Source organism: Ambystoma mexicanum, chromosome 10 (assembly GCF_040938575.1).
Source record: "Ambystoma mexicanum isolate Mex_15411 chromosome 10, UKY_AmexF1_1, whole genome shotgun sequence".
Taxonomy (NCBI): Eukaryota; Metazoa; Chordata; class Amphibia; order Caudata; family Ambystomatidae; genus Ambystoma; species Ambystoma mexicanum.
Genome location: NC_090932.1, coordinates 1,045,768,710 through 1,045,912,888, shown reverse-complemented (window position 1 = coordinate 1,045,912,888; position 144,179 = coordinate 1,045,768,710).

The following is a 144,179-nucleotide window of genomic DNA, read 5'->3' as shown; positions in this document are numbered from 1 at the left end:
TAATTGTTCCATAACATCTGTAGCACATGCATTATCGCCGTAAAGTTCATTAATGTGCCGGGTTTTCAATATTGCTTCTGCTTCTTTAGAAAGTATACCGACTCTGATACTTTTTAAAATGTTGGCATAAGTGAGATCTGCAGATTGCTGCATGTTTTCTGTTAATTCTCTGTATTGGAAATGTTGCCAAAGGTTGACATTTCCAATGCTGCCAACAGTTTTATGGCAGAGTTTGTGTCCTAATGTTTTAAAAATAGGCTTACCTTTTACTGGTGTTAATTGAAGCAGATCTCCAAAAACAATAATGTGTTTTCCTGCAAAGAGCTCTTCATAGTCTGTTTTGAGTACTTCTTGTAATCTGAGGTGAATCAAAGCTAACATCAGGTTGGAGACCATGCTCAGTTCATCTATTAGTAGCATTTTCATTTGTTTCAATACTGCGTAATTCCATTGCAGCTTCTGCAGAAAGTTTGTAATAGTCTAATTTGTTCTGGTGTTCTACTGGTAATAGTAGTAATCGGTGTAATGTTACACCACCTATGTTGTAGGCAGCTAAACCTTTGGGGGCAGTGACAACAGCTGACAGTTTGTTGTTTCTCAATTGTTGAAGGAACTTACTAATGATTTTGATTAGGAATGTTTTGCCAGAACCAGCTTCACCACTGACGTACAGTAGTATAGGTTTATAATTATGGCAGGAACATTCTTTATTTTCATGTTTTACACCATGTGCAATTTGGTTTGTTACTTCTTGAAAAATGCTGCTTTGCTCATTGTTTAATTTTGATTGTAGTATAGTTAAGTCTTCCTTCTCTTCATACTGACACATGGTGTTTTCTACTTCTATCATAGCTAATTCTGCCTCATTTATTATTAGTGGTTCTCCCAGTGGTTCTTGGCTTCCTGTTACAGAAGGTTGACTACTGTCAGGAGTGTCCTTATCTAGTTGGGCTTGGAGTTCTTCTTCGTGTTGCTGTTCATTGTGCAACATTGTTTTGTATTGTGTAAAGTTTACATCAGTTATAGTACTTTCATTTGCTTTTAAAGCGTCTTCATATGAGTCATAGTTATCTAGTATTTCTTTTTCTTTTCTCCATGGTTTACAGAGTTGTAGCAGGGACATGTAATATACTTTTTATGTTGAGGAGTCTTTAATGACAATTTGATATGATTAATTAAATTTGGTTTAGTGAGTTTAACTAAGCTGCCTTCACAGTTTGTCACTCTGCATTTACCTTTTTTTTCATCAGGTTTTATATTATTTTTGTATGTGTAGTTTTAGGCCATGTGGTATAGACACATGGTTTCCAAAATATTACTTCGGTTTGGGTAGTATGTGTCTAATACATTGTTTTTTAAAATGTGTTGGCTGTTGGGCTCATGTTTGGCTATTGTTTCTATATCTTTGTATGATTTTAGAACTCTTTTTCTATATTTAGCTGGACCAAGACTTAGCCATACTATATTTTTAGATTTACTATAGAATGTGGTACCAGTGAAACGATCAGCTGCTTCTTATGATCCACATTCTCTATGGGAGAGCATTTTTATGCCCAAGCTGTATCATTTCTGAGACACTGTTTTATCTGATGACAGGTCATTCCAGAGGTCTTGGAGCTCTGTCTTTTCTGCTTTGGTTAAGTATGCTCTAACATACCGTGCAACTGCAGTAGAATTGTCTTCAATGTACTGCACATCTATGTTTGCATTCCATAAGTGGACAATGATTGCATTATAATCATTGATATATTTTTCTTCTTCTTTTCTTTTTATGTAATATGTATTTTTAGGTGACTTACCTTTAACACTATGTCTAACTGAAGACATGAGGTTGTTCACTTGACCTGTATTTGTAACTGGTCTAGGGAAACCAAATTGGCATTTGGTGTAGTATTTCCCTTTGGTTTTGTATTTGCGACGACAATATTTTCCACATTTGTGTCTTTGAAATTGTAAAATTTGTACATGAAGATCATTATTTGTGGCTTCTGATGGAATTTCACAAGTGACATATCTTTCAATAAACAGTAAAACAGTGGCATCACTGTCTTGATCAAATTTAGGGGCATCTTTAATCCATAAAAGCATGTGGATATGTGGTGCTCCTCTGGATTGGTATTCTTTTCTCCAAAAGAAGTGTTGCACTTCTCCAAGGGGAGGAACATTTTTATTACAAATAAAATGTAGCATAGCAATGAAGCGATGAAAATATCTTGAAACATTGACAGGATCCAAAGAACAAAGTTCTCCAGGTGTTAGTATATCTATGTTTGTTTTGTTTTTGTTTGATATGTATAGGAAATCATGTAAATCTTCCCATGCACATTCTGCACAACTTAATGTAACAAACCAAGTGGGTGGGCCAAGGTTTCTGATCATACAACGTACATCTCCATGACGTTGAAACCAGTACTCTTTAGTACCACGCATATTTGCTAAAAGATTTGTAATATTTGATTGTAAAACCTCATCCTTTTCTTGCACTTTTTGTAATAATTGTGTAGCTGTCATATTTTGAAAGTGTGATCCTGATTTTAATATGTGTGCAACTCCGTAACATAAAGTTGCTAGTTCACTTTCAAAGAGTAGGTGGAATATGTATTCCACATTTTGTTTAAATTTGGGATCTTCAGAATACATCCGTAATGAGCGGTATTCTTATGCTGATATTTGAATAGGTCTATCATCATACCTTCCTCTTTTGCCAGTAGGAAAGAGTAGAGGAAAAGCATGTGCTTCTATACTTTTTTCCCATATGCTGATTGGTGATCCTTTTGTTTGACGCATTTGGTACATTTCCAGTGCATCTTCTATGGTGTCATTAGAGTGCAAAGGATGAATTGTATAATGGTCTAAAGTATTTGATATTGTAGCAGGATCTGGGAGCTCAAATTGACCAGTTTCTTGTGTTTCTTGAATGATTTCAGTTGTATCCTTCAAGTTTTCTTCAATATTAATTTCTTTGTAATATTCATTATTCTCTTTAAGATATTGCAAGTCTTGTCTAACTTTATGTAAATCTACCAGCTGTTGCCATTTTCTTTTGTCTTTTGTAGGTACTCCATTTACTAAGATAATTAAAAATTGCTGCATTGGACGTTGCACTCCTAGAGTATACACATTTTATTTTAGATCTAATGGTAAATAAACTACTTTTCCACAAATGCCTTTTACCAATTCAGAGGGAGGTAATTTTGCTGTTTTTGGCTGAAGGCGTATTATTGCTTGAAATGGGTGCACTGTTTGAATTATGATGCTCTCATATAAATTAAGTTGTTGTAGGGGTTTTGGTAGTGGGTATAATTCCAAATTATTTGTGATAGCACATGAAGGAGTTTGGTTGTTGTCAAGTTTTGTAGTGCAGTAACTGCAAAGTATTAAGGGGTTCATTTATTTCGTATTTGTTTTCTGCTACAAGGTAGAGAGCTAATTCAAACCATTTAGAATCTTCATTGTCTTCTATTTTGTATGATAGGTCTAGAGTTTTTGCGGTTACTTTTATAAAAAGTTCTGCGGCAACATACACACACATGGTTTGGTACTTCAGCTGATGTACTTTTAAATGTTATTATTTCTTTTTTGTATGTTTGTTTGTTTGTTTATCTATTTATAATGCGCAGAAGTACCCGGGGGTATCAGGGCACAGCATTTACAAGACATTTCAAAGCTTAGTTTCAATACAAAGAGAATATACAAGGCAACAAAATAAGGTGCAAAGCGATATATACAAGTTAGCAGTTATGTTCAGGGGTCATAATGTACAGGTAAGCAAGAAGGAACACGTGGTTACAGAGTGTGCAGGTAACGTAGGACATTTTATTATCTTAGTGGGTCCCCAGTTTCAGCCAAGAAATCATCTTGGATCGAAAATTCTGATAGGGTAGGTCTGCTCTGAGGTGAGGAGGCAGCGAGTTCCAGAGCTTGGCTGCTTTTACCGGGAAGCTATTACCCCCTAGAGTTGCCCTTTTGTAGTGGGGAACAGATAAGCAGTCTTTGTATATAGTTCTAGTGGGCCATAAGGAGGGTTGTCTGTGGAATCTGTTGATCAAGTAGATGGGGGCAGCATTATTAAGTGTCTTGTTGGTGAGTGATGCCGTTTTTAAGATAATTTTGTCTCTGGTGGGGAGCCAGTTGTTCAGTCAGCTGAATTCTGTGATGTGCTCTCTTTTGGAAATGCCCAGAACTGCTCTAAGAGCGTTGTTCTGGAGGGTTTGCAATTTGCTGGTGATGGCCTGGGTGGACCCCAGGTATATGGCATTGCAATAGTCGAGACAAGACTGTATGAGGGCTCCGGCAAGTGTCAGGCAGCTGGAATTAGACAGGAAAGGTCTGGCTGCGCTGATTAATTTACATGTGTAAGCCGTGGAGGATTCAAGAGAGCTCACTTGTTTTTTAAGGGAGAAAGTAGAGTCTAGGTAGAATCCTAATGTTTTCACCTCCTGTCCGACTTTGATATTGTTACCGTCAATCATGAAAGAACTGTAGGCTGGGCCGAGTTTCTTTATGCTGAATGTAGTACCTAAGATGATAAGCTCTGTTTTATCATCATTCAGGCATAGTCCGTGAGTAGCCATCCATGCCTGGATGATAATGTACACCCTATTTAGCAAGGCCAAATCCTTTTCATAATCTCCTGAATGAGGAAGGAGGATCTGAGTATCATCTGCATAGTTAGTGTAGGTGATATCAAGATGGTCCAAATCATCGAAAAGGGGCTTGGTAAATATGTTGTATAGTGTGGGGGAGACACAGGATCCCTGAGGAACACCGCAGGTGATGGGAATAGGGTCAGCTGCCGCTGTGGTAGAAAAAACCCTCATAGTCCTGCCGTTAAGGAAAGATGTGATCCAGGTGATGGCCTCGCTGGAGAAGTGAGCTGAGGTGTGGAGGTGTGAGCAAAGGACAGAGTGATCGACCAGATCAAAAGCTGCAGATAGGTGGAGGAGGAGGAGTAGGGCTGCTTGTCCATTGTCTCTAAGCAGATCAATCTGTGCTTTCAGGTCAATAAGAGCAGTTTCGGTCCCATGTTGAGGACGGGATCCAGATTGTCTCGATCCTAGTAGGGTATGTTCTTCCAGGTGCTTCTGTATTTGTACATAGGCAACCTTGTCCAGAATTTTTAGTAAAAAGGGAACAGTCGTTATCGGATGGTAATTTGTAGGCATGGCTGGGTCAAGTGTAGGTTTTTTCAGTAGTCAGAGTACCCACGATTGTTTTAGATTCGTAGGTATAGATCCAGTAGCGAAGGAGGCATTTATCAGTTTCGTGATAAAAGGTGAGCGATCTCGGGCAGCATCTTTAATTAGCTGTGCAGGGCACAGGTCTCATTGGCAGTTAGAGGGTTTCAGGGACAGGATAATTTTTTCGACTTCCAAGATGTTGACTTTGGAGAACTGGAAACGGGTAGGGTCTGCAGACATGGGCCTATCCGGCCTTTTTGAATTGAAGGTGTCATTCAAGGTGGCTCTTTTGCTGGAGATTTTAACTTGGAGGGTCACAATCTTATTTGCTAGGGCATTTTGGATTTCTTAGCACCAGTTCTTATCTTTGGTGCATGTGTCAAGAGGAGTTATAGGAGTTTCTATTTCTTTAAGGATGAAGAAAAGTTCTTTCATGTTAGATTTGGCTTGGGATATGCGAGAGTCAAAGGGGACTCATTTAGCCAGGTAAATTTCTTTTTTGTAAAGTGCAGATAGTTTAGTGAGTTTAGTTTTGTTGGAGATTGAAGGGGATTTTTTCCAAATGGCCTTGCAGTTTCTTTTTTTTGCCTTAGATTTTTGAGGAATGGAGTGTACCATTTGTTAAGATGTGTTTTAGATTTGCTAGATCTAAGTTTGAGGGGGGCACTGCGGTCCAATGAGGTGGCCATGATCTTGTTATATTCTTCAACCAGGGTCTCGGGATCCAAGTTGTCAGGGAGTGTTTAGTGTAGGGAGTAAGTTAGGGATGAGACTTTCTACTGTCATGTTCTTCTTATTTCTAGTAAGAGTAGGTGGGGCCATGGTGCTGGGCGTAGGAGGGGTCTGTCAGTTGAAAGCATGAATGATACTAGGTGGTGGTCAGTCCAGACTAGCGGTATAATGTTAGTAATGTTCGCTTGGCAATTGTAGTCAGCCACCCAGTCGAGTGTTCTGCCTTTTGCGTGCCTAGGTGACCTGCATGTTTGCATGAAGCCTATTTCAGTAAGAATGTTGGCTGTGGAGCTGCGAGATGGTCATCCGGGTCGTTATAATCCAAGTTGAAGTCCCCTAGTGTGAGAATTTGGGTGGAACTTTTAAGGTTGTTAGAAAGAATAGTATTAAGGTCCTCCTCAAAGGTGCCAATGGGGCTTGGTGGATAGATGTTAAGGGTTTGGGAGTTAGTGAGAGGTAGTTTGACTACTAAGGTTTCGCAAGAGGAGACATCAGTGGAGGTAGCTAGTCTCATGGCAAATCTACACTTGTGGATGATGGCGACGCCACCTCCTCTAGAATTGGGGCGGTCCTGTCTTAAGATGGAATAGTTGTCTGGCACTGCCAGCATTAACTTGGGCCCCGCTGCAGGGTGTAACCAGGTTCAGTAATGGCCAGGAAGTCGAGGTCTTCATTAAGGGTTAGGTCTGCAATTTCTATCGCATGAGCAACTAGCGACCTGGCATTGATTAGGGCTCCCTTGATTTTAGGGCATGCTTGGTTTTTTGATGTGGTCACTGAATTTTTTGACGTAGTGGAGTGGCGCATGTCCTGTGAGGGTTCAAGAGTGCCCTGGATGAGGGGGTTATAGAGGGGTGTGGGGTGGAGGTTTTGTGTTAGGTTACCAGTTAGTGTGGAGGGATTGGATTGTGGTGGTGACGTTCCGGGATTTTGTTTGAAGGGCAGTGTATGGGCAGGGGGCTCATAGATTTTATCTAATCTAGCTCTGAGTCCTAAGTTCCTTTCAATAGTGGTGCATGGGTGACTGGACTGTGCCGGTGCCAGAGGATCATGAGGGTCTAGGTGTGGTGCTTGGTAATTGGATCTATATGAGGCTGACAAATTAGGTAAGTATGGAGCCATCTTGGTAGGTGATGTTTGAATGAGGCTACTCAGGAGGTAGGCAACCAAGTTAGTGGTGAATAGACACATGCTAGATAGTGAGGCAAATAATCGTTGAGTGGTGATTGAGTTAGGCGGCCTGGGGCAGCAGTGACTAGGTGGGCAATTAATTTGCGGTGTGGGAATTTGGCTAGGGCACAGTAGGAGAACAGCTGGAGCTCGGGGAGAAGCACTAAGCTAGAACACATGTGGAAGCCACTAGATTCAATAGGAGGCAGTTTGGCTAAAACGCAAGACAGTGAGCATCTAGATTCGAAATGCAACAGTATGTCTAAAACATGTGGTGAAACCACAGGATTCAATAGGAGGCAGTTTGGCTCAAATGCAAGACAGTGAGCATCTAGATTCGAAATGCAACAGTATGCCTAAAACACGTGGTGAAACCACAGGATTCAATAGGAGGCAGTTTGGCTAAAATGCAAGACAGTGTGCATCTAGATTCGAAATGCAACAGTATGTCTAAAACACACGATGAAGCCACTAGGTTCACAGATTCACAAGCGGTCTACATGTGAGTTACACAGGTATGGTTAGAGGCAATAGAGCAGCATTTTAACAGGCGGAATTTGAAAGCAAGCATGTTTACCCAGGTGGTACAATGCAAGTGAGTAGCAGTGTGGCATAATTGCATTGGGGGGGCAGGTAGAGACATAGTAGTGGTGAGTGTTAACCCATAACACATGTAGCGGCAGTGCAGAGAGAGCTGCAAATGTTACCTTATGGTGTGGCGAGGAAAACGACCAGGGGGTATGGCAGACTGCAGACACGGCAGTAAACAGGCAGCAAAACAGGTGTTGTCCTTGTTCTGTGGTCCTTGGTGCTGGTGGGCCAGCTTCGCCTGCCGGTTACCAATGGGTGCTTTAGATGGGGCGGCGGCCAATCAGAGGGTTGGATGCAGAGATGTGCAGATGTGTTTAGTAAAAGGTTGCCATGTGTAGAATTGTTGCTAATTTCGTTTAAAGCTATTTCATTCTGTAATTGGCTTTCACTTCCAAAATATTCTTTCTGGATATAGTCAATTTCTTCAAGTAGGTCTTTTGCTGTACCATGTAGAAGAATGTTATTTAAATTTGCTAGTGCTAAAGCAGGACTTTTAGCATAATACAGTTTATAGACTAGATTTCTTATAGTTGAATGATGTGTTGATATCCTTTTGATATCATGGAAGTTGGTTTTACAAGTAGGTCCTGTAATGCAGGCCAATGAATGTCCTTGTAGTCCTGTGTACTTCCGCACTGGACAGGTATCCATATTTTGCAGTAGTTTTATTTTGATTTTGTCTTTGCTTTTTACATATTGATTGAGGAATTGGCGTAAAGACTTAAAAAAATCGTTTGGGAATGTTACACATTGACGTGCATGGCCATTTGTACACTAGATGGTCTGATTCAGTTGAATGGAGGGGTAATACTAAGTTTTCAGGGCATATTTTTGTAAGGAGTTCTTCTTGATCCATTATGTATTATTCACTTTTTCATAACCTCGATCACTGCTATGTATGGCAATTGTATTTGTTTGCTTTTGTTTGTACACTTCTTCATTAAAGTATGGTTCTGTGCTTGTAGTCTGATTCCATTCACATCTGCATATTCTTAAGAAGTTCTTTGTGTTGACATTTCATTTATTGAGAATTCCTTTTTGTAATTTAGTTATTAGTTTTGTTAGTGGTTTCATTTTGTTAAACACTGAAATAAATAACTTTCTTTTGAGAAGAATTGCACTGTCTATCAACACTTCTAAGATTAATTTCCTACGATAGGTTTTAAGGGTTGAACCTGGTTTCTCTCCTGTTTTTATAAGATTTTGAAGGACTCTGTGACGGAACATTATGGCTAGAATATTTTTCTTGGTATGCTTACTTTGAACTTTATCAAGATTTATAGAAGCAGTTTTATCTGTAGTGATAGCTGATTTTTTGTTAATTGTTTTCTGGTTTGTTTTACATTTTGATAGAGGAGGAAAAGTTTTTCCACTTGAAACTTCTTTTGTTTCACTAAATGACTGTATTAGCTGTTTTGTTTAAACTTCTTTTACAAATTCCGCTAGATATGGATGCTTATATTGGACACTTTTATTTTCATTTGCTCTACTTCTGCGTTGCTTTCTACGGACTTGATTTTTGGTAGGCATTCTTTAGGGTCTGTTGAAAAAAATAAAGAAGGTATGGGTTGGGGTGTTCTGCAATGTATGTGTGCTGTGTGCATGAGTGTTTGAGTAAGATGATAAAGATGTATGTAATGGTGTGTGATTGTGCATTGGGAACTACAACGAGTAGGGATGGGTATTCTTGAATTTATATGCTACTAAATTGGGGTTCAGATGACAGAAAAAAAGTAAACTAGTGGTGTGGAGAAGTACAAATAGTAAATCTAATGTATACAATTAAAACAGTTGTTTGTTCTATAATATCCAAATTGTAGCGGTTGAAGTTGGGTAATTTGTGTGTCTAGAAATAGGATTTTGTGGGCCATTCTGTCTGTAAATCACTGTTTAAGACATGGGGATTTTTGGACAGAGTGGTGCACAATCTCTATTTTTAGGCACAGAAATAGCATGAATTAACTTTACAGTGTAATACAAATATTATTGTGATAATCTACTTACTTTTTTTTTAAATGAACAGGTTAATTCTTAGTTCTTCTTTGTTCTTCAAATTCGGTTGCTTCTTTTCAGGAGAATGGTCTTCACTGCAATTGTAAAAGAAACAAATTAGTAATTTTGTATATAGCACTGTTTTTAATTTAGACATTGATTTATTTAATTGAAATCCTCAGCACCTTCCTCAAAACCATTAAAACTATCTTATTTACATAAGTTGTGTCGCAAAAGTTCAATAAACATGATATGTTCTTAATGAACAAATTGTATTGTAATGACTAACTTTAGCAAACAAAATATCTTAACTATGTTTGTGAAATTCATAATGTACCACTGAATACCACTATTTCTCTAACTAAGGTCTTCCAGGTAATAGTGTCTCAATGTCATGCTTAAATTAAAGTAATTGAATAAATAAAAAAATAAAACAAAAATATTAAGTCAGTTTGAAAATGTGTTCATGTATTGTACAGAAAATATGCATACCTGTAGTTTGTGTTCATGCATTTGGATATGCATAGAGCTGCAAGTAGAAATCTTGGAGGCTTGTACAGTATTTCTTGTAGATGGTGCTTGCCAATGATATGACATTTGTACTCAGAGAGATTCACAGTACATTTGCAGTGCTAATCTATGATGATGCAGTTAGATGTACAGGTCCTGAATGTGATTGGTGGATGGTCATGTGACTTCTTAGCTACATCCAATGAGGGAATGGCACAGAAAGTGAAGTGGAAATGGTAGAAGGGCTGTTCATGTTACGATATGTCCACGGACATGGCGGTAGTTCGCGGACATCGGGTGTTACATCCAGGGATTTTTGGGTTCAGAAGTCATGCACATGAGAATGAGCACTGAAAGGGATTGGTCAGGAAAGTTTAGTGGGTGTGTTGTGCCAGGAGAGAGTTTCTCAGATATTCTTATTGCTGAGAGAACAACAGATAGCTATGGCTGTGTGTTTCAGAAAACAGATTGTTTGGATTTTGGGAGATTCATGGATACATTGGTTAAAGGTGCATGCAGAAAGCTGTGGAGTAGCTGTAGATCTTGCATTTCCACATGTGGAAGTACACTGGCATGGAGTACATGGAATGAAGTGGTTGGACTTGCTACCTCTTTGTGCTAGTTTGGAGACAGAGCAACATCCAGACATAATTGTAATTCATTGTGGAGGGAACAGTTTAGGACATGTGCGTGAAATTTCTTTGCAATTTTCTATGAAAGAAGGACTTGGGAAGGTCATGGACATGTTCCCTAATTCTCAAGTAATATTTTAACGGGTTGCACAGAGACAAATGTGGCTTTGTTCTTCTTCATTTGGTCCACAAATGGAAAAAGCAAGGCGCAATGTTAATAAGGCTGTTTGTGCCTTTCTAAGAGATTTTGGCATGTCCTCTTTTCACAATGAAAATATTATGTTTCGTAGTACATACATTTTTTGCAGAGATGGAGTCCATCTTACTTATGCTGGCAATCAGATTTTTTGAGAAATATACAAAATGCATCAAACCTTTTTTACAATTACAGAATCCATTTTGAAGTAGGTGTTAAGTATTTATAATTTTCGACATACAAACAGAGTCACCAATTCCTACCAGAGAAAATTGCAATGGTTATGATAGGGTAGCAACCCAATTTTTTAGATGTCCGCGGACTGTCTGCAGACTTCTAAAAAATACAAAGGGCCCTGCTTCATTTATTTTCACTTCTATTTTTTAACTGTGAAAGGTGGCTCTGAAAAGAGCCTTAATTTTTTGATTTTTGTAATTTTGTATTTTTTCTGTTTTTTATACAAAACACACTAGGAGAGGAGGGGAAAGGAGGGTAAAGGGGGGGACACCAACCACAGGATAAGAAAGGGCGAGCTGAGAGAGGAAGATGTAGAGTGGGTTTTATTTGGGTAGTAAGCAGGTCTTCTCATGCCCTGAGACGATAGTCTCAAAAGCACTCCAAAGTCGCTCCCCCCTGCAGAGTACTGTGTCACAGTACAGATATACAACTGTGACTCTCGAAAGGTAAGGGTCATCAGAATTCTGTATGGCCTGTGAGGCAGCTTGAGGAAGACGCTGTCCCACAGAGGTGGTCCTTGTGGTGACAGGATCAGAAAAAGAGGATGAAGTAGAGGAAATCAACCTACTACGTTCTTCGCAAGGTACAACCTCGCGAATAGCCCTAGAGTGAAATGACCTCAGGTGTCACTTCATGGTATGGTCCCAAAGCTGTACGAACCGTGCCTCCCGCGACTGAGTATCATTTTGCACTCATTGGAGGTGACACGGTTCGCACAAGCCTTAGGACCATTTCCATGAATGGTAAACAACCGCCACACCCAAGACTCACGCCAGTGCGGGTAGTAGGGATTTCCTCTACCTCATTCTCCTCACTCTCTTCTTCCTCCTCTGCATCCTCACTCCTGTTCCCCTCTTCAGGCCCTTGGGGAAGTGGTGGTGGTGGAGGGGGTGGGGGTGGTGCTGAGGCAGACACACCACCAGGTGGCAGCAGTGGAGCCCCAGAAGCCATCAGGTTGAAGATGGAAATCTGCAGCAAAAATCTATGTGCTCTGTAGAATAGCCAGAAACACAATGAGAATAAGCTCTAGGGCGTGGTCTTTTATAGGGGTGCTTGTGCACGGTCCGCGGACATGCGCGCTGTCCGGGGACAGATCAAACACAAAAAATGTTCAAAAGGTTTTCTGGGTGTTAGGCTTAGCAGTGCATGGTGGTGGCGCGAGTTATTGTTGCTTAGTTTACCATAACTGGCGAATTTCAAGGGTTTTTCGGTTTTACTTGGAACCATAACGTCCCTTTGATAAAGTTTTTTTACTGAATTTCATAGGTTTTTAGTAGCACAACTTAACCATAATGTCCCTTTAACAACGTTTTTTTCACTGAATATATATATATATATACCTGACTGGGAGTGATTTTTAAGTGCCCTTTACTCTGTTTGCTCATTGAGATCTTTCAGTCACCCTCACCCCTCATGAGATCTAGTCTTGACTGCCGCCAATGCTACTTTGATTGGTCTGGCTTGTCCAGAAGTTTACCCTGTTCCAAGAAACTAGGCTGGCCTTCTGAACCTCTGCCCACCAGGTCAGAGTTAAGAAATCCATCTTAACAAATGTGTGTACAGCGATGGGATAGGACTGAAGGTATCCACTGTTGCACACTAGTGAAGGCATTTACAGTTTACCCCTACCCAGGACACATAGTGACCTAGTAGTGATAACTGTAAAGGCCATAGACCTATCTAAAATTATGGAAACAATTACCTTAAATGCTTCTAAATCAGAAACACTTAAATGATGTGTGCTGAGTTAGCTTTACCTGCTCAAGGCAAACAATTAGAAATGATTCAAAGATTCATGGAATGGCAAGAGTTGCAACATGATGCCATAAACACTGATGAGAGGTCAGAAGGAGGTGGAGCTACTTCCACTGACAGAACTGACAGTTCTGTTGCTGCCCTCATTCATGGTGAGAGAGAGGTTTCAATGTTTCCTCTGCAAGCTCTGATGCTGAGGCCATGCTGGTATTCAAGAAACAAGAGCTGATGTTTAAGCAGAGGGAGCTTGGGCTAGGCTGAAGATAGAGCAGGCAGAAAAACAGAAGGGCAGGGATCACCAGTTTGAACTGACCAAGTTTCAGGTTTCTAATGGATCCAAGGGTTCTGGACATGGGTCTGGGATCTCCTCTCATCCACATTTTCCAAAAGATGTACTCAGTGTATATGATGAGAGGAATGAAATTATGGACTGGTTGAAGGCATTTGACTATGCATGTGAAGTTCAAGAGGTTTTGAATGCTGATAAAATTGCATGGCTGCTCAGCGGACTACCCCATTCTGGCTCCAGTGGTATTATGGAAATTCCAAAAGCTGAAAGAGTAGATTTTGCAATGTTTAAGCAAACTCTCATCTTAACGTTTGGCAAGACTATTATTTTGTTTCCGCATTTATGGCTGCAGTTACAGTTCTTGACGAGATGCCGGATTAAGATGAGCATGCAGTGCCAGGCGGCGAAGATTGCACGTAGCGCAGTGCTGTTATTGGATTTATTGAGAGTGTTGCTAACCTGCTGTTTTTGTTCTCTTTCCTCTTTCTCCCACCGTTGCAGGATGCAGTGATGTTACGGAATGGCAAGTGAGCGAAGCGTAGAATGGTTTTGGGATCTTCTGCTTACCCAGGTAAGTGTTGTTAGTAATGCTTTTCTTGTTTCTTCCACCTTTGCAGGTTCTGGGATCTTCCGGAGTGGAGAACGAGCATAGCGTGGAATGGTTTCAGGGTCCGCTCCTTACCCAGGTAAGTGTTGTTCGTAATGCAGTTCTTATTTCTTCCAGGTCGGTGATGGTGTCAAGATCGAGGGCTTCAGGATCGGGCCGGAAATAAGCAGGTAAGCAGGAGCTGCAGAATAACGTATAACGTGTGTTTCAGCTTGGGGTGGCTTATATAGCCAGCCACATCTGAAGGCCCCGACCACACCCAAAACACTGGTCTGCATAGTTCAGTTCAAGGAACAGAACTGTGCACAGGTCTCCATGTTGGGTTTAAACCCATAAATGATGCGTGTCCTATTCCTGATAATGAGCCTGGCGCCAGAGGTGCCAAGACTGACTCCAAGTGTTCTTTTTACAGTGTTTAAAGGTCCTCGGGCCACTTTTGAGAGATGTAGTCCCACTGTTGCCGGGGCCTGTTATGTTTGAAAGGGTTAGGGGCAAGAATCGTGACACTCTGTTGTGTTGGTCCTAAGGAAGCTGAGGCCCTACATCTATGGGACCCAATTCACTGTGCAAACTGACCATAAGCCTTCAAGTATCCAAAGTTTCTCAGGTGGTCCATAAGCCTTCAAGGCTTTGATTTCACTATTGCGCATAGGCCAGGTTTCCAACTTAGCAATGCTGATGGGTTGTCCAGAATGTTGTCCAGAATGTTTAACTGACCTGAACATGAAACTCATCCAGGGGTTGATTAATTCCCCCTGTACTTGGTCTGGGAGGGGCGAGTGTTAGGAAATATTTCCATTTGATGTGTAATTTTCCCTCCAGTTGTGTACCCCACAAATGTTTGGTGCTGTTAAACACCATAGTCTGACTTTGTCAGAGGAGCACAGCCTTCATCTGCGCTCCCTTGGGCTTTTCACTCACTTTGTTATGGGGAAACAGACATGCCCTAAAATACAGTCAGTACTGGGAGACTTTGTTTCCCTTAGTGCTTGTCAATGTTGCAACGTTTCAGCAACATGTTGCAAGTGCACAAGGTACCCTACAGTATAGTGCACTTTGGTCTTCCTGTCATTTCTAAAGGCCCTAGATACTGTCGAAGGATTTTTTAGGAGAGTGCAGATGTGCCTTGGACAGGGCTGGTGACAGCTTATCTTTTCTAATATTTTCATCCCTTTCCTGCCAGGTAAACAGAGTTTAACGCGTTTGGCAAAATAGGTGGCCTGGCTCCAAAATGGCCATGCCACAAGGTTCTTTGTCCTGTCCTATGGCCACCTTGCCCCTACACCTTCCCCAGGTCGAGCCGACCTGGGTCAGTCCTTATTTGGGCATGCATTCTCCCGCAAAATGCCAAGCTTTCGCAGGCTTTTGCATGCCTTGTGTGTGTGCTTCCAGGATATGAGTTGGAATGTCTGGTTCCAATACACATTCTGGGTGCCAGAGATCTGGTGTGCTGTAAATGCCTGGACCACCGATTGGTCCAAGTATGGTGTGCCTGTATGTGAGCAGATCTCCCATTGGGTCCTCTTTGTTTTGGCATGAAGGAGATTCTGGATAAGAGAAGGCTCCAAACACCCATACCATGTTGATCTCTTGAGTTCTCACTTAATGAAGAATAGGTTGCAAGCATCCTGAAACTAAGAAGCCGAGTCGAGGGACCGCTGGTGACCCGCTGGAATTTTTGGCACCCATAGCCCGCTGTCGCCCCGCTAGACCCCTCTGCATCTGATCAAACTAGAAGATCTGCGAAGACGCTTCGACCAATGGGAATAGTGGGATCAACTATTCGCAGCAACTTCATAAAACCTTTTTTAGGACCTTTGCTCTGACACCGCTGCCATTTTGAGGAGGCCCTTGAAACTTGGTACATCGCATGTTCTGTGTTCACGGCACTCTCACACTGAATTTTTTTACTCTTGGCGTTTCCAGTTCTGGAGTAAAGAGAGAGCGCCCGAACCAGAGTACATGCCATTATCATGTCGCCCAGCAATGCTGATTACATTTTCAAGTGCATTGCAGCTGTCTCCCTCTGTGCCCTGAAGCCTGCTACAATGAAATTGGCCTGATCCATCCACCAGGAGTGGAGAAATCACCACTGTCCCGTTTGGGAATCAACACAGTAACTGCCACTATATTGCCGAATTTGATCCTGCAACCAAATTGGACTTGACTGCCCAAGTTTGGTCTGGAGTGCGCCAGGGGTCAGTGCGTAATTGCCCCTCTCCTTTCTACAAATAACCTGAGCTATTGAACTTTTCCAAACTCCTGGAACCTGTTGTGCCCTTTTTAGGGAGACCCTTCACAAATAATGGGAATCTATTCTGCATCACCTCACCCACCTCCCTGGGCTGCTACATACCCTACAAGAGACCCCGTTTTTGCCCATCTGCACTACCGCGTGCACCAGCATTGCAAGTACATTTGAGCAATATGCTCCCCTCTTCTTAGGGACTGGACTGCCTTTCAGTTAGGACTGTGATTACTGCAGAACTGTAAAAAGGCTCTTTGCACTACCTGCTTCCTTCCCTTTTCTAGTTTGTGGACCCATTTCTTGCATTAACCCTTTAGGCCACCTGGTTTTGTATATATGTATTTTAGTAGAATTGTGTTGGTTTAAAACTGTTAATAACTATTGTCTTGTTGCCTTGAAACTCAAAGGCTTTCAATACATGTATTTGTATTTTTAATATATGTATATATATATATATATATATATATATATATATATATATATATATATATATATATATATATTCAGTAAAAAAACTTTATTAAAGGGATGTTATGGTTAAGTTGCGCTACTAAACACCTATGAAATTCAGTAAAAAAAAAACGGTGTTAAAGGGACATTATGGTTCCAAGTAAAACCGAAAAACCCCTGTAATTCGCCAGTTATGGTAAGCTAAGCAACCATAACTCACGCCACCACCGTGCACTGCTAAGACTAACACCCATGACATCAAAGATGGCATCACAAATGTCATTGATGACATCACAGATGGCATCACATGTGCATTTACCTTTCGTGAAAAGTCTTCATTCTTATTGTAATGTTAATAAAAGAGGTGTCAAGGTTTATTGGAATAAATATCATGAGGTATGTAGTGCATCAAGCAATGCATTAATCCAAATAGCATGTTGTGTTTAGTAGCACAACTTAACCAATATGTATTATGTTCACCTTGTATATACTCACCATTGTAACTTTACTTGCATGATCAAACTGTATTAATGTACACAATTTCTATTCTATGCCTCTGTAACTATTACTATCACCAGCGCCCAATTACCTCCGGGTCAGGTGCGCGATTTAAATAAATAAACAAACAAACAAACAAGCAGTGTATTATGAAGTTTTTTCCAATATAATAAAGTTCACATGTATTAATATAGGCATAGTGTGCAGCAGACAGACAAGATGGAGATGCAATATGAATAATCTTGCCATGTTAAATACTAAAATTATAAATGCTTTCTTATTAGAGTTTTGCATACTGTGAAACATTTAATAAGTACCTAATAAAACCCACTTACTACATTATTGCATTACTACACACAAAACACAAACAGACAACAACACATACAAATATGAACATATACAGGGAAAGTAAAGTAACCTAACTGATTAACTTCATGCACAGAAATGATTGCTATGCTTCAAAGCTACTACTTCCCTATGTATAACTATCACATATTCTGACTAGGCCCTAAGGAAAGTAGTGTAAGTGCAATGGGTACAAATATGAGCATATCCAGGGAAAGTACAGCAGTGTTGATAACCTTACTAATCATCTTCATACATAGAAAGGATTGCTGTCTTCAAAGTCTGTGTTTTCCCCTTTGTATATGTTTCATATGCTGTGAGTGCACCCTAAGTGAATTACGGCAAGAACATATTTTAAGAATAAATCTACAAATATAGTGCTTTTTGAATGTTTAGTTCCTGACTGTTACTGGCCTAGATATATCAGTAAAGGCAAAAAGAGAGAGCCAGACATGTGAAGTCATCAGTGATGTCATCAATGACATTTGTGATGTCATTGTTGATGTCCTCGGTGTTAGTCTTAGCAGTGCACAATGGTGGTGCGAGTTATGGTTGCTTAGCTTCCCATAACTGGTGAATCTCAGGGGTTTTTCAGTTTGACTTGGAACCATAACTTCCCTTTAACAAAGTCACCGCCAAGTACCACACAAGTACTGTTTGCTGGGTTTGACTTGAACTCTGATTTAACTTTGCCTGGAGGACGTCTGAGGCTGTGACTCTGCTGCACTGCCTGACCTTACAGGAAGAAGGCATCACTTCCTGGCTGGAAATCCCACCCCCTTTTTCGGTAACGCCTTGTCCTGGGTCTTTAAATCTCTACCTGACAGCGCACCGTGCATGCACCGCAAAATACCACACAAGTACTGTTTGCTGGGTTTGCCTTGAACTCTTATCTAACTTCGCCCAGAGGACGTCTGAGGCTGTGACTCTGCTGCACTGCCTGACGTTACAGGAAGAAGGCGAATCAACTCGAGTATTCTTTTGAAACTTTGAGCCACGAGCGGCGCACTAGATGCTATCACAGGGCGGACTTTAATTACTGTGTGATTAAGACTAGTGTACTGGGGATGTTACCATACGAGTGTGCCCAACTTCCCATTGAATGTTGAGTATATTGAATATTGTGTGCCCAGCTTCCCATAAAGTAACGTTAAAAGTAAATACATTCTTCTGTATTTTTTTTGTTTAAGGCATCACTTCCTGGCTGGAAATCCCACCGCCTTTTTGGGTAACGCCTTGTCCTGGGTCTTTAAATCTCTACCTGACAGCGCACTGCGCGCGCACCGCCAAGTACCACACAAGTACTGTTTGCTGTTCACGGTGCGCGGCGCGGGGCGTGGGGCTGCAGAGACACCCTCCTATGGGCATCCAAGGTTAATACGGTATTTAAACTTGGTGTTGGCCACTACCCACTATAGTACCTATTATCACTCATATGCATTAAGTGTTCCCAAGGGTATGCTTTTACTCTGGATAAGAGGACAGCTATTATTCTAGGGGTGGGGGGACGCTTGGGCCACCTAGAGCTTCATTCTACCTACTGACTAAAGGTTGGTATTTACCTTGAAGAACCTAGTAACTGTGAGTGTGGGTTTGAAAGTATGGTAAAAAAATGAGTAATGGGAAAAGGTGTCTAAACGGGTCTCCTACCATGTTAAACGACGGGAACATGTCAGACGATGAAGTCTCACAAAAATCAATAAATCACGCCAAAAAAAAGGGAGATGTGTTCGCAAAACATCTAGCAAAATTGAATCTGTTTCAGCTACTCCTATATTGAATACAGATTTATTGGAGCTGGAGCGCTTAAAAAATGTTACAACTCCAAACACAAACAAAACTGATACTACAGCCCAACTTCACATGGAGAGTAATGAGGGTCTTACTTACCCAACAAACCCGATATGTAACATACCCATCACTGATAGCTCGCTATTGGGTGCAGTTACCGATGGTTATGCTATATCTAGTGTGGATACCGTATTGGTTGCACTAGAGGTTCTTGCTGAACTGCACAGCAGAACGTGCTTATCAAATGGGCCATCAACACCAGCGGCTAACTCACGAGGCTTTAGGGAGCACGTTCATTTCCATGCAGCTATTGAGGCAAATTTAAACCAACTAAAGGAAACCGGAAAGAAGGAGACAGGGTGGGACACTAAAGAGCGAAAACAAAATGCTAGCTCACCTGCACATGAGTTACGATGTAATCCAACCGTTGTAATTTATCCTCACTCACCCGTGTTAGGATATGACCCATGCCCACCTAAACGGATCTCTGACATACCACGGCAACCAAATTCATCTTTGCCACTATACCCTCTTGAATATACTTTAGTGGATCTCAATCAACAGGAATTACAGAACTTTCCTGTATTAGCAAGGATTGTGAATTTGCTGGATAAAGGGCACGAATATACACACGGGGCAATTGGTGCCCTGAGTCTGGCAACCTCAGAAATCAATTCTAGATTAGAATAGAGGGTTTTCTGGTGGCTCAAGAAAAATGTCACACTTTCTGGGCAGACCATTTTGTTAGTGGGAGGCGATTGGATGACAACAAGTTGGCAGAGCCCGTAGGGGTCTCAAATGCGAATACTACGCCTCTGTCGATTTCGCAATCCACGCAAACCACTGCCTGGGGGAAGCTTGATATCATGAAAATAACCCCACGGGTGAGTGTGAATGAGCAAAATACGAATCAGCTTCCCCCTATGCAGAAATTGCTGAATTGCAACATGACAGAATTTTGGTGCTATAAAAAATATTGTTGGCTGCAAATTTGGTACCTGTGGAGATGATGGGTAGACAACCTGATGCGGATGACGAATTACAAACTCCTGTTTTGAAAATGTCTCCCGACAGTCCTACGGACCTAACGGACTTGATTGCCCTAAATTATGGTTTCAAGCCGAAAGGACCAGTTCCCATTGTAGCCCTGACCGAAGTTGATGATGATAATCACTCAACCTTTTTTATGTCTCGCAAAGCTAAAAAACTTCATGCAAGAGCATTGACGAGGCAGACTAACACAAATGCCCAATATGCCAGTACACAACTGGGGTGTAAAACTACAAATGATAACAACAAAAAAACCCCAAAAAAACAGGATATGCATATAAACATCCATAAAAAGAAAAATGATGACATGAAAGTAAAGAATGAAACGATTATTGATATAACCCAGCTTAATATCGAAAGTCAGGCTCTTTTGGGCATTGAAGAGAGTAATGAAAATGCGAACTCATCAACAATTTTATCAAAGGGGTTGAACAAGGAAAAATTTCAGGGAGAAGAAGTAGATACTATTGAACAAATCAAAGAGAGTGGTGTAACACCGACACCTCTCTTCATACAAACACAGTTACAATGGTTTTTTGAAAAAATGGATAAGAAAATATCTTCTTTATCTCATCACTCGCAAGGCCCTGTAACTAATATTGATGGCTCTACTTCTCTGACTAATGAATCAAAGGGCAGCGAGATCATCCAAGGGCGAGCTGTTGACAAAGAAAAGGATCTCCCACAGGGATCAGGGGATGTTAAATCACATGTGTCGCCTGCTTGCCTAAATGTGTGTGAAAAAGAGCACTTTATCAATGCTAATCGTGTATCTGATGGACAGGAGTCGAAAGAACCCCAAATTATAAAGAGGTCTCACCTGAAATGAAATTGGTTATGGGTTGGACAGTAGATTCGACAAAAGTCGATAAAAATAACTTAAACCGTACCTCATTAATGAAAGTGTTTCATCAAATACCTGCCTTGCGTAATTTGGTGTCTAACGACATAGATTGGATTAGACTCCCTTATGTCCCTAACTGTAGGATGCTCTGCAAATACCAATCTACAATAATTGCTTCTTTAATATGGAAACATGAAAAAGATTTTCAGATCCTTGGGTACGATATATCTTTGTATTACTCGATGGAGGATGCAACATGTTTTGTTGAATATCATGCCGCATCGACTCAAAGTGACGCCAGTGCAGATTTACGAGATACCCAGTTCGCAAGTATGCATGAAAAAATGTGCCTACAATCAGAATCAGTTGCACAAATTGTAACGAGTCTTGCCTGGCTGGAACCTCTAATGAAAACACTAATTGGTGATCTGCCAAATAGGGAAAAGTCATAAAATAATGCACTGGTGATAAACTCATGGAATTGCTATGGGTTTAAGAATCTAAAACTATGGTTTCAGCAGATCCAATATGGTAAATTACCAGCTGCAATCATAGTTCAAGAAACCATGCCACTTCAGAACATTTACTTAGAAGGCTATATGGTCTTCTGTGCTCATGCTGTGAAAGGTACATTTAGGCGTCCATCTGGGGGGCTGGCTATATTTATGAAACACAGTTATAGTGTTAAGATATGCCAAGTGTTTACTTCCACAGACATTCTTGCCATTGAACTTTCCTCAAGTCCTCACATGTATTCAAATATGTTAATCATTTCACTTTATTGGAATCCAACTGTAATGCCGGTAGACAGCATGATTGACAATTTAAATAATGTTATTACAGATGCTGTTGCAAACTTTCCAAATATGCAAATCATTATAGGTGGTGATTTCAATTCTAATCTCACTACAACGATGGTGGGGCCTGAAATATCAAATTATCTATATGCTATGTCCTCATATGAAAGGCATCAACTATGGTCAGATTATTTTGAACAATGGGACATGCAAGTAATACCTTTTGCCCATAAAGCACCATTATATACGTGGTCCTGTGGATCTAAAACCTCCATGATTGACTATATTGTGATCTCTGGCCCCCTAGCTAATACGGCAACCATGTGTAACATCATACATTCCCACCTTAGTGATCATGGCATTTTGGAATGTTGCCTCGAATGTAATCTTCCAGTCTATAGCTTTATACCTACCTTGTCTTTATTAGAAGTAGATCGGAAGGCATTATCTATCAGATGGAACACTAGCCTATACAGGCAATCGAATTACTTAGTGAATAGAGACATGGATAAAACAAATGCTCAAATGATGTCTAAATGTGCTCTTAAGGCTTGTGAAACAAAGAATGATGCTATGATACGGGGACATGTTGAAGCGCTAGCAAAGCAAAAAAAAATCTGAACAATCGAATACCTACAGTGGTACTTATAATGCTGCAATTGCTCTTAGGAAGAAACAAAAAAATAGCGAAATACGCAATCTGCTGAAACACGTTAACGGCAGAATTTTCTTTCCTAATGAAAAAAGAAAAATTCTGATAAGGTATAAAAATGATCTTAAACAACTGAAGTTCGACAAATATATCAAAGCTAATCAAAAAATTATTCATAATCTCACGGATAAAAACACTAGAGAGGTTTGGGCGACATTGAAAGATCCACTATCAAAAGGAATACCTACATTATGTTCGACCGTGAGCGGCAAAAACTGGATTGAATTATATCAGAAAAAATATGCCTTGCCAAAGAAATTCAGTAATCTCGAAACTGTAGTACTATGACAGAGCTGCCAACACAATGTCCATGGGGCTTAGTGGATATTGTACGGACTATAATAAAATTGAAATGTTCCAAGGCTGCTGGGCCGGATGGCATCCCTCTGTGCGTTGTAAAAGATGACCCGAAGTTCTGGGCAGCAATTATACTAAGGCGCTTGGAATGCGTATTTCAATCTAAAACTGTACCATCATCTTGGCTATCTGCCGTTGTAATACCAATACAAAAAAAGGTCCTTTAAATGACCTGGGTAATTTTAGACCTATAGCCTTGATCAATGTATCCATACAGATTTTTGATGCGTTAATTCTAAGAGACCTAAATGACTTCATTGTCAAACAGAACATTCTTTCACGATACCCAACAGGTTTTCGTAAAGGAATGGGTACGCACTTAAATGCTACCATGTTGACACATGTCTTAAAACTTACTAGGCAGAAAGATCATGGTCCGATCTATATGGCCCTCTTGGACATATCTGTGGCATTTGACTCAGTAATAAGACATGTATTGTGGCAAAGAATGCAAGTACAATCGATACCATCATATCTTATAGCTATGATAGTACTATTACATACCAACACAAACTACAGGATAGAACTTGATAATAATGGAACTTTAACTCCTGCGATTCCCACACACATTGGAGTAAAACAGGGATGCAATCTAGCAGCTACCCTCTTCAATCTGTATCTAACTGAAATAGGTAGCTTATGGCCAAGTGGCAATTCTTTTGCAGTCAAAATGGCTGAATTGCGCATAGATTGGTTAGCATTTGCTGACATTCTTATATTATTCAATCTAACGCTGTTTGGACTGCAAAATAAATTGGTCTCCCTAATTGACTTCTGTGACAATCAGAACCTGAAGCTGAATCCAAAAAAAAATGAATATTCTGATTTTCACAAATAAAAGAAAGTTAATTCACTATCAATGGAATATAAAAGGGATGATCATTCCACGAGCACTGGGTATGATATACTTAGGGTATAACTTAACCAATTCTGATTCTATCGACAAATGGCAGGTAGAAATGACTACTAAATCCTTGCTATTGATTGCACAAATGAAACCTATATACTTAAAGGTCTGTCAATTCTCATTGATTCCGTTCATCGAATTCTACACTCTCAATGTCAAAGCTATTATTATCTATGGCTTAGATTTATGTTCCCTTGGAATTGGGTTAGCCTTGAATAAAATCCAAGGCAAAATATGGAAAAAAGTGTTACATCTACCGCCAACTTTGCCAAATGCCATAATTATACATGAACTGGGACTCACGTCCCTAGCAAAGGAATATCCATGGCGGAAAATGGCTAGTTATGCCAAAATATTAGACCCTGCTGCAAATTCGTTATATGAAGATCTGCAAAAAATGCTAATACAGGGTTCTCCAAAATCTGTTCATGTTGCTGGTCAATTGTGTGAAAACACCCTAGAAATGATTGCAATGGATACTAATGACCTAATTAAATGGTCACAACTCGTGAAGAAGAAATTATTGCAACATGACTGGGCACTCACATCTGATAAAATTGGGGCTTATACAGCGTATAAGGAATATACCAAATTCTGACACAAACAAAAACCATTGTTCCCTTATATCAGACAGATTCCCTGTCACAAGATACACATCTTATATATGCGTTTTAAATTTAACCTGATACCTACATTAGAGCGTACCAAAAACTGGGTGGGTAATGCTCTACTATCTGAAGATTGTAGATTCTGTAAAACCCAGGTACACGAATCCTTGAAACATCTTGTGTTATATTGTGCGCATTTTGCAAAGGAAAGGTTAAGATACATAGGGAAATATGTGGCTGAACCTGTTACTTACTAATTGGAACTGTTGTGGTCACAATGCATGTGGGGATATAGGCAATTGCTGATTATCGATCTGTGTCATCTTTTATCTGTGATATTGAATATGGGAAACATCAACATTTGAACTGGCTATAATGAATGCACATGAAGTGAACCAATGAATTAATAGCTTTTTGTCTTGGATACTGTTATTTTAAGTGGTATTGTTATTGTTCTGGTTTATGTTAATATAATGTATTTCGTTGTTCTCTTATGTTATTATTGTTGTTTGTTTTTCTCTTTTTTGCATTTTCTATAAATTGTTTTTAAATTATGTTGTAAAGATACTTTATATCGTAAAACAACAATAAAAATATAAAATAAAATAAAACGTTTTTTTTCGGAATTTCATAGGTTTTTAGTAGCACAACTTAACCATAACGTCCCTTTAACAAAGTTCTTTTTACTGAATTTCATAGGTTTTTAGTAGCACAACTTAACCATAACATCTCTGACTTTATATACATGTAACATAGAACATACTGAACCCCTACCTAGTTATTTTGATGTCCACGGACTGTGCGTATGTCCTCGGACGGGAGCGGACAACAACACTACCCAAAACCTCAGGGGGTATCTGTTCTATTAATTCATATAAACACTGAACAAGTTCAAAATGCAGCATATAATTACATTATATGTAATAATAAATAAGAAGTAGAACCTATATATGTAACACATCAACCATCCATTTAAATACCATATGTACTAAAATGGAATATACCAAAACAGAAAAGATATGCCTCCAACATAATTACCTCACAGAAACTGCACATCTAGGAGCAACAGCAGACCTACACAATAGTAAGAACACAACTTACCAGAAGCTAGTAAGTAAACTTCATTTTTCTTATATATTTCTAAACTTTCTGTATTAGGTACACAGCTACACTAAAAGTAATATATATATGTATATATTTTTACACAGAAATGGCCAGTACTTTGGAATGGCTTGATGAAAATGTTCCTCATGAGAACATGACTGAAGATAATGATACTAATGGTAGACACTTCTCTATATAACCAAATTAATAATCATAACTTTATGTGTACTTAACATTTTTATTTTTTTCACAGACCATACAAACATTGATAATAATACACATAAAGACACCTTAGAAAATACTCTGCACCGCATGGAAGAAAAAATGGACATGCTAATGGAACATTTCAATCTTTTGAAACATTTTGTGGAGGACCACATAAAAGAAAAAAATAAATATCATTGTCCCACATGTACCTGTTCCCCCTCTCCATGTCCTAGTCAACTAACCCCAAACCTTCCCCACCAAGAAAAATGTTACGATGAGACTTCCATCCCTTCATCTCCTCCCATCCATCCTCTCCAAACCCCTAATTCCCCTTTGTTTGTGTCAGTTTCTGCTTCCCCCTCTCTTTCATAAATGTTACATCTGTATATAATATAAAAAATAGTACATGTGTTTTAATTCAGTCCTTGTTAAGGGTACGTTATGGTTAAGTTGCCCAACCAAAAACCTGTTCTCTTCACTAAAAAAACCTATTCAAAAGTGCCATTATGGTTCAAAGTAAAACCAAAAAACCCCAGAAATTCGCCAGTCTTGGTAGGCTAAACAACCATAACTGGCCGCACCATTGTGTACTGCTAACACTAACACCCAGGACATTAAAGAGATAAGGGTAAAGTGCAGAATGAGGAAAAGATAGAAATAGAGCAGAGTGAGAGAGGTAAGGAGTTTTAATGAAGGGGGCTAGGAGATGGAAGGGGCGGAAACGGGATGTGGCACAAGGGGAAGGAGGAACAGTGAGAAGAAAGTGGTCAGCAGAGCGAAGGAAGTGGGAGGGAGTGTAGAAAGAGAGGAGAGAGGAGCGGTAAGGGGGAGCAAGATCGTGGAGAGATTTAAAGACTAGGCAGAGAAACTAAGTTATTATTGTACTTACTCTTTTTTTGTGGAATGAGCAGATTTCTTTGTAGTTGGTGTTTGTAGTTCAGATGTTGCTGTTTTCCAGGAGAGTGGTCTTCACTGCAACTGTAAATTAAGTTAAAAATGTTGTGTGTTTACAGCAGTGATGTTAATTGAGAGGTTCATTTTTATGTCTTTGTAGTAGTATTCTTGTTTGTGAATGCATGCAGTTTCATTTGACTATGTGCAGCTTTTATATTATATTTATATTATGTTAGTTCAACATGCTTTGCAAATGCGTAGAATATTAATTGTATGGAATTCACTTGGTTTTTTAAAGCTGTGTTATAGAATGTTAGGAGAAAGAAGAGATAACAATATATTTATTTTGCAATTTTTATAAGGTAAATGGCAGAAACTGTATAGAAAAGAATGGAATATATGTATTTGTGAAGGTGTGGGTAATAAAGTAGAAGGATGTGATTTACAAGTAGTTGTGTTATTACAGCTGTGAGCATTTCAATGATAGTGTCTATGTGTGTGAGGGTATGAAGATGCATGACATTTTACTGACTGTGTGTAATTTTCTGATACACTACTAAGTGTTTTTCCACAATTATATGGTTATTTCATCCATCTTCTAATATGTGTGTGTAGAAAAAAAAAAGATAGCAGACAGGTTTGGAACTGACAGTTGATTATAGCAGATGAAAAAATGACACTAAGTTCAACTATAGGTTATGCAGGTTAAGTGACAGTTACTCTGTTTATATGCATTTATAAGAGTTGTACATGTATTGTGCAGATAATATGCATACCTATAGTTTTTAGTCATGCATGTGGATATGCATGCAGCTGCAAGTAGAAATCTTGGAGACTTGTAGAGTACGTTTTGTAGTAGGTGGTTTCCAATGATATGAGACATGTACTCAAAGTGATCAACAGTACATTTGAAGTGCTGAACTCTGATGATGGATTTAGATGTAGAGGTCTTGGATGTGATTGGTGGATGGTTGTGTGACTGCTTAGCTGTATCCAATGAGGGATTGGCAGAGAGAGTGAAGTGGAAAGGGTAGAAGGGCTGTCAAAAAATTACACTGTCTGCGGACACCGTGGCTGTCCGCGGACAGGGCCTGCCACATCCGGGGTTTTCCAGCAAATCCAGCATGGCAAAGGGACTGTAGGGATCAGCCAATCAGATGTTGAGGTTGTGGATTTGTGTTAAAAGAGTGAGTGTAGTGAAGATGGCAGAGGTGGAGAAAGTCAGGATGTTGGTGCTTGGAGATATGTTTGTGCATGGTTTACAGCAGTATGCTCAATGCAGGCATGTGGCAAATAATTTTGATATTAAAGGAGTGGAGGTGGTTTGGGGCACTGTGCCTGATTGCAATGTACAGGGAATTGTACAAGTTTGTGAAGATATGGGCTGTAACTAGGGCAATATGGGACAATAGTTCCGTTTTTTGTCCTCAGCAAAATATTGCTAGGTGTGATAGGTGTGCAATCAACCGAGGCATGTGTGCTTTCATGCTTAGAGATGGTATGTTCTTCTGTAATAATGAGAACATTGATTCTAGTAATGCTGTTAATTTTGAAGAAGATGGTATTTCCTTATCTTTTTTGGGAAATGCCATTCTGTTTTGGAATGTAAGGGTTGCTTTGGAGAAGGTTATGTGAATATTTTAGGAGTAAAGTAAAAAAGAAATACAAAATAACAGGTGTGTTTGAAGCATCTGCAAAAAAAAAAGTCTCTTTTCAGAGCCAACCTCAAAGGGGAAATGGGGCACACTATTTAAATAGCACACTCAGATTTTTGATATGTCCGCGGACATGGCGGTAGTCCATGGACATCGCGTATTACATACAGGGATTTTGGGGTGGAGAGGCATGCAAATGAGAATGAGCAGAACAAGTGATGGGTCAGTAAAGTTTAGTGGGTGTGTTGTGTAAGGAGAGAGATTGTCAGAAAGTATTTTTCCTGAAAGAAGAACAGTTAGCTATGGCTGTGTGTTTCAGAAAACAGATTATCTGGTTTTGGGAGACTCATGGATACATTGGTTGGGGGTGCATGCAGAAGGCTGTGGAGTAGCTGCAGATCTTGGATTCCCTTATGTGGAAGTGCACTGGCATGGAGTGTGTGGAATGAAATGCTTGGACTTGGTACCTTTCTGTGCTACTTTGGAGACAGAGCTTCATCCAGATATAATTATAATTCATTGTGGAGGGAACCGTTTAGGACATGTGTCAGGAATGAATTTCTTTGCAATTTGTAATGAAAGAAGGACTTGGGAAGGTCATGGACATGTTTCCAAATTCCCAAGTCATTTTTTCTCGTATTGCGCAGAGACAAATATGGCTTTGTTCTTCTTCATTTGGTCCACAAATGGAGAAAGCACGGCGGAATGTTAATAAGGCTGTTTGTGCCTTTCTAAGAGATGTTGGCATGTCCTCTTTCCACAATGAAAATATTATGTTTCGTTGTACATACATTTTTCGCAGAGATGGAGTTCATCTTACTTATGCTGGTAATCAGATTTTTCTGAGAAATGTACATAATGCATTGCAACCTTTTGTGGAATTACAGCCATTCATTTTGCAGTAGGTGTTGACTATTTCAAGTTTTTGAAACACAAAAAAACACCACCAAAAGGCTCTTTTCAGAGCCACCACTTCCTCCCAGAGAAAGGTGCTATGGTTTTGATAGGGCAGCACCCCAAAATCTTAGATGTCCACAAACCTTCCGCAGACTTCTAAAAACACACAGGGCTCTGCTCCATTTATTTGTCACTTCTATTTTTAGACTGTGAAAGGCGGCTCTGAAAAGAGCCTATTTTTTGGGGGGATTTTTGTTGTTTTATATATTTTTTGTTTTTTTATACACGACACACTAGGAGAGGAGGGGAAAGGAGGGTATTGGCGGACACCAACCACGGGGATAAGAAAGGGCAGTTGGAGAGGGGAAGATGTAGGGTGGGCCTTACTTAGGTAGGTAGCCAAACTTCTTGTGCTCCGAGACCGCAGTCTCAAAAGCACTTCAAAGTCTCTCCACCCTGTACATACACAAAACTGTGACTCTCGAAAGGTAAGGGTCATCAGCATTGTGAATGGCCTGTGAGGCAGCTCGAGGGATGCGCTCTCCCACAGGAGTGTCTCTTGTGGTGAGAGGAGCAGAAACAGAGGATTTAGTAGAGGAACTCAACCTACTACATTGATCACAAGGTACAACCTTGCGAATGGCCCCACCGTGGAACGACCTTAGGTGTCGCTTCATATATGTCGTACCAAAGCTGTACGAACCAGGCCTCCCACGACTCAGCACCATTTTGCACTGGTTGCAGGTGACCTTGTTCGCACGTGCCTTGGGTACGTCACCTTGAATGGTAAATAACCACCACACCCAAGACTCACGGCGAGTGCTGGAAGAAGGGACTTCCACTACCTCATCCTCGTCATCCTCCTCATCCTCCTCCTCTACATCCTCACACCTGCTCCCCTCTTCAGGCCCTTGGGCAGGTGGTGCTGCTGGAGGGGGTGGGGTGGTGCCAAGACAGATGTAGCACCAGCTGGAGCAGCAAGTATTGATGCCACCAGGTCTGATGGAAAGCAGCAGCAAGAGCAGGAAAATCTGGAAGATTACCACCAAAGTAGACAATGCTCTGTCAGATAGCCAGAAGCACAATGAGGATGAGCTCTGGGGTGTGGCCTTTTATAGGGGTGCATGTGCGGGCTTCGCGGACACCCCCGCTGTCCGCAGACAGATCGAACCCCCAAAAAAGGCTCAAAAAGTTCCAAAAAGTATGTAGAAAGTCAGGGTCATTGTCTGCGACATGTGCTATGGTGATTCTTTACTATAAAATAATGTGGATTGCCTGAAAAGGTACCTTTGAAATGTTCGGGGACCCGGACAGTGTCCGCAATTCAGGACACACGTTCAGTGTGGGTGCAATCACATGATGACGTCGCGAACACGTCCGCGAAGGGAACGGATGTCCGCAGGACATCAAATGTACGGGAACAGCTGTCCGCATGCACATGGGTGTTCTACGGACAGTGTTTGGTCCTGAAACTAATTAAACGTGCGACACAAGTGAGACGAACAGTTACGGCAGGCGCAATGTTCATAGGACTTATGGGTGTAATGCGCATGTGCGTTGTTGTTCTACAGGCAGTACGGACAGGCATAGTGTCCTTAGAACACCCCCATTTTGGTTAATTACGGACAACCCGGACACCAAATGTGTTCTTAGAACAGTTTCAACTTGACTGCGGACATTATAGACAGCATAGTGTCCTTAGGACACCCCCATTTTGGTTAATTACGGACATTCCGGACACCGACCGTGTTCTTAGAACAGTTTCAACTTGACTGCGGACAGTACGGCCAGGGTATAGTGTCCTTAGGACACCTCCATTTTGGTTAATTACGGACAACCCAGACACCGTGCATGTTCTTAGAACAGTTTCAACTTGACTGCGGACATTACGGACAGGCATAGTGTCCTTAGGACACCCCCATTTTGGTTAATTACGGACATTCCGGACACCGACCGTGTTCTTAGAACAGTTTCAACTTGACTGCGGACAGTACGGCCAGGGTATAGTGTCCTTAGGACACCTCCATTTTGGTTAATTACGGACAACCCAGACACCGCGCATGTTCTTAGAACAGTTTCAACTTGACTGCGGACATTACGGACAGGCATAGTGTCCTTAGGACACCCCCATTTCGGTTAATTACGGACATTCGGGACACCAAGCGTGTTCTTAGAAAAGTTTTGACTTGACTGCGGACAGTACGGACAGGGGATAGTGTCCTTAGGACACCTCCATTTTGGTTAATTACGGACAACCCGGACACCGTGCATGTTCTTAGAACAGTTTCAACTTGACTGCAGACATTACGGACAGACATAATGTCCTTAGGACACCCCCATTTTGGTTAATTTCGGACATCCCAGACACCCGTGCTGTCCACGGACATCTTAACTGCCTTTTTTTATGCCAGTGATGTCATCAATGACATTTGAGATGTCATCTTTGATGTCCTGGGTGTTAGTCTTAGCAGTGCACAGTGGTGGCGCAAGTTATGGTTGATTAGCTTACCATAACTGGCGAATTTCAAGGGTTTTTCGGTTTTACTTGGAACCATAACGTCCCTTTGACAAAGTTTTTTCACTGAATTTCATAGGTTTTTAGTAGCGCAACTTAACCATAACGTCCCTTTAACAAAGTTTTTTCACTGAATTTCATAGGTTTTTTGTAGCGCAACTTAACCATAACGTCCCTTTAACAAAGTTTTTTCACTGAATTTCATAGGTTTTTAGTAGCGCAACTTAACCATAACGTCCCTTTAACAAAGTTTTTTCATTGAATTTCGTAAGTTTTTAGTAGTGCAACTTAACAATAATGACTTTCACTTTATATACATATCATATGGAACTGACTGAATCTCTTCTACTGTACTTGATGTCCGCAAACTCATTTAATGTTCGCGGACATGTTCGAAGAACAGTACCACTACCTAAAAAACTCTGGGGGGGTATGTTTGATTGTTATATCATAACATAGGAACATTTAACAATTTCAAAAAAAGCACACAAACACATTATATGTACTAATACATAAGAAATGTAACCCATATATACAACACACTAACCATTCATTTAAATGCACTATGTTCTAAAATGGAATATACCACAAGAAAATAAATTGGCTTCCAACATAATTACCTCACAAACACAACAGAACTGAGAACAAGAGCAGACCCACTGAGTACATAGGACATATCTTACCTGAAATAGTAAGTGTACTTAATTCTATTCATATATTTATAAACTTTCTGTATTAGATAAAAAAATATATTATCTTTTTTTTTTCTCTCACAGAAATGTCTAGTACTCTGGAATGGCTAGAGGAACATTTCCCATATGAAGAAATGTCACAAGATAGTGAAACTAATGGTAAACACTTTATAATATAAACCATTTCATTATTATTATTTTGTATACATTTAACATATATATTTTTTTTGTACAGAGCATAACAAAATAGAAACTACCTCTGAAGAGGCTGTTATGGAAAACACGGTTGACAGCATAAAAGAAAAAATTGATTTATTGTTGACCAATTTTAATAATTTGAAAACTTTTGTTGAAGATCATTTTAAAACAAAAACGTCATACCATTGCCCCACATGTACTTGTCCCCCCTCACGATATCCCAGTCAATTATCCCCAAACCCTCTCCATAACCCAAAACGTTTTGATGAGACTTCCATCCCTTCTTCACCTAATAACAATCATGATGAAACCCCTAATTCTCCTGTTTTTGTTTCTGTTTCTGCCTCACCTTCTCTGTCATAAATCATTAATATATGTTAAATAAAGTTTAATTTTTATATTGTGTTGTAAATAGTTTCTTTTTTTTTTAAACAATATAGGTGTCCGCGGACAGTGCAGGTGTTCTAAAATGTTCGTAAATAAATGAAAATGGAGGTGTCCTGAAGAACACTATACCTGTTCATACTGTTCGCTAGCAAGATGAAAGTATTCTAAGAACACACGCGGTGTCCTGAAATGTTCGTAAAAAAAAATAATTAAAGTGTCCTAAAGAACACTATATCTGTCCGTAGTGTTCGCTAGCAAGTTCAAACTGTTCTAAGAACACATGCGGTGTCCTGAATTGTTCGTAATTAAACAAAAATGGAGGTGTCTTAAAGAACACTATACCTGTCCGTACTGTTCACTAGCAACTTGAAAATGTTCTAAGAACACAATTGGTGTCCTGAAATATTCATACATAAACGAAATTGAACGTGTCCTGAAGAACAGTATATCTGTCCTTACTGTTCGCTAGCAAATTTAAACTGTTCTAAGAACACACGCAGTGTCCTGAAATGTTTGTTTCACTTGTGACGCAATTTTAATTAGTTCAGGACCCGAACAGTGTCCTTAGAACATCAACACGCATGCGCTAGCCAATATCCGTGCATTTGGTGTCCTGCGGACATGCGCTTCCTTCGCGGACTTATTCGCGAACGGATCATATGACCGCGCCCACGCTGATCGCGTGTTCTGAATGAGGACACTGTTCGGGTCCCCGAACAAATTAAAAGTACATTTTCAATTAATCCATAATATTTTTCTATAAAATCTCACCATTGCACAAGTCCCAGATAGTAATCCTGAGTTTCTACATACCTTTTGAAACTTTTCAAACTTTTTTTTGTGTTCGATCTGTCCGCGGACAGCGCGCATGTCTGTGAACCGTGCACAAGCACCCCTATAAAAGACCACACCCTAGAGCTTTTTCTCATTGTGTTTCTGGCTATTCTTCAGAGCACAGCTATTTCTCCAGTAACTTGCTGATTACACCATCGAGATGGCATCCCTGGCTGCAGAACTGCCACCTGGTGCTGCACCTGCTTCAGCACCACCCCCACCCCCTCCACCATCTCCCCAAGGGCCTGAAGAGGGGAACAGGAGTGAGGATGCAGAGGAGGAAGAAGAGGATGATGAGAATGAGGTAGAAGAAAACCCTACTACCCTCACTAGGCGTGAGTCTTGGGTGTGGCGGTTATTTACCATTCATGGTAATGTTCCTAAGGCTCGTGCGAACCGTGTTACCTGCAATGAGTGCAAAATGATACTCAGTCATGGGAAGCACGGTAAGTACAGCTTTGGGACCACTTCTATGAAGCGACACCTGAGGTCATTTCACTCTGGGGCTATTCGCAGGGTTGTACCTTGCGAAGAACGTAGCAGGTTGATTTCCTCTACTTCATCCTCTGTTTCTGATCCTGTCACCACAAGGACCACCTCTGTGGGACAGCGTCTTCCTCAAGCTGCCTCACAGGCCATACAGAACGCTGATGATCCTTACCTTTCGAGGGTCACAGTTGTATGTATGTACTGTGACACAGTACTCTGCAGGGGGGAGCGACTTCGTAGTGCTTTTGAGACTATCATCTCAGAGCACGAGAAGATCTGCTCACTACCTAAATAAAACCCACTCTACATCTTCCTCTCTCAGCTCGCCCTTTCTTATCCCTGTGGTTGGTGTCCCCCCCTTTACCTTCCTTTCCCCTCCTCTCCTAGTGTGTCATATATAAAAAACCAAAAAAAAATACAAAATATCAAAAATCAAAAAAAAAATAAGGCTCTTTTCAGAGCCGCCTTTCACAGTTAAAAAATAGAAGTGAAAATAAATGAAGCAGGGCCCTTTGTATTTTTTAGAAGTCTGCGGACAGTTCGCAAACATTTAAAAAATTGGGTTACTACCCCATCACAAACATTGCAATTTTCTCTGGGAAGAAGTGGTGGCTCTGAAAAGAGCCTATGGGTGGTGTTTGTAAGTCAAAAATTATAAATGCTTAACACCTACTTCAAAATGGTTGTTGTAATTCCAAAAAAGGTCGCAATGCATTTTGTACATTTCTCCGAAAAATCTGATTGCCAGCATAAGTAAGATGGACTCCATCTCTGCGAAAAATGTATGTACTACGAAAGGCACAAACAGCCTTGTTTACATTGTGCCTTGCTTTTTCCATTTGTGGACCAAATGAAGAAGAAGGAAGCCACATTTGTCTCTGTGCAATCCGTGAAAACATCACTTGAGAATTAGGAAACATGTCCATAACCTTCCCAAGTCCTTCTTTCATAGCAAATTGCAAAAGAAATTCCAGTCACATGTCCTAAACTGTTCCCTCCACAATGAATTACAATTATGTCTGGATGTTGCTCAGTCTCCAAAGTAGCACAGAGAGGTAGCAAGTCCAACCACTTCATTCCACTTACTCCATGCCAGTGTACTTCCACATGTGGGAATCCAAGATCTACAGATACTCCACAGCTTTCTGCATGCACCTTCAACCAAAATCCAAACAATCTGTTTTCTGAAACACACAGCCATAGCTATCTTTTGTTCTCTCAGCAAAAAGAGTATCTGAGAAACTCTCTCCTGGCACAACACACCCACTAAACTTTCCTGACCAATCCATTTGAGTGCTTATTCTCATTTGCATGACTTCTGAACCCAAAAATCCTGGATGTAACTTCCGATGTCCACGAACTACCACCATGTCCGCGGACATATCGTAACATGAACAGCCCTTCTACCATTTGCACTTCACTCAATCTGCCATTCCCTCATTGGATGTAGCTAAAAAATCACATGACCATGCACCCATCACATTCAAGACCTCTAGATCTAACTGCATCATCATAGATCAGCACTGCAAATGTACTGTGAATCTCTCTGAGTACAAGTGTCATATCATTGGCAAGCACCATCTACCAGAAATACTGTACAAGTCTCCAAGATTTCTACTTGCAGCTCCATGCATATCCATATGCATGAACACAAACTTCAGGTATGCATATTTTCTGTACAGTAGATGAACACATTTTCAAACAGACTTTTAGCTTGTGTAATCTGTAAAATGAATTTACTGTATTTTTTTCAATATCCTAAAATCAACTATCACTTATAAACCTTTATACTATTTACTTTCTTTATACACACACACTCAAATCATGTTAAACTAACATTTTTTAAATGAAATATATAGACTACATATATTCAAACAAAATTGCATGCAAGCACAATCTATGTTTAAATCTTTAAAAAAATACTTATACAATTTCATATTTTTCAGTTTTTATTTATTTATTTACTTAATTACTTTAATTTAGACATGGCATTGAGGCACTTTTACCTAGAGCAGCTTACTTACAGAAATGGTGGTATTCACTGGTATATTATAAATTTCACAAGACATAGTAAAGATATTTTTTTTGCTACAGTTAGTCATTCAATACAATTTGTTCATTAAGAACATATCATATTTACTGAACTGATGCAATGTATCTTATGTAAATAAATTAGTTTAATGGTTTTAAAGAAGGCACTGAGGATTTCAATTAAAAACATCAATATCTAAATTAAAAACAGCGCTATATACAAATAAAGTTTCTAATTTGAAGCTTTTACAATTGCAGTGAAGACCAGTCTACTGAAAAGAAGCAGCCGAATTCGAAGAACAAAGAAGAACTAAGAAGTTACCTGTTAATTTAAGAAAATAACTAAGTAGAATATTACCATAATATTTGTATTATTAATCAAACATACCATAGCATTAATACAAGCTATTTTGGTGCCCAAAAATAGAGATTGTGTACCATTTTGTCAGAAAATCTCCATGTCTTAAACAGCGATTTACAGCCAGAATGGCCCACAAATTCCTATTTTTGGACACACAAATTACCCAACTGAACCGCTACAATTTTCATATTATAGAACAAACAACTGTTTTAATTGTATACATTAGATTTACTATTTGTACTTTTCCACACCACTAGCTTACTTTTTTTTGTCATCTGAACCCCAGTTTAGTAACACATAAATTCAAGAAAACCTATCCCTACTAGTTGTAGTTCCCAATCCACAATCACACACCATTACATACATCTTTATCATCTTACTCAAACACTCATGCACACAGCACACATACATTCCAGAACACCACAACCCATATCTTCTTTATTTTTTTCAACAGACCCTAAAGAATGCCTACCAAAAGTCAAGTCCGTAGAAAGCAACGCAGAAGTAGAGCAAATGAAAATAAAAGTGTCCAACATAAACATCCATCTCTAGCAGAATTTGTAAAACAAGTTGAAACAAAACAGCTAATACCGTAATTTAGTGATACACAAGAAGTTTCAAGTACAAAAACTTTGCCTCCTCTATCAAAATGTAAAACAAACCAAAAAACAATTAACAGAAAATCAGCTATCACTACAGATAAAACTACTTCTTCAAATTTTAATATAGTGCAAAGTAAGCATACCAAGAAAAGTATTTTAGCCAAAATGTACAGTCACAAAGTCCTTCAAAATCTTATAAAAACAGGAGAGAAATCAGGTTCAATGCTTAAAACATATCATAGGAAATAAATCTTAGAAGCGTTGATGGACAGTGCAATTCTTCTCAAAAGAAAGTTATTTATTTTATTGTTAAACAAAATGAAACCACTAACAAAACTAATAACTAAATTACAAAAAAGACTTCTCAATAAGCGAAATGTCAACAGAAAGAACTTCTTAAGTATCTGCGGAGGTGAATGGAATCACACTACGAGCACAGAACCATATTTTAATGAAGAAGCGTACAAATAAAAGCAAATAAATACAATTGCCATATATAGCAGTGGCCGAGGTTATGAAAAAGTGAATAATAGCATAATGGAACAAGAAGTACTCCTTACAAAAATATGCCCTGAAAACTTAGAATTACCCCTCCATTCAACTGAATCAGAACATCTAGTGTACAAATGGCCATGCACGTCAATGTGTAACATTCCCAAACAATGTTTCAAATCTTTACGCCAATTCCTCAATATATATGTAAAAAGCAAAGACAAAATCAAAATTGCATTACTGCAAAATATGGATACCTGTCCAGTGCGCAAGTACACAGGACTACAAGGACATTCATTGGCCTGCATTAAAGGACCTACTTGTAAAACCACTTTCCATGATATCACAAGGATATAAACACATCATTCAACTATAAGAAATCTAGTCTATAAACTGTACTATGCTAAAAGTCCTGCTTTAGCACTAGCAAAGTTAAATAACATCCTTCTACATGGTACAGCAAAAGACCTACTTGAAGAAATTCACTATATCCAGAAAAAAATATTTTGGAAGTGAAAGCCATTTACAGAATGAAATAGCTTTAAACCAATTAAGCAACAATTCTACACATGGCAACTTTTTGCAAAACACATACAAAAAAGAAATACTAAAATTTAAAAGTACATCAGCTGAAGTACCAAACCATGTATGTGTATGTTGCCGTAGAACCTTTTGTAAAAGTAACACAAAAACTGTAGACCTATCATACAAAATAGAAGACAATGAAGATTCTAAATGGTTTCAGTTAGCTCTCTACCTTCTAGCAGAAAACAAATACGAAATAACTGAGCCCTTAATACTTTGCAGTTACTGCACTACAAAACTTGACAACAACCAAACTCCTTCACGTGCTATCACACATAATTTGGAATTATACCCAGTACCAAAACCCCTACAACAACTTAATTTATATGAGAGCATCATAATTCAAACAGTACACCCATTTCAAGCAATAATACGCCTTCAACCAAAAACAGCAAAATTACCTCCCTCTAAATTGGTAAAAGGCATTCGTGGAAAAGTAGTTTATTTATCATTAGATCTAAAAGAAAATGTGCATACTCTAGGAGTGCAACGTCCAATGCAGCAATCTTTAATTATCTTAGTAAATGGAGTACCTACAAAAGACAAAAAAGTAGGCAACAGCTGGTAGATGTATATAAAGTTAGACAAGCCTTCCAATATCTTAAAGAGAATAATGAATATTACAAAGAAATTAATATTGAAGAAAACTTGAAAGATACAACTGTAATAATTCAAGAAACACAAGAAGCTGGTCAATTTGAGCTACTAGATCCTGCTACAATATCAAATACTTTAGACCATTATACAATTCATCCTTTGCACTGTAATGACACCGTAGAAGATGTACTGGAAACTTACCAAATGTGTCAAAGAAAAGGATCGCCAATCAGCATATGAGAAAAAAGTATAGAAGCACGTGCTTTTCCTCTATTCTTTCCTACTGGCAAAGGAGGAAGGTATGATGATAGACCTATTCAAATATCAGCTTCAGAATACCGCTCATTACGGATGTATTCTGAATATCCCAGATTTAGACAAAATGTGGAATACATATTCCACCTACTCTTTGAAAGTGAGCTAGCAACTTTATGTTACGGAGTTGCACACATAGTAAAATCAGGATCACACTTTCAAAATATGACAGCTACACAATTATTAGAAAAAAAAGTAAAACAAAAGGATGAGGTTTTACAATCAAATATTACAAATCTATTAGCAAATACGCGTGGTACTAAAGAGTACTGGTTTCGACGTCATGGAGATGTACGTTGTATGATCAGAAACCTTGGCCCACCCACTTGGTTTGTTACATTAAGTTGTGCAGAATATGCATGGGAAGATTTACATGATTTCCTACGCATATCAAATAAAAACAAAACAAACATAGATATACTAACACCTGGAGAACTTCTTTCTTTGGATCCTGTTAATGTTTCAAGATATTTTCACCATCGCTTCATCGCTATGCTACAATTTATTTGTAATAAAACTGTTCCTCCCCTTGGAGAAGTGCAACACTTCTTTTGGAGAAAAGAATACCAAGCCAGAGGAGCACCACATATCCACATGCTTTTATGGATTAAAGATGCTCCTAAATTTGGTCAAGACAGTGATGCCACTGTTTTACAGTTTATTGAAAAATATGTCACTTGTGAAATTCCATCAGAAGCCACAAATAGTGATCTTCATGCACAAATTTTACAATTTCAAAGACACAACTGTGGAAAGTATTGTCGTCGCAAATACAAAAACAAAGGGAAATACTACACCAAATGCCGATTTGGTTTCCCTAGACCAGTTACAAATGCAGGTCAAGTGAACAACCTCATGTCTTCAGTTAGACATAGTGTTAAAGGTAAGTCACCTAAAGATACATATTACATGAAAAGAAAAGAAGAAGAAAAATATATCAATGATTATAATGCAATCATTGCCCACTTATGGAATGCAAACATAGATGTGCAGTACATTCCAGACAATTCTACTGCAGTTGCACAATATGTCACAGAATACTTAACTAAAGCAGAAAAGACAGAGCTCCAAGACCTCTGGAATGACCTGTCATCAGATAAAACAGTATCTAAAAAATTATACAGCTTGGGCATAAAAATGCTCACCCATAGAGAATGTGGATTATATGAAGCAGCTGATCGTTTAACTAGTACTGCATTGTATGGTAAATCTGACAATATAGTATGGCTCAGTCTCGGTCCAGCTAAATCTAGAAAAAGAGTTCTAAATCATATGAAGATATAGAAACAATAGCCAAACATGATCCCAACAGCCAAGGCATTTTAAAAAACAATCTATTGGACACATACTACCCAAACAGAAGTAATACTTTGGAAAACATGTGTCTATACCACATAGCCCAAAACTACACATACAAAAATAATATGAAACCTGATGAAAAAAAGGTAAAATATAGAATAACAAACTGTGAAGGCAGCTTAGTTAAACTCACTAAACCAAATTGAATTAATCATATCAAATTGTCATTAAAGACTACTCAACATAAAGAAGTATATTACATGTCCCTTCTACAACTCTTCAAACCATGGAGAAACGAAGAACAATTAATAGATAACTATGACTCATGAGGATGCTTTCAAAGCAAATGAAAACACTATAACTGATGTAAACTTTACACAGTACAAAACAATGTTGCACAATGAACAGCAACACGAAGAAGAACTCCAAGCCCAACTAGATAAGGACACTCCTGAGAGTAGTCAACCTTCTGTAACAGGAAGCCAAGAACCACTGGGAGAACCACTAATAATAAATGAGGCAGAATTAGCTATGATAGAAGTAGAAAACACCATGTGTCAGTATGAAGATAAGGAAGACTTAACTATACTACAATCAAAACTAAACAATGAGCAAAGTAGCATTTTTCAAGAAGTAACAAAACAAAATGCACACGGTGTAAAACATGAAAATTAAGAATGTTCCTGCCATAATTATAAACCTATACTACTGTACGTCAGTGGTGATGCTGATCTGGCAAAACATTCCTAATCAAAATCATAAGTAAGTTCCTTCAACAATTGACAAACAACAAACTGTCAGCTGTTGTCACTGCCCCCACAGGTTTAGCTGCCTACAACATAGGTGGTGTTACATTAAACCGATTACTACTATTACCAGTAGAACACCAGAACAAATTAGACTATTACAAACTTTCTGCAGAAGCTGCAATGGAATTACGCAGAGTATTGAAACAAATGAAAATGCTACTAATAGATGAAGTGAGCATGGTCTCCAACCTGATGTTAGCTTTGATTCACCTCAGATTACAAGAAGTACTCAAAACAGACTATGAAGAGCTCTTTGCAGGAAAACACATTATTGTTTTTGGAGATCTGCTTCAATTAACACCAGTAAAAGCTGAGCCTATTTTTAAAACATTAGAACACAAACTCTGCTGTAAAACTGTTGGCAGCATTGGAAATGTCAACCTTTGGTAACATTTCCAATACAGAGAATTAACAGAAAACATGCAGAAATCTGCAGATCTCACTTATGCCAACATTTTAAAAAGTATCAGAGTTGGTACACTTTCTAAAGAAGCAGAAGCAATATTGAAAACCAGGCACATTAATGCACTTTATGGCAATAATGCATGTGCTACAGATGTTATGGAACAATTAGCCCACAAAAATGTCAATTGTATGGCCTTAATGCCAACTTTTGCAAGCTGTTTCAAATTCAATGAAATCATGCTAAGAAATGCAACCAATCATGGAAATTAGCGCCACAGACAAGCTAGATGTACATGGTATGACACCACCCATGTGTGACCAAGCCACAACAAGACTAAATAGTTTAGAAAAATCAATCTCAAACACAGCAGGCTTAGAAAAGATATTAATATTATCCTTAAATTGCAGAGTAATGCTTAAACGTAACCTTGACGTGGACCAAGGACTAGTTAATGGAGCACTGGGTACAGTTGTTGGCTTTCAAACATACCCACGCGACAACAAAATTCAGTTTGTCAATATACTTTTTGACAAACTTTCAGAAGTAAAAAGGATAGGACGATCAACAGCTAGATTCCTTCTCTTCAAAGATATGAATGTACGCAGAGAACAATTTTCTCTAACTCTTGCATACGCAGTCATGATTCATAAATCACAAGGTCTTACCCTAGACAAAGCAATGATAGATATTGGTAACACAGTCTTTAAAGAAGGCATGAGCTATGTAGCACTATCACGCTTACGTACACTTGACGGTCTATTTCTAATCAACTTTGATGCAAGTAAAATAAACGCTGATATTTCTTGCATTTTAGAATACAATAGACTTCGCTCACTATACACCCCCCACCTTAACACATATTCTGTTCCAGTAAAAGTAAAACGTTATAAAAGAAAAATAAATCAAACAGAAATGCAACAGGATGTCACTGCAAATCCTCCAAAGAGAGTAAAAGAAACTAATACTTCATCAAGTACCACAAGCAAAAAAGAATCAATTAGGGAAAGTAAACCAAGTACTTCTTTAAAGAAGGAAGACAAACTCCAAAAAAAGCAGTTAGATACAGAACAGAAGCAAATGTAGCAATGAATATTCTATTTCAATTACCACCAATTGTTGACAACATTTACTTACACAGTACAGACCCATTGTGTTTGCAAATGTTAGTACTTCACAGAAATGCAGCAAACAATCCTGACAACAATCCTGACAACACGTATAGTGTTTTTGGAATAAGACAAACATTGGACTACTGTGCTAGAATGGTGAAATTCACTATAAATTCACAGAAAGATCAACAAGAATTTCTAATGTACTTACTACAAGTACTGGAAAACAAAAACATACCTATAAATGAAATCTTTCAGATTTCATCCATGTGGAAACATACATGCACTCTCTGCAACAATGTGACACAAGAGGACATCCCCAATGAACACTTCATATATATATCAATACCAAATTGTGAATCCATTCCATTTCAGCGACTTGTACAAAATGCAAACCATGGTAGATTATGCTCTACCTGCAATTCAGATAATCGCTCCACGTGAGTAATACAAACACATAGTAAATACATAATACTAATGCTTCTACGTTACAATGTAGATGGTACCAACAACAACTGCAAGCTGACTGGATTCACACATGGTCAAATATCACTTGGTAAGAAAACCTTCACAACAATAGGTATAATCTACCAAGTAGGAGCCACAACCAATTCAGGGCACTACACTGCATATATAAAAAAGAAATTTGGATGGTTTGAATGTAATGATAGTACCATTACTCTAAAGCAGAGATTACCAGGAAATCTTACAAACACTTATTTTATGTTCTTAAAACCAAAATTTGATAACTAAACTGTATTTAAACCCTAAGTAAACTTGTTTTAAAAAAATATAAACTTTTAGAATACTCCAAAAGCTATCTAACTGCTCAAAGATTCTACAACAACTAATCAGATAAATGAATACCACTAAATTAGACCATAAAATACACAGTTAGAATACGCCAATTGGTATCTAACTGTCCCAAAATTTAACAATATCCAAATAGATAAATCAATACCACTAAAATATGTCAAAAAAATAGACAGAATACGCCAATTGGTATCTAACTAATATCAGAAACAAATAAATAATATGTTACTGCTCCAAAAAAATACAACAAGCCAAAGTATGAAGCATTAGCCAGAAACAACAAGTGAACACTGAAAACAAACAAACAAATAAACTGTAGCATAACAGAAAAAGTTTTTTTTTTAATCCAACATGGATTTTTTTTTCTCCCACAGACCCAATGATTTTAGCAACAAATACAGAATCTGATCAAATTGCACAGTACTCTGATTTGTAATCTACTAAATATGAGGGTCCAAAAAAAAAAGTATATTGATTATACAATGTAATAAGTCATTACAAAATACTAATATAAACATGCTATTTTCTTTTATCACAGAAATTAACAAGAAAAACATGGACTCCCGTTACTAGACCAAACAGTAAGTATGCAATAATAAGGAGAACCATAGCAGCATATCACATCCATAGTATCTAATACCTTTGTTCCTTATATATTTGTTTTTCACCCAAAGTTATAAGCAAATATGAATGTGATATGCTGCAGTGGTTGTTGCCAGGGCATACAGTCTTGGGTGATGGCCAAATGGCCGTGCACCCAAGACTCTATGCCCTGGCAACAACCACCGCAACATATCACATCCATAGAGTCAAACATTTCAACTATGGTCTATGGAAACTTTAAATGTCCGCGGACATTATGAGTGTTCTTAGAACACTTTCAACTTTCCAGCGAACAATACGGACAGCGTTTTCAGGACACCCCCTACGAACATTTCAGAACAAAGCGATAGTTCTTAGAACACTTTCAACTTGACAACAAACAATACGGACAGTGTCCTCAGGACACCCCCATTTTGTTTATTTACGAACATTTCAGGACACTGCGAGTGTTCTTAGAACACATTGAACTTGCCAGCGAACAATACGGACTATGCCTTCAGGACACCGCCTACGAACATTCCAGGACACCGCAAGTGTTCTTAGAAACATCTTCAGAACACCCCCATTTTGTTTATTTGAAAACATTTCAGGACACCGCGAGTGTTCTTAGAACACATTCAACTTGACAACGAACAATACGGACAGTGTCCTCAGAACACCCCCATTTTGTTTATTTGCGAACATTTCAGGGCACGGCGAGTGTTCTTAGAACACATTCAACTTGCCAGCGACCAATACGGACTACGCCTTCAGGACACCCCCTACGAACATTCCAGGACACCGGGAGTGTTCTTAGAAACATCTTCAGAACACCCCCATTTTGTTTATTTGCGAACATTTCAGGACACCGCGAGTGTTCTTAGAACACATTCAACTTGACAGAGAACAATATGGACAGCGTCTTCAGGACACCCCCTACGAACATTCCCCGGACACCGCAAGTGTTCTTAGAAGTGTCTTCAGAACACCACCATCTTGTTTATTTGCGAACATTTCAGGACACTGCGAGTGTTCTTAGAACACATTCAACTTGACAACGAACAATACGGACAGTGTCTTCAGAACACCCCCATTTCGTTTATTTGCGAATATTTCAGGACACCATGAGTGTTCAACAACGTCCTCAGGACACCCCCATTTTGTTTATTTGCGAACATTTCAGGACACTGCGAGTGTTCTTAGAACAGCTTCAGTTTGCTTGCGAACAAAACGGACACATATTGAGTCCTCAGAACACCCCCCATTCAGTTTATTTAGAACATTTCAGAACACCTGTGATGTCCGCAGACAAATCAAACACAAAAAGAATGTCTAACACATAAAAAACACAACTTTCATCCTATCTCATACACTCCCACCCTCCCCAAACACTCCTACACACCAACACACTCTACTAAATACAAATTTTGAACAAAGTTTCACTGCACTGTCCACGGACGACCGCAAATCCAAGCTTCACGCTCCACGCCGTCCAATCAGCGAACACGTTGCATGTCCGCGAACATCACGCAAGCCGATTGGCCAACCAGGACACTGTCCGCGGAGTGAACAGGGAAGTGTGTCCGCAGACCGAACACAGATATCACTCTTTTTTTAAAGGTAAATTTGCCATATTTGAAATTGAAGATCTTTGCCTGAGATATTAAATCGTTCATTTTGGTGTTGAGAGTTGCAAGATACGACGTGTCTGATGGATTATTGTACAGAATAGCTCCCAAATACTTGTATTATAAAACAGTTTTGAGAGCAACATCTTGCAAGTGCCACACATGACTACATTGACTGTGTTTTTTTGAGTTGTTGCAAATTAGGACCTGTGTTTTTTCCACATTGATGGTTAGGTTGTTTATTTTGGCAAAATCAGTTAATGCGTTTAGCAGATTCTGCAAGCCAATCAGGGTTTGGGACATCAGGATTAAATCATCAGCGTAGAGCATCCACTGTATACGCTGTTTGCCTAATTTAGGAGGGTCTGAGATGATATTAAGAAAGAACAAGCCCATATCAAGAATAGATTGAACAATATGGAGGCCAAGATACATCCTTGCTTTAAACCACGTAGAGTACTAAAGACCGATGACAGTAGACCTTCATCTGTCAGTCTAATTTTCATAGTGGTGTTGGTGTGAAGTAATCTAATCAAAGTTAATAAAGACGAGGGACATTCATGTGCTTCTAGTTTGGCATATAATACATTCCTGTCAACAGAATCAAACGCCATGCGAAAGTCGATGAAGGCTAAGTACAATGGCAGCTTTTGCATGGCACTTTGGGATTGTATCATGCTTAATGCAATCATGTTGGGCGCAGTTCCCAGCCCACTCACAAATCCCGATTGAAGGGGATCTCTCTTCACTTCATTTGCTGACCAGTTGTTTAGTGCTTTTAGGATGATGCATCCAAAGATTTTACTGGGAGCATCAAGAAGTGATACAGGCTGATAGCTGGCTGGATCTGCGCGATCACCCTTCTTGTAGATTGGTATCGTGATCGAGCAAGTCCAGGAGCTCGGAATGTGCTGGGTAAGTAATATATTGTCAAACATGATCTTCAAAATATCAGCCCAGATGTATAGATATTGTCTTAAGGTTGCATTGGACAATCAATCCCGGCCCGGGGCTCTAGAGTGACTACTTTTATTTATGTAATATAGGATTCATCACAATCATAATTGCGCCAGAAGAACATTTGTTCTATGTGGAATTTCTGGGAAGTAACAGAGACAGGAAGACTATATATTTTCCGATAATAGTCAATCCATTCTCACTCTTTAATAATGTTGGCTTGAACTGCCACCTTGGTTCCAGCAGTTGTTTGATTTATTAAAGCCCAGGTTTGAGAAGCATTTTTGCTAGATAATTTTGTAAGCATAAGGCTCCCATCGTCTTGATATAACTTAGATTGTATGCCCTTAGTCCAATTTTTGTAGTTTGTGCTAATGCTTGTTAGTGCCTTGGCCCTGTTTTCCATTGGCTATCTTAGGGCCTCACGTTTGAGGTATCTCACATTTGTTTTCATCTGTTGAACTTCTGGATTATAAACGTGTAGGTGGGGTATTTGTTTGGATTTCATCTGGACAGATTTTGACTGAAATAGTTGCATTAATTCCGGATATACCAAACTAGATGTATGTTCCTCTTGTCTCACTTGCAAGACATGTGAAGCATAATATCTCTTAAATGCATTCAGTGACGGTTCAGGCCATCTAAGTCTTTTCCTATCAGTGTTAACCACTATTTGCCCTAAATGCATTTCGCAAAGGGATGTATTGTCCATATTTTTGTGCACCCACACCAAATTTAACATATTGTGGTCACTTAGATTGGAGTGTGTCACATTGAAATATGTCAATTGAGAAAATAAAATTGTGTCCACATAGACAAACTCAATAACAACTGAACTCAACCCTCTATGCCATGTTGCAGAAGGAGGGATGTCCGACGACAAGGCTTCATTGAGCACAAACAAGTTTCTGGACTTAAATAAATTGTTCCATTTTGATAATCTAGAATGTTCTAAGAAACAAATAGGATCTAAGCAATGCAGATTCAGATCACCAGCTAGTATTATGTGACAATAAGATTTTTCTTGAGCAACCAAGCCCAGAATTTCGGTTATGGATTCTAGGAACCTGTCGTTGTCTATACCGTCCGGATTCCAATAAATATTTATAGCAGCATAAACTATCTGATTTTTCGATAGTTTAACCATTTGAATGAAAGAATTTGGTGAAAACCAATTGGCTGAATCAATTTGGGCACTCCGTTTAATGGCAATAAGCAGACCCGAAGTGGGTCGACCTAGTTTAGCTTTTTTTGCCGGAACAAGGAGGATGTCATAGTTATTCCTAATGGGAGAAGACAATAACCACGTTTCTTGTAGTAAGATGATATCATAGTTCAACAGAGTGGACTCCTTGTTGTTAATCAGATGTTTGAACCCCCTAGAGTTCCAGCTAACTAGATACCATATAAAAGAATTGGCATGAGCTAGCTAATTCGGACCCTTGGATAAACCACAGTTACAATGAGTGTTTGTCATAGACTGTAATTTGGTTACATCATTTGGTTTAGAAAACACTTGAGGAGACTCCTTAGGTGTTTGGATCTCAAAGGGAGAGAGGAAAGGTGATATTTCAAAACCCAAGTCAAACAGTTGAGTTTTGACCATCCATATAGTGTTGAGAACAATTTTAGAGTTTAACCATAAAATAACAGCTGTTCTGTTTAATGCATTTATAAATTCAACCAGTTCTAGATCAACAGTTCCAATATCATCCAGAGCTGGAATTTCACCAAAGATTGACAAGACAGAGTCTTGATTCAAACTATATTGAGTGCATGGTGCTGGACAACATTTTAGAATAAGAGAATGAATAGCTGGTCTTTTGGTAATTTGTTTCAGTTTTTTCTGATGATCAATGGCCATAACTGGAGCCTGCTTTGGTTGATCTTTAAGGGGGCTTGATTCCTCCATTATCCTTGATAGGATTGCTTTAATAAACTGCTTCAAATCAGTTTCTGTTATCACGTTATTTTTCGGAGGTTCAGGATTAGAGTTGGTAATTTCATTGCTGACTGTTCGCACTGATGATGAAACAGTCAGTGAAATATTTCGCACATTTGGGTTGGGTTTGGGAAGGGATGTAATCTCTTTGACTCCTTGGTCATTTATTGCTTTATTCGAAATTTCATATGGTGTGAATGTTAGATCTTTTTGGACGGGACGATAAGCCATATAGGAGTCAACTGCTTGGCGTATTTACTTCTGACGAAACATAAGATTGTCAGTTTCCACCATTAAAGACTTAGAGTCATGGGAGGGTAATTGATTCAATTCTGATGCTACCGGTAAGGTTGCAACCATATCGTCTAGTGGTTGGTAAAACTGAGTCATGTTTCCTGTGCGTGATGGATCTAGATTTTTTTTAAGGTTGCTAGTAGCATGTATTTTTTAGCAATGGCTCTAGAGACTGTTGTTGCTGCTGATTTGGGTTGAGACAGGTTTTTTTATGAATCATTTAGACTGAGACGATGAGATTTTTTGGGTGTTTTTGATGTTCTCAGGTTTTTCTTGTTTGCAGACAAGATTTGTTTTAGTTGGATTGATTGCCTGGTCTTTCAATTTTTCACAAGGTCCTGAAAACAAAGCATAGTTTGTGTAAGTATTTTGCTTCGTTTTTGCTTGGTTCTTTGCAGTGCTAAGTTCCAAGGGTTGTGGTTTGAGTTGTTCAGCAATTGGAGTGGGAATCAAGGGTACAGCATGAAATGCTGGTTTCGAGTGGATTTGGTCCAAAGCTTCCTGTGTCATGAGAGATGGGGCATTGTTTACTGATGATATTTGAACAAATGATTTGGATTTATTTTGTATTTGTGATAAGGTTGGTTGTGACTGTTGCCAAATTAGAATTTTTTCAAGTTGATTAGCCTGAGAGGCAAGTCTTACATCAAGAGTTTCGAATAGCTTAACTAAGGATTGTATTGTGAAATTAATCGCTGTTAAGGCTATTTCCGTAAGGCCGTTCGGAGGTTGTGATTTCAACTCTTCAGTAGATGAAGAAACAAGGGATTTATCTAGAAGAAGAGAGGCGGCAGAAGGTTTCGTTCTGCGCGGGGTCAGAGCAGCAACGGACAAATCCTTCACGGACAACGAGACACTCAAGTTTATAAACATATCAGGTGATCTAGATAAGTTTTCAGGCAAAGTATGAGATGTAAAATCAGAAGCATCAGGATCTAGATCAATGACTGCTGGATCTTCAGACACACACAAACCTGGCTTACTAATAGGTGAGACCCCAGCTCCAGTCAATACGCTGCGAAGAAGAGCACTGTCGGTCAGAGAAACATTTTCTTTAGCAAAGATAACAGAGGCAGGATCATTAGTAAGTGGTTGCACATTTCCCTTATCACTAATGGCATTTAAGTCTGTAGTTGCCTGATTGTTTCCCACATCAGGGAGCGGGGTTCTGTTAGCGTCAATTAAAGATGCACCGACAGTTTGTACTGTTGACAATTTAGGATCATTCTCTACTTGAACTTTTTCAAGCGTGGTGTTATCTTGGCAAAAGGAGCGAATGTCCATGCACTTTGTGTCATTCTTCCGGTGGGGACCTTTTGCCTGGACATTGCTTACCAACGGAGTAGACGTGGAGCGGACACGTTTCAGAGGCCGCTCCGGGGAAGTAAAGGAAATCCCATTGCAATTGTTCGTTTCATCTTGGCGTGAGAAAACCAAAGCAACACCTCTATGGGAGTACCTGGCAAGGACCGAGAAGCACCGCCTTGAGCCGGAAAGGCAACAGCGCAACAAGCGTGGCAAAGCAACCAAGCGGTAATTCCAGGTACTTGCTTCGGTGCGCGCCACATGCTAATTACAGGGAGTAGTATAATGCGAGCGGCTCAAAGAGGTCTACGCAATCACCACTCTAGGGAGATGGCAGACATGATAATTACAGGGAGTGGTACAATGCGAGCAGCTCAAAGAGGTCTCCACAGTCCCCACTCTAGGGAGATGGCAGACACTCTAATTACAGGAAATAGTATGATGCGAGCAGCTCAAAGAGAACTCTGCAGTCACCACTCTAAGGAGAAAGCAGACACTCTAATTACAGGAAGTAGTACAAGGCGAGCGGCTCAAAGAAGTCTCTGCAGTCACCGCTCTAGGGAGATGGCAGACACTCTAATTGCAGGGAATAACACAGTCTGCTCTCCACCCTCCTTATGTTGGAAAAATAGAAGATAAAAGCTAGAATAGCTGTGGGTGTGTCTAAAAGAGACACAGGATCCTGGAAGGGCGAAGGAATTATCCCCCACAATCACCTGACAGGCGCTGGCACCCAAATGGGAAAATTCAGCAAATGGGATGGCTGGAGCTCCTTGGCATCCAATAACAGCACAGGTGATGCAAGCTTTACAGCCCAGTCATAAGGCATAAAACACGCAAGGCACACTTACTTTGTTATCCCTTGACGCTTACCACGCTGCTGGGGGTTTCAACATGTAGCCCGTTCTACAGTAGCAGCCACAAACCGAGCAGCCGCTTGGCATACGGCACGGCTCAGTTGTCCAGAATCTCGTGGCAGGCCCCTTGTATCTCAGTCGGCCACAGCTAGCAGACTTGCAGCTCCTCAGCACAGCTCCTCCGAGCCCGCTCCGAGGTCTTCTGTGTCACATAGGAGATTAGATAAAAGGACCACAGCAGTGCGAATCACAGTCAAGCCACACTGTGTAACGAAAACTGCTTCTCGCTTCACATGCACAGCCGCCTCCTACTTGAAAGATTCAAAAACAGAAATGGAAAGTAGGGACTGTTTTGCATTTTCCTCACGCAGTAGAAATCGATGTTTCATTGTCTGTGATAAAAGAAAACGTAACATGTTAGTGTTGGTACTTCATAATGTCATATTGCATTCCATTTCAGACATTTATGTACTTTGTGGGCCCTCATAATTAGTACTTTACAAATACTATGCTTTAAACAAGTGTTCTTTGCAATGTGCTCAGTTTCTGTGTTTGTTTGCATAATCATTGGGTCTGTGGGAAAAAATAATCTGTGCAGGATAAAAAAAATTTAAAAAAACTTTATTGTTATGTGGCATACTCTGTTTCATTGACGTGTGCACTACTTACAGGAATCTTTAAGGTGCATATCTATGTGGCCCTGCTGTTATAAGCATTGTTGCAGTAGGAGGAATATAAATGGTGTATGATTTTCCTTTTGGAAGTGGTGGCACAAAGATTGCAGTTAGATACCAGTTGGCATATTCTACCGGTTTATCTGTTTCCTCTTTTTAGCAGTATCTGTTCATGCGTTTCATTGCTGTTGGTGTTTTCTAAGTACTGAAATATTGCAAACAAATATTGCAGGACTATGGGGGCAGTTAGATACCTGTTGGCGTATTCTTACTGTTGGTAGTTTGACAATTGTTGAGGGTATGTTTGTAGGACTGTGATTGCTGAAGCTTGGTTTTGGCAGTTTGCCCGCTGGGAATAATATTGTAGTACTGCGGGTGCAGTAAGATATCAGTTGTTGTATTCTCGTTGTTTAATCTTAATACGTGTTGAAGGGTTTCCTCAGAAGAACATTTTTGCTGGTGGATTTAAAATTGTGTAGTAATGGGAAGTAACATTGTAGGTGTATGGTTGCAGATAGAAACCAGTTGGCATATTCTAACTGTTTACAGTTTCTCAGTTTTACAGGGTACGTGTTCAAGCACCTTCATTCTTGTTGGTGGATTTCCATTTTACACTAGTATGAAGTGCTTTTGCAGTATTACAGGTGTAGTTACATGCAGTTGTGTTATTTATTTCAGTGGTATGGGCATTGTTGGACAGCTGTTCCCTTTTTCTAACAGTTGGTCGTTTCACAGGTCATTGAGGACAGTTTGTAGACCCTCATACTCAGTACTTTTCTTTTGAAGTACTTTGTGGGAAACAATATAAGTTCATCCCTTTCCACAGTTGTTTCTGTGACTATAATCATTGGGTCATTGGTGAACAAACTGTATAGAAGTGCAACTGATGTTCTCATGGGCCTGTTTGTGTTTGCTAAATTGTTCCAGTTTCACAGGGCAGAAGGTAATTTTTCATTTGCAATTGCATATTTGTTGGTGGGTATTGGGCAGTAGGCTATGTAACTTTTGTAGATCAGTGATCAGTGAATACATTTTGGTTTCAAGAATATTAAGTGGGCATTTGAAAGATTTGCTGGTAATCTCTGCTTCTCCCACCAGTGAGGCTAAGAACCTTGAGGTCATCTTTGACTCCACACTTTCCTTCTCTACCAACATCTCTGATGTCTCTAAAAAGTCAAACTTCCTACTGCACGGCCTCAGAGGTACTCTTTCCTCTCCTTTCCCCAGAAGCACATGGTCTCCCAAGCTCTGGTTCTCTCTAGGTTGGACTATTGTAAAAGCCTCCTTCTAAATCTACCTGCCTTTACTCTCCGCCCTCTGCAACTAATCCAGAACAGGACTGCAAGACTTGTCCTTGGCCTCAAGTCCTGGGATCCTATCTCTCTGGCTCTGAAATCTCTCCATTGGCTCCCAGTGGATGCAAGGATTACATTCAAAACCCTATGCATTATCCACAAGTCTCTCTGGTGCCTGTGTCCACAATACCTTCACCTATCCCTCCGCAAACACCTCCCCTCTCGAGTTCTTTGCTCCTCTACCTCTAACTCCCTCAGGGTCAGTCGTTTTTCAAAGAAATTAGCTGGGGGTAGATCTCTATCTTCGGCTGGGGCCTATCTCTGGAACAGCCTCCCTGCCACTCTAAAACCTTAGGAGAACCATCTCTGGTTCCGGAAGCACCTCAAGAGTTTCCTCTTTGATTCTGCCTTCGCTCCCTCTCTCCCCTGCCGATCTGTTCTCTCTTGGCACTGTGCACCTGGCCACCTTCTCTCCTCTGGGCCCAGGTACCTGCTCACCCTGCTCTTATCAGACCTTCCTTGTCTGCTGCCTTAAACCCAGCTACACTACCACTGTTTGTTGCCTTCATTATTTATTTATTATTATTTATCTGTTTCTCCTTTGCTCCGCACTCTCCACTTCTCCCCTTCCCATGCACTTTTCCCCTCCTCTTCTCCTATGCACTTGCACGTTCTCAATGTCACTGGGTCTAATAAAATAATTGTTTTGTTCTCTCCTGTTCCCCTCCCGTGCCTTGTCGTACTCTGAACCACTTGTGTATGAGTGCAATAGAAATAAAATATCAATATCAATATCACTGCATTCAAACCACCCACATTTCTTTTTAATGTATGCAGTATAGTGACCTGGAGTGGTTGTGGCACCCTTGTGGTACATTATGCCTACTGTTGTGAAGGTTTTCTTGCCAAGTGATACTTGCCCATGTCTGAAGCTAGAAAAGCTTGCAGTTGTTTTTAATACCATCTGCATTGTATTCTAAAAGCATTACTATTACATATTGGCTATGTGATTGTATCTGTAACGATTGTCTGAATTGCAAGTAGTACATAATATGCCATAGTTTGCATTTTGTACCAGCTGTTGAAATTGAATGGATTCAAAGTTAGGTACAGACACAAACACAAAGCGCTCATTAGGGACTTTTTCCTGCCCCACATGACTGCAGAGTGTGCATGTATGTTTCCACGTGTATGAAATCTGGAAGATTTCATTTATGGGTATGTTTTTGCTTTCCAGTACTTGCAGTAAGTACATTAGAAATTCTTGTGGATCTTCCTGTGTGTTTATAGTGAATCTCACCATTCCTGCACAGTAGTCCAATCCCTGCCTTATTCCTGAGACACTGTAAGTGTTGTCAGGATTATTTGTTGCATTTCTATGAAGGAGTAGCATTTTGCAAACACAACTGGTCTGTGCCGTTTAAGTAAATCTTTTCAACAATTGGTGGCAATTGGAACAGAACATTGATTGCTACATGTGCATAGCAATGTACACCAGTTGTATCGGAAAATTTGAATGGACCAGACATTTCTGTGTCCGAGTCATGTGATGGAAGTCCATATGCTTTTTTTGAAGAGGTGCTCCTCTTTGTTTGTGCAGTTGGGTATATGTATTTGCCTTTTCAGTACATCCTTCTGTGGTTGTGGTAATTGATAGAGTACCAGCTGCTTTCAATTTCTTTGGTGATACTGTTGGGAGATTACATATACGTTTTAGTTTTCTTTTACAATATTTGCCTTTTTGAGGAACAGGGTACATTTTGAGATGGGGTGTGTAGACTGCACGTAGTCTGTTGTACTCTATGATGCAAGGAATGTCAGCCTTGACTTTGCTTGCATCAAAATTGACTAGAAATAGTCCTTCAAGTGTAGGGAGGTGTGACAGGGCAACGTAACTCATGCCTTCTTTAAAGACTGTGCTGCCAATGTCAATCAATGCTTGATCTAAGGTTAGATCTTGAAATTGATAATAGTGGCTGCGTTTGCTAGAGACAGAGAAAACTGTTCTCTGCGTACATACATGTCTTTGAAAAGAAGGAATTGGGCTGTTGAGCATCCTATCCTTTTAACATCTGAAAGTTTGTCAAAGTGTATGTTGACAAACTGAATGCTGTTGTCACGTGGGTATGTCTGGAAGCCAACAACTGTACCAAGTGCTCCATTAATGAAACCTTGCTCCACGTCAAGGTTATGCTTTAGCATACTCTACAGTTTAAACACAATGTTAACATTTTCTCCAAACCAGCTGTGTTGAAGTTAGAGTTTTCTAAGCTATTTAATCACATTGTGGCTTGTTGACACATAGATACTGTCATACCGTGCATGTCTAGTTTGTCTGTGGAGTAAATTTGCACTATTGGTTGCATTTCTTTTTTCAAAATTGTTTCATTGAATTGTGCACAGCTTGCTATGGTTGGCATTAAGGACATACATTTTACATTTGTGTGTGCTTATTGTTTCATGACATCAGTAGCAGATGTGTTATGCCCGTATAGCTCATGGAGGTCTCTGCTATTTCAGATAGACTGTGCTTCCTTGCCTTATGCCTACTGTTGTGAAGGTTTTCTTGCCAAGTGATACTTGCCCATGTCTGAAGCTAGAAAAGCTTGCAGTTGTTTTTAATGCCATCTGCATTGTATTCTAAAAGCATTACTATTACATGTTGGCTATGTGATTGTATCTGTAACGATTGTCTGAATTGCAAGTAATACATAATATGCCATGGTTTGCATTTTGTACCAGCTGTTGAAATTGAATGGATTCAAAGTTAGGTACAGACACAAACACAAAGCGCTCATTAGGGACTTTTTCCTGCCCCACATGACTGCAGAGTGTGCATGTATGTTTCCACGTGTATGAAATCTGGAAGATTTCATTTATGGGTATGTTTTTGCTTTCCAGTACTTGCAGTAAGTACATTAGAAATTCTTGTGGATCTTCCTGTGTGTTTATAGTGAATCTCACCATTCCTGCACAGTAGTCCAATTCCTGCCTTATTCCTGCGACACTGTAAGTGTTGTCAGGATTGTTTGTTGCATTTCTATGAAGGAGTAGCATTTTGCAAACACAACTGGTCTGTGCCGTTTAAGTAAATCTTTTCAACAATTGGTGGCAATTGGAACAGAACATTGTTTGCTACATGTGCATAGCAATGTACAGCAGTTGTGTCGGAAAATTTGAATGGACCAGACATTTCTGTGTCCGAGTCATGTGATGTAAGTCCACATGCTTTTTTTGAAGAGGTGCTTCTCTTTGTTTGTGCAGTTGGGTATATGTATTTGCCTTTTCAGTACATCCTTCTGTGGTTGTGGTAATTGATGGAGTACCAGCTGCTTTCAATTTCTTTGGTGATACTGTTGGGAGATTACATATATGTTTTAGTTTTCTTTTACAATATTTGCCTTTTTGAGGAACAGGGTACATTTTGAGATGGGGTGTGTAGACTGCACATAGTCTGTTGTACTCTATGATGCAAGGAATGTCAGCCTTGACTTTGCTTGCATCAAAATTGACTAGAAATAGTCCTTCAAGTGTAGGGAGGTGTGACAGGGCAACATAACTCATGCCTTCTTTAAAGACTGTGCTGCCAATGTCAATCAATGCTTGATCTAAGGTTAGATCTTGAAATTGATAATAGTGGCTGCGTATGCTAGAGACAGAGAAAACTGTTCTCTGCGTACATACATGTCTTTGAAAAGAAGGAATTGGGCTGTTGAGCATCCTATCCTTTTAACTTCTGAAAGTTTGTCAAAGTGTATGTTGACAAACTGAATGCTGTTGTCACGTGGGTATGTCTGGAAGCCAACAACTGTACCAAGTGCTCCATTAACGATACCTTGCTCCACGTCAAGGTTATGCTTTAGCATACTCTACAGTTTAAACACAATGTTAACATTTTCTCCAAACCAGCTGTGTTGAAGTTACAGTTTTCTAAGCTATTTAATCACACTGTGGCTTGTTGACACATAGATACTGTCATACCGTGCACGTCCAGTTTGTCTGTGGAGTACATTTGCACTATTGGTTGCATTTCTTTTTTCAAAATTGTTTCATTGAATTGTGCACAGCTTGCTATGGTTGGCATAAGGACATACATTTTACATTTGTGTATGCTTATTGTTTCATGACATCAGTAGCAGATGTGTTATGCCCGTATAGCTCATGGAGGTCTCTGCTATTTCAGATAGACTGTGCTTCCTTGGAAAGCACACCAATTATTATGTATTGGAAATATTGTCAAAGGTTTACATTTCCTATGCTGCCAAGTGTATTACGGCACAGTTTGTGACCTAAGGTTTTAAAAATAGGTTCACCTTTTACTGGTGTTAACTGAAGAAGATCCCCAAAAACAATAATGTGTTTTCCTCCAAAGAGTTCTTCGTAGTCCGTTTTTTCAAAACTCTGCCTAGATTCATTGCAGCTTCTGCTGAAAATGTGTAGTCATCTAATTTGTTTTGTGTTCTACTGGAAGGAGTAGCAAAAGGGGTAAAGTAACACCACCTATATTGTAGTGATCTTCACGGGCTTAATAACGCAATTGAGTGGCATAAAATTAAATAAGCATAGTCAGTGCGTGTATTCTGTCTACATCCGGTTTTTCGACTGTTTACTGTTTTCTCGTGCTATATGCTCTTTCAACACTAGGGGCCTGAGCTTCAGTAACAAACCTAGCCGGTCCATAGACACTAACAAGGGACTCTGTTCACCTCCTGTGGGGACCCTTCCATGATGGCAAAGTATGTTGCTTCTTTCCCCCATGGGCTGTTGGAACTAATCACTTTAAAACCACATGCAACTTCCTGCTATGGGCTGTAGGGGCTGTTTTCACTCCACCCCTGAAGACCAACCCTTTTGGAGAAAACTCGCTACAGATCGCGGGACGCGCCAGACACATTTTTAATTTACGTGAGTGCAGGTAAGCACTTATACGCAGTACATTTTACCTTGGAGACGTTTGTCCGTGTCGTACTGTTTTACTCGGTTTGATCCGGGTCACTAGTTACTGAAGTTCTGCGAATTAGCCTCCTGTTGTCATTCGGCATACCAGATTGTCCATCCTCTCAAAGTTTCGCTTTTTTAACCCCTATTTTTTCCTTTGTAGCGGATTCTATCCCTCAAACTGGCTCTGTCTATTCCTCTCTAACTTTGATGGAGAGCAGTGAAAAATACAACGTTCTGACTGCATATCCTGCCTAGACTATACCTATTTTTTCTTGGCGTCATATGCCTTACCTACGGTAAGAGACATTTTGATTTTCCTTCCCTTGTGTTTTTCTCACAGCTATTTTGAGTCACCACAGCACTAAGGGTTCTATCTAGTGCTTACAGTCACAATCCTTTGGGAATCTTTTTTACCCCCATCCCGGGGGGATACTTGTGCGAGTTGTTCTTTCCTTTTCCAAACTAATTCTGATACTATTTGTAAGTTGACATATGTTTAATATAGATGTGTACACAGACTCATATTTGACAGTTAGCTGATGTACGCTCTAAAGAGTAGGTTTTGATATGATGTGTATGTATCTCCACAGAATTTGAATCTGCACAGGGTGCATTTTGTGCTTGAAGACGGAACATTGTCCAGCGTTCCCCTATCCTACTTCTACCCCAAAGGCTAGGTATAAGATGTTTTACAAAGGTAGCGGGCGCCCCTCTCTCGCAAGAACAGACATGATAACCTGTTCAGTGGTTATTAACCACTTGAGAGTTCGCAGCCACTGCTTTTACTCACTGTGCCTTTCACAGATGGGAAATATCCATTTGCATATCAGTCTTTGTCCTGCCCAGGGGCAGTCCAGCACCGAAATACAATGGCAATTACAATCTGAACGAGAGTACCACCAGCAACCCCATACACGTGTTTCACCCTTGTTGGGGATCATCAGTGAGGTGAAGCTGATGCCTCTCTAAGCACAGTGAGAGGGAGACCACGTCTGGTTGCCCCCAGGAGACCTAGGGTTACCAATCCCAGGTTCCTTAAATAATAGTTTTACAAAGGTAGCGGGCGCCCCTCTCTCGCAAGAACAGACATGATAACCTGTTCAGTGGTTATTAACCACTTGAGAGTTCGCAGCCACTGCTTTTACTCACTGTGCCTTTCACAGATGGGAAATATCCATTTGCATATCAGTCTTTGTCCTGCCCAGGGGCAGTCCAGCACCGAAATACAATGGCAATTCCAATCTGAACGAGAGTACCACCAGCAACCCCATACACGTGTTTCACCATTGTTGGGGATCATCAGTGAGGTGAAGCTGATGCCTCTCTAAGCACAGTGAGAGGGAGACCACGTCTGGTTGCCCCCAGGAGACCTAGGGTTACCAATCCCAGGTTCCTTAAATAATAGTTTTACAAAGGTAGCGGGCGCCCCTCTCTCGCAAGAACAGACATGATAACCTGTTCAGTGGTTATTAACCACTTGAGAGTTCGCAGCCACTGCTTTTACTCACTGTGCCTTTCACAGATGGGAAATATCCATTTGCATATCAGTCTTTGTCCTGCCCAGGGGCAGTCCAGCACCGAAATACAATGGCAATTCCAATCTGAACGAGAGTACCACCAGCAACCCCATACACGTGTTTCACCCTTGTTGGGGATCATCAGTGAGGTGAAGCTGATGCCTCTCTAAGCACAGTGAGAGGGAGACCACGTCTGGTTGCCCCCAGGAGACCTAGGGTTACCAATCCCAGGTTCCTTAAATAATAGTTTTACAAAGGTAGCGGGCGCCCCTCTCTCGCAAGAACAGACATGATAACCTGTTCAGTGGTTATTAACCACTTGAGAGTTCGCAGCCACTGCTTTTACTCACTGTGCCTTTCACAGATGGGAAATATCCATTTGCATATCAGTCTTTGTCCTGCCCAGGGGCAGTCCAGCACCGAAATACAATGGCAATTCCAATCTGAACGAGAGTACCACCAGCAACCCCATACACGTGTTTCACCCTTGTTGGGGATCATCAGTGAGGTGAAGCTGATGCCTCTCTAAGCACAGTGAGAGGGAGACCACGTCTGGTTGCCCCCAGGAGACCTAGGGTTACCAATCCCAGGTTCCTTAAATAATAGTTTTACAAAGGTAGCGGGCGCCCCTCTCTCGCAAGAACAGACATGATAACCTGTTCAGTGGTTATTAACCACTTGAGAGTTCGCAGCCACTGCTTTTACTCACTGTGCCTTTCACAGATGGGAAATATCCATTTGCATATCAGTCTTTGTCCTGCCCAGGGGCAGTCCAGCACCGAAATACAATGGCAATTCCAATCTGAACGAGAGTACCACCAGCAACCCCATACACGTGTTTCACCCTTGTTGGGGATCATCAGTGAGGTGAAGCTGATGCCTCTCTAAGCACAGTGAGAGGGAGACCACGTCTGGTTGCCCCCAGGAGACCTAGGGTTACCAATCCCAGGTTCCTTAAATAATAGTTTTACAAAGGTAGCGGGCGCCCCTCTCTCGCAAGAACAGACATGATAACCTGTTCAGTGGTTATTAACCACTTGAGAGTTCGCAGCCACTGCTTTTACTCACTGTGCCTTTCACAGATGGGAAATATCCATTTGCATATCAGTCTTTGTCCTGCCCAGGGGCAGTCCAGCACCGAAATACAATGGCAATTCCAATCTGAACGAGAGTACCACCAGCAACCCCATACACGTGTTTCACCCTTGTTGGGGATCATCAGTGAGGTGAAGCTGATGCCTCTCTAAGCACAGTGAGAGGGAGACCACGTCTGGTTGCCCCCAGGAGACCTAGGGTTACCAATCCCAGGTTCCTTATAAGATGTATTTGTTTCTCTGACTACCAAGCCTATTCAGATTTATTCTGTCTTCTCTGTATCAAATATGTAGATTTACAGAGTGTTTTTAAATGTTTTTCAGCAGCACTCTTTTGGGTTAAGCACTTTAAAATAATGAAGTGCTGCAGTGAATGCTGAAAAGAAAGTGACGGATCAAAATACTTCCTCCTGAAGAAAGTTCTCAAGAAATTACATGAACTGAAACATGTCGAGGCATACTACCAGTGATTCGATCTACTGGTTTATGTATTGGGGTCATCATTGACCGATATTTCTCCTCTCCTGTATATACTACATTAATGTGTTAATAGGAGCTGTGTACCTAGCCTATTGAATGAATAGAGATGAATTGTTACAATTTAATTGTGAGCATTTAGCTTGGTGTCACTTGCACTTTATTTTTACTAGGTTTTAACATGTGTATGTTTTTTTATGATGTTTTTTAATAATTACTAATAAAAGTTGTATTTTGTGATAATATTTAGTTTGCTGCTGATTACTTTTTCCCTACCTTGTGCTTTTGTATTCTGTCTCTATAATCTCTTCTTGAAGGTAGAGGTCATTTTACTACCTTAGGGAGTAATTGTTTCGAAGGGTGTCCTTCCTATATATGATGAAGAACAATTGTTTGTAAAATTTACTTTTTGGAATGCTTTTGTTGACGTTGGTAAATTTAGTGTTAGCATTACTTGTAGTTGCATTCTTTTAATGCATTTAGTTTTACATTTGAAAAGAGAAGTCAATTTGTATTCCTGCTACCTGACTCTGTTTTGCTTAGTGACTGTTTGAGCTCATGTGTTTGAATTTTTTGTACAAAGTCTTCTAGAGGTGTATGGCCATTTTGCATGGTTTGAGTTATATTTGCTCTATTTCTGCATTGTTTTCTACAAAGCTGCTTTTTGGTAGGCATTGTCTTGTGTCTGTTGGAGAAAAAAAGGAAAGTGAGGTTTTGGAAGTTGTGCAATGTATTTGTGTGTACTGTACATGAGTGTCGGAATATGAGGGTAGGTATCCATAGAGAAGTGTGATTGTGCAAAGGGCTGTTACATTTTGTTGGGAAGGTTGTATTGGTATGTGTGTGTTCCTGTGGGAAAGGTTTGATTCAGTGTGTGTGTCAGTGTAATGTGCTTGTAGAAGTAAGGGCATTACAATGTTTTTATAAAACTAGTGGGTATTAACATGCTGGTGTTCTTCTGACAATAGGAACAATGGACCTGGCAAGGTGCAATGAGTAAGAGTGAAGCGAGTGCTGTGGGGTTGGATAAAATTGTCTAGTCTACAATACAACACTGCACTGTCTGATTAACAGGTAGAACACTACAACAGTACTGCACTTACTTTGTTGGATGTGAAGGGTAGGTTTCTTCTGTGTTTTATCTTCCAGCAGAGACATTGTTGGGTTTTAGGAGGCTGAACTTCACTGCAATTGCAAAAGAAGGACGTTGGTGGGTATGTGTGTTAACGGTACAGTAATAGCAGAAGGAGAAGACGTTGTTTTAGATTGTAGGAGGATTTGTTGGCAGGAAGAGTTAGTGTGTATGTGTGTGTGCGTGCATGCAATTGTACAGTACTGCATACGAGTGGGGACTTGGGAGTATTAGCATTGTTGGTATGGGGCCAGTGCTGCAGTATTTGTTTTGGAAATGGATTAGTGGAAGTCGTAGTATAGTGGGAAAAAGGGCAGAAAGATGTAGAGATTGGAAGGGAGAATGTTACTGTGTCTGGAATGTTGTTAACTTTCTCGCACATAGATGCTTATTACAGATAGCACTGGTTCCAATGTACACATGCATTTATTTGCTTTCCTCCCAATGGTGCATTTTGTCAATTGTGCAAAGCATGTACTTGCCATGCCTTCCTAATATACATCCAGTTTGCTTTTTTTGTGTGCATTCTGGGCATTTCACATAAGATCTGGCATTTGAATGTGCTGTGCAAATGTTCCCAATGTGTTTTCTTATAAAAAGAATCACAGGGAGTGGTGCTGAAAATGAAATAGGTTTGTAGCTGTTATGCTAGTGGGCAGTACAAGAAAAATGTGAAAGCAAACAGCATTATAAGTAAATGTTAGTTGATGTAAGGGGATGGTGCAAATCATAGTATGATTATTGAGCAGGTTATGCAGGGTAGTGTCTCGCACCCTGTTCATAGGTATGCAATCCATGTACTTGCAATGCTTTGGAAACATACATGCAGTTTTCATTTTCTGTGTGCATTACAAAACATATGCATACCTGCAGTTTGTGTTGATGGATTTACATGTGGAAGAATCTGGAAGTGTAAATCTTGGAGAGTTTTACAATACGTTTGGAGGCAGGTGCTTGGGAATCATAGGAGACCTGTTCTCTGAGTGTTGAACAGTACATCTGCAGTGTTGTGCTGAGTTCATAGAGTTAGATGTAGAGATCTTGGATGTGATTGGTGGATAATTGTGGGACTGCTTACCAGTAACCAATGAGAGAGTGCTGCAAAGTGTGAATTGGAAAGGGAAGAAGGGCCGCCCCTGTGTTACGCGATCCGCAAACACTGCGGTAGATCTCGGATAGCACGTGCCACATTTGGGGCTTCTCAGCATGCCTGGCATGGAAATGGGACTGTGGGGATTAGCCAATCGGTTGTTAAGGGTGTGCATTACAGGAAGGGAGGGTAATACTTATTTGCATTGCTCTGTTGGTTGTGTAGTGAAGATGGCTGGAGTTACTGTATGGATAGTGGGAGATTCCTTTGTATGTGATCTGGAGAGGTATGCAAAGGCAAGAGGGGTTTCAGCAGATCTTGCTTTTCCAGGGCTGGAGGCTATATGGTGCATTATGCCTGGTTGCAATTTGCAGGCACTACTTGCTCTTTGCAGAAACTTGGCTACTTTTGGTAGTCCTGATGCTTTGGTGGTGTACTGTGGAGGAGAGTATTTAGGCTACATCCGTGCCCCAAGTTTTGTTCCTGTATTGAAGTTGTTGGTGAAAGAACTAATGCTGCTTTCCCCTACTGCAAAGCTGGTTTTTTTCTGAAATACTACCAAGAGCACAATTGAAGAACTCCAATGCCTTTAATCCCCAGCAAAATATTGGAAGGTGCTTTGTTAATAGAGGCATGGGTATAGTTTTGGACGTGCTAAGATGTCTGTTTTTCCAATTACTACATTGACCTCCTTAGTGTGCACTATTTTACCACACAAGGCGTTTCATTGTCCATTCTTGGAAATGCTTGTTTTTTTCGGAATCTAAGGGATGCTTTGCAGAGGTTGGTGTTAAGCGGTAAGGAGGAAAAGAAGAGAACAAAAACCTCAAAAAATACTAAATAAAAGGTGTTTTTTTACAAGCACCTTAAAAAAGCTCTTTTCAGAGCCACCACTAAAGAAGAAATCTTCTACCCTGGTTAAAATTTCTTTCCACACCCCTGTACATTGCACAATTTATCTGTGGACACTGTGGTAGTATGTGGATTGCACGTGGCACATCTGGGGATTTTGAGGATGGCAGGCATGGACATAGAACTGTGGAGGCCAGGGGATTGGTCAATAAGGTTTCCTGGGTGTGGTGTGCAAGGAGTGGCAGTGGCAGAAGGTCTGTTTGCTGAGAGGAGAGCAGATTTCTATGGATATGGCTGTGTCTTTTAGGAGGCAGAATGTGTGGATTTTGGGGGTCTTGTGGATACATTGGTTACGGGTGTATGCAGGGCACTGTGGAATGGCTAGACATCTTGAATGACCTCATGTGGATGTGCAGTGGTATGGAGTGCGTGGCATGAAGTGACTGGATGTGCTTCCCCTTTGGGCCACTTTGGTGACGCAGCATCATCCAGCCATTAATATTGTTCATAGTGGAGGGAACAGATTAGGCCATGTTACTGGAATCCCTCTGCAGTTTGCGATGAAGGAGGCACTTGGGAAAGTCATGAACATGTTTCCAAACTCACAAGTCATTTTTTCGCGCATTGCCCAGAGACAGATGTGGCTGCGTTCTTCATAATGTGGTCCGCAAATGGAGAAAGCCAGGCGCAATGTCAACAAGGCTGTTTGCACATTTTTGCGAGATGTGTACATGTCTTCCTTCCACAATGAAAACATTACATTTCGTAGCACCAACATTTTCCGCAGAGATGGTGTCCATCTTACTGATGCCTGCAACCACCTCTTTTTGCACAATATCCAAAATACTTTGCAGCCATTCTTGGAAGCATAGCAAGCATGTGTGCATTAGGTGTTGGATGCTTCAAAACTTCCAAGAACAAAAAAAAATGTCTCTTTTCAGAGCCACCACTTTCTCATGGAAAAGAATGCAATGGTGTACATGCTGCCACGACCTGCATGCTTTGGAAGTCTGTGGAATACTGCACTTTCTGCCGACTTTACATACTGTGCGGGGTCCTGCACCATTTAATTGGCACTTCTTTTTTTAAACTGTGAAAATTTTCTCTGAAAAGAGGCTTTTTTGTTTTTTGTGAATTTTTTGGGATGTCTTAAACACAACACACAAGAGACGGAAGGGTAGGGGTATCGAGGGGGCACCAACCACAGGGATAGGAATGGGTAGATGGAGAGAGGAAGATGTTGGGTGTACCTCATTGAGGTGACCTTTGAATGGTAAGGATATACTGCATTGTATATAGCCTGCAAGGATGTTGGAGGGATCTGCCCAGAGGAGTGTCCCTTTTGGTGAAAGGAGCAGATGTCGTCATTTGTGATGTCATCTTTGATGTCATGGGTGTTATTCTTTGCAGTGCACAGTGGTGGCGCGAGTTATGGTTGCTTAGCTTACCATAACTGTCGAATTTCTGGGGTTTTTCGATTTTACTTGTAACCATAATGTCCCTTTAACAAAGTTTTTATAATTTGATAGGTCTTTAATAGTGCAACTTAACCATAACGTCCCATTAACAAAGTATTTTCAGTGAGTTTCATAGGTTTCTATTAGTGCAACTTAACCATAACGTCCCCTTAACAACGTTTTTTCATTGAATTTTATAGGTTTTTATTAGTGCAGCTAAACCATAACGTCCCCTTAACAAAGTTTTTCATTGAATTTCATAGGTTTTTATTAGTGCAATTTAACCATAACGTCTACGAACATCTTACTTAATTGCAGACCTTTTAAACAGTGCCACATGACCTTATGCTGGCACGCAGCATGATGACGTGTCCGAGAACCCGTCCGCACTTCACGATAAGATCCATGCTTCGCAGACAGTTCGGAACTGCGTTTTCTACTGATATAGGAACTTTCAACTTCAAAATTTCCCTTGCACAGCTCCAACACCTATTCCTACTCATCCATTAACAATCTAGTACACAGTACATACTTTTAGCAAAACTGATATTTATCTTAAAATGGAATCAGCTAATACCATCCCACCTCCCTAAGAGACTCCACCACTGCTGTAATCAAGGAGCATGAGAAACACTGCCCCTTACCTTAGAAATACACCATATTAGTGTTTGGTGCCTATTCCCTCATTTCCCTCCTCATCTTTCATTCCAAGCTCTCCTGCCCAAAAAAAAAAAATGCATCCAAAAACAATAAAAGAAATGTTTCTTTAGGAACCACCTTTCACAGTTAAAAAATAGAACTAAAAAAAAAACTTCTAGACTACTTCATATTTCTCAGTAAAGTACATAGACTCAATAAGATTTTCCGACATTTCCATTTGCATTTTGTGTTATGCTATTGGTGATATTGTGGCGTGTATGCCCCGTTCCAGGGATGGAATCGTGGCTAGCAACCTGGCAGCCCAAGTTATCCGCCCAAGCGAAGCAAGGGTGGATAACAAGTTCTCCGGACCATTATCCCCCCATTCCAGCCCCTGTAATGGGGGATGAAGGCCATTAGCACCCTAGGTTGCCAAAGTGGGAACCCAGGGTGCTAAAAAAAGGATTTTTCTTCCTACACCGGGACGCCTGCCGCGTCCCGGTGTAGGAAGAAAAATCCTTTTCCAAGATGACCACCATGGAAAGGGATGGCGGGGTTCCATACAGGGCCCCTCTTTGCTTTCCATGGCAGCCTGCAGAAGGCGAAAAGAGAACCCTATGACCATTTTACCACAAGCACATTTTCTTCCCTTTCAAACCTATCTCAATTTCAAATAACTTTACCACAAAGCCAGTCACAGGTGGACATGGCCACTTTAACCCCATGGGTTGTCCCTGGTGGACATGGCCAGTAGCCTAATTGTGTGGATCATGACCATATTGCATAACCCGGACAATCTGGCCACTGCCCAGGGCCACAAGCTAAACCTCAATCATCAAAGGTAAATCACTATTTTTTGTACCTACATTATGACACTTGTCAAAAAACAAAATCCATTCAGACTTTACTAAAACATTTATATCTAGATCTATAATCTTTTTGCAAACCTTTGGGTAGATTTGGCAAAGGCACCACATTTATAAGCCTTTACAATATTTTGGGACCCCCCTCTAATTTTGCGCCATCTTGACAAAATCCCGCCAAACTTCGCAAAAACATTTATATGTAGATCTATTATCAGTTTGCCAAAATAAGTGTAGATTCATCCAAACTATTCACAGACTTTCACAGCAAAAACCACACATTGTTTTGCTTCTTGCAGCCATATTCTATCCCATCCTCATAACCCTTCACTTCCCCAGAGATTATTTGATAAGTTTGACAAGTGCAATGTTGTGTTTTTTAATATGTTTTACCGCGATGTCTGCGGACACCGGCCGATGTCCGTGAATCCAAGATGGCGGGCATTTCCAAAAATCTGATGCACCTCACTCTTCACACAAACCAATCAGCAAACACATTATATGTCAACGGACATGACGCAAGTCTATTAGCCAATCAGTGTCCTGTCGGCAGAGCGAACAGGGAAGTGTGTCAGCGGAGCGGACATAGATATCACTAATTTTTGTAATTACACAGCCTGCGGTAGGGGCCATGTAGTTATGGTTAAGTGCCTAAACCCAGAGGAAGACCACTTTGAGTGCGGCTTATAACTTCACTCACCCTGGATGAATCCTCACCAAACTTTGCAAAAAAAGTATATGGCCGCCTGGCAAGTTTCATGAAGTTTTTTAAAGGGGGGAAAAGTTATATGGGGTCCCAAAATGTTTTTTTTCTTCCATACACTGAATGGGAAAAAAGTTTGCTCACGACTACAGCCCAAACCACTGGATGAATGTTCACCAAATGTGCCGCATGAGTGGTGGCTTGGTCTCGAAAGTGTGCTTTTGTTAATTTGGTGAAAATGTGTGCAGTAGTTTTTTTTACAAAAGGCAAAATGTAGGTGCCAAAAAAGGTGTGAGATCTGGCTCCACTCCACAGACCCATTTCCCTGTTCGCTCCACGGATCGATCTCCAATTGGCCCAAAGGGCAGCATAATGTCCGTGGACATCCAGCGCACCCACTGATTGGCTGGCCGGAAGCGTGATGGGCATCATATTTTTGTGAAACCCCTGACATATTGTGTTTGCGGATATTTGCAGATAGCAGACAGGGCTGGAAAGCATGTTTTGGGGCATCTGGTGTTGGGAAGAGGGGCTGGAAAGGGTGGGGGAGTGAAAGATCGTTCATATGATGTATTGGTTTCAGTGGAAGAAGATTGTGTTATGTTCATGGTATCTGTGAACACCATGGCAATTCACAGACAGATCCTCGTGCGAGCAGCCTATATGGTGAGTGTAGGTAGTCTTCATTAGGGTAGGATAGGTTTTGAGGTGAGCAGCTTATGTGGTGACTGTAGGAAGGCTTCATTAGGGTAGGGGAGTGGAATGTGGATGATATGAGGCTGTTTGTATAGGCTGTATTATGCTGTGGTGTTTGTGGCTAGCTACGAGACTTTTGGGTGCATGGCCCGAGCACCCAAGAGTCTGCCTAATGTTTGAAGGACATACATGTCTTCGAAAAGAAGGAATCGGACTGTTGAGCGTCCCATCCTTGTAATATCTGATAGTGTGTCAAGCTGAATATGGACAAACTCAATGCTGTCCCCACGTGGGTATGTCTGGAAGCCAACAACTGTACCAAGTGCTCCATTAAGTAAAACTTGTTTGAGTCAAGGTTAGGCTTTAACATTACTCTACAGTTTAAACACAATGTTAAAATGTTCTCCAAACCAGCTGTGTTAGAGATAGAGGTGTCTAAGGTATTTAGTTGTGATGTGGCTTGTTGACACATAGGTACTGCCATACAGTGCACGTACAGTTTGTCTGTAGAGTAAATTTGCCCTAAAGGTTGCATTTCTTTTTTCAACATTGTTTCATTGAATTGTCCGTAACTTGCTAGGCTTGGCATTAATGACATACAGTTTACATATTTGTGTGCTAATTATTCCATGACATTAGTTGGAGATTTGTTATGCCTGTATATCTCATGGATGTGTGTTCTATTTAAGATAGAATGTGCTTCCTTAGAAAACACACAAATGCAAATGCTTTACAAAACGTTGGCATAGGTGAGGTCTGCAGACTTGTGCATGTTTTCAGTTAGTTCTCTGTATTGGAAATTTTGCAAGAGATTTACATTTCCTATGCTGCCAAGTGTCTTAAGGCACAGTATGTGTCCTGAAGTTTTAAATATAGGTTCACCTTTTACTGGTGTTAATTGAAGAAGATCTCCAAAAACAATAATTTGCTTTCCTCCAAAGAGCTCTTTGTAGTCGGTTTTAACATCCTCTTTCAATCTGAGGTGAATTAAAGCCAACATGTGTTTGGAGACCATGCTCACCTCATCTTTTAGGAGCATTTTCATTTGTTTCAAAACTCTGCGTAGCTCCATAGCAGCTTCTGCTAAAAGTTTGTAGTAGTCTAATTTGTTTTGGTTCTCTACTGGAAGGAGTAGGAATCGGTGTAAAGTAACACCACCTATGCTGTAGGCAGCTAAACCTGTGGAGGCAGTTACAACAGCTGAAAGGTTGTTGTGTGTCAATTGTTGGAGGAACTTGCTGATAATTTTAATTAAGAATGTTTTGCCTGAACTAGCTTGACCACTTGCATAAAGGAGAACAAGTTTATAGTTTTTACAGGTACAAGTTTTAGTTTCATGCTGAATACAATGCTCAATTTTGTAGTTACTTCTAGGAAAATGCTACGCTGCTCATTGTGCAGTTGTGATTTTAGTAGAGAACATTTTTCTTCAGTTAGCTCATACTGACACATGGGGCCTCATTACACGGACAGCGGTAAGGGTTTACCGGTACCGGTAAGGGCACCGGTACTGGTAAACACTTACCGCCTTACTACGAGCTCCCTTTGCGGGTAGGTACTTTAACGCCTGCTGTTTAGCAGGCGTTAAAAACCAACCCGCAAAGGGACCAGGGTGCTAATTACGGTACCGCAATTTGTGGCACCGTAATTAGCGCCTTCCCCATTCCCATAGAGCCCTATGGGGCAAAAATGGGATTGGGGAAGGTCAATGAGGGAAGGGGGAATTACTGCCCCACCAACCTTGGAATAGGGCGGTAATTCCCCTTTCCACTAAGGCGGTGCTGGTATTTTACCGGCATGGACCAGGGTGCTAATAGCACCTTGGTCCTCCGCCTACCGTGTAATGAGGCCCATGGTGTTTTTTACTTCAGTCATGACTAATGCTGCCTCATTTGCTATAAGTGGCTGTCCTAGTGGTTTTTGGCTTCCTGTAAGAGAAGGATCACTGCTCTCAGGAGTGTCTACATTTAGTTGTGCTTGGACAACTTCTTGTTGTTGGCGTTCATTGTCCAACATGGTTTTGACCGTGTAAAGTGTGTATCTGTTATAGTGCTTTCAGTAGCATTGAATGCATCTTCATAGGAGATATGAGTGTTCAATAAATCTTCTTTTCTCCATGGTTTAAAACGTTGTGGTAGGGACATGTAGTACAGTTCTCTATCTTGAGCAGTTTGTAATGGAAGCTTCATATGATTAATCAGGCTGTTTTTGGTAAGTTTAACCAGTCCAGCTTCACAACCTTTGACTACATATTTACCTTTTTTCGCATCTGATTTCATATTATTTTTGTATAAGAAGTTTGGGGCTATGTCGTATATGCACATGGTTTCCAAAGTAGTTCTCCTGTGTGGGTAGTATGTGTCCAATAACAGTGCCGGTTAACAGTTCTGCGGCTTCGTAGCAACCACTTTCTCTATGGGAGAGCATTTGTATGCCAAAGCTGTATAATTTTTGTGACAGTGGTTTTATCAGATGACATGTCATCTCAGAGGTTTTTTAGCTCTGTTTCCTATGCTTTGGTTAATTAGGCTGTGACATACTGTCCAACTACAGTGGATTTGTCTGCAATGTACTGCACATCTATGTTTGCATTCCATAGGAGGGCAATTATTGCATGGTAATCATTGATGTACTTTGATGCTTCAATTCTTTTTATGCAGTTTGTGTTCTTAGGTGATTTGCCTTTCGCACTGTATCTAACAGAAGAAATGGAGTTGTTTTCTTGCCCTTTTTCTGAAACAGGTCTAGGGAAACCAACGTGGCATTTGGTGTAGTATTTGCCTTTCTTTTTATATTCACGCCGACAATACTTGCCACACTTGTGTCTTTGAAACTGCAACATTTTTGCATGTAGGTCACTATGTGTTCTTTCTGAAGGGATTTCACAAGTGGCATATTTATGAATGAACTGCAAAACAGTGGCATCACTGTCCTGACCAAATTTAGGAGCTTGTTTAATCCACAAAAGCATGTGGATGTGTGGTGCTCCTCTGGCTTGATATTCTTTTCTCCAAAAGAAGTGTTCCACTTCTACGAGGGGAGGAATAGCTTTATAACAAATGAAGTGCAGCATGGCAATAAAACGATGATGGAAGTATCTTGACACATGTACAGTGTCAAGAAAGCAGAGTTCCCGTTGTGTTTTCATGTATATCCCTGATTGGTTTTCGTTTGCTATGTGTAGGAGATTAGCAAGTCTTCCCGTGCTTATGGGGCATTTCCTTCATTTCCTGCATGTACTGTTAAAGAAAATAGTATCTGGCTGGTAAATGTGAATCAATGTGTATTAACTGTCTTACTTTTCAAACTGTGTTGTCTACCAATGGAATTACAGTCTTCACACATTTCATCCAGAGGGAAACTTTCTTCAAGCCATTCTAGGGTGCTTGCCATTTATGTGTACAAAGTGTTTTTTTTTGTTTTTGTTTTTTTGTTTTGCACACTGAACAAACTGTGTAGTTATAGGAAGAAATGTAGTGTACTTACCATGTAGTAGTACATTTCTGATGTCAGTACTTTGTAGTTGTCCTGCTAACAGTTGCTTGCCATTATGTATGTAAAGTATCATAGAGGTAATATTGTAGGAAGCACAGGTTATTTTTCTTGTTGATGCATTCCATTATGTTGCATACCCTATGCAATTGCTCTGTTGCTTTTATAAGGACTGAGTTTGTAGACAGATTATATTGCTCCTTTTAATTTACTTATGTGTTGCTCTTTGTACATGATCAGTGTCTTTGCTGCATGTGTACAACAATGTAAGAGAACCCCTGACCTTTTGGGCAGTTTGACTTGTCGGGGGGTTTTCTCCCGGGGTCGGCTGGGCCTTCCGCGGACCTCCGGGCTGGGAGGCCCCAACTCTTCCCGCGTATCCCAAAAATGAGTATGAGACACACACAAGAAGCAAGGTGGTTCTGCTGTTTATTGAATAACGGCAGGGATGGGTCTAGGATCGTACGCGTCCGTCCAGACTCTCGAAATTAGTGGGGCTCGCAGGCCCCTTTTTGCCTCAGTATGGCGCGCTACTTGCGTCACCTGGGAAAGTTAGCAAAAATCCTATCGCCACTCTGGATTGGTTCCTCGAGTGGTAGGGTTAGTATAGCATACGTATAGAGGATGCTGTTAGTGGTTAAGGGTCAGTCAGGTGGTATACTTGGGTTGTCCCTTCTGTTAGATACTTGAAAATTGTTACACGAAGACCCCTAATGATAGGCTAATGTTAGTGGCGTCAGTGATGAGTGCCCCATGTTCTGATTGGTCGACTCGCGAGCCCCCCAGCCTGGGACCATCGTTGTTCCCAGCTCACGGTGTACCTGTCATTAGCAACAATATGTAACTATGTGTTTGTGCAGACAATGCGTGGATTTGCTCATATGCCTGAGAGCAGACCATCCCATCGCTGTAGGTGTCCATTGGGTCATTTTATTGTTGCAGCCTGTGTCTCAAACGTGGGACCCAGGCGACTTCTCCCTCCTGGGTCTGGCACCCTGTCAGGTTTGGCTTGGTCACGTGAGGAGGGACCGTGGTTGAGGCAGAATTCTGCACATTTAAAGTTGTATTTTCCACTGTGTGTCTGGCTTAGCTTGCAGGTGTGACCTTGGCGTCGGCTGGTGGCATGCGAGTTGCAACATCCCTACCTTGGCTGTCAGTTCTCGCTGGGTGCGTTCTGCAGGGTCAGCAATTGTACTCTTGCTCGTCCAATGTTCGTGGAAGCTCTTGCTTGCGGCCTACTTGGGCCTGGTGCATAGGTGGGGATGTTTAATGCACAGCACTTTAAGTTGCGGTATCACATTGCTTCATAGGCGGGATCATGTCTTCGTTGTATTTTCATCACAATGCCAGGGTTAGGAGAAGCGTCTGCAAGCATTTAGATGAGTGCTTTGTGCGTCTTGCGTTTCTGCTTTTCAAAAAACCTATGTGAAAAATAATAAAGATGCACGTCAGTGGGTGTGTCCGTCACCTACGTCATAGCACTGAGTATGTGCTTCGTATGGATTGGTGTGGGGGTGTCTAGTGTGCATGGTTGCACGGGTGTTCTGACAGTTGGCTAGGTCATCATGGCATCTCTAACGATGTGTTTATTTACTGTTGAAGGGTTTAGTCGAGTTCATCCATGCCGCAGGTGTCGGCTTGAGCAGGGCAGGCTGATGGGCAGGCTGATGGGCACATCCGTATGTTCCTGTACCAGGGTATTTGGTCGTCTGGTAGATAGGCAAATTCATCTCGTGGCGGGTGTCTGGGGCGCGATCCTCTAGGCCAGGGGCGCGAGGAGATTGGGGGGAGTCTTTTCTCCCATTCTCCCACTTCAGTCCCCCCTCTGGTCGACTTGTTGACCACAAACATAGCCTTTTCCTTATCTCCTCTTACTCTCCATATTTTAGTTACTCCTCCCAGGTGTCCATAGTGGTTGACATGGTCCTCAAATGACCAATACATATACACACAACTTCCTCCCGGTGTGCAGTATACCCATTTCCCTATGTAGCTCCTCGGGTTTCTTGGGTTTTCGAGCTTCACGGATGGCGGGTCCAGGTGGTTGGTGATGATCTGTTTGCGCAGTTTTTCTCTTTCCTTTATTATTGTGTCTGTGTGCTGGTCATCATCAGTTGGCATCAAGGGGTGCATGCCAACCATTTCGATCATCTCATCTGTAGTTCGTGCTTTCCAGGCTCTCCAGAACCTTATTATAATCAATGCAGCCCCAGCCAATATTATACATCCAACTATAATCTTCAGCCCGTCCGCCAGCCATGATGGCATCCATGACCATAACAATGAAAACCAGCTGTCATCCTTCTTCACTCCTTTACTTTCTTCCATCATTTTGGAGTGCATCTGGGCCAGTTGTGATACTGCTTCGGTGAGTGTACCATTGTCGGCATCGTTAGCAGGAATAAATGTGCAGCATGATTGTCCTATCTTTGCGCAAACTCCTCCCTCCATTGCTGTAAGGAGATCTAATACATATCTGTTCTGTAATTCTACCATCCTCACTGCTCGCAGTTCCTCTTTTATTGTGTTGAATCCATTTACTGTTGAATTAATTGTCATCATCAACTCCCATCGGGTTATCTGGAGCCATTTAGCGTTTGCATAAGCTTGTAGTCCAGGGTGTATTATTGATGAGAAAAACATTGCTGCTCTGCTGAATAATCTGTGCTCTGGTGGGATTGAAGTGAGTGCTGTTTCCGACCTTCCCCATAGGTAATTTCCTGTCAGAGGTTCTCCTTGTCTCTTTTTCCTGTTCAGGACATTATTGTTGTTGTTGTCGTTGTCTGACCCCCTCTGAGATTGTACCGATCTCTTCTTCCTCTTGTTTCCTTCATCCATTTTGGGGAAGTTCGCCATGTTCACATGTTTTTGGGGCACCACTAGTGATGGTACATTAATGTGTAACATTGTGCATATACCATTCCACAGCGGGGTCAGGGTGTGGTATGCCTTATTTCCTCAGGCCCAGTAGTGGTCCATTAACACTGCTGTTCCTGCTCCCCCCTCTGGTAACTCTAACACGCTTGCACAGCTGGTGTTGTATCCCACGTCCACATCTCCTCTATGTTGGTAGCATAGCTTAGGTGCAGTAAGCGGCAGTATGCTCATTGGGTCTTCATCCTTCTCCATCCATGTCAGCATGGGTACGTACTTGCCCCATATCGTCCAGCATCTGTTATTGTGTTCATGTATGGTGGTAATATTTTCTTTTGTTACCATGTTGCTGCCAACCACTCCTATGTCCCATTTATTGTTCATGTATACCTTCCCTGTTATTGTTACTAGTGGTCTTTCCAAACAGCCTTGTGTACCAGGAACTTCAGTGGCATACCAGTCACATGGTAGGTATTGTAGTGTTACTTTCTTCATTTTTCCCTTTTCAGGACCACTTGTCATGTATCTGAACGCTTCAGCATGCAAACTGCTCTTGTGGTAACTTGAGGAAAAATATGACTTGAGGAAGTTATTTTCGTATGGATATGTGTCTCGCGTTTTCCATACTAGTCTCACCACCGTTCCTTGAAATCGCCCTCTCGTCTGGAATAGTGCCAGGTAGATTATGCATTGTGCCGTCTTCTCTTCTATTTCTGTGGCAACGAATGTTTGAGAAGCGCTCATAGCGTATGGGATCAATGAGCAGACATAGCAGCTGTCTTCTGTTGTCTGCTTACCTATTTGGGTCATGTGCTGGTACCACATGTTGTTCGAGGCGTGTGCTGAATCTGTTATGTAATTATCAATACCTTTATTAACTGAGTATGTGCTGCGTTCAACTCTACTTCCCTTATGTGGAGGGTTGCTAGTACCACCTGACGTAACACCTGTTGCAGCCGTGGGTGGGGGTATGTTAGGTTTGGGTGCAGCCATAATATAGATAGCATAACTTTTCTGCCATAAAGAGGCAGCCAATAGACCAGTGATGACCAAAACCCCTATCATTTTTATTACAAAAGCTAGTCTCACCGGCATTTGCTTTTACCTTGCTGCAGTCCGGCAGCTTATTCTTGCGACGTTAAAGTTGCCTGCCTGAAAATTCTCAATACGCTTGTTATTATGGTTAGTTGTCGTTATCAAGCCCTCCCTATCAGGTAGTCGTTCAGTGCCCAGACGAAGAGCTCCTCCCACGCCAATCTAAGCAATCTATCTCTTAGAGCAGGTAAGTGCTGGTGAAGATGGAGCATTGATTGTTCTATGGCCAAGATAAATGCGGTGTAGTAAACACGTACCCTCCTTCTTTTTAGGTACTTTGGCCTTTTTATGTGATATACAAATTGGTGTGATAGGGCTTCAGGGTAGTTATCGTCTGTGGGTAACATCTACTCCTGGGCAATGTACGCTGTTAGTTACCTATTTTCTTAACAATACAATTACACACGGTACCTGCATGTGCGAGAAAGAAAAAGAAAACATACAAGTGTTTACATGTGTATGTGCGCAAAACAATGTCCTTCAATTGGGTGGTGGCTGTAGTGGGCAGAGGGTTTGGGGCTCAACTGGCAGAAGTCTGTTTACTCTTCGATCTTGTGACCATGGGATGGGCGGTGTGCAAATCACCAGTGTCTATTTCAGTACTTGTCTCTGGGGACTCTTGGGGGTGATAGGGTATAGTGACACTAAGGTCGTCAGCTGTGGTAGACGTCTCCTTTTCAGTAGGTGATGCTGTCGCTGTTCTTCCAATGGCCCTGTCGGTAACGCTAGGGTGGGTCTGGAGTTTGCAGATCTTCACGTCCTGCAACTTCACCGCTCTCGTAGATACCTCCTCTACCAAGTGGGGACCAGTGAAGCGTAGGCTGTTCCACCTTCTATTGAAGTTGCGGAGTAGCACGTGGTCACCTTTAGCAATTTTGCACAGTCTTTCCTTTTCCAATTCTTTGTCGGCATCTTCTTGTTGGTAACTCTTAGACCCGCCCCGCGTGCGCTCGAGCTGTTGAGACACAAACGTTACACTAGTAATCAAAGAACATACATATTGGTACATTTCATCACCAAGAACAGTTGCAGTGTTTACATAGTCTGTGAATGCTCTTGATGTTGGTGTTAGAGGAAGGTGCATTTGACACCCGGTCACCACCTCGTGAGGAGTGAGGTGGTGGTCGGACCCTGGCCTATGCCTTAGCTCAAATAGAGATAGCGGAAGACAATACAGCCAACTCTTCTTTGTTGTTTGCTGTATCTTTGCGATTGCCTCCTTCAATAGGCCATTCAGGCGTTCACATAGACCGTTGGCCTGTGGGTGATATGCACACGCAAATTTATGCTTGATGTTCAGTAAGGACGTGATGTGCTGAAACATTTCATTAGCGAAGTGCGGGCCGTTATCTGACCGCAGTACTTTGCACACTCCCCACCTGGGGAAAACCTCCCTCACTAGAAATTTAGCTGTTCTGAAAGCATCCGCATGTGAGCAGGGTCCTGCCTCGATCCATCTGGAGAATGGGCATACCACTACAATCATATACCTATTTCCTTGACATACATTGATCATATCAACGTAATCAATATGGATGTACAAAAAGGGTCCCTCTGGCCGGGGTATAGTACCTTTTATCACTTGCAGCTTGTGACCGGCCGTAAACTGTTGACATGTAAGGCAATTGCTGATAAAATTTGTTACATGAGAATTTAACTCGGGGCAGAACCAGTCTTCCCTAATTCGTGCTGCAATAACTTCCTTCCCTGTATGAGCTGGGTGATGGAGCTGGCCCAGGGCGGTTTTCAATAGTGCCAACGGCATGACCATCTTTCCAGTGTTACCCTGACGCCATAGTGTGTCAGTTGGCGACATTGTATATCCTCTTTTTACCCATAATTCCTTTTCTGCCATTGGTGCGGCCGCCTGTAATTCCATTATGTGTGTGGCTGGGAGATGGGTGTACCCTTCTTTCATCAACATCTCTTTAGCTATCCCCCTCCCTCTCCCTCTCTCTGACTCTGGGGGGTTCCATATTTCACCAAAATACGCAGCATACTTGGCATGTGCGTCTGCTGCTTCATTCCCTTTTGAAATATGATCTTCTCCATTAGTGTGTGCGGGACATTTAACCAAATCTAGTTCCTGGGGATTATTTATTACTTCAATTAATTCAGCTAACAAGAGAGCATGTTTCACCGGGGTGCCATCAGCTCTCCTAAACCCCCTTCTCCGCCATGTTGTCAATCCCGAGTGGACAGTTGACGTGACATATGCGCTATCAGAATATATAGTAACTCTTTTGTCAAAGCTTTCCTTCAACGCCAAGATCAGTGCAACCAATTCAGCTGCTTGAGCAGAATAATGCTGTGATAACTGTACACATTTCACCGGGACACACACCAATTCTTCTGTCACTTTTACAACTGCTGCCCCAGTTCTCCTTATCCCATCACTCTGGTCTATTGTTGATGACCCATCAATGAACAAGAGCTCTCCTCCATTTAGCGCATCCTCTTCAACTTTTCTAGTACATGAGTACATTTCAGTAGTCTGCGTACAGTCGTGAACATAGTCACCTTCCTCAATAACTTCAGCTAGAAACCTTGCAGGGTTAACTGTGCTGCATCTAACAATAGATAGTTCTGGACTAGATAAGATGATCTCATAACCTGACGCCCTCTGCGTGGTTAGTGTGGACTTAGGCTTGTTCAATATTGCAAATCGTGCATGCTCCACAAATAGTGTGGTTGGGCACCCCATTGTAATAGATGATGATTTCTCTACCGCGAAGGCAGCTGCGGCAAGGCCTTGTTCACAAGGGAAGTGACCTAACATAACAGGGTCCAAGTGACCGCTGTAAAATGCTATTGGCTTGTATCCCATGCTTGTTTTCTGAGCCAACACTGCTTTCATTACTGCTGAGTCGCAATGCGAAAAGATAAAGAACTGTAGTTCATAATCTGGGGTGGCCAGTACCGGAGCAGTTGATATGGCGTGTTTCAATTCGTCAAATGCTTCCTTCATTTCCATTGTCCACCCCAATTTTTTCTCCCCTTTGTTTGCTTCTCTTAATGCTTCAAGTAGGGAAGGAATGTATGAGCTGTAATCAAAAACCCATGCTCTACAGTAGTTGCACAATCCCAGGAACTGCTGCAGCTCCCTCACTGTTTGGGGCAATGGCGTGTTTGATATAACCTGTGCTCTTTGTGGTGCAATGTTTCTTCCGTGTTGGAATATCAGTTGACCAATGTATAATACCTGTTCCTGACAGTATTGCAACTTTTCTTTGTCTACCTTGTAACCCTTTTCAGCCAATATTGTCAACATTTTCAATGAGTCCTCCCTGCACCTTTTTTTGCTTGTGCTGCAAATTATTATGTCGTCAACATATTGCAGCTCCGTACTTTCCAATTCAACGTTTCCCAAGTCCATCTGTATTACTCTGTTGAATATTGAGGGTGACTCGCAGTACCCTTGCGGTAACCTGGTGTGTTTCCATTTTGTGTTTCTGTACGTGAAGCTTGTCAGGTCTTGTGAATCTGGATGTAGGGGTATTGAGAAAAAGCCATTTTTGAGGTCAATTACTGTAAACCGTGAGGCCTCTGCTGGAATTCCACATAATATGGTGGCCGGGTTTGCTGCTATGGGGTATTCTGCTTCTACAATGTTGTTCAAGGGCCTGAGGTCCTGGATGATACGCCAAGACCCTCCTTTAGCTTTGCGCACTGGATACACGGCCGTGTTACATGGTGATTCTGATGGTACCAGTATGCTGTTATTTATAAGGGCCGTTATTGTTTCGTATATGCCCTCATCTGCCTCTTTTGATAGTGGGTATTGCTTCACTCTAGGGAGTATTGCACCCTTTTTCAGTTTTATTCTTACTCCCCTGATACTTTTTATGCAACCCACGTCATAGGGACTAGTGGTCCACAGTGATGTTGGAACTTTTGCCATATCCTCCTCGTAAAAGGTTACTGGGGTAGATGCGGGTGCTTCAAGTGCCATTGCAATTTTCTGTGCCACTTGCTTGTATGTCACTCTTAGCCATATATCTACACTCATCATAAATACCATTTCACCCTCTTCCTTGTCTTCTGAAAAGAGCTCCTCATCTGACACCTGGGTGAGCCTGCACCCCTCAGCCAGCGCTATCACTGCCCTCCATGCTCTTCCTTCCCTGTCTTGGGCATGTACTGCGATATAATCAGCAGTCGCTATAATACTCTCGATGCTCACTGAAATCACCTTTCCTTCTTGTTCATTGGCTGGTGTTTCAGGTCTGAACAGATAGGCTGCTGGCCTCCTCCAGATCTTCCCTTCTATTCCCGGCATCCATGCAAATGCCATGTCTGTTCCGTACTGGAACAGTTCGCAGTCTACTGGCTCAGCCCTAGTCACTGTCTGCCCACAGTATGCTTGCATAATTTGCCGTGCAGTGAGCATGTTTATTCCAGGGGTGGAACAAATTATGCCGTCGTCCGTGAAGGAGATTGTCATATTCAACCTGCTCATTATGTCTCTGCCAAGTATGTTTACTGGTGAGTCCCTTGAATATAAAAGCGGGACGGACATGTCATAATCCCCTATTGATAAGGGGATGTTATCAGTAAAGGGAACCAACCCCCTAGCCCCAGAGAATCCTTGGGTGTTCATGGCCTCACCTGACATCTTAAATTTACCTTCCCTTATGCAAGACCGGGTTGCCCCAGTGTCAACAAGGAATGATAACATTTTGTCACTTATCGTTACCTCTATGCATGGTTCCTCCGCACTATTAGGTGTTACCGACAGGATGGGACACACCAAGGACGTCTGTGGGCTGTCCTATTGTGGGTATAATGATTGACCACTTCCTGTGTAAGGGTTGTGTCCCAGGACAGTCACCCTTCCCAGTTGTGTTTGCTGTAGCTGTGTATTGGTGGAGGTTACTTTATGGTCCTGAATTTGAGTGGGCTGCTGTACTTGCTGTACTTGGTGTTGTTTTGATATCGCTACCTGTTGTTGCGGTTGTGAATATGTCTGTGGCTGTTGTTGTGTTACTAACTGTTGCTGCGTACTGCCCGGTTGCAGTGCCTGCTGTTGTAGGTGACCCTGCTGTTCCCTTGTAGGCCCTTGTTGTCCCTGTTCTCCCCATGCTGGTGTGGCGGGCCTCATTCTACATGTGCGTGACATGTGTCCTAACAATCCACAGATCCAACATACAGGTGTTTCTCTGATCTGCCATGGGAAACTTCCTGAATTGTCCTGGTATACTGGTTGCCCAGTGGGGTAGAAGCTTCTGAATCCTCCCCCTGCTGTTGTGCGTTATAGCCGTATCCCCTCCCCCTCATCATTCCTCCCCTTCCCCTGTTGTAAATATAATATCCAGCTCCTGGTGTTGAGTATCCTCCTCCTATATTAGTCGTGTATGGTGGGGGTGGTGGCAGCTGTTGTGCTATAATCTGTGGTAATTGTATTTGGGAGGGATCTTGTGCGGCCACTACTTGCGTGGGGTTTGGTGTCATTGTTGTAGGTGTAGTTATTAGTGCACCTTCCATCGTGTACTTAGTAAGTTTTTTCTGCACTAATTTAGCCTCTTCCGCTTTCCTATCCTCTTCCTTTTGTTTCATCTTTTCTTGCCATGTCCTACAATGATGTACTATCGTCAGTTGTATTTCCGGCCAAGCCTTTGCTTCCATCCCCACTACTTTCTTCAATTGTTTCTGCACTGCCTCCGGGAGCCCTTGTATTAGTATATGATAAAATATTGCTGGTGTTTTGTCCCATTGCTCTCTAGTTTCCATACGCCACTTCTCTTGAATTTCCTGGATATAATCAACAGGATCTTCGTTCTCACGCATCTTGCGTGATGTAATTGCTCCTATGTCTGTTGTGTCTGGGTATTGTACCCTCAGTGCTTGCCATAATGCATGTCTGCAGTTTGCGAATGGCGCCCCGTCGTGTGATGTGTTTGTTATTGTGACCCCGGAGAAGCCCGCTCTCTTCCAGATGTCAACTGCTGCATCCCCCAATATTGATATTAGTAGGCCCTTCACGTCTCCTACTGCCAGTTTCTGTCCTGCGGTGTGTTTTTCCATCTCATATATCCATTTCCCTGCACCTCCACTTAGTGATGGGAGCCTGCACTTTATATTTTCCTTGTCTGCATGCTTCCAAGGGACGTATTGTGGTCTAACCCCTCCTCTCTCCAAAAGTGGCATTAGATTGTGTCCTATCTGACCCCCCGGGTTTCCCAGTGTTGAGTCCGTATACCCCACCTCTTCTTCCGTGTCGTCTACATCGTCTGTTATGTCCATATTTCCCCTGCTCGTAGCTGTTTCCTCTCCATCTCTTCCCCTCCGTTTATCATTTCCTTTATTCAATATGGGCGTGTGTATTCGTTCTTCCTGCCTGCGTCCAGGAAGATCTCTAAGCCTGCCAGCATAGGGTGTGTGTTCGTGAGGGGCAGGTGTAGGTGTGGGTTGACATGTTGCACGGGAAGAGTGCAGGGTGGTGGAACATGTTGGATGGGATAATGAGGGTGTAGCTGTACGTGTGTGCCTTCCCGCCATTCCTTGCTCTTCTCCCTCACTTCCCCCCAGTTCTTCCTTCCTTCTGCAGGCCCATGGTGATTCCCTGTTGGTCCGGGTGATGTACAATTTATCTAAGCTTTCCCTTTCCCTATTTCTTCCCTCTCTCTCCATCCCTTCTTCTTCCTCGCTGCAAAAGTCATCCAGGAGCGACAACCCCCAATCCGTCTTTTTCCCCCTAATCGTCACTGATTTTAAATCTATTAAATCCGTTCCCCAAGTTTCTTCTTTACCAATTGCTCCCCTTAGCGCTGATGTTGTTGCTACTTCTGTGTTCCTGCGTACATATTTCCTTATTTCACTCTCCCCTCTCCTATCTTCTCGTTCCACTTCTTTTTTCTCTACTATCTCTCCACCCATTTCCTCTCTTTTCTTTTTTAATTCCTCCATTACTTCACTACTCATCTGTTCCGATAGCCTTTCCTCCTCTCTCCTCCTTTCCCATCTCTCTCTTTCCCGTTCTAATATGCTTTCTATCATCCTCCCTTCTTCGTATTTCTTTGTCGTTTCTGATAGTATTTTCCTCTTCCATATTTCCATTTCCTTTTCTTTCTCTTCTTCCTCCCTTTTCTTGTCGCGCTGTGCTGCTCAAGATACCCTTTCTGCTGCTGCCTTCACCCTTTCAGCTTCTCTCTTTCGTTCTTCAGTTCGTTCCCTCATTTTTTCCAACTCATTCTTACTTTCTTTCCTTTCTTGTCTTCTCTCTCTTCCCTCCCTCTCAAGCTGTATGATCAGGGCATTTTGCTCATTCCTTAACTCTGCTAATCGTTCCTCCAAAATCTCTTCTTCTTCTCGTAACAGCTCTTCCTCCTTTTTTTCCCCCTTCCCCTTTCATCTCGCTCTTACTTTCATTGTCCTCGTTCATTTTCCTTACCACCTCCTTCTCTTCTCCTGTTAATGAACCTCGCAATTTTAATAACACCTGTGCAGCTACCCACTCATCGTGTCCTATTGCTGCAATTTGTTCTTCGCTAGTCTTCCCCTCCCCTGCGGGCATCTTCGTATAAGTTGACCCTACCGTACTTGTTGCTTCCCCTCCCGTGTAGCCACCTGTAGCTGTATATGGTGGTGGGCTGTATGCTGGGTTCGAATACCCCTCAGCCGCCCTTAATTGTTCTCTCACTATTTCTCGTAGTTCCGTTATAGGATATAAGCCCCCTTCCTCCTTTTTCACCACTTTCGCTAGGGGCATGTCATCGCCCTGTTCCTTCTTTATTTCTGTTTCATCTGCGTTGCTACTGTTTTCTCCTCCCTCTTGTCCTTTCCCCATGCACTGTGTGTTTTCACTCGCTTTTTCCCCATTCTGTTCTTCCTCCTTAACCTTCTTCTCCTCCTTTGTTTCCCCCACAGTGAACATTCCGTTCATTCCTGATCGGGACCCCTGGAACATCCTCCATAAGTTAAACACCTCCACATGGTGTCTCAACTTCTTCCCCTTGTATGTGTTATGTAGATGGGTCAATAGTGAGTGTTGGACATATGGGTCGAAACTGCCATTAGGCGGCCAGGGTGTTGTCATTTTGTTGTCAGTCCCCTGTGTCCATTCTATGCTGTATTTAATCAGTTTCTCCCTATGGGGTGACAGTGTTTTACATATATGCTGTAGCGGGGTAGTGAGGGTGTTCCCCCACCCTCCCGATCCTGTCCCGTATGACATAGTAGCACTGTGTTGTTATCCTCCCTCGATATGGTAGCGGTTATCTTGCTAATAATGAACGCTATACAATTTCAGATGTTTTACCTGGCCCCGTAATTTTGGGGACTTGCGATCGTCCGCTAAAAGAAAATAATAAAATATAGCATTTGCAATCATATATTCTTTTCTCTCTTTTCTTCTTTCACCTAACACCGTTACCACCCCTCTATGGCCGAGGCGCACGTAGCCCCCTGCGTCTGCGTGCCCTGTGTGACGTGCTTATACAGCCGTCCCACTTTATTTCACCCCTCCTCCTCTTTCCTCACTCGTCGTGGCCGGCGTTCTCCGTGCGCGGTCACGTCCCTCTCTCCACCCTGCCCCGATATAATCGTTACCGTTTACCTCCGTGTCCACTCCCTTACCACTATTCTCTTCCCCACCACTCTTCAACAATGCCTTGTGCTCGAGGTATCCTATGAAAGCCCTACTGGTGACGTCACCAACCTCTTCCAAAACTACCGGTAAGTTCTTTTCATGTTTTAAAAGTTTGAAATAAGTTTGCTATCTATCCCCGTTAACCCCACAGCTGTCCTCTTGTCACGCCTGGAACAAGGTAATCAACAATATAATCAGACTGCGCACACTGCGTCGCCTCGCGTGTGATACACCCCTCAACAGGAGGGCTTAACCAGCCAATTATCTTCCATATTAGGCAACCAGCTAGCTACCGCCTACAGGAAAACGTTATCTATCTATCGAGTTTCTCTGCTCGATCATTAGGGATCCTCATCTACTCATTGATCAATAATCGCCAATTCGTAGGAAACCGCACACACATACAGACACACACCCTTACAGGTGGTCGCGACCTAGGCCAATCAGTGTCTACTAGCGGCCGCACGTGATGTTCTCGTGCTCCGCCCACCCTTCTTTGTAGCGTAGCGGACTGCTCTCGCACTTGTCCAGCTACCATTCACTTCACCGTCAACACTAATTTATCAAATCTTCACCGCGCACCTTGGTGACACCTCCCACCTCCCGTATTCTATTCCTCCCCCCTCCCTCACAATTTCACATTGCTTGTTGGGTGTGGCATACTCACCAAGTCCTCTTGATGCGGGGCCGCTCGACTGCGTGCACCCCTCCAAGCGGATCACCACCTCCCCTCGTCTGGACCACGTCTGGACACTCGCCAACCTCGGGCGGGATACTTCTCAACCGGCTCCCGAGGGCCAATATCCGGATTGCACTGTCCGGTCTTCTTGCAGTTCCGCGATGGTCCTGTAGTCCTCAAAAAGGGGGCGGCGGCAGAGGGGGCCGCGCCGCCGGGCCTCCTCGCAACGAGAGTACTCGGAAAAATAAAATAAAAGACAGATCTTAAACAGATTTTAGCGGTGCCTCCCACTTGTCGGGGGGTTTTCTCCCGGGGTCGGCTGGGCCTTCCGCGGACCTCCGGGCTGGGAGGCCCCAACTCCTCCCGCGTATCCCAAAACTGAGTATGAGACACACACAAGAAGCAAGGTGTTTCTGCTGTTTATTGAATAACGGCAGGGATGGGTCTAGGATTGTACGCGTCCGTCCAGACTCTCGAAATTTGTGGGGCTCGCAGGCCCCTTTTTGCCTCAGTATGACGCGCTACTTGCGTCACCTGGGAAAAGTTAGCAAAAAACCTATCGCCACTCTGGATTGGTTCCTCGAGTGGTAGGGTTAGTATAGTATACATATAGAGGACACTGTTAGTGGTTAAGGGTCAGTCAGGTGATATACTTGGGTTGTCCCTTCTATTAGATACTTGAAAATTGTTACACAAAGACCCCTAATGATTGGCTCTTGTTAGTGGCTTCAGTGATGAGTGCCCCATGTTCTGATTGGTCGACTCGCGAGCACCCCAGCCTGGGACCATCGTTGTTCCCAGCTCGCGGTGTACCTGTCATTTGCAACAATATGTAACTATGTGTTCGTGCAGACAATGCGTGGATTTGCTCATATGCCTGAGAGCAGACCATTCCCATCGCTGTAGGTGTCCATTGGGTCATTTTATTGTTGCAGCCTGTGTCTCAAACGTGGGACCCAGGCGACTTCTCCCTCCTGGGTCTGGCACCCTGTCAGGTTTGGCTTGGTCACGTGAGGAGGGACCGTGGTTGAGGCAGAATTCTGCACATTTAAAGTTGTATTTTCCACTGTGTGTCTGGCTTAGCTTGCAGGTGTGACCTTGGCTTCGGCTGGTGGCATGCAAGTTGCAACATCGCTACCTTGGTTGTCAGTTCTCGCTGGGCGCGTTCTGCAGGGTCAGCAATTGTAATCTTGCTCGTCCAATGTTCGTGGAAACTCTTGCTTGCGGCCTACTTGGGCCTGGTGCATAGATGGGGATGTTTAATGCACGGCACTTTAAGTTGCCGTATCACATTGCTTCATAGGCGGGATCATGTCTTTGTTGTATTTTCATCACAATGCAAGGGTTAGGCGAAGCGTCTGCAAGCATTTAGATGAGTGCTTTGTGCGTCTTGCGTTTCTGCATTTCAAAAAACCCATGTGAAAAATAAGAAAGATGCGCGTCAGTGGGTGTATCCGTCACCTACGTCATAGCACTGAGTATGTGCTTCGTGTGGATTGGTGTGGGGGTGTCTAGTGTGCATGGTTGCACGGGTGTTCTGACAGTTGGCTAGGTCGTCATGGCATCTCTAACGATGTGTTTATTTACTGTTGAAGGGTTTAGTTGAGTTCATCCACGCCGCAGGTGTCGGCTTGAGCAGGGCAGGCTGGTGGGCAGGCTGATGGGCACATCCGTATGTTCCTGTATTTGGGTATTTGGTCGTCTGGTAGATAGGCAAATTCATCTTGTGGCAGGTGTCTGGGTCGCGATCCTCTAGGCCAGGGGCGCGAGGAGATTGGGGGGAGTCTTTTCTCCCATTCTCCCACTTCAGAATGCTACCCGAAGTCTGTGAACAGATACACGGGCCATGGACCCTGTTCTATCAATATGGGTCCAGGGGGTTCTGTATGTTGTATGATACATCTATACAAATTAAGGGTATCCTGTTAAAAACCTATGAAATTCAGTGAAAAAACCTTGTTAAAGGACATTATGGTTAAGTTGCGCTACTAAAAACCTATCAAATTCAGTGAAAAAACTTTGTTAAAGGGACGTTATAGTTAGTTTGCACTAATAACAGTCTTGTGATTATAACAGAGACACTTTATGTGAACAATAGGAGGCTGAATATTGAGTGCCTGGTAGGCTGTTCGTATCATGATGCCTACCCCCGGGCATCCGGATCGAGTCCATCAGCCCCGGGAGCAGGGAGCAGGCATCCAGATACTCATTAAAACCCCAACAGCCCCGGCTGGGGGCTGTTTGGATTCAGTCCTGGCGCCTTAGGCCCCAGGCTCATCATAGAAATCAGTCCTGGCGCCATAGGCGCCAGGCTCATAGACTTTACTTACCTTATGCAGACCATGCTGCAAATGAGTCCAAGCCGACGTGAGGCCTGTATGGGACTATTTTATTACAGGGACTATTTTTTTACTCGGGTGTGGTTCTGGGGAACTTCTTACCTGGGACTACTTTGCAGGCTATTTAAACCACGCCCGAACAGCAGCTCATGCTTCATGTTATTTTGCATCCAGCAGCGTAACGCTCACCGTGTCTGCAAGTCAGCATCCAGTCTTCTGCCATGCCCACCTCGAATCCGGAGCTCCTAGACAAAAGGAAAAGAAAGGATAAGAGTTAGATCGCGGACATTATTTCATTCCTTACCTGATTCCGGACCCAGCACATCTCCGAGCCTGGAAAGAACATTATTTCAGCATGCGTCGCTTCGCCAGCAGCAGCGCCGTGTTATACTCACCAATCCACTGCATCTTTCAACTCGCCGCTGCCTTCATCATTTTCTTGGTCGAAACTCAGCACCCGGGGGGAAAACAAAAGGATTAACAAGGTGAGCCGAGAAAACTGACAAAGACAATGGGGCTCATTACGACCCATGCGCTAATGGGTTAACGGCACCGTAAAAGGCTGCGGCGCCGTTAAACTATTAGCGCCTAATTACGAGGTCCCTTTGCTGGACCCTACCTTAATGGCTGGTTTTACCAGCCGTTAAAGTAGGGCCCCGCAAAGGGACCTTGGCGCTAAGTACGATGCCGCAATTTGTGGCACCATACTTAGCACCTTCCCCATTCCCATTGAGCCCTATGGGGCAAAAATGGGAATGGGGAAGGGCCATGGCGGCATGGGGAATTACCACCCCGCCAACCTTGGAATGGGGTGGTAATTCCCCATTCCGCCATGGCGGAACCGGCATGGACCATGGTGCTAATAGCACCATGGTCGTCCGCCTGGGTCGTAATGAGGCCCAATCTCTTTGCCACCATAGGCTTACCTGCTTTACCACCGGAGGTATTATCCTTTAATTCGCTGCATCTTTCTATGCCGCACCTATAAAGGGAGAGAAAACAGCAAGTTAAACTCATGCAACTTTTACCGGACAGTGTTTGGTAATACAGACTCTTACCTGAACGCCATCAGCTGCCTCCAGGCAATATTCTTTTGGACCCAACTGCAACCTAACGAGGGAATGGAACAAGAGTGAACATCGGACATATTGAACTCTTTGAACTTTATAGACCCTGGCGTCAATATTCCTCCGGAACTCCTGCAGTACCTTCAAACCAGTGAAGTAACTGGTATCTACGCGCCCCTGCATGCCATGCAGGATGGAGAGCTCATCATTTAAAAACATAAGGTGAGGTTACCAAGAGGGGATATTGGAGGTGGGGACTGCAGCTGTCCGGGTCCGATTGACGCCCCTGTGAGCGTAACAGTTCGTGGTCAGCCTACTTTGCTTTTGTTAAAGACAGGGGGAGGGGGGTGGCAATGTGGGACTTGTTATTTGTTTATAAAAGACATCATCACCAAGAGACAATGGATATAAATGTATAAGACTGGGCCGCGATAGAAGAACTATTTGTTGAGACCAGAGCTCATTAAGGCGTAGCCACTGTCTTATGCTTCTGAACTAGAACTAATGATGTGTATTAAATAAAGATTTTTTTAAAAAAGAAATTCAAGGAAAAAACTTTAGTTGCAAGAACGTTAAATTGAAAACTTAATGCAACAAAATCCCAGAAATTCAGCTAAAGCTACCTTAATTTTGCACCCCCTGCTGTTGAGCAGCCTATGACCACAACCATGACATCACAGATCACATCACTAATTACATGTTGTAGGAGAACACTGATAACATCACAAATGGCATCACTGATGACAGCACTAATTACATTGTATAAAACAGATTACATTGATAATGGCATTGGACATAACATGATTAATATGGTAACTCATAAAAACTTAGATGTTCTTAATAACAATTTAGGCCATGGACTTGGCCATGCCGAAGGCTGTGGCCACTGGCCATCACCAAACACTGCAGCTAGTGGTCAGTCATTGTTACAAAATATCAAAACATTAATGTGCATGATTAAAAGCCATGCCCAATGGCCTGTCACTGTTTTAAAATATACAGTGGGTAACATTGAAAGCTATAGTCAATAGCCATGGCTAAAGTCCATAGACAGTGCGCAATAATATGTTAGACTATATAGTTGGCACAGCCAAAGGCCGTGGCCACTGGCTAGTATTGTGTTGAAGACCATGGCTAGTGGCTGGTTAGTGTATATAGTATAAAGTGGGCATGGCTGAAGACCATAGCTAGTGGCTTGTTAGTGTTGTACAATACACAGTGGGCACGGCAAAAGTCGATCGCTTATGGCACGTTAGTATTTTAATATATACAATGGACATGACCAAAAGATGAACAAACTGCTCATGGTCAAAGGCCATGGCTAGTGGCCCATTTATTTATTAGAATATATAGTTGGCACAACCAAAGATTGTGGCCACTGGCCAGTATTTTGCCAAAACACATGGCTAGTGGCTGATTAGTGTATATAATACACTTTGGGTGCAGCTGAAAGCTGTAGCCACTAGTGAAGATCAAAGTCTATGGTTGGTGACCTGTGAGTGGTTTAAACTATACAGTGCACATGTGTGAACCCTGTGGCCAGTATCCATGACTGAAGGTTATCTTTAGTAATCATGAATGTGTTAAAACATGACTGAAGCCCATCATTAATTCCAGTTACTGTTGTAATTTAATTAGTGATGTCATCAGTGATGTGATCATTGCAGTCATTGGCTGTGCAACAGGGGGAGTGCAGTTAAGGTGGTTTTAGCTGAATTTCAGGGGTTTGTTGCATTCAATTGTCACCTTGACCTCCCTGCAGTGAACGGATGCTCCTTCGATACTACAAATCTATTAAAATGGAGTGAGTATCTGAAACCAATTCCTGGTAAATGGTGCCCATATTTCGGCACATGATGGCAATATCTGAAATATGGGGAGTACCTTGGTCTATGATGTAATACATTGGATATGCTAGTAATGCATGTTACGTGATATGGGTACCTGGACATATCATGGAGATACATGGTCAATGAGGGTAATAGCTGGGCATATGTCATCATCAGTCCAGAAATGATGTTTGCATTATGGGATATAATCTACTGGCATATGATGTGAACACCTGGCAAAAAATAAGTATTTCCTTTATACTAATGCTAAAACAATTGACTTTGTCAATGCCCGTTTTATAAAAGTATCATAGTAGATGCCTTCTGCATGTTATATTTCATTTTAGAAAAGTTGTCTTTTTGCTTACATGATTAGAATAATTACTTTACTGATATTTTAAGAAGATAAATCAAGTCCTCTGTTACTTTCATGCAGAACGATCCCCCATCCCATTGATTTCTATTTAGGATTGCAATCTCTCTAAACTGAAATGCCAGAAACTGCCTCCTCGGAGAGCTAACTCGTGAATGTGGACGCATTTTCCTTTAAGGACACAGTGTGGTAGTTAGTGAATAATATCATTACATCTTTTCACGAAGCAATAGATTATATTTATTGCACATTAAATGAAAAAAAAATCAACTTGACATGATAAATGTCAGAGTTTCCATACAGTGTGAAATTGATTCCTCTAGATGATTTGCAAAGTAATGACAACACACTGTGACGGAAAGAAAAGAGCTGCCTCATTGTCACTTCATATGTTATAAACATTGCAAGTGAATATAATATTCTCTCACCTGCAGAAATACAAATTATCACAATTTAAAAATGCCCTCCACCCTGCATATTTTGTCTGATGTAAAAGCATTTTAAAGCATAACACAAACAAATAACTCATTTTAAATTACAATGCACAGAACGCATGTAAAATAAGCTTGACTGTCCCTTTCGTCAGAAATATTCCAGAACATTGATCTATGCTCCCTCTATGTCAAACTGTGAGAAGAAATAGTGAGGTACAGTGCGTCCATCAGATTACAATGCAATGCTATGCACTTATTTTCTCAGACTCTGGGACACATTGTTCTGATTATATAGAAAAAGTCATATGTTTTGGGAACAGCTGTAATCCCAGGTAGAATGCCCATGTCTGTATCCTACATCTGATTTCAAACTGTGGCTGTGTTATTTGGATCAGGTCTGTGGATATGCTTCAAAGCGTCTCTGCTTCCAATTGTATTAAAAGGCTTAGTTAAAGCTGTCAGTACTCTGGGCATTTCAATTAGGGCAGATCAAATTATCAAATCATGCACCTCTCACAGAATATGCTTCTTCTCACTGGGCCTCATTACGACCCAGGCGGTAAGTTACCGCCTGGGCCGTGACTTTACCACCATGGCGTAAACTACGTTTACGCCATGGTGGTTGGCGGACTTACCGCCCCATTCCGACCTTGGCGGGGCGGTAAGTCCCCAATCCCCATTTACCCTTCCCCATTCCCATTTTTGCCCCATAGGGCATAATGGGAGTGGGGAAGGCGTTAAGTACGCCACCGTAAATTACGGTGGCGTAATTAACTCCATGGTCCCTTAGCGCCATGGATTTTAACACCCGCCAAAAGCGGGTGTTAAAACCTCCATGCCGCTAAGGGACCTCGTAATTGGCGGTAAGGGGTCGGCGCAGCTAACGCTGGCGTAAACCCCTTACCGCCAGGGTCGTAATGAGGCCCACTGTCCCTAAACCCCCCTTTGCTTCTCCCCCTTCTCACCGACAAGGCTACCGAAGTGGGGTTACAATCTAATAAGCATCGCCATGAATGATCACAGTCAATAATAAGGATTATGAATCTGCCTTTCAGAATATAAAGTTCATAATGCAGTCAATTCAGGACAAAATTACAATAAGACGCTGCAAAGTTTCAACGGCATTCACGTTACTCCAAAATCCACATCGTGATAGTTCCTTGGGGGTCAACTTTGGCCTAGCTATAATTTCCCTAGTAGGTCAAATGTTAAGTCTAATAGGCTGATTCATGGAATTTATGCACCAAAGAACGTGGATTTGAGCGCCATTCTGCCCGCAAATCCCTGTTTAACAAAGAGGGATTTGCGGGCAGATTGGTGCACAAATCCCTGTTTTTCAGCGCACAAATTCCATGAATCAGCCCGTGTAACTCATTAATTCATTTCAAGCGTAGCTGTTTGGAAAAAGCTTCAAATAGAGTGCCTGGCCCAGGCACCCTATTTTATTTTTATTTTTAACGTGGGAAAGTGACTCATAACTATGTAGAGTGTTTGGCGATATGTCAGTCTATTTGATAAAGTCTCATTTTAATACTACAACAGTTTTTCAACAGTTCCTCCAAGCTTCATCAAACTTCTGGTAAGATATTAACACACATTGCCACAAAAAAAATCAATAGGATTTTCTATTTTAGAATGTATAACAATGTTCAAATTGCAGAATAGCAAGTGTTTAGGTAAAACAATACTTATCTCCATTTACGCCTAACCAACATTTATTTAAGGCCCAATTCATGATGGATAGCCATGATTGGGATATAATGTGAAAGCGGCAGCACCCTACGCCAGATCAATGACTCATACCTTAAAAGTTTGGAATCTGGTTTAGGCTGGTTGAGTTTCCCCTTTTGAGATTATAGTGTGTGCCATTACTGTGAAAGGGGAGTTAGGCTGGCCATGCCTGAATTCCTAGACCCCAAAACAATGAATGGTGTCTGGATTGTGAACGAGGCTGATATAACCCCTATCCCTCTAAGTATATATATCAATTAAAAACCAGAGACATTCATGAGAGCTGAATAGGATCTACTTACTGTATCGGAAGAGAAGAAAACCTTTCTGGAGTCCTTTCTGAAACTGTGCTGCTGAGCTTCCTAAAGGAAAGTGATGCCATGGGAACTTTGTGTCATGCTCCTTCTCCTTCTGATCTGGCAGAAACCATTATGATCAAGAGACCCTGTACCCCTGTGTAGTCCACCAGCTCTGTCTGCATCATATAAACAAGCAGAGAAATGAAAGTCCCTAATACCTACCGGAATTCTAGGGGCCTCCTGCTGTCCACAGGGTACTGCCCATGATGGGACTTCCAGGCCTGGACCTCTGCACACTGTCCTTCCTTGAGGGTTCCTCCTGTATGACGTTCTGCAGCCTTTGTTTTGACCAGAACATCTTCTGACCTGTTTTATTGGTCATGATTGTGCTTCCTTTCTCCTGCCATCTTCAAAACATCAAGGGTCTCCTGATGGTTAACTTCAAATATTGCTAACAGTTTCTTAAGTCAACCATTTCTAGGGTCTTTGCTCGAAGAACCATCCACCGGAACCAACAATATGACCAAAAATAAATCCAACACCAAACGCAATCTGAGCACCTGAGCCTCTAGGACATTGAACCTCTTCTACCAGTCTAGACCACATCCTAGGTGGGTATTCTTCCACAGTATAATGGTTCTGGGCCATCCATGACAGGTGGATGTGTCTGCAGCCACCATACCCAAGGTTCTTAACTGTAACTTATATTACTTTCAAATTCTTCAATCATCTTGGAAACTTTCTTTCTGGGCATTTGGTCATTGAACCTGGATCTAGATGGTCTCTGAAGGGGTTCACCATATAATTATCAAAAATGTCCACTTAACTGGAAATCTGGGTAGAATACTTGTGTAAAAAGTAGAATTTGTAGGCACAATGTATACTTTTGTTATATGCATCCTTACTATTTTCACTTGTCTGTGTTGTGTAGATATTTGCAATGCAAAACTGTACTTAAAGAGTATATCTTCCACAATACAGACTTGCATACTCCTTTAAAGAGAAAAGTCTGACTGTGTGTTGCATCTACAATCATGAGATAAAGGACTATCTCAATGGAAGCCCCACTAAACTTTACAGGTAGTTCTTCCCAAAGCCCCATTAGAGGCCTCAAAGAAAATCTTCCTAACATTCTGATTGCAAAGTTGGGAACATATCAATTTAACAATGTATTTGCTTCTGCTTCCTTTTCCCGTCATCTCCTTCCTTTCTCTTCTTTTGGGATGGTGTTTAAACAAGACAAGTACGTGTGCCTGAGAATATGGATGGGAGACTGGGAGGATAGAAAGCGTGTCTGGAAGTAACTTTAAGGAGCGGATGGTAATGCAGAGGTGTGGTAGTCTGTCATTTGTGATTTTATCTTTGAAATCATGGCTGCTAGTCTGAGCAGTGGGTGGGTCGGGCACAAGTAAATGTTGCGCAGGTTACCATAACTGGCAAATTTATTTGGCTTTTAGATTTTGCACTGCAACCATAACATTCATTTAATTAAGTATTGTCATTGAATTTCAAAGATATGTATTAAAGCAGCTCTCTTTTAAATCAAGTGTATAACTTTCCTCCCCTCACACAATGTTTAATATGTAATATCCATCTGACAACCTTATTCTCCCCCTTATAATACACATTACTTCTGCAGACTGTTGCACATGTTCACAGACATCACAGGTCAGATCAAAAGCATACAAATTCACACAGGAAGACAGAATTGCATATTCATTATACAAAATATAATTTCACTACAACAAAACAAATACAAATTATACATTTTAACACATCATGTCTTATATCTATCTTCTAAGTTTATATAGCAAATCATGTTTTTAATATTCAAAGAGCATTTTTAGGTTTGCTCCATTTAGCGCACTAAACCATTTTGAAGCAATTAACTTCAAACTCACAGGTATTGGAACACAACATTTCTTGGTGAAGAAAACTTCTTCAAACATTTCAATAAGTAGCACTCCCTTAAATAAGCAAGCAGAAATATTCCATATTATGTATAATCATTCATGTAGCTTTACAATTTATATTACACTTCTTTATAAACAGAGTTGAAAGTACATAGAATCTTCTGTTTTCAAAACAATTTTTGAAAACAAATGATGTCCTTATTAGCAACAATGAGCTACATTTTTATTTACAAAAAGATTATTGAAATCCATATGACCATAACCCATTGTTTTCTTGGAAGCAATAAAGAATATTATTCCAAAGGTATATCAGTGTATACATATGAATACATACTTAATTAAATGATAATACAATTTAGAAATATAATTGCACATACATGTACAATATGTTAAAAGTATACTTTGCATATGATAACATATTTAACACTCTGTTTTCTATGATAGATATTGAAAGTATACTATAATGACTTGAATTCCACATCCCAAAATACAATTTTACTGAAGAAATGCAATGTTAACATGATAAATTATTCTTTATTTTAGCATGAGAGAATTCACTTTTCGCATTACAAAATAACAATACATTTCTAATTAACATCATGTATTTCATATTTCACAATTAAGAACAACAAGAGAACAATTATACCATTATGTCATTATTCCCCCATCTTGACTTTGAGACTACAAATACCAGAGTGCAATTCAGAAAAAGGCAAACAAATTGTCTCTAAGTACAAAACTTTTAAGGACTGAAAATGCTGATGCCATGTCTTATGAGATATTTAAAACTAAGAAAACACACAGCATTCAGGCTGTGGACCACCTCCCATCCATGCAGCAACCAAAACCGACCCTGCTTAGTTGCAAAGCTAGTAAGGATCCAGCCCCCTAAAGCCATGTTTCTCTATGCAATCTTCTAAGATGGGCACATTTATTAAGCAACATGGCCTCAGGGGGCTGATCCCTTCTTTGCTTTGAAGCTGAGCAGTGTTCGTCCCAGTTACTGCAGCGATGGGAGACACACTATTGCTTTAAAAATATCTATGTTTGTATATTATTTATAGAGAGCCTACAAATACCACAATGCAGTTAAAATATTGGTAAACTGTTCTCTTCTTATTCTATCGCCTATTAGACAGGCAACACACCAGCACTGACTAGGGATAGGACCTAACATACATAGGGACAGATAGAACCGTTTCTGCCACGTTTGCCTTGTTATTGATTCTTGATGATAGGTCCAGGCAACCTGTCTATATTTGTAGACTACTTAGCAATCCAGTAATGTATGCCCGTTTGAGTGAAATTGACTTTACGGTTTGCCTGCCTCCCCACTCCTCCTTTTTTCATGTTACTATGTAGTGCTTGGGCATAACCAGCAAATGATTGCTAAGCAACCCATACCCCATATGTACTTTTCACCCCCTCATCTATGCCAGCGCCCCCCACTCTTCAGATGGACTCCTCACACCCTTGTCCTCTCCCTTTCCCCCCACTGTTTCTGTGACACAGTTCGCTTTGAGATGGCGGCTATAGTCGAGGCTTCAGAAAGCTTTATGTTATTTTGATTTTGAAAACTCAGTCCCCAGACCCCCTGCAGCTCCCACATTTCACTTGGTGCCCTCTAGCCACCCCCACCTCTAGCCTGATGGCAGTTGGATGTTTATTGACCTGCAAATAGAATTTTTACTGTGTTTAATTTTCCCATGTCCTCAGCTATAACCACGAATATCTCTAGCATCGAGCGAAAAACAAGATGGCACCTTTTTTTATTTCTGCAAATCTTGATCCTGCAATGCACCATGGTAGATAAAAGTATCCATTTTGGAGAAGGGGGCACCGCCTTCTCCGTCGAATATTTCAATAACTACTGCATGGAATAACCCCATACGAGGCATGGATCATGAGTCAATGCAAGTTTTTTCGGACCAGGTCCAAATCCATCCAGCGGTTTTGGCTGTGCACTTTGGTAAAACGGTATCTCGTTTGTCTATGGTAAAATGAATGGGAAGTAGGCCTCAACTTTGGATTTATTTTAAAATGTATGTCTTCTTAATAACTTTTGAATTTTTTAGCATATCTTTACGAAACTGTGCAGTCTGGGGGGAGGTGCAAGTCCCTAATCCTTCAAAATTTCAGTCAAATCCCTTAATCAAATCAAAAGTAATCAACAATTGAATTTTGAGGGGTTCCTATGGGAATACGACTCACCTTAACTATAGGGTGGCTATCACCGTCGGGTGATCAGAGGCAAGTGTTTGATGTAAGGCTTTGAGTAAGGGGAAAAGTTTGGGGGTGGAGATAGTATTTCGGCAGGGGTGTGGTTTGGTGCTTTCGCTCTTGTGATCAATGTTGTTTCCCTTTCTTGTGTTTTGTGTTTAAGAAGTAACTCAGGGGTGCACCATAGGGAACGACCCTTAGAGGTGTTATTGAAGATATTTTTTTATCTCTTGAGAGCTCTAGGTCTGGCCAGTTGTGTGTGTGATCTTACTGTCTAGAAGAAAATGAGTACTCCATTAGAGTATATGTGCAAGGAGCTCCCAGCTAAAAGGGAGAAGATATTTAAGTACAAAAATGACTGGACGGTGGGAACCGAAGGGAACATGTTTACAGCATGGCCTGCCGAGGGCACTCATGAAAGAAATATAATCCAGCATATGTACATCTATTCATTGTCCACAAACAAGGATACAAAGATGAACAACAGACAGAGTATACTAGAATTTAGTAAGTTGCATGAGGAAGTAGTGGACAGGAATAAGGAAAAGTATGATACAGAAGGTACATAAGCGCCACCCCATCAGCCAACATATGTGCCACACAGGCTTTGACACCTGTAGGGTCGAGATCTCGGACAGCCTTAGAAGAAATCACCCAGTCAGCACAGGATCCAGCGCCTGCGCAGCCATCAGTCCCACTCATACACCTGGAATGTATCTCCTACACCTGTGCAGGGTATACAAACCCTTGGTACAAACCAATCTATTCCCCCCAAAAAAAACACATTTCAGGGAACAGGCAGCCTAGTGAGAAGTGAGATACAGCTATATTTAAAAATAGAAAATAAAGCACTTAGAGATTTAGAAGTGGCAATACATAAAAAAGAAGAGGAATTGCAAAGTGCAGCAAGGCAAATAGAAGGGCCTTGCCCTGTGGTAGACACTGATACTTGGGCAGCAGGAGAAACTTTACTAAAATTAAACAAAGCAGTGATAAGAAATTTAAACGTAGAAAAATAAGAGCAAGAGCTAGAGTATGTCGAGGATGACTGGAGGTGGTAGAGAGTGAAGACAAGCAAGAAGAGAGTGAGGAGAATTGGGAAAAAGAGGAGGATCAGGAAGAGAGATCTCATGGGAGAGAAGATTAAGATGCACATCAACAACCATGGTACCCTATAGTGGCAGGCTGTGGATCTATTCTGAAGTCCATATGTAAGTTTATAGATGTCTTTCTTCAGCCTCTTAGTCAAGACACTGTCACCTAACTTAAAGGTACTTCCTGGTTATGCAACAGTTTGAGGGGAGGGCGTTTCACCCAGTGCATGAGGTCCTTGTCACAATGGACATTCATCACTCTATACTAGCAACCCTCAGGAAGAGGCAATCCAAAGTGCTCGAGAATCTCCAACAACGAGTTCCTTGAGCTACTCTCCATTGCCCTACATAACGTATTTATTTATGTTCAATCACAAGTTCTACATGCAGACTCCCAGCATGGCAATGGGTGTTGCATTCACACCACCTAGCAATTCTGTTTATGGCAGTTTTTGAAGACTGACATGTACTGTCTGAGGCTAATCCCTTCTTCCCGAGAATATATCAATGGCATTGCTATATTGATTATATTATCTTTGTTTGGTCTGGACCATTGGAAATGTTCAATGATTGTCTTACTTGGCTTAACCAGTGTCATCCGAATATTCATTTTACTATGACCATTAGCAAGATTGAGATACGTTTTTTGGATCTCCTTATTACGAATCATCAAGATACGCTGGTATGTTTCCTGTACAAGAAAATAACAGATAGGAACACCCTACTACACTCTTTCAGCTTCTATTGAGAAGTCAAAAATAAAATCTGTCGTATGGTCAATTTTTATGACTTTGGCGGAACTGCATCCTCTCATCAGACTACCAGTTTGATGCTCACAACCTTGCAGAGAGGCTGAAGGTAAGGGTATATCTTAAGAAATGAGTTTCACACTCTCTTCAGAGAGTAAGATTCATACCCAGGGAAACCCGTTTTGCCCCTAAAGCAGCGAAGCACCAAGAAAAGTTGGTTTGTGCATATAATACCAAAACTTTTGACATTAAAAAACGTACAACAAATGTTGGACTTTGGTACAACTGAATATCCCTAATCAAGCAATCCCTCTGTTACCCTTCAGACGCCAAACAAATGTGAAGTATCGCTTGGCTCAGTCTAAGTTTAAGGTAACCAGGGCTACAGGCACAGGCTGGGAACTACGACCACTTGTGGGACGTTTCCCATGTGGGAATTGCTCAGTCTGTAAATTCTCCAAAAGACTGAAATCATTTAGGTGGTAAACAATGGCCCCTCAGGAACAATAAATATTGCAAGATGTCAAATGTCATCTACTGCATCGAAAGCCCACGTCGCCTTAGTTACATGGGACAAACTATCAGGCCAGTACACATCTGCATTACAGAGCACAGGTCACAAATTCACTCCAAGAACGCGACAGTGCCTATGGTGGCCCACTACACAGAGTTCAGACACTCAATGGATGAATTATCATGGTGGGTGCTGGACACTGTCAAGAATGCCCAAAAATATTTCATGAGCATTGGCCGTGAAAGAGGCTTGTTGGATTCATTGCCTCAATTCACTTTATCGAGGCCTTAATGACATCCTTCTGCTATATGCACATTCTTTTCTATATAGCCCTAGTCTGCAGTGATGCGAGTACCTGCTTGTCAACTCTGACTTTTGCACACTCTATCCATGTCTGACAGGCTCCTAGTTGTGCTTTTCATGTGAATCCTTCTACTTGCTCCCTCCATTCAAACATGGCCCTGATTAGTTCAATGCTCCAGTTTGGAACACATGTTGTCAGCGTGTCATCCCATGTGATCTCAGTGACGTGATAACTTCCTTTTGGGCGCTCTGTCTTACTAGAACTTAGCTGCTTATCTGTTTCGCCATGGTGTGGAATGCAAATTTGGCACTTGTAGAGGAACGTAGAGTGTGAGCTGGTAAATTTTTGTTCTCCGTACGGCCCATGCTGCTGTCATTTTCGCTCCAGTTTGTGCATTGAGTCACCCATGCTTCCCCCTTTTTTTGTACAAAACTATGGCTTCATATTGTGTCCTGTTCTGGTGTATCTTTTATGCTTCATTAATTGGTCATACATGCATTAGACTAAGATTTAGCAGATTAGAGATATTGTGATGTCATGCAATTCTATTTAGAGTGTTTAGATTCTACTGTACATTCCAGTGTGGTCAGTTGGAGCCTGCCTCTCAAGGGGGTGCCTGCTGTCTTTGTATCTCCTACTTATTAAAGGACTCATAAACTTATTCATGCCTGGACATTAGTTCTAACATTGGCGACGAGGATTGCTGCGACGACTCACTGTGAAGCTCGATTGTCTCCTTGTGTGGTGGTGCCGCCGGGACCCCGGTTCCCTCTCTCCCTGGGAGACAGCAGGCAAGAGGCAGACTGAGGGAGGTGAGCACTTGGGGCATTGGTCATTGGTTCTTTTGGGCTGGCGCTGCCGCGGCGCGGTCTTGCAAAGGGGCCCAGAGCCACCAGATTGGACACGGGACCCTGCGCGAGGCCCCCCCCCCTGCGCGAGCCTCCAGCGCAGATGCTGGCGCGAGGCTCGTCGCAGCGGTTGCTTGGAGCGGGCATTGGTGCAGCGCGGCTGCTGTTGGGAGAGCTTTGCCTGAGCCCCTGGCTGGAAGAGGGGCATTGCGCAGGCCACAGCGCGAGCCGCAGCGTGAGCTCCGGAGCGAGCCTTTACTTCTCGCGCGCACTGCGAGACACACGCTGCCGAGGGCGTGTAACATGTCCCTTGACCATTCGGGGCGGTGATCCTTGCTGCATTCCCTGAGTGGAGGAAGGTATGTGCATTCATGACCTTTCCTAATTGATATGACTTTACTAGTGTGATTTGTGGCACCTTGTACACCTTGCCCATACCCTATTAACCGGTGTTCCCTTTTCTCCTTTGCTAGTTCCTAACTGTGATCTCTACGTTATGATATGATATGATAAGTCATTTATAATGCGCATGTACGTTGCTTAGTAGTGTATGTAAGCTGTGCCCCCACCTGAGGTATGTGCTATTTGCTTAATGGCTCGTTTCTGTATGTTCTCCCGTTACAAGCACATTCTCTGTTTTATTTAGGTTCATAAAGGGACCCAGTTGAAGCCCTCTGTATTTTTTGGTTCAGGCACTGACAGCTGGCAAATGAATGTAGCCTTCCTCCTCCTGTCTCCAGATTAGTTTGTTCAGACTCTGGTGAGTGTCTTTGGTTAGCTTAGTTCTGCATGATGCAGCCACTGTTTTTATGTCTTGCTTGGAGGCTTAGACATGCAACCTTTTGGGTCTTGGTGTCAGCACTTCTAGGCATGATATGTTCTTAGGGTGAGGGTTCAAGAGCACGTGTTCAAGCTCGGTGATAATGTGCATGGTCACGGGTGTCGGGTGATGGCTAGCACCAGGTTGACGCTGATTTTTTTGCTAATGATCATTTATTTTGTGATCTTGTGTTTTTCATCTACAGGGTCATCTATTATTCAGTCCTGGCGAAGGCAGAATGTAATTGCCTACTGCCGAAAACGTACGAAATGTGCCCTGTGTAAAATATTTCAAAATATGCATTAAAATTAGTAAATGTGCCGGGCTGCCTGGGAACCTGTACGTAGGCTTTTGATATACTCCACCCACATCCCCCAGATCAGATGTAGAATAGGTTGTACTTGCCCTTTTGTGGTTTCTTATCATTCCATACACACTATTAAGGTGTTCTTTGTTTTCCTTTTTTTGTTGTATATTTGTCAATTCATTGTGTCTATGAAAATCTGTTTGTTTTCATTTTTCACCTTGAAATGTGTTGTTTAATATTTGTTTGTGACAACACTGTTTTAGAATAGTGATGCAGTTGTATTATTGAAATACAGCTGTTGAATAACTCATTCAAAAAAGCTGCCTTGCCCCTGTGTGCATGGAGACTAACTAAGTGATTCTCATTAGCAGAGCTGCTTATATTTTTGGTTTATGAGTCCTCTGCCCAGTTTATTAAATAAGCCTGCTATGGCTGCACATAATTGCTGATGGGAACACTTTTCTGTGTATATGCGAGAGAACAGCATGGCTTGGAAACTCATGCAGTGTTGGGGCTGCAAGTCTAGAGATGATATGAGATCAGTGTAAAAAGAGGATTTAGCAGAATCAAGAGCATGCTACTCCTGAGCTGTTTGGTGGCTTGGGTGATCCATGGGCAGGATGGGGTTATAGAGCAGGCAGTATAATACTCATCAAAGGGTGTTGGAAATGCCCTTTAGAAGTACACAGGGTGGCACTGGGGCCACGACATGGAATACCAGCTCTTCACTCGCTCTGCCCCAAAACCACATTCTGGAGCCGTATTAAAAATATCCACAGCTGTAGGACAGGGCATGGCAACAGCAGCATCAATTTGGGGATGCTCCCGGGCCATGAGGTGGTGAAATCTGAAGTTTGAACGCAGACTCTGAAGCATGGCGGAGATCTCCGGAAATGGTGGATGCCATGGTGTAGCAGTGGAGACGGGGTAGTCACTGGAAAAAAGAAGGTGAAACAGTGCTTTGCCCGCAAAGTGAACGGGAGACAACAGTGGCCGCCGACAAAGCACCACTCCTGTGGATTCAGCAATAGCAGAGAGGACGATTAGTTGGGCTCATCTTCTCACTCTGGAGGAGCCTCCTTCCCCGGATTGTGGACCGGTATGAAGGAACAGGGGTGGCACAACCATGCTGGTGGATGCAGGATAACCTGCATAACAGCACCCTATTGGAGTCGCAGCGTGCACAGTCCCCATGGTGTGAGTTGTGCTTGGGGCCCCATATCCCGGCCAGTGTGCCTGGGCGGGTAAGCGCGGGGTGTGCCACTCCATCTGCCAGACTCCCCACAGTGCTCGGGCCGGCAGCGGGAACAAACAGCTGTGCAAAGTTGGCGAGACAGAGAAGCAGGCCTGAGGACCCCATCTATCAAGGACACCATAGAGGCACTGCCTACATGTCACACTAACCGTCACAGCTACTAGCAGTAATAGTAAAGCTTGGTGACAACTACCAGACTTTCTGCCCAGAGTGGCAGCTGTGTGAAGAGGCTCCGAGGGGTGATCTGGGAGAGCCCCCAAGTGCAATAGGGGGCGTTGGCACTCAAAGTGCACTGCAGAGTAGGCTGGGACAAGCTGCATAATGTACAGAAGGAAGTGAGCTGACACACCCCGGTGGGAGGCAGACCAACCAGAATCAGTAAAGCACTTCAAATTCTTCTCCAGGCAATGTGAGTCTGCCACACTCTATGCCCAGTGGGGACTTGGTGACTCCGGAGGTATAATGTGGGGCTGAGGGATGTGAACACCCAACGGCACAACGGGGGAAGTTGGAGTATGACGCATAGTGCAACGCCTCAGTGACTCTCCGAATCATACACAGAATGGAGTATAAACAGCCCAGTAGAAGACAGACGAGTTAGATGGCATTGGGACTGGAAGACGCAGCCCAAAACCTAGACTGTGCCGAGGCTGTAAGAAGACAAAGGCTGTGTGGGGTGTCTGCACGACAGGACATTGTAGGTGCTCTTCCCATAATCAACAGCACCGACAAAGGAGGGATCGTGCACATGTACCCATGGGAGGCTAAGTGGTGGGGGCAGCTGCCAGTTGCGGGAAAGCGTGGGAAGGAAACACTGAGGTATGGCAAGAGTACCAGTGGTCCCTTGTGGGCAGTCTCCAATCAACAGGGACAAGCAAAGTGAAATCTGCAACCTTGACCAAAGATAAGGAGGTGAAAAAACTCAAGAATCAAACCAAAATAGGTGACAGAGGTGAGAGGAAGTGATAGCAGGATGACTCGAGTGCCACCGAGGACATTCTCAAGGCAATCCAGGAGTGAAGGGTGCAGCTAGGGCAGAGGATAGAGGCGGTCAGCATAAATGTGAGGTTCCAGATCATGTCTGCCAGGGTGCAGGAAGCTGAGTGCTGCATATTGGCAGTGAAGGATGCAGTAACCCTGCTGCAGAAGGGCACACAGGGCCTCATTCTGACCCTGCCGGTCCAGAAAGGATGGTGCCGGTAAGCTTACCAGCACCATTGTTTCCGGAATGGAATATTACAGGTCTGCCCGCCAGAGCCGCTGTGACCAACAGGTCTGCCAGGCACAGCAGCCATGGTAGGTAGACCCGTCATGAAGCACGGGCACTGTTAATAACAGTGCGTACCCATTCCCGTGGAGTCCTATTGGACTCCACGGGAATGGGGAACAACATTTTACCGACATCTAGATCCTGGTCCACCGGGAAGCTAGGTGCTGGTAACTTTTACGAGTCCGGCGCCAACCCACTGGTCGCACCGGCAGGGTTACACCCAGTCTCGTAATGAGGCCCACAGTCTCTATTGCAACGAATGGCAGGATGGAGGACACAGAAGGGGGCTCCTGCCAGGAACAATATTTATCTGAGTGGTTTGCTGGAGAGGGCAGAGGGTCCTTCAATGGAGCTGTTCTTGGAGCAATGGATCCAGGACTGTATGGAGCACACAGGGTCCTGGGGAGAGAACCGCCCCCCCCCCCGGAGTCCCGCCCTGCCAAATTATTTGCAAAACTGCATAACTACTGGGATAGGGATGCCGTCCTCCAGTTAGCAATAAAGTAGGGACCCATGGAGTACAATGGGGTGACTGTGCTAAAGCCAAAGTGGTAACAAAAGTGAGGCAATTCTTTGCTGCAGTGAAGTAGAAGCTCAGGGAGAAAGACTTAAGCACGCCATGATGTTTCCAACCATATTGCAGGTTTGTGGCCCACAGGGGGTACACTTCTTTGCCAGGCCCATCAAACCTCGGGACTGTGCTGGGACAGAGGTTGGGAAGCCGGAATATAGGCCACAAAGAGCATTTGGTGTGGGGATAGCGGGAGGCATGTGTTCCACGGACAATCGTTGAAAAGTGACAGGGTGTGCCCTGACCAGGATGCTGAGAAACTTGACAGCAAGTACTGTATTGTTTTGTTTTGTATGGGGCCTAGAGCAGAAAACTAATGTGACATTTTGGTGGCGGCATGATCGTTATAGTAGGGGCAGAGTGAGTAATGTGCCCAGTGCCCCCACATCAGGTCCTGACTTCACGGGCATGGAAAGGGATAGTTGTTAGTTACGTGGGTGACAGATGATTCTAGTTTGGGAGTAGTATAGGGTCGGGGGAGTTCAGACAGGGTTTGGGGAGGAAGGAGGGGGAAAGTTGGGAAGGGGAGTTTGGTTTATATTACTACCAGCCAACGCCAACACCTGGGGTGCCCAACGGGCGGGACAGGCCTCACTGCTACTGGTATGGGAAGGAGCGTAAGAGGCTTAGATGCCTGACATGGATTGTCAACGGCATGCTAGATAATAGCGAAAGGTGATTGCTTATGTGTTACATTAGTCCTATTGCAAGAACCCACCTGATGGGGATGATGTGCCATTGCTTAGGAAAGGGGCCCTATACTCTAGTGCAACATGCCGGGTATCACAGGGGGTTCCCCAGGGGTGACAATACTGGTGAAAAAGTGGGTACCGCTGCGGGTAGACACGTGCATTAGGGATGGGGTGGACGCTACCTGGGGTTTACAGGCAACCTATGGAGATAAACCGTTCCGATCCTGAGTGTATATACGCCTCAACACTACAGGCTGAGGCATTGGTAGACATACAGGCAATGCTGGTTACACATGGGGCAGACATTACGATTGTGGGCGGGGACTTTAATGACATCCTGGACAGGAGCCTAGATAGAAGGCCATGGGGAGCGACACCACAGAGGGGAGAGGCCAATAATAAACTCACATTGTTCCTGGCAGCCAGAAGGTTACGGGATGCATGGCGGGAACTGCACCCAGATCAGCAACACTTTTCCTGCTAATCGGGGGCCCATGCCGCCCAGTCATGACTGGACTGTTTCCAACTACCATGCACAGCACTCTGCAGGCCCCATTGTACATCCATCTCGAAGGGAGGGTCAAAGCCGGGAGGGGAGACTTTAGGCTAAACGCGTATTACATGGGCGGCAAGAAGATTAAAGAGGCTCTTTTGGGAAGCACCAAAAGAGCACTTTACCCTGAATAGAGGTACGGTAGATAGCAGCATTATGCTTTGGAAAGCATACAAGGCTGTGATAAGGGGTGCAGCCAACGGTGCATTTGTAGCACATGAGGCTGCAGGAAGGATTAAGCTATGGGGAAAGAGGAAGCAGTGGCAGAGACCTAAAAGAGCCACAACCAGGAAACAACGGCTGCAACAATGTGGGCCCCTGCTAAGGCGGAAGGGGGATTTAAAGAATAGGCAACGGACGAGGCCTGGCAGGTAAAACTGGCCAAACAGGTGCAAACATATTATCTAGGTGATAGAGGGCGGCGGATGCTTGCATGGCTCGAAAGGAGAGAGGAGGTGGTGAGATTGGAACAGGGCATAGTATATGGGACAGGGGGAGCACACAGAAGGGGTGGCTATTGCCAGTGTCTTTGTAGAGTATTATCAATCCCTCTACCCGGATGTCCCAGGGCCCTGAGCCAGGGAGATTGACCAGTACATGGCCACAATAGAATTGCCATTTTTGGGGGAACAGGAGCGCCTTGACTTAGATTCGGAGCTAACAAAGGAGGAGATTATGGGGGCCACCCACGGGGTGCAGGCAGGGAAGTCCCCAGGTCTCAATGGGTTCCCACGTAGATTTCTGGCATTTTGTGTGGGAAAAGGTGTGCAACCCCATGCTAGAGATGTTCCAGGAAAGCCGAGTGGGGAGCTCCCAGAAGATCTGAGTATGGCCAACATAGTGGTCATCCCAAAAAAAGGGAAACCCCTGAACGAATGCATCTCGTATCAACCAATCTATTTGTTAAATGCAGAGGTCATACTCTTGGAAAGGTCCTAGCCAATAGGCTGCTCCTGCTGATTAATAACTTAAGACATCCGGACCAGTGTGGATATATACCAGGGCGGGCCACCCGGATGAACCTGAGAAGGCTACATAATGTGTTGGTGCTCTTTGAGTCGTTAGAAGGACCCATTTGGTCATGGCATTGGACTCAGAAAAAGCTTTTGACTCGGTGGCCTGGGGGTTTCTCTTTGCAGTGAAGGATACTATAGGGACTGGACCCAAACATTTGAGGTTGTTGTGGCTGCGGTACATGCATCCAATGGCCCGGGAGCAGGTTAGCTGCCACAGGTCCTGTGCATTCTTGCTGCAGAGGGGCATCCATCAGGGATGCCCACTATTGCCCCTCTTGTTTCTATTGGTGATTGAGCCCTTAGCACAGGCCCTTAGGACAGACAGCACAGTCAAGGGGTTTCCTGACCTGGGGGATGGGGTGACAAGATGTCTTTATATGTGGATAACCTATTGATATAACTCTGGGAACCAGAAAGACCATGCCTGCGAACCTCCATTGAGTTACTACAGGAGTTTTACTAGTATTGTGGATTAAAGATAAACTGGGAAAAATCAGTGGTTCTGCCAGTTAGAGGCTGCTCCCTTCGGGTGGAATTGGAGGGCTTTAAATACCTAGGCATATGGATAAACCCTGAAATGGGGAAGTTTGCAGAGCACAATCTGGTCCCAGTGATCAACCATTACTAGAAGACACCAAACATTGGGTAACACTCCCAGTGACATTATTAGGGAGAGTTAATTGGCCGAAGATGCTGGCACTCCTACTGCTACTGTATGTACTGCAAAATACCCCAGTGTGACTCCCGAATTGCCAGTTTCATGTGATCAATGCCCTGATCAATGGGGTTCTATGGGGACAAAGCTCCATATATAGCCCTGAATACCTTGACGAGATCAGTATGCGAAGGGGGGCAGGACTGCCAGACATCAATAAGCACTATTGAGCAGCTCATTTGATAGTGGCAAATGACTAGTTATTTGGGGGGACCTCCCACATATAAAACTGGAACCGGACTCTACGCAAGGGGCATACCCGATGCAGATATTGTAGGTGGGCTTGGGGTGGAAGCGGCTTTCCCTGGCAGGGCAGGTGCTAGTGCATGTATGGGAAGAGACTATGAGGGCTATGGGTTGGAAGGGGAAAATTACCAGATCCAACAGCTGTGGCAGAACCCGACATTGGGGGAAGTTTGAAAACTGGGAAGTCACGCATGTTTGAGTAGGGCAGGTGTCACGGGACAAATATGGCCTGGAACCAGAAGAGGCATGAGCATACTTACGTCTGACACATGCATTGAGGGCACAGTTTGGAGGAGATCTCAACCTCTTGGAACGCAGTCCGTTGCAGATTAACCTGCTTACAGAAAGATTGGGATATTGATAATATATCAGGCTATCAATAATGTATCTGCCCTTCCGTTGAGACAGCTTAAAGAAAAATGGGAAAAGGGAATTAGGCCCCCTAGAGAGCGAGGCCTGGATGGAAGTGATGGTGGCAGCCAGGGAGGTTAATGTATCCTTGCGGATGAGGCTGATCCAATATACAATATCACAGAGGTTGTACTACTCCAGGGACTGGCTTCAGAAGATGCTTAGGACTGAGTCAGACATATGCCTTAAATTCTGGTAGGCAGTGGGTACTTTCGATCACGTGCAGTGGGAGTGCTGGTTGATTTCAGCGATCAGGGACATGGTCATTGGCAGGATGACTAAGATTCAAGGTTGAGCAGTCCCCAAATACCCAAAAATGCTGCTTTTACATGTTAGCAGTGAGTGCAAAAGGACCAGATGGTAAAGCAGATGGATTGCAATCACTGCAATGGTGGTCAAAAGCGATTTGGCGGTCAAGTGGGGATCCCGACAAATAATGACAGTGGTCAATTGGGAGGTCGGCATGGACCATTGCTGGAGCATGGAAACAATGGACTATGGGGCAAGAGGAATGCATGAGAAATACCTGAAAATACGGGATATGGGGGAGGTGGGACAAACATGTAGGGTAAGTGGGAGGATGGGGATCTTTAAAACAGGACTGGTTTATATCATGGGGTGTGGGGCTGATATGGGACAGGGGTGGGGTGGGGGACCTGTGGAGGTGGGGGAAGGATTCTGTATTGTTCAAGCTATTAATGTTCTTTGCTGTTGTTTGAACATGAGAATATTAATAAAAAGATGTTATAGAATAAAAATGAAGTGCATTGACTTTATTGGGTATGGCACCATGCAGCCAGGTTTAAATTTCTGTTTGGCAAGTGCTGAGGGAGGATACATGGAAGTGCGGGTCAGAGATGGTGAAGTGGGTGATTGAGTGGCCAGAAAGGGAGAGGTCAAAAGAAAGAGCAGAAGAGCTATGATTGGAGCAGAAGAATATGAGTTTCAAGGTGTTGCCCTGGGCATCACTAGGGCATTGTGATGGCTGACAACAACTAGTCATCAGAGAGGGTAGAATTAATCCAGTTGTTGTTCTTGAGCCTGGGCCATATTATAGGAATTGTGTTTGCAAATATGGCAGCAGAGATATTTGGTGCGATTATATAAGCAGGTAAAGGTCAGAGAAAAAAAGATTAAGAATGCAGGGTACACGCTAGATGAGGAAGACGGGAGAGGGGTGGAAACCAGAGGTTTCACTGAGATGTATTAGAAAGATGAGGGAACATAATGGGAGGACATAGGAGGAGTGGAGTGTCCTTGATGATTATACAACCAACACAACCAGGCTTGAGGGGCAAATAGAGAGAAAAATGATTGTGAAACCAATGTGGATGGGAAGTAACGTGTCACTTTTGTACTATTTGCAGGTTTCACTGGCAGCCATTATCAAGGGTTTGGAGTGATGTGAGTCAAAGTGGTCAGTGAGTAAGACATATTTTCTTGCAAAGATTGCACATTATTGAGGCCCTGGGTGAGTTTGGTAGGATGAGTGGAGTGTGAAGAGTTAGGCATGGAAGTAGCTGAAAGGGGATGATTTGGATATGTGAAATTAAAGTGTGTGGAATTGGAGAGGAAGGAGCAAATACTCTGACATTTTGAGGGTGAATGGAGGATGTAGATGTGGAGAGAAGGGGGAAGTGTAAGTGTGGGATGGGTTGGGAGTATGTACAGGCCATGAGGGAGCATAGAGAGAGAACTCTAAGTAGCAAGAATAGGATTAGTATGAGCATGTTGAGTAGAGTAGTATTAGGAGGGAAGGGTAATTAATAACAACAATTTTATGAAAAACGAGGTTTGTCGGACATCTGGGCAAACCTTTCAATGTATGAAGGCTAATGGACAGTGACAAGCTCTAGAATAATCATTGGGGAACTAATGACATAGCTATTGTTAATGGCCTTATGCAATCTGATATACCGCTCCGAGCTGCCTACATCCAAACACAAATAGTTCAATTAAGTCACAGAGGATTGGGAGCCCTGCTTATTTTCTCCCACATATAGGGCCTCATTACGAGCATGCTGGTCCGGTAACAAGGGAGCCAGTAAGCCTACCGGCACCATTGTTACCAGACCGGCACACTCCGAGTCTGCAGGCGGGTGCTGACCCGCCCGCCATGCTTGACCTGGCGGGTGGGACGGCACCCATCTACCGACATTCCAGGAAGCACTGGCACTGTTATTAACGGTGCTGGTGCTTTCCTCATCCCCATTCCCATTGAGTCCTACAGGACTCAAATGGGAATGGGGATTTATTTTTCCTGCACCTGACTTCCAGGAACACCAGGGTCATAATCCTCCAGTGTTTCCGTGGAGCCAGGTTCCGGAGTTGTAATGAGGCCCATAGATCTCCTCCGTCCAAGATAGCAATTATTGCAGTTGCTATCTCAGGTTATAAAATGAAGAATGCAGTTTTGGCTGTATACTGAATGCTGTTAGATGGTCCCAGTCCCCCTACCCTGATCAATGTTGACACGTCTAACAGGATGCTCTGGAATCTCCCAGTGTTCTACTGTTCTACATTCACTCCTTGTTTCTAGCATTGCTTAACCTCTCCGCATCCCTGTAAAGCATTGTGAAACATGTTAGTCATTGTATGCTATTCATAGCAATAAAATAAAATAAAGTTAACATTCAAATGTTCTGCTGCACCAGAGAGCCTAAAAAACAATCGTGCACGGGTTGTTACGTCTCTCTTGCCTGTAACCATCACTGTCTCGGCCGCCCCCTCAGTTCCACACTTCCTTACACCCACCTCAAGTTCTGCAGGTTAACAATATATTAGAAGGATAATACAAATGCAAATCAGACGCAGATGTCTTCCACGTCGAGTTACTGCTGTCGAACTACTGCCATTCTGTGCCACGTCAAACAATATTAAAAATAGCCAACTCCACCCACCCAAGACCAACTCCATTGTTTTGTCTTTTTCAATAAGGGGATGAAACCATGGCGATGTTATGATTGACAGTGTCATACAGAAGACTGCATATGCCATATCATCTCTGAACAAAGCCATAGCTTGCTCTGACTGCTCGCCATGACTTGTTAAGCTGTAATGTCACAGTGTCAAGCCATTCTTCCTCTTGCATCTGCCAACCAGGTTAATAGCAATCCACACTGCAGTACCGTCTTCCTCGCTTTTTTCTCTTGCCTGGCAACTGATAACAATGAATTGCATGCAGAGAAATGTGTTTATTTGTATCTTTTTTATAATACCGTGGGTCTTTATGCTGCTCTCTATGTTTAACCATTAAACACAAAAAACACAAAAAGCAGAATAATCGTGCCTCGCTTTTCAGCTTCAATAAGTGTGATTCTGTTAAAAGGCCTAAGCACAAGCAAGAAATTGAATTGAACCTACTAATAAATACATTGCACATCTTTTGAGTCAATTGTAAATCATGTTAATTTGGTACGGTGAGTGTGTAAAAGTGCTCAAATAAGAAAAACAAAAGCACACAATAACAGGGAGAAGTGTGGCCATCCATACTTTTGATTGGTACACATTACCAGGTATTAGTCCTTATGCCATTTTTCAGAAGTCACATTTTGGGTGATTCGACCAGTTTAAAATTCATTTGTCATTTTTTGACAGATGTTGATTTTGCGGGTTATGAAGAGGCACGCATGGTTGCAATGCGTTTTCAGTCTTATGTAGCTTTCAGAGAGGCATACATTTATTGCTGGAGGCTCAGAAAATATATGGATGGGTTCATAATATGAAATGCAGACACTAGTTTAGTTGGAATACGTGTGGGGAGAGGTAGTGAGTGACTGGAAAATCAGAGAGTTAGCTTTTGGGTTAGTTTTGTTTATGATGTGTGAGACATTCTCTTATTTAAAGAGGGAAACAGCCAATGGTACGTCTAGGGAGATGGGATTCATAAGATCAAAAGAACAACAATGTCACATCATGTTGGAACATGATGGAGCAAAGCACGTTTCCATCATGTGACTAGTGGGAGGAAGATCACGTCTAACAGAGAAACCCTTAAGTAAGACAGTCATACTTGCTTGATGTGTGTGGAAGATGGTAGCAGAGATTCATGAAGGGACATCCCCTGCTCTGTGCACGTCATTTACTTGATTGTTTGGTGGTCACACACTTTATGAACAATTGTCAGCCTGTGAATGGAATGATCACTGTGGCCTGGAAGAACCTCTAACATTTCCAATGCAAAAACAGACTCTGGTATTTGAGATGTTCTGTGTTTTGCCCCTGCATGACCTGAAGACTTCAGGGCCCAAACATTCAAAGTACAATGTGCATTTCAGACAGGCTAGGTGAGGAGTGCAATGTCATGACACATTACTGCGACACTCAAAGCAGAGCTCCAGATGGGGCATGCTTGACTCAGTGTTTGTGGCAGCTACGTTCAAAGGTCTGCTTTGTGATACATACTATTGGACAATCCACCAAGTGGGGTAGCCATCACAATGTGTCCCACAGTGGGATTGTCCAACTGGTGTACTTGCTTGAACTGAAACTTCCAACATGGTAGGGCACGTTTCATTACAGGTGATGCAGATGCAGCACAGTGGATGAGGGACCTGCTTTCAAAATTGTGTGGTGATCTACCGGGTTTGGATTTGAAGGGAACTTTGAGTAGCTTCTGACTAGCTTTATGGACCTAAGTTTCCTCAAGTGTTAGTGTCAGGCTAGGGCGACTCATAGAAAAGTCACATGCAGGGTACACTGTGCAAGAGTACAGAGATGCTGCGCAGCAGTATTTGCAACAGTAGAAAACAGCCAAGGTAGTAGAAAGAACGTCAACCTGAACATATTTTTCCAACAATACTGTGAGTGTCAGGCTCAAAATAGACATACAAAATGGGCAGTAGATTGCTGACACCTGTTAAAAGCCTGGTAAGCAATGAGGCTGCAGCCTAGGGGGGGGGAGATGATGTTAAAAACCCTCTTCTGGGATCTGGCTATCATGAATACAGATCAGTAATCAACATAAACCCACAATGGGCCATTAGTTGCACTGATATTGTTATCTATCTATTTAAGATTTCCTGTTGGAAGTGTTTGTGACTCAGTACAGTATTGCTACAGGAAGCATTGCATCTAGCCAGCAGAAGTTGTGTGAGTTGCTATTGAAGTTGTACAGAGCAGTGGCAGCAACCGCAATGGCGGAACCCCTCTCCTGGCCTTCCCTCTTCTCTAGGATGATATAAATCCTACACTTCGTGTCTCTGTCAAAAGCACTCCAGTGATAAGTGCACTTGTGTGATAGTGACTGTATTAATTTGTGAACCAGCAGACACCATTTCATAACCTGACAGTTATATATAGACCTTTTAATCTGCCATCAGGCTGAGAATCGTACACAATTATTATATTTTGAATTAGCGTGTAGAAGGTTAAAACGCCACTTCTGCCTGCTTGGAATCACGTGTTCTAGCAGCTGTCAGGAATTCATATGCAACCTTTGAACCTGTCATAATGCCACAGTGTCATATTTTATTAATCATCAACAAAATATTTTATTTCAGGCATCAGCCCATAAAACGAATGAGACGATTACCATAATAATGTATTTAAATTCTGTGGCCCCAGAATTGCTTGACTATAGATTACTTGTGTGTTTCATTAAGTAAGTGCCACCACAAACTTATGCAGTCATGAGAGAGTTTTAAATAGAGCTGTGATTATTGTCTCTAAACACAGACATATTCAAGTGTCACAATTTGAACAACAGACGTTTATAAAAATGAACATTCACATAACTGTGGAAGACTTTGGCATGGCATCTACCCATTGCCAACACACCAGCCAGGACGATGAAGATGAATTGTTATTCAATACACTGAAAAGTGGCAAGGGGTTGTTTCATAGAGCATCTGGCTGGAGAAAATAGAGCTGTAGTGGTGAATGAGAAACCCTGACTATGTGCTATTGAAATCAAGACAATGCCTATTGTGCCAGTACTTTTTTGTCACCGCCAGAACACAACCTCACCCTTAATTTCACTAATTCTCCCACAGAACCCTGCCCTGAGAAGCCTTACACTCTCCCATGACTGCCTTATTCATTCTACACGACGCAGTCACCTACATAAAGAAATAATGGTGCTGCAGCAAATGTGTCTCGATTGGAACCTCAATTGACATGTCATTCGGCTATCCCAGCTGAGCGGTTCCAGGCGATGCCATTAGTAGATGCCTGCTTTCCTCATCGCCAAGAGCCACAGATTCTGCCCAAATATGGCCATTGCCAGTGACGTGCTGCCTCCAAACTTTCAATAGAAGAACAAAGTATTACTTTCCCAAATTGGAGAGCTCTGATTACGGATATTGGCAGTCAGTCCAAAAGATTGTGCTCTTCCATGAAATATGTACGGAAATGAATATTTATTTGAAATGCTTCAGCTGCAAACATAAATTATATGATTCCATAGGTTACAAATTCCACATATGCCTTTTCACGTTGGCATGTGTTTCGACTGAAGTCGTTATCAAGGCAGAATTTTGGCAAAACCAATCCGCAATTTACTACAGTTTAACACAAAGGTTTTCCCACATTAAATGAACAATTTAAAAAGCAAGATGTGTTGGCCAACATAGAGAGTTAGGGACAAGAGAAACAAACGAAAGAGCAAGGACAAATATTGTTTAAAAAAATTATTTTATATATATATATATATATATATATATATATATATATATATATATATATATATATATATATATATATCATTCTCAATAGACTTCATACATTATAGATCACTGTGTATATACATAAATACCACCTCATGAACTAATCCTTATAGCTGTAGTATGAACCAACCGCACTCAATTAATCTAAAGTGCCTTTGCATATCCCACATTAACAACCATTGTGCTATGAAATCCTACAATATTCACCAAGACAAGTGTGATTTCAATCGGTTTTAGAACACCGCTAGTGCACTTCACCATTATATTAGGGCAGTTCACACTTACCAATATCTCTCCTTGTGAGCAGTGCGACTAGATGCTGGCTAAGTTTGTCCTAGTTAAATCTGAGAGACCAGATTAATAAATAGTTAGATGCCCATTGATGTCATCCTTTAATATTAAGTTGATTACTATAGTGGATACACTTGTCCTAGCTAACTCACCAGTAATGTTTCTCTCATTCCTCAATGTTCTTGAGATTTTTGATAGTTAGCATGGGTCAGTAATTGCTACTAAGTATATGTGTAAGTTATTGCCTAATATGAGTACCTACTTTTTAATTAAACATTACAGTATCACATGAGTAAATTAATATGAGGGCCGGGCCTGGCTACTCACCCTCAATGTCATCCCATAAAGTACAGGGACAGTATCCTAGCTTGACTGTTGTTCTTGAAATGTACTCTGGAAGCATTGATATTTAGCTCAATTGAATATTGGGTTAGAGCTATCTAAAACATGTTGTTGAATGCCACTAGCGTACATAAAGATAGTAGAAATAAAGTATTCATCAAATTACTAATGTTTTCCCAAATAAAATGAACAATTAAAAAAGCAAGATATGTTGGCCAACATAGAGAGTTAGGAACAAGGGAAAGAGATAAAAAAAAAAACTAATGGCGAGGAATACTTTATTTGTGACATATGGAATCATATCATTTATGTTTGCATCTGAAGCAATACAAATAAAAAACATGTTTTTCGTACGTATTGCTTGGGAGAGCGCAATCTTTGGGACAGACTGCCATTTTAAGCTTAAATTGTTGAAGGCAGTGGGTAAGACCTTTATCAATCCCCTTTGCAGCCATAACCCAAACGAATAATCTTGCATAGGCCTAGGTGCACGTTATCTGGATTGCCCAATTTGTGAATCTGATAAGGGATATGTGGAGAGTGCTGCATTAGACATAAATATTTTAAAAGCAATTGGAGTGTAATGGAGAAATGTGGCCTTCTCGACACAGCATCTTGCACCCTAAAATTATATTGATTCCTGCTGCTCCAAAGTTACGAAGTTCTGCATGAAGCACAGGGAGGAAACTATGGTTTTTAGAGGGTCTGGTTTGTGTGGCTGTTGACAAATCTTCCTATGTGAAAATGTATTTTTCACTCAGTGATTATTTTATTCTATGGTATACGAAATATAGTTGGTAAAAATCTGTGTTTGGTTTGAGTCAGAAGAATGTTCATTTTCTGTTGAGTGTGTTCCACAATAACCATATCATCTGCAGAAGTTAAAACCAGTAATTTCATTCCTCCCAGCTGCGGGCCATTAGCATTTTATCCAACTAAGTGATCCAGCAGTGCTAGAATGCACCCTTAAGGCACACCTGTGAGTTATGGGAATAACAAAGTGCTATGACAGTTCCGGCTGGTGTGCACACAAGCTATATTTTTTATCATGCAATGAAGACAGCATACTAATGCAGATTGGACATCTATGAAAGCCAAATAGGTAGATTTGTTTTTAAGGTAAATACTATTGTCAATATTGAAATACAAATGTAATGCTCGTACTGACGTTCCTATTCCTTTGCAGAAGCCCAATTGTGGTTCTGCTGGGATGTTATTGCTATGCACCCAAGACTGTAATCTACTTACAACTGCTCTGTTCAATATTTTAAAAGGTAAATCAAGCAATGATATGGATCTATAAGAGACCACAGAACCTCTTAGGACCTTTTCATAGATAGGACAAATCACAGCTTGATTCCATGACAGAGGTAGGTATCACATCAGCTACATGGAATTAACCCCAATGGTTAAGATCAATGTCCAAAAGACAACCAGAATCTTAAAAGGAACGACCAGGGTGCCGTCTGATCCAGGGCAGTGATTCAATACTTGCTTCATTAAAGCAGATCTAATATCTTCAATCAAAAATTCCTGAAATAGACTATTTTGATGATGATTAATAAAGTATGATGCAGTGCCATTATGACAGGTTCAAAGGTTGCACATTCATTCCTGACAGCTGCTAGAACACACAATTCCAAACAGGCACAAGTGGCTTTTTAATCTTCTGCACGCTAATTCAAACTTTAATAATTGTGTTCCATTCTCAGCCTGATGGCAGATTAAAAGGTAAACATATGCAATGCCGGGTGGTAATGGCATGGTGGCTGCTGTGTCACACAATTATACAGCCACTATCACACAATGGTGATGATCAATCACTGGAGTCCCTTTAAATAAAACAGATATGGGAAGAGTTGGAGTTATATTATTTTAGAGGAGAGGGAAGGCCAGGAGAGGGGTTTTACCACTGCAGTTGCTGCCAGTTCTCTATACAACTCCGCCCCCCATCTAATGCCAGAATTCAGGTGACACGTGTTCCTGAATTGTCCTCTTGATATTAGGCTTGCTTTGACCCAATATTCTCTATCAGTTTACCTTTATGAGGGCAGGAAATCCTGTCCTTAGTTGATTCATCTTTGGATTCTCAGAAGCACAGGGAGAATTCATATGGAGCTCTGATGGGGATTTAGTCTATTCCAAATTGCTACGCCAAAGAGATGATGACAGAAAGGTTCATTGCAAAGGAAAACTCTGGTCAATATTAATCTCACTGAACATTGGGGATGACACTGCTGTGGAAAAAGGCAGCTCAGCTGCTTGTGTAATGGAACCAGGATCATCCTCACTGGACTTGAAGGGCCGCTGGTAGCTGCAGGCAATGTTCACGGAGCAGACATGTGGAATTAAGTACATACCTTGTCCCTGGAGTCGTTAGATTGAGCATGACAGCAACCAAGAAGCTTAAACATAGCTTGGAACCCTGTTTAGAAAATGGAGACATCTTTGACTAGTTTTGGAAGACTGCAAGGCACACTGGCCTTCATGTACTCCTCACCACCGGAGCGCGAGAATGACTGCTCCCTTGCTTGCAGTCTGATTGCATGGCTGGAGGCCGTGCCTACCCGCAACACCACTCCTGCACAGAGGTAGGAGGATGCACGAGATGGAGGAAACTTTGCAATATCTTTTTTGAAATTTGAAAAAAAGGAAAAAAATAATTAAATTTGGCCCAAAATCCTAGCCATTCTCCCTGCATTTTCCAAGATGGTTGTCGCCTTTGCCGGGTTGTAAAAGCTACCTGAGTACCCCCCTCCCGGCCTCTCTGCAAGCCTATTGTCCATTTGGCAGCTTAAACTAGCCTACTGGGGACTTGCAGACTTTATCCAGCCCCCTCATCAAAGGCCCTGTCTTTTCCCCTGTCTGTTGCCTGGATGGGTCTGGGGGTTCTGCACATGGAGGCTGAGGAGAACCTCCACACTTTCTGGGCATACTGAAATCAATGGAACATTTAACATTTGGTAGAAGTTTAGTTCCTTCAACTAAAATCATCTATCCACCACGTTGAACTGTCCCACCCCTCTCTCCATCTCATATGGACTCCCTCTCCCCCTTTCCTCTCCCCTGTTTTCATTTGTCCATTTGTCCTGCTAAACTCGAATTTGGCTGTGACTAGTGGCTGCATAGTGTTTTCATTTGTCCTGCAAAAAATTCAAACATAACTGTGCCTAGTGGCCGCATTGTGTTTTCATTGTCCTGCTAAAGTCAAATTTAGCTGTGCTTAGCGGCTGCATTGTTTTCTCATTTGTCCTGCTAAAGTCAAATTTAGCTGTGCCTGGCTGCATTGTGTTCTCATTTGTCCAAAGTCTGGTATCTTCAATAAATGTGTGTACTACCCTCTGTCTCCCTCCAATCCCCTTGTGCCCCCATTCTATCCCCTTCTTCCATGTGGATCAATACTTCACCACCAGTGTAGCTAACTATGTTGCTAACTATATACTCTATCTTCTCTAAATGCTTCACTATCTCCTATCCTTCTCCTATCACTAAATCTGGCTATAAGAAACTTTATAAGGATATATTGGGCTACAACCCATGCCTTCCTATTGCAGACCCCTATGTCATGGCTTCCACCAGAGAAACTCTCAATGACATCCTTTTCTTCGTGAACGCACCTGACCTATGGACTTGCTAATTGGTCAGCTTTCTCTCTCCTATCGCCTCTTCTCCCAATAATGGTGGCACTTGCTGGGAGGTTCTCCTTGACCTCTTTGACATCTCCAGAGTGCCCATTAATATCTATTTCAATGGAACCATCATGGTTCAGGGTCCTCAACCCACCCTTCTTCTCTTTGACAGGCTCCTCCCTCACCTCGCTAACCTCACTTCTCCCTCCGGCCAGGCTCCCTTGCCTTCTGTGCCTACCTCCTCCTCTGCACAGGCTCCCTTGCCCACTGTGCCCTCCTCCTCCTCTGCACAGCCCCCCCTGCCCACTGTGACTTCATCCTCCTATGCAGAGACCCCCTTGCCATCTGTGCCTCCTCCTCCTCTACACTGGCAGCCTTGCCTTGCCGTACTGTCCCAGCTGCCGCATCGGCCTTGGCTCTTTTGGCATCCTCCACTATTCCTCCGGCCCTATTGCCACCATCGGGGGACCACTGTCCCCTGCGCCGCCAGAGGAAGACCTTCAAAGATGGCAAGCTGCTCTACATTAAAGCAAAAAGAGGTAGGGTGGGCACCGCTAAAATTTACGATAAGTAATTCACAAAAAAAAAAAAAAAAAAAGAATTATCTGTGATGGGAGCACACCCTGTAGCCTTGGCACAATGTTATTGCATATAAGTCAAAAGAGAAGAAACAGATCACAATCTATGAACCGTGTCTCCAGGATAGTGAGCAAGTCGAGATCCATGAGTTCGAGGAGGTTGCAGATGCCAGCCGTGTGTTGAGTGTGGCAATGTGGAGCAGCTTCTGAGTGTGCTCACTCGTCACTCTCCCTCCAGAGTTGTTTATGAATCTTGATGTTTTATTGTTCCAATAAATAAATAAAGTTGAACTCGTCTTGAATTGTGGTTAATCCATATAAGATTGAATTGTTCCAATTATTCCATTATTGCTGTGTGCCTGACTCATCAGTGCCCAATTTAGTTTAGCCAATGCATTTCGGAAATAAGTCCATTGTCAGGGCTTTTAGGCACTATTCACCAATTATCAAAATTCAGTTCCCTACAATTTTAATTTTATACAGTTCCAGCAACCAATGGTCAGAAGTTATATAATGTTCACCAATATAAGAAAAAAACATGTAAATTAAGCAAAATCCAAATCAAGAAATATAAAGAAATCAATATCATTTACATACCAGTCGTCCACCATCATAGTTTGTAGTAAACTGTGTACCTGTAAAAATATGTTAACAGACGTGACACCAATCCCTTTTCTCTATAGCGTCACTGTCCTAGATGGACAAACCAAAACTTGTGTTGGTCATCTAGCTTATTCAAGTCAAACATCAGTGTTTATGTATAGATAGCAAAAGTGTCCATCGGCTTACCAGATTATCAATTCTTCTCAGTTCTGACTCTGTGAAATGAAGATTGACTAAGTTTTAGCTCCTGTTCATCTGATCAAGGATCTTCAATGAAGTACCCCCATATCGGCTGCTTACCTTATCACTTCTATTGTGTAAACGAACGTGATGCTCAAACAAGCCGTGAGCTTTTAGAAACCGTGTTATTCACCTTGCGTTATAAATTGAATCCACTTGCACATATTAAAAATTGTAACAGCCTGGTGTACCTCCGAGTCTCACAGATCACTGGCACCCCTGCCAGTCCTCTCCCGCACTTGCCTCAGGGCCCTGCACTCGCATTACCCTCACTGCACTTGAGAAATGTCCCAAGAGAGTGGCTCTCTTGCACAATCTAAATGCACTGTGCCTGAAGATTGTCTGTCTCTTCTCCCCTGTCTTCATCCCTTAATTGCACTTGGTAAAACTGCAAAAAATCATTGTCAGGCATATTTGCTGTGTCTCAACTGTTCACTCTATTATATGTACTATATGCAGACTATTATCCTCTCAGAATTGCAAGAGCTTTGAACGACTATTGTTTGTTGCCCTTGTTCCCACCCTCCTTGAGCACCTTGAAACGCTTTTGTGTATAGGTGTTTTATAAGTAAACATTACTATACCATACCATACAAGGGCCTGCAGTGCTGTTTTTGTGAATCTAAGAATTCCAAACCACGTACCTGCTTCTTCAAGCTTTATCAGCACTGATGTGAAGTGCATTCCTGCCATGACTAATTAGCCAGCGCGCCACTGTGCAAGCACTCAATTTGCCACATCCCAAATGCCGACTTGACCCAACAAAACATCATCTTTACCCAACTCGAAAGTCAGCACAACCTTCTGAAAACCATTCACTTGTCTATCTCGAAAGCAGACTGGAACCAGCGGATGCATCATTTTGACATGACTTGACTGCCAACCAAAGGTTTGGGATTCATTGACTGCAAATGTCTCCACAGCCATCTTAGTACACAGAGAGCCCCAATCTCAAAGCCAACTTGATGCTAAATTTACACTGGCTTAACACGACACCTCTGTCTAAACCCTGGCTCGATTGCAGGAACGTGTTCAAAAACCCAGCTTGAGACTATCAAGCACACAGACAAAGTACTAAACATATTTGAAGAGGCCATATCCTCCCGGTCAACCTTCAATGCCCACAGTGATATTTAAGTCCTCCTTCCCACCTTTAAAACACTGCTCCTTGAACATTGATGTTGCTGCACCTGAGTTTTAGGAAATATTTTCTTTTTGTTGCTTTCCTCCCATAGATCTCTATCTGGCACCCTATCATGTTGCTATTGTCTGCTTCCTAACATGACTTTTGAAGGTAAGTACTTTTCATGCTTTTTGCGCTCTTTTACGGGGAACCTCATCAGTCCATAAAACTGTCTCCCTTGGTGGAATTCTTGTATGTTTAAGCTGCAGACATCACCTGAAAAAGATGTGTGGTATGGATATTGTGTATCCTTATAACTCTTTTATTTTGTACCATTGTGATTATAATTATTGTGATTATAATTATAATGGGCCTCATTACGAGTTGCCCGGTAATAGCGGGTCCATTTCCGGCATGCCGGAATGAGCGTGTCCATACACGTAAGAACCCGCTAACAGCGGGTGATTACGAGCGCGCGAGCACGCGCGTTCCCCCATGCCGGTAGTGGCAATCCTGCCATGCCAGTAAAGTGCCACCATCCCCCTTATACCGGCATTGCGCGGCCCGCCCATAACGTTACCGCTTCATACCAACACCTGAATACCGGCACGGTGATACCGGCACGGTATCACCGTGTACGTAAAATCCGGATCCGGAAATTACGTCATCGTGCATGAACGGGAAATATGTCGCCGGCCATCTTTAAAAACACAATCCATTGCCATCCTCCATAACCACCACTACACCCGTGTTGATGAGTGCCACAACTCAATCAGGATGTCGAAGGCCACCAGAAAAAGCACCCAAAGGAAGAGGTAGCAGCGTTTTTGTGATGCTGAACTGACAATGCTGGCAAACATCCTTGAACAGCATGCTGACATCATCAGAAGCACAGACCTTAAGCATGCGGGCCAAACCCAAAAAAAAGAAGTGTGGCAGGAGGTTTCTACGAGGGTGTCGGCAGTGGGGAGCACCCCAAGAGTGTACGGGATTGCTGAAGGTGCTGGGACGACCTCCGCCTCTGGGTCCGGAAGATCCTGGCAGAGAACCGGAGGGCCGCAATGGCGACAGGCGGTGGCACACACTCCCCTGTAAAGCTCACTGCATGGGAGGTGACCGCAAGTGGATTTATTAACCCGGAATCCATAGAGGGGATAGGAGACCAGGAGTTTGGCGCAGCAACTACAACAGAGGAAGGTGAGTGAACCATCACATCCACGTATAACAAAACATGATGTGACACAAGTGATGTTGAAGTCAGATTAGGCACGCCAATGCATGTCCCAAGGCAACATCAACACATCAATAGAATAATGAGTGCCACCCCCTGCACCACACGCATGATGAGTGAAAATTCCAATCCCAACAGAGGTGCAAAATGACCCAAAGATGCCCGTCCCCCCCCCACAGACATCAAAACAATCCAATGCCACCAGCCATGCAATGATTGCCAACATGTCCCCTCAGTACACCAAATGCCACACAACAGAAATGAAATTGTGCCTGAATGTATGAAAATATCACACCGCAAAACATCACAGCTGCCATTTGGCAACATCACTGATGACCTGCATCTCTTCTATCTCCCATGCACCGATGAGGAAGGTGGAAAACAGGACAGGGGTGCGAGCACATCCAGTGCACGCAAGGGGACCAGGGCCAACGCCACCCCCTTGTCCAAGAAATTGCCTGCAGCCACACCCAGTGTGCCACGCAAGGCATCAACCCTGCAGGGGGCACCTGCTGCGACAGTGGTAACTGTATCGCCGGCCACCACGAACGTCGTGTCCACAGAGGTGGCTGAAGAGGCAGAGGTAATGTCCGGAACGCCCAGCCCAACGCCCATTGCCAGCACCCCCCCATCTGCGGAGACTGAGAGCCAGGATGACCCATGTCTGCATGACTCCGACCTTGGAGAATCGGACATTGGCATCTTCGAGGAGGACACTGCCCAGGACGAGGACCCCACGCAGGTGCCTTCCACCACCCCGCCAGCCACCACCCTGCCTTCCACCACCCCGCCAGCCACCACCCTGCCTTCCACCACCCCGCCAGCCACCACCCTGCCTTCCACCACCCCGCCAGCCACCACCCTGCCTTACACCACCCTGCCTTCCACCACCCCATCAGCCGCCAGTACACCTGCGGCTGAAACCCCCTTCGAGGTTCGTCTGGCAAGGGTAGAGGCCCGCCAAGAAGAAATGCTCCAGATAATGCGACAACAGGTCGTCGCTGGTGATGAGGCCATGAAGGCCATAGCCACGGCCATTGCTGCCAAAACAGCTGCCGTGGAGGCGTCCACGTGTGCATTCAGGGAGTGCATGGGGTCACTGACCCAGGCCCTTCTTGCGAACATCACGCAAGTGCAGCAGCCACACCATGGCCCAGCCAGGGGACTGACAATAGACACCTCCACCACGTCACCCCCTTCCACCTTGGTGCAATCAAGCCCTGTGTGCTTAACGCGCAGGAGCGCACGGCGCTCGGCCATGGAACCCCCAGACCCAAAAGTCGCAAAGAAATGACATTATGGGAAATGACAAAATGTGAGGAACTACAATGGTGAAGGCAACACTGTTTGTTGCACACATGGGGACATTTGGGATCTGTGGGGTGGGTGAGGGAGTTTATTGGCCTATTCACTGGGGTATGTGGGGTGGTTGAGGGAGTTTGTTGGCCTATTCACTGGGGTATGTGGGGTGGGTGAGGGAGTTTGTTGGCCTATTCACTGGGGTATGTGGGGTGGGTGAGGGAGTTTGTTGGGGGGTTCTGGGAGGGGGGAGTGGGCACAGTTTTGCTGTTACAAATAATGCACAAGTTGTGATGAGAAAAATCCATTGCTGGACATTGTTATTTTTCGTGTTTATCCATTTAATGTGTTACAGTGTTCAGTGCCCAACTACCAACATTCCCTTTGTGCATGTTCACATTGGCCCAGTGTCTGACTGACACAAGTCATTCATCGTCCCGGTGTTTCAAAAGTATTTGTCAATTAGTGCTTGGCGGACAGCATGGCCGTCCCGTGCATCACGTACTGGCAGGGGGGCTCCTTCGCCTCCGTTTCCATCCCCTTCATCCTCACCCGGCCCACCCGGCCCATGCATGTCAATGTCAGGTGGCAGTGGTACATTCCTTCGGACGCACATGTTGTGCAGCATGCCACAGGCCATGGTGATCTTTGCCACCTTCTCAGGCATATATAGGAGTGCCCCACCAGACCTGCTTAGGCAGCGGAACCGCGCCTTCAGCAGGCCAAAGGTCTGCTCAAGCACAACACCAGTACGAGTGGTTGTTCATGGTTGTTCTGCGGGTTCCGCACAGGGGTATGTAGCCACGGCCTCACGGGATATCCTCCATCACCTGCAAGCACATACAAATAGGTGTGTGTCACTCTGAACTGACACCTTCAGGGAGCACGGTCATGGCAGCAGCTATTTGGTGTGGGCATGCACATGTCCCTGTACGTGTACCAAATAGTGACCTATATGGAATGTATACTGTAAAAGAGGTGTGGAACACTGGATGGGGTTGAATAGATGATGCAGGGTGTAATCATGCATGCTGAGGCAGATGTGCTGTGGCAGTGCGACAATGTTTAGCCTCCAATTCATGCTGTATACTCTTCACTATGCATGGTCACACTAGACTCATTGCCACAGTTACCATCCTATTCAGTCATGCATTGCTTGCCATCACCATGGTGCCCCGGTTGTGCCTCTTACTTGTTGTCATCCATATGCATTATTTGTGATATGTAGCCCAGTGATGTGTCATTTTCCATTTGGCTGGGTCAGGTGAGGAGTGTTTAGCTCTGCATTCATTCTCCACTCACTGGCTATTGCCACCCAGGTGTAATATTAACCCCCCCCTTTCCCCTTCTGGTGAAGCGTCCCCCCCTTTCCCACCCTGGTGAAGTAATCCCCCCCTTTCCCACCCTGGTGAAGTACCCCCCCTTTCCCACCCGGGTGCAGTAGCCCCCCCTTCTGCATCTTCCATGTGACAGGGTAGCGTGGAGTTGCACAGTACCATGGCATCATGTGTGGATCTAGGAAATCGGGCGCAGCAATGGGTGATGATCTTGCTGGAGTCACATACCATTTGCACATTGATGGAGTGGTATTGCTTGCGATTGCGGTACACCGCCTCTATGGCATGGGGGACTACCAATTCCACATGGGTGCAGTCGATGGCACCAACACAATTGGGCATGCCTGCCAGTGCATGGAAGCCTACTTTGGTTTCGGCTATTTCCTGGGCAGTCCGTGGTAGGGATATGTGGGTGCTTGCATGCTTCAGGAGGGCATCCAGCACTTGGTTCAGTATGCATGAGAATAGTGGTTGTGAAATGCCATGCGCAGCCCACTGTGTGTTGGTAGGTGCCTGTGGCCAGGAAGTGTAGCACAGACACCACCTTTAGTAGTGGGGGGATGGCAGTGCATATTTGTATGTGGCTGGCAATGTCGTTCTGTATCATGCCCACTGCTCAGGGGTTAGGTTGAATGGGCTGGGTCTGGTGCGAGGGATTGGTGGATGCCTACGAGGCGCTGGCGGCTGCGCTGGTGGTAATTGCTGGGCCTGTCTCACCCTCCTTCTCCTCCTGCGTCCCCTCTGTGCTGCCTGTTCTTGCTTCTGTAGTTGTTGTTGTTGTTGCTATTGTTGCTGTAGTTGTAGCAGTATAGGCATGTCCTCCTGCGCCATGATTGCAAATGCTAGTGGTAGCATTTTGGTCTAGGAAGGGGTGTGGTGTGTAGGTGTGCTCCTTTTGTACTGGGCCACTCTACATTGCCTACACCTGTGGGGGGGTTGTGGTGTGTGGGTGTGCTCAGTTCATACTGGCACAGCCTCCTTTGACTCCACCTGTGGGGATTGCGTGCACCTGTGGCAGCTGCCTTGTATCTTGGTTGCTGTTTGCGGGTGGTCCGCGATGCCTGTTTTGCCGGCATCATGCAGCCCGTTATTACCGGGTTCGCGATGCCGGTATTTGCATGTTTGCGTGGGTTGTAATTGGCACCTATTACCGGCATGCCAGTATTTCCTGCCTGAAGAGGCGCGTGTACAGTAAATAACGGTGCCGTTAATACCGGGTTTGTGGGTCAGAATGCTACGGAACATTAAATGATGCCGGTATTTACATACCGGCATCATTTTTCCCTTACCGGCATACCTCGTAATGAGGGCCAATGTGTCCAGGATGGGCTGTTGTAAGCGGATAATTTTCTACCATGGTTTTTACTTTTTACTGATGCATTTTTGCATTTTACCATTAGATTTGTATCTGTCCTTTCACCATTTTTTACTTTGCCCTTCTTCTTGAATTCCTGGACCTGGAACTGCCATACATGGAAAGCCCTTTCCTAGGCAAGGTTTCTGTCTTCCCCGAAAGTGTTGGTTTTTGTGTGTGGCCAGATGTGGGGACTGAGTCTGTCTGGACACAGTCCACATCTGAGCCACAGTATGTCTGTTGTTGGACAGGATGTTCCATCCATGATTGCAGAGGCACTGCCAGTATGAATGGTGCAGATCATTATCATTGGTCAAGTTGACCTGTTTGCAACTCTAATCCAAATCCTGCAAAACAATCAGCAATTTGAAAAATCATAATTGGAGCTAAGACCACTATGAAGATGTGAAGCTCGCTGTTGACCCTGACCCGAGGACAACCATTGCAGGCGGCCAGCATTGCCTCCAGCCAGGTTGTGGTGAAGGTCTGCTCCTCTCCCCTGAGATCTAGTAGGCCCTCATCAGTGTTTCAATCCCTGGACTAGTGGTAACACAGTTTCATGATCGTTGCTCGAGCATCCATGCCTGTGAAGACTTGTGAAGTGTCCCTGGACCAAATGTTGGACTGAACAACTTGCTTATGGACTGTCTTGCTGAAGCCATCACTGTGTTGAGTAAATTCTTGGAATTTGGGTGATTCTCAGCTTGTGTACCAACATGTCTGCTCCTGTAGTTTAATCCTTCCTGATCGAAGAGAAGGCATGCAGGGCGTGTTCCTTTTTTTTGCACCAAAAGGATCACATGTCACCGCCTGAACATGGTGACTCTGACTGCACGCCTTATTCATCATGTCCTGGAGATGCATCCATTCGTGCCAAGGTTTATAGCTATGCAGTGTTTATGACTGTACCACGGGAGCCTGGAAACGTAGACTAGCCAGACACAATCCGGATGGCAAAAGTGACCCGTGCAGCACCTGGGCCACCCACGCACAAACACAGTTAAGAAGTAAGTGGAACCAGTGGATTCAAGAAACTCTGAAGTGGTTGCAGAAAAAAATAAGAGTAAGGGGGTGAGTTTGCATTGTTATTCCTACCCACCTTCCTGCTCTCATTGTATGGCCCTAAAGTACTAAACCTATCTCTTCTTTGAGTGGCAAAGAGCAGTGGTGGTCTGGTCAAGTATCCACCCCTGGACTTGCCCTAGAGTGTTGGTATTTGGAGAGAAGCTTGTAAGAATTTACATTCACACTCCACTGTTAGCTTTTGTAACTCTTGTTTGCAATCCATTGAAAAAAACGTTTTTATTTTTTATTTAGGGGGTCCCTTCCAAACCCCATCTTTCTCTATGTTTCTAAACTCACACCAACTCCCTCCCAAAAATGTTTAACCCCTTACCCATTATCCTGACTCTGTGTTTTGAAAGGACTTCTTAAATCCAAACCTCTTCCTGGAGTGCCATCCATTTTTCTTGTACCTCGGTACGGGGATTCTTTTGGATATATATATATATATATATATATATAAATTCAGTGTTTTTCGATGGATTTGTTTTGGTAAAACAATCTATTGAAAACACGGTTTCGGTAAAATCACTGGATACCGAAAAAAGGAAGGGGCACATGTTGAGTGCCTATGTGGAATTTCTGTTATTGGAAATTATTACTGTGAAATTATTGCAGGAATGATGAGTTTGAAATGAAAGGTTTAACATCTGTGGGAACTACATCTCCCAGGCAGGAAGCAACGGGTGTTTTTGTAACAAATTAAAGTTGTGACACGGACAGTGGCCATGACTAGCTGGCTTAAAAGAAAGCTATTACTGAAGGCCATGAATAGTTAGGCATCAATAAACTATACAACATGTACAGAGGCCACAGATGAATGGTGTGCCCACTTTCAATGGCCATGAGCCCAGGCAGGGCTAATGGCCCTGAAAGAAAATTAATCGTGCAACATATACTGTGGCGTAAGACGAAAGCTGTGGCCACTAGTCATGGCCGATTATGGCCGATTATGAGTTGTGGGGAAAAAAAAACGTATATCTACAGTAAGATGCTTTTTCACAAAACGTTGGACTGCGCATGTGCAGTGTATCAGTCAGGCCCACAAAAGATGTGCCTTATTCAAAAAGTTCATTTGAATGCGTGCATCATGGATTTGTTCATTCAGATTCTGATTGTCATGCCCTTTGTACATTTGCACAAATCAGGCAGCATTTGTGCACATTTTGATGCACATCTGGAATCCAGATACATGAAGCACAATAAAATGGACAGAAAACAAACACATTCCGCTGTTCCTCTTAGATATGGCACAGATATGGCACAAGGAGAGTGAAATACATTACAGAGGCATTTCTCATCAGTTCATGCATTTTATGGTATGTGACAAACAGCAGCAGAATGAACCGCTGATGTCCTACACACATATATTATCCGTAATAAATGAATGAACAAGCTTTTTCTTTTGCATATTTTATATTGTCATGCTTTTTAAGGTCCTGTCTTTACTATGCATGTGCGGAGGAGACATACATGCTGCAGGCAGTAATGTCTGCAGGGGGACTGGGCAGCACATCACATCATCAGAGAGACTCTGCTAATGTGCAGGTCACCTTTGAGAAAACATGAAAATCGGGCGATTTGTTCTCAGCCAAATATTGACCAAGGATTGTTAGTAAGTTACAGCTACTGAAGAAAGAACATTTGAATGTGTGCACAGATGTCCTTTCCTACCCACTTCGTACATGTGTCCAAATAAGTCTTTCAGCATGTTTCAAAGCATAACCGAACTCACAAACAGATTGCACTTTGAAATGCACAATGATAAGATACATGTCCCTGTGCCTGCTGAAAACAATCACAGTGGAATGCACAATGCATGCCACGGTAATATTTTAGCCTGTCAAGCACCATTGTTTGAGTGGGAAAGCAGCTTATATTTGCCATAATTTAACAATAATAATTCCTTTAAAGGACATCACTGTGAAATGCTCTCCCCTGCACCCACGTGGCTGCAGGGAGCCACTAATACAGCAAAACGGGGCAGATCAGTGCATCTTTTGTGTTGCCCCACATCCTCAAAGATATGTAAAAGTCCCCTTTGTGAAAACGGTGACCTTCACATTTTTAAAGTAGCCCAAGGAAAAAAACATAGTTGCACTCTTTTACTTTTTACTTGCACCACGTTTTGAGAATCTCGTTAATTGAATATAATCTCCTCCTGCCATCCAAAAAGTATAAGAAACTAGCTGGGGTACCCGGCTTTGCCCGTGTCCTGACCGAGTGGTGTCTCATGTGCCCTGGAGGATGTTGCTCGTATCCCCATGTCAGTAAGTCTTGCTTCAGTTTCCTCTGGCATCTCATTTGCACTGGAGAAAGTTGTTCTTTTCCTCTGGTCTGCAGGTCGTGCTGCTGTTTGTTGTGTTTCAGAAGCTCTTGATATTGACTACTTTTGCTTGGCATCAGATGGAGCTTTTCCAAGTGATGTTCGTTTTTTGTACGTCATGTTTCAGTCACTTAATGGCTTCAGCACATTTCAGAAAGAAAGATTGATTGTGCTCTCTTCTTGTTAATGAATTTAAGTAAACTAACCTTGTCATTTCCCGTTTTTGGAGTGGTGTGATACATTTATTTTGTTTAACTCCCTTTAAAAATGATTAAATACAATCGTTCAAACTGTATACAGTAGTAATACATTTCAAAGGAATAACCAACACATTGAACATTTTGCTTCAGACACTTTTCCAAATGTTGCCTCATTCTAATACCTACTGTAGTGAATCGGAGTGAGAATCAGTAAATGAGAGTGTCTACGGAGTGAATTCTTTGCAACCAAACATAGACTACAATATTGTCCTAGACACATGAGGAATCCATGCAAAATCTGGTAGCAGTGGATTAAACGGTGTGGATTTGTATAGCCGGACAAACATACACACACACATCCCAAACATGTTTTGCATTTAGGATTTTTGCATACAAAGATAGACTATGATTTTGCCCCAGACCCAGAAAAAAGGTGAATCCATGCAAAATTTGATCGACGTGGGTTCAATGGTGTGGATTTGTATAGACGGACAACTATACACACATAAATACATTCAGCTTTATGTATAAATATGTTCTATGCAGCTGCTAGTGGCTGATGAAACGATAACAGACAACCTTAAGCTCATCCATGCAACTGGAAAAGGAAGAAGAGGGCAGGCTTTGATGTAGCAGACATGAATCCCTTCATTGTTTCAGCTCTTCAATCAAGGGATTTCCCACCCTATCAATTTCAAACTGGACCACCAAACAAATGTAGTTTTCCTGATGATATACTGACCCCCCACATACAAATGCCGTTTTGCAGATACATTTTCATATGCAGTAGTCAACCTAGTAGTGGAACATGAGAATATCATCAGATTAGATGTTTTCCAAATCTGGTTTAAAAAAAACAGGACGGAGCATTTAGCAACTGCCTGAGTGATTGCTTAGCAAGACTTCATTTCAATCATTTGGTCATGGGGAACAAATATCAAGCCGGACACACACTATATAAAATAATCGGCAGGGAATCGGCAGGGAAGGACTTGCCATTTCTTGCAAAAGCATGCCTCTTGCTGCTTCTCAAACAGCCCACACCATTAGAATGAGTGAGCTGGTCTTTGTAGTATGAACTCTTCTCTCCTTGGGTGGTTCTTTGGGACACAGATGGCACATAGGGAATATAGCTTGGACTGGTCTTTCAAAGTACCATTTGACTGAGGTTGTTTGGATTGAAAGGGGGTTGAACTGGCTCCATCTGTATTCAGGGCATGTAAATCAGAAAAAAGCATTGGTAAGCTATGAACACTCTTCAAAGTTCATCTATCATGCAAATTCTGTAATTGTGTAACCCCTCAAGTGTTACCACAAGTGGAAGAGTAAACTTTATTTACTACACAAATATGGATAACACAAATATGTGTGATTTCATTTCTTACTCTGGTTGAGAGCAACTTTGCATCTGCGGGACTCCTGTGGTTTACATTAATATGTCTTAGGCCCTTAAATATTTCCTTTGGCATTGGTGCTGATGTAAGAAATGTGTTTCCCCAATCAATATTGGAATTTGAAAGTTGAATCTCAGTTCTCTTAAAGGGAAAGGCATACTTTTCAATGTGGGGAAATTGGGTCTAGCTGGGCAGTTGGAATTGTTCTCTAGAGAATCAGTGCTGTAATTGGAGGTACTTCACACCCTCTTTACAGCTGTCAGGTGATATTGTGAGGGTTTGTCTTCTCCTTTGTTGGCCCTCTGACTTAGTGCGGGGACCCAGTTGAGGTGTCTGGGAATCAACATATATCTCCTCTGGGCCCAGGATCCACTAGCTTGTCGTAGTTCCTGAACTGTTTGACCCCTCCATTGTCAATCTGCAGGTTAAGATGGGACTTTGTCACAATGTCTATATGTGCCTCGAAACACATTCTGTATAGGTGCACTATAACTGCCCAATAAATAAATAATCTATGTCATAATGAATATTATTTTCCCAATGGAGCATGCCACTTTTCTGGAAAATTTGGACCATGATGAAACAGTTGTTTGATAGTTTTTGCTTGTCCCCGTCTACAGGAAACTTGAAAAATCGTTTCATTGTTCAAGAATACCTTCCTCATTGTTCAAAGTCCCCTACATTCGAATGAGGGTAGTAGATGAATTTGTCATGGGGCGCCAAGGAATTGCACATGGGATCACCCACATCACCCCATCATTTCCCTGGAGTAAGGCTGTCACTTGTAAAAAATAAAATGTCTACATTGGACCTTTAAGAGACACTCACTAAACAAATGGTCCTTTATATTGGTATTGCAAACATCGGTGGTCTAATATTAGGTATGGAAGCCTTACATGAACAGGAGAGCAGTGAGTCAGCCTTCCGTCAGCAAGTGATGCTCAATTCATGAGATTTGGAGGATTGGTTCACTCTGCTTTATTTTTAAAACAAGCATGCTACTTAAGCTGGCATTCAAGGTTCAGATCGATGCAGTCAACAGCAGAATACATCGTATATATTCGGTGTGGTAGAAACGCCAAAACAATCCTGGTTTTAGTTTCAATAAACACACATCTGGCACCATTTTTGGGTAGGACAGCCCACAGCGGACTGGCTGAACCACTATAAGTGAATCATGCAATTTGACAAAGGTTTGGTGAAATGAGTTGGCAAGCAAGGACATTAAGCTGCTGGAGGAAAGAAGTGACACAAGAGAGGTGTGGAAGTTAGCTTTTATATAGGTGAAATGTACTGGGAGGGAGGAGGAAGAAAGAAGGAAAGAGGATAAGAGGATAGGAGAGCATTCTCAGGGAGGGAAATTCTGGCAATGGCCTCTTTCTGGAAGCAATGATGAGAAGTAGAGGACCAGAGTATTCCCTCCTAAGTTTCAAGAAAGAAGTGTTGGGGACAGTCAACATCCCCAAAGTTTTAGTCACATTAAATTGATCACCAACCACAGGAAAGGAACCCAAATTGAGACTTTACTGGTTGCAATTGAATTGTTCAATACAAGGAGAAACATCCTGGAATTGTGGAGTCTTTCCATGAATTTTGGTAGCTTTGCCTAAACCTGTAAATAACTATTTTAAAACATATTCATATAATGTCATTCTAAGTTTGTGTTATGGAATTCCTTTTCAGCTTCATGAAATGTTTTGTCAGATGTGGGATTAATGGACCTTGATCAGGAGGACACAAAATGCCCACCACCCTCTCTTAAATGCTGTGGTAACCTCAAGTAGGCTAAAACACTCTTTGAAGGCAACCACTGGTTCAGAAGGCTTTAACTATGCAGCATCGAGTTAATAGATATTCTGGAAGGTAGCCAATTCTACTCACTGGAAATACAAAATACCCAATGGGATTTATAGGTGGATTACAGTATAGTATGGATATAATCATCTACAACAAGTCTTGGGGATAACATATGTTCCATCTTTATCTTGTGACCCAAAATCCCCAGAAGAGGGAGTATATCCTGATAAATGCCATTTTGCTTTATCTTTGGTGAAGTAAATAGGGTGTATGTTTGGCCAGGTAGTCATACAGGAGGTCAAGGAAGAAGTCATTCAGAAAGTCTCTTGACCTAACATCAACAAGCTTTTTGGGACTTGTCAGCTGCTACAGACAGTTTATTCCTGAATGGTTAACACGTGTAGTTCTAGGAATGCATAATCAGTAACCGCTTAACAAATTGTTTCATAAAATCTAAAGAGGAATGGTCATAGTAAATTGTTTTGACTTTGCAAACAGAGTCTGTGAAGAGTGAGGGAAAGAGAGGAGAAGAGAAGGTTGGGTGGTGAGGAACAGAATGGTGATGAAGAGGGGAACTATGTGTGGTTAACAGCAAGCAACAATGTGGGGCTTGCATGACACTATCTGCAGATTAACAACAGGCAAACAAAGGGTGGTTCAGTTATCGTCTCTACAGCAAGATATTTTCCTCCCCTCCAGAGGGACTCTGACAGACCACCCCAGTAGGGATTGTGGTAAGAATAGAGGCAGGGTAAAGCATATACCTATCACTGTGCATCAAAGAGAGAGTAGACAATAAACCCTTGCAGTCGGCTAGCCACCCTCACTCATCCACACAATACTGTTTTTCTAATGTCATATATTTTATACATGGACTACTGTTAAAACTCCTTCCAGCCCATTCCTTATCAACCAATAAACTGTAAGACAATATACTGCAATTCAAAAAGATGTGCCTCACTTAATTATCATGCACATATTTTCATGAATTGATTCACAATAAAGAACAATCAATGCATGCTAACACACTCTCCTGCAAAGTACAATTTATTTCATTGACAGAAATAAGTCATAGAAAAGCATTGCAACTGTTGTTGTAACTGCACATAGAATGCTCAATATGAGACAGGTGAGCAATGAAAACCATGCTATCAATTTGTAGCCCATATCTCTACTTAACAGGAGACAACCAACCAAAAACATAATACCATCTCAAAAGCAATCTTATGCTCATCAATTCTCACTAAAATGCCGTATGAAGTGTTCAGCCAATTCAATAACTCTCCCCTATCTCAATGTGATATTAAACACAGGTAAAACCATCTCATATACTCAGACCGCTCCTCTGTGGTATTAGAGAGCTGGAAGCTGACATCCTGACACTGGAAGAAGGCAGGAGGTGTACAATCCAACATTCACAAAAACAAACCTTTATTAAATTCACCCAGTTGTGGCTTCTCCCTAAAGGGAAATGGGGCATCAACCCACCATTATGGATGAGCTGCAAAGCCAACCCAGTGAAAATATTAGGCTCTCCATTAGCTGCAGCTAGCAACTGAGGGAGCACACCTATGCTGGCTTGAACTGTCAAAGAGATTTTTTTCCCCATGAATGGCTTATACCTCAGCATGCATACCCAATGGGCCATGCAAGGAAAGGGTGTTGTAGTAGGTCAGAAACAGAAAATGGACACTCTGTAATTTTACTTTAAGGGCTCTTTATTTTTAAGTCACAATGTCCTACAGATAAAATTAAGACCATAATCCAGAAATGTATTCTAGCCTGAATTCTGTTCTTACCACTTTAGATGAAGCAAAGATAGCCTAACAAAAACACAATATGGTTATGAAGTTTCTTCCCCAGGCATTGGGCTGGTGACTGACTTCTGACCTCATGGTGATGTCTCCTGATAACAGGCAGAAAGGGGCTTGTTGCCCTTTGGCAGAGTTACAGTCAATACAAGTATCTCCTCTTGTTCTCCCCTCTACAGGTTGTGTTATAGTCTTTGGTTAGGCTCATTAAAATGTATCAGAAAGGTTGCTTCAGTCTCTAGTTCATAGATCACGTTGGGCTGCTTCCTGATTGCTTATTCTCAGCAGGTATTTTCCCTAGATTACCCACCCAGGAATCTTGTTGAGGTGGCTCCAATGATATTTTCACTTTTTTGTGGGGATTTTGGTTTCTCAAACACCTTAGACTCTGGTGTCTCTTGCTCCTTCTTGATGTCTGGATGTTTTCACCCTGCCCTGTGGTTTGGTTTGTTGCACCCACCTTGGTGTATGATTTACTGTGACCCACCATGGGCTCTGGCTTCTCTCGCTCCACCGTGTTATGGATGCTTCCACACCGCCATGGGGTAGGTTTTCGCTCACCCCATGTTAGGCATGGTTTCATGTAGCCTGCCATGGGCTATGAGTTCTCTTTCCACATTCTGGGTTTTGCTTAATCGCACCTTGGGGATTCTGAGTCTTTGTCTCCCAAGTCTCCTGGAACCTCTGCAAACTTTTAACTTTTTTGTGGTTCTCTTCAGCCAGAAAGGAAGCATTGGGGTTGTAGACAATGGCTCCCCTTTGATCTTCTCTGCAATGGTTAGAGCTCATACATCTCCCTCTTGGGCTTCATGCATCTCAGTGGCCCCCATTCCTCATTCCACCATCGGTCTTTCAGCTCAAGACCGTATCTGCTCATGTCTGGCTGTTCCCATTTTCTTGCAAGCTGGTTTCTCACTGTTCCAGGGCTTGTCCACACTTTCATTCATCACACGAGGCATTGGTTTTACTCATCTAGCCACATTTCCCAGGAGGAGGTCTCTCCACCTCTGCTGCCGAGGAAGAATTCACTCTCCCTCCTCGGTTTGTATCCAATTTCACGTTCATATCTTTATTTCCCAAGCAGATGGTGGTAGGTTTTCTTTTTTAGTATAAGGGAGGATAACAAATATCCTTATCTTGGGATTGCCTGTCCACTAACTGGGGGGGTCAACCCCAGTGATATCCAGATTGCCCTATCCCCTAGGGGGTGTTAAGCTTAGCAGGCTAATCTCCTTAGTCATAAAGTCCCTGGCTCACCCTTGGGGAGAGGAAACAAATTCCCTGGATTCATCATGTTCCCCAGACATGCATGGCTCGAAGGGGATGCAGGCTGTGGTACTGCAGATGTGAATGTGTGTATGGGGTGCTTCTGCTCAACCCTGCACAATCAGACTGGTTGGGAGATAGCCCAGGGAGTGATCTGGCTCCTGCATGCATGTGAAGGAACTCGGAAGCTCGCCCTGCTTTCTGTTCTTGTTGCACGGGAGCCAGAGCGTTATTGTGGGATTGAGTCCTCCTGATGGCAGCAGAGCGCATTCTGGACCGGTTGTGTAGGTAAGAAAAAAATTGAATGTGCGTGTGGCTGCTTCTGTAGGAATGGGTGCATTTTTAGGTGTGCACGTGAATTTAGAATGGTATGTTGTGCGCGTGTGCCTGTGATTGAGAGAGTTTATGTTATGGGTGCATGGGTGAAAGACATGAATGCTGTGAATGTGACTCAGTGCACCTGTTTATGTGTGTGAGCGTGAAGGTGAACGTGTATGAATGCTGAATGAATGTGTGTGGTTGATTGTGAGAGTGGTGGTGGTGAAAGGGCTTCTAGAAGGGTTGCTATGTTAAAGCAAACAATTGTGGCTTAAAATTGTATGCCTAGTAAATTATTGCATGCCAAAATCATATACTGTAACGAGAATGGATGCAGCAATGTAGTACATTCTAGCCAAGTAAAAACAGATATCATATTTGCCAAAAACGATATGTGTTGTGTGGCTGGACTGGCCTGTATTGCTTCAGCCAGTCTGTTCATGTTTTATGCTTCTGGCCTGAGATGTGTATAAAAATAAATGTACTCTGGGAACCCCTTGACCCTTATTGCAGGATGTGGAAGCTGAACGGAGCCCCATCTCAAGTTGAACAGTTACCTATGTCTTTAACAAATCGAATCGTGATGAGTTGTGTGAAAGCAAAGCACATTTTGGGAACTTAATGATGACCATATTTTACATTTGTAATATGTCTGTAATATTGATTCAGCAGGAACTCATTCTGATCAAGTAATGAACATTCTATCAAATCTTAACAAAGAAATGTCTGTAAATTCCAAATAATATATGACCATTTGGACAGCTTTTCAACAGGATGTAAGACTTGGGCTGATTCTGCAGAGACCACGAAAAAGATGGCTGGCTCTATGATATTCATATGTGACAAGTATTTTCAAAAACCTGTGGCACTACCACCTGCAGGGAAACCAATCTGACTCATGGACCCTCTCCTGTGTGACACTGTTCTGGACCTCAGTGAAATCTACCACCAAGAGACAGGAAGTGACAACACCCTCACTCTCCTCTCCATTCCCCTTATCCCTCAACTAACTCTGCACTACTAGAATCTTCCATACTTACAACTCCCACACTCCTACAGACAACCTCCTGTGTCTAGTGTTCTTAACAGATTCAGAACCTAATCTTCTTTTAACAACCATGCTGCTAATTGTTTAACTGCACAATCCGGGGGCTGCCCCTCTGGTTAAGCTGACCAGGCTCTACCAATCATAAACAACATAGAGATGTTCATATCAACACACAGATAATGGGTACTTCCGACCTGCAACCATCAGTGCTAAATGGTTTCTGCCTAGGTCCCCTCCCCCGCCAGTTGCACAACTGCACTGCCTTCCTTGCAACCCCGCACTTGGGGACTGTTTTTTTCTGTATCCCTACAGTCCCTTTACCAGCACTTGACACTTGATGCCTGCACTTACCCTTTACCCGTGCACTTGCCAGCTGCTGGCCGTACTTTACTTATTTTTATTTATTCTATTATCCTTTTACTGCACTGTCCCCTCCCACTTCCCCTCGCACTTTCCCCTTCCCCCTTCCTAAGCACTTGCGCGATCTGAATGACACCTGGCCTAGTAGGATTGTTGTCTGTCTTCCCTCTATTCCCCCTCCCTTGCCTCGTGTGCCTTGAAACACTTGTGTATAGGCGCGTTATAAATGCCATATCATATTATATCATATGATCTGCCTTGCTGCAATCCGAGTAATAAACCCTGCCCTCTTTTCTGCCAGTAGATATAAGTTATTTTGATGTATTCATATATTCCACGTGTAGTGTATTGCATTAACACTGTGATTACAGTTATAAACTAAATGTACATATTGAATAGATTGTGGAATTCCACATCAACTCTTTACATTATGTTAATTTAAATGATTATGTTTGAAGTCCATCCCTGTAGATCAATTTCTGATTTATGGACTGAAGATGTGGGATTATTTAATTATCATGACTACTCTTTGTTTTTTGTATTTACAAATAGGAAACATGTAACACCCATTGGCTTTTGTTTTAAGATCATTATAATGAAATTGTCCTTTTTATACAGAATGGGGACCCTTTGCTCCTTCTTTTCTGTATCTTTCAGATTTCAGGTGTCTCTAAGATGACTCTGGGCCTCATTACGACCCTGGCGGTAGGGGGTTAACAGCGCCGGTAGAGCTGCCGGCGTTGTTAACCCGATACCGTTTCATTACGATGTCTGCTCGCGGGTCCCACTAAGGATGCCTGGTAAAACCAGGTGTCCTCGGCGGATCCCGTTAGCAGGCCAGGCTGCTAACAATGGGCCCGTCATTAACGAGCCCGTTGTTAGCATCCTCCCGATTCCTATTTAAGCCCTATGGGGGCTCAAATGGGAATGGGAATGTACCGGGTCTGGGTTCCCTGAATGGGAAAATACCGGGCCCTCCAAGTCGGAATGGCCTGGTATTTCCCCATTCAAGGAACCTGGACCGGACCCAAGTTCGTAATAACGCCCTCTACATCTTTTCTCAACCACTTTTCACTTTCACTGTGTTCTTGATTAATCCACTGTGCATTTTTGCTCTCGTGGGCTACATTTCCCAAGATCCCCAGATGGTCCTCATCTTATATATCTACAACTATTTTCCTTATTTGCTATGTTACGATTGATTCGATCCCATTAGACACTGTGTGCTTATGGGTCACACCTTCTAAACTGTATTCTTTTAGCTAATGTTTTTTTGCCATTCTCTCTCCAAAAACAGGGAACATTTTACTGTTCACAAACATTTTTAACACAAGTCTGTTGTTCTTTTCTATCACTGGTTACTGCGGCAACCACTGTAACCACAGTCACGCTGGACAAGGGGATACAATAGTGTCCCTCAGTGATTTTCACAGTCGTTACCAAGGCTACCGTATAAACTAAAGGCATACGTTAGATTCTCTGTTTTGCAATGCTGATTCGCACAATCAAGCGCTACCATTTCCAGAACAGGTAAACGTTTTTTTTGCTCTGTTTCCATGTGCCATACCACCAACATTTGAGTGCCTCTTTCCAATACACGTATTTACGTAGACATTGGTTATGTCTATATCCATCCATACTACTTGACTTTGGGAACACACTCTCTCTTTTCTGTGAGATTGGCTGTATTGCTGTCACTGACCATGCACCTGTGTTTATGAGTATGGGTTTGCAGTTTGATACTTCCAGATCTTTTTGTTGGAGAATGAACACCTCAATTCTTCAGGATGAAAAGATAGTGAAAAAATCAGGTCTGAGCCTGATCATTTTGTTGTAGAAAATAGGACAGAAGGAATTGGTGTTGGGACAGTCTGGGAGGCATTTAAATGTGCGATGCGGGGCTTGATTCTGGGTTTGTCCAGTAGCAAGAGGAAATGTATGGAGAGGAAAAGTTTGGATTTTGAACAAAGCATAAAGCATAAAGCAGCTTTCAAAGGATTTGATAAATGACTCAGTTAATCTGGAGAAAAGGAGAAAACTTAGGGAACTGCAGAGGAAGCTGAATGAGACTATGAAAACAAGGTCTGAAAAGGATTTGTTCAGGTTGAAATGTTCTTATTTTGAATATGGCGAAAAATGTGATCGCTGGCTTGCCTATAGATTACGACAGCAACAGTCAGAAGGGTCTATCACTTCTATTAAAAGAGAGAATGTTCAGGTGACCTGTAATCCAAAATTGATTAATGAGACATTTAAGGAGTATTATATGAAGCTGTATCAGAATGAGTTGGGTGTCAATGGATTAAATGGTTCGTTTTTGGAAGGGTTGGAGATACCTCGAGTGAATGATTTGGAGAAAGCCATGCTGGGTGAAACTATGACTGTGGATGAAATGAAATCTGCGATTGGGGAATTGAATTCCGGCAAGTCTCCTGGTCCAGATGGCCTGCCTGCCGAATTTTATAAAATATTGTCTGATTCGGCGGTGGAACTTCTGCGAGATATGTTCCTAGAGTCCAGGGTGGAGGGTTTGCTTCCTGCTTCTACTAGTCATGCCATTATATCTGTTTTTCTTAAACAGGGTAAGGATGGTTGCTTAACTTCAAACTATCGTCCGATCAGTTTGATTAATCAGATAGTAAAATTCTAGCGAAATTATTGGCCCTGCGTTTACAGACCCTTCTTGTGAAGTTGGAACACACTGATCAGTCAGGTTTTGTTCGTGACCGGAGGACATCTAGTAATATTAGGAACTTATTATTGTTGATGACACATGCTCAGGATATGGAGGATGATGTTGCAGTGTTTTCATTGGATGCGGAAAAGGCGTTTGATCGTGTTGATTGGAACTATCTTTTTTTCTGTATTGCGTGCTATGAATTTGGGAGAGGAGTTTATTTCATGGATCATCTTGCTTTATGCTTGTCCGACTGCTGCTGTCAGAACTAATGGGCAATTGTCGGACTCTTTTGTGCTACGGAGGGGTACAAGACAGGGATGTCCTTTATCCCCCCTGATATTTGTTTTGGCCATGGAACCATTGGCGATTACCTTGAGGAGTGACGTGGGGATACAGGGTCTGAGTTTTCATGGTGCCGACCAAAAGTTGTGGTTTTATGCGGATGACCTACTATTGTTGTTACGGAATTTAACAGTGTCCCTTCCGGCCTTGCTGAATGTTTTGGATAGATTTCATGCGGTGGCTGGATTTAAGGTCAACTGGTCTAAATCTGAGGTGTTGCCAATTTCAGGATATTGTGACAAGAACTTGATTACTGGGATTGGGTTTCAGTGGTGTGAAAGGAAACTGAAATACCTGGGTATATGGCTAACCCCACTGGTGGATGCGATGGTTGCGGTAAACATGAGTGAGGTATGTACTGATTTGAAAATGAGCATCTTGAGGTGGTCTTTGCTTCATTTGTCAATTTATTGTGCCTTTTTTGATGGACTTACCTGATGAATGGGTAATTGCAGAGGCAAGTATGTTAGAAATCGCCTTTGACAGTTTTTCTGAGAGAGACGTGGAGACAGGTTCATGAATTGTTGGGCTCGGTTGCTTCAAGGACCATTCAATCATCCATTTGGTTGAACCCACTGATTTCTATCGGGGGTAGGTCTTTATTCTGGCCGGATTGGTTTCTAGGTGGGGTGCTCTGGATTGCTGATGTTCTGGTGGATGGTGAGTGGATTGGGGAACGTGAGTTACGAGCAAAGTTTCACATTGATAATTTCAGAGCTGAAGGCTTCAGGAAATTGAAAAGATGTGTAGGTGATGTGGCGGAGCTAGAAAGTTCAATGGTGAATCTCTATCTTAAAGAGAGGGAGCCAGGTGGTTGTTCCATTGCTAGCAGGATATATAAATGTATTGTGTCTGCTTATAAGGAAAATTCTGATTTGAGAGATGAATGGGGACGGAGGTTGGGGTGTGAGATTTCGCCCGAGATGTGGTTGGATATGTGTGCAAATGTTAAACTGTGTGCTGTTGATCTGGTTGAACGGTCTAGACAGATTAAGATCCTCAACAGAGTGTTTTGGAGTCCGGAACAAATGTTTAAGAGGGGGTTGTTGGATTCGGATGAATGTTGGTGTTGTGGGAATGGACAGGGAAGTTTGGAACATCTACTGTGGGAATGTGTGCGTGTACGGGGATTTTGGCATGATGTTTGTTGTGCATGTCTGCGTGTTTTGAATTTGGATGTTGAATATGATTTTGTGACAATGATTTTGGGAGGTGGAGAATTGCTGGAGGATCTTTCTGTGTCACGGAAAAAGTTTCTGCTCCATGGTGCTAGTCTGGGCAAAAGGTTGGTTCTGAGGGGCTGGAAAACACGGAATGCGCCAGCTCTTGATGATTGGATTGAGGGGATGTCTGCCCTTGCATCCATGGAGAAAGTGTTTTTTAAGAGGCAAGGGAAGTTGAGACTGTATGGAAAGGTTTGGGATGACTTTCTGAATATTTACTAATTTGTTGCTGGTTATGTGTATATATTCGGCTATTCTGTATATTTTTTGCTGTGCTATGTCAATTGTTTTGCTTGATTACTTGTTTATCTATATGTAAAGTTTGTAAATAAATAATAATAAAAAAAAAAAAAAGATTTGCGGTGCGCTGTGCACTCGCTCCTGGTTCCCCAGCAGTACCTCCTGCCTACTGGGTGATGCCTGAAACCAAGGAGCTGGTTTTGGGTCCTGCTCATTGAATCTTAATTTTAAACCCTGATTTAGGCACCCTATATGTATGCCTCTTAGTGCAACCTGTGAAAAAATTGGATCTATTTAACATCGCACATGATTTGTGTTCTTTTCTCCCACTAAAACACC